Below are 144,179 nucleotides of genomic sequence, written 5' to 3'. Positions count from 1 at the left end.
GCAACATGGCTCAGTGTTTCTGCAAAGGGGTTCCAACAAATTGTTGAGCTCATGCCACACTGGGCAAAAGAAGGTCCGACACAATATTAAGAGATATCCCATGACTTTTGTCACGTCAGCGTATTCAAAGCTACTGTTAAACCACTCTTTAAGAAAAGTGATAAGAGAGACATCAGTAACTACCGACCCATTTCACTGCTAACATCATTCTCCAAAATTTTGAGAAGGTGATGTATTCTAGAATAGTGTCTCACCTTGGCAACAATAATATCCTCAGTAAATCACAGTCTGGGTTTCAGAAGGGTTGCTCTACTGAGAATGCCGTTTACTTGTTCACACCAGATATTACAAGCATTAATTAATCAAACAGCACTGGTAGGTGTTTTCTGTGAGCTACCCAAGGCATTTGACTGTGTGAATCATAGCATACTCCTAGATAAATTGAAGTTTCGTGGGACTGATGGCATAGCCAACTAATCAATAATGTCATATACAGGGTGGCTCACGAAATGTGTTACCAATTGTTTCTTTCACAATTTACGACGCACATTAGATATCCCGCTGGGATCTCTACAGCAGTACCAGCAGAGCTTGGAAAAAAAAATGAGTTACGAAATGACGTGAAATTCACGATACTGCCGCTAGGAGACTAGTAAGCAGCAATGGCTGACAATGGAAGACTGACGACACAGCAACGATCCGCAAATGTGTTACTTTTTCATGAAACGAAAAGCCTTGTTGTGACTCAGGGGGGTTTCGACAAGAGTGTAGCACACGATGGGTCCCTTGCAAGAAGACCATTCACAGGTTGAACGATAAATTTGTACAGGAAGGAACAGTATTGGAAGCGAAGAGACCTCGTCTAAGCCTGTTTGTTCGCCGGAGAATATTGAAGCAGTAAGAGTTGCTGTAGAGAGAAGTCCCGGGAAATCGTGTAGAAAGGCAGCAGTGCAACTTGGAATATCCAGACGCTCCATTCAACGCATTCTTAAAAGTGACCTCCATACATACCCATACAAGATGACCTGTGCACAGAAGCTCACTGAAGAACACAAGCAGCAGAGACTACTGTTTGCTCAGTGGGCGGTGGATAGGGAAGAAACTCTCAACAACGTTTGGTTTTCAGACGAGGCGCATTTTCATTTAGATGATGTGGTTAACAAACAAAATGTACGCTTTTGGGCTACTGAAAACCCACAAGTGCTTCATGAACGACTGCATTACAGCGTGGACAGCAATTTCCAAGCTTATATTCAAAAACAAAATGGTAACACATTTCGTGTACCACCCTGTATAACCAAAAGAATGCAGAAAGTTGTACTTAGTAGTAATTCGACCAACAGAATCCAGAGACATAATTCTGACTGGGGAAAAAATCTCATATGGGGTTCCCCAATGCTTAATCTTAGGTCCACTACTGTTTCTCATATATGTAAGTGATCTACCATCCAATACACAACAAGCAGAATTAGTTATTTTTGCAGACAACACCAGTATTGTAATCACTCCCAGTATACATACAGAAATGGAAGAAATGGTGAACAAAGTTCTCAAAATAATCATTGACTGGTTTTCTGGGAATAGTTTCACCCTGAATTTCACAAAGACACATAACATTCAGTTCTGCACTTGTAGGGGTACTGCACCAGTGTTAAGTGTAACACATGGTCATGTAATAATACATAGGATGGAAACTTCAGAATTCTTACGTGTCCATAGTGATGAGAATTTAAATTGGAAAAAACACATTTTGGAACTCTTAAAACAACTAAGTTCCGTCACATTTGCACTTAGAATCGTAGCAAATTTTAGTGAGAGAGAAATCGGTAAGTTGACATATTTTGCTTATTTTTATTCAGTAATGCCAAATTGAATTATGTTCTGGGGAACTCATCTTTAAGAAAAAAGGTATTCATTGTCTAAAAACGTGTTGTAAGATTAATATGTGGTGCTCACCATCGATCGTCTTGTAGGCATCTGTTTAAGAAGTTGGGCATTCTGTCTACTACAGTATATTTATTCCCTCATGAAGTTTGTTGTAAATAATCCACTACAGTTCAAAGGGAACAATGAGGTACATAATTATAATACTAGAAGAAAAAATTACATTTATTACTCAACATTAAGGTTGTCTGTAGCACAGAAAGGGGTGCACAATGCTGCAACAAAAATTTTTGAGCACTTACCCAGGGATATAAAATGTCTAACAGACAGCAAGATAAAATCCGAAAATAAATTGAAAAATTATCACCTTGACAACTCCTTCTATTCCATAGAAGAATTTCTATGTTTGTAACATGTAAAAGGTGGTGGGTAGGAATTGCTAACTCAATCTGTATATCTTACTTTCATTTCGAGGGAAATAATAATAATAATAATAATAATAATAATAGTAATAATATGGTAGTGTTTAGAGTACAGATTAATTTGCAATATGAATGGAAAACGACTCGTTCCACGTCATGACGATTTATCGTGCAAAATGATCTATGCAACATGAAAGTAACTAACTAACTAACTAAGTACTAGATGTGAACATGAACGTAACTCTAACTCACTTTCACGAATCTTTGTTACTTCCTTGGATCATTTCTCTTACAGTTAGCTGTTAGTTCACAAAACAAGCTGCAAATGTCAGCACTGTGGCGATTTCCTTCCATAAAATTCCATTGAACAAGCTATACTGCTATTGGCTTGTGGCAGAAGTAAAGGTCTGCCATGCTGGAATTACATGATTTCTCCATAATCAATAGTTTTCAGTTTCCTTCACCTTTTTATCGATTTTTGCTGCTTTACAGATGAGTACAATTTAAAAATACTCTCAAAATTACGTGTCCTAAGCCATAATTTGTAGGTGTGGAGTATCAGGGAAGGATAGGCAGCCGGGTGGAACTATTATCGAAATGAAATATGATTCGAAAGCAAAATTATATATGGTATTGAGGTATATCATACTATAGGATGGCTTCTCTGTACCTTCCCCTGTCCACTATACAACATCCCTATAACTGAGTAAAGAAACATTTTATGTTCGTTTACGAATATTGCTCTATCCTTTATGGTATGTCTAAAGTCACATTTCCACTCTCAATGTAATGTTTCCTAAAGGTTCTGTCTTCTGGAACATTACTCTTATTTTCAGTGAATTTAACTGACCACTAGAAATGTACTATTTATGGTTTATGTAAAATGTAACAGCCTAACCTTACTATTAAATAGATTATGCAAAAAGTTAAATTTATATCCATGTAAGGTTAGCATGATTAAAATAACACAATTATTTAATAACACTTCGATTTCTAAAATATAAGTAAAAAACTTAACACGATATATCAGGTCAGGTGAACAGAGCAAACAACACAATCTTTCACGCTAAGTACTGCAATTCTCTTGTTGCTATCAGAGTGACGAAAAGTTTTAAAAATTCCATGTATTATTTTCATCTTTTAAACTTTGAGTAAACATAGAAATTCTCGGCGACTGGTCAGTGACCCCAGGACACACAGCAACCACGTACTGTTATACCACTGAAAACAAGTCGAACTTACGAATTAGATATATTCGTGGGCATTCACAGAAATTTTTTCAGAAGGAGGTGTGGGTGGGCGGTGGGTGAGAGGGCAAGACTTCATATTTCCCGTTTTTTATATGAACAATCTGGACCTTTTCGACACATATCATGTCAGAAGAGCTAAATAGTGCAGGCAGCGCAAAAAACCTATTATATCACAGAGAATTGACGATTATCCACTCAATATATGAATGAAAACTCTGTACCCCAATTCCTGTTGTGTGGGAGGCACTACAAATTTAACGCTGATACGCTTTAAAGACGAAAGCATTAAAAGTGTTCAAGTTTTTAGTAATCATTCTCATGTTTAAACCAGGTTTTTTGTTTCAAGTTTCAGTGATCTCAGACGCCATAGTTCCACTCCACAGATATCGATAGAAGTCGATGTAAGTTGTCTGTACTACACTAAGCTGTGACCTCAGTAGAATCTGAGGTGTAGAGAAACCAGGAAAGAGACCTATGTCGCCACATTGAGAAGGGACGAAGCGTGTGCACAGAATAATGTGGCCGGTAGATGCGCAATCGGCAGGGCATTGGTGGGGAGAGCGGTAGTGGCGTGGGTTCCAGGTGGATCCTATGCCAAGCGCTGGAGTGCAAGTGCCGTTCTAAATTGAAGCCCATGTCTGCTTTGGTTAGTTTCTAAAAGTATTTCACTGAAAATGCAACAAAAGCAGCGATGTATTTTCGCCTCACTTGTTAAACATTTGTAACTTTCAGAGAAACGTCGCTAGTGGCGAATTTTAAGTAAAACCAACAATTCTCTTGTTGCCATGTTAAAATTTGCTTATTTTGTCACAATGCAGCAGAGTTTACACTAAGTCACCTTACTAACATGTTATGCAGATGCAGTTGCGAGGGAATTCTGAAACAGTGGTTTATTAAGTATATTAAGTGAAGAACGAAGGAGTAACGTCAATAGCTTATGAAAAATCACATTCTCGGAACAAAAATGAAGGTGTAGTGTCTTCATTTATGTTGCTACAAAACCCACAGCATTTCTCGTTTCACCAGCTATTGATGACCCTTAAAAATTACAGTCTTTGATCGAAAAAGTCTGTAGTTAGTAGAGTAACACAGAAGACAATGAAATTGTGCATAATAGCCATATGGCAAAATACTCTCCTCTTTGGGTGCTATTATTTGTCAAAATATCATTTCGATATCTCAAACTGGAGGAATGTTGTGGATATTTCATTCTGGCTAAATCGCTGGCGCGCGCGATCGCAGATGAGTGTGCTACATCAGATCACTCTTCTCGAGATTGGTGACAGATGGAGACCTCCACTCAACTCTCTATGTACTATGCACCAAAATGAAAATCATAGCGACCCCTATTTTTCATTGTAAACTTTTTCGAATTTTGCGTGTGTCTTATGTAAGTGCAAATATCACAATAATTATAACCAATAACAAAATTATGGGCACATCATCATGAATCTGACGTATAAAGCTATAAGTAACGCAAAAATGATTTTTTTAATCGAATACTATCTGTAAAATCGTTTGAGAAAGAATGCAAGGCATGTGTCTCGATTTTGTCATCACTATGCGTTGCTGACAGACCAAAAGTTGATAGACAGCGTTAGCTTCCCATTCCAAACAAATAAAGGAATTCGCCCAACGCTTTAAACAAAAATTTGTCACTGCACATCAGTCACCGTATCCTGTGCAGACTCTAAGCTAGAGGATGTTATCTGTCTGCTACGCAATGATGCCACTTTAGGTGTGCATTCACACAGATAATCAGTAGCTGTGGTGTAAGTTACACATGGAAGTAACAGGGTTGTGTGAAATCATATTTTCACGTAGAAGAAGGTGTAATTAGATGAATGATGAACACTAACTTCACTTAACGAAGGTTTATTCAGCACATGCACATACAAGTGCACGGAGCGAACTGTCTCCGGCCAGAACACATACGTTATATATACAACTACAGAACATTCCAGTGCAATGATTCTTGACATTTGTGGATACTTCCAGAATGTACTCAAACCGAATAAAGAAATTAAAATTGTACAGCATTGGGAACTTTTGAACTCACGACCCTTGATGCAACAGTTTAATATCATAACCGCTACACCACGGTGCTAATTGGCTTCTTCTCTAAGATTGCTCCCTCCTTAAGAGAACAGCGTCTCGGTGTTACGTCGTCCTAGTCTGGGAACGCGTCACTGGTCCTGCATACTCCGACTCCCAATGACTGGTTCTCGCCCTGGCGGTGACCTTCTTAGAACTTCTTTTCCCGGTACGCTCACCTTTCGGCTTGTTGCCTGTCTCTGGGGCTTCGAATTTGCCCTGGGTTGCAGGATCCTTATAGGGCTTCATTCGAAGGACGTGGACCGTATCTCTGATCTTTCGTCGTCTTGTGTCGGGATCGAAATCTTCAACTTCACACGCAACATCAGAAAACTGTTTTTCAACCTCATAAGGTCCAAAGTAGCGTCCGCGGAGCTTCTCAGAGAGACCAACCTTTAGAACAGGAGTGAGGAATCAGACGAGGTCGCCAGTCTGGTGGACAACAGGGCGGTGGCTCGAGTCATACCTTCGACGATCGCTTTCTTGAGCCTGCAGCGTGAGGAGTCGAGGTACCTGCCGAGCTTCCTCAGCTCTGGTTAACACCTGGCCGATGTAGTCGTCGTCCACGTCATCAGGATGTAACGGAAGCATAGTGTACATAGTCGTAGTCGCCTCACGCTCATGCACCAGGAAAAATGGCTTCAATCCTGTTTTGTATTGTTTGGCGGTGTTGTAGGCAAACGTCAGGAAAGGTAGCACCTCATCCCAGTTACTCTGCTCAACATTGACTAACATTGATAGCATGTCGGCCAAGGTCTTATTAAGGCGTTCATTATGCCTGTTAGTTTGCAGATGGTAGGCAGTCATCATGTGATGAGTAATGTTGCACCGACGGTTTATCTCTGTCACAAAATTCGATTGAGAAACTTTCCCCCGATCCGTAATTAACGACCTTGGGGCACCTTCTTTTAACACAATGTCTTCCACAATGAATTTGGCTACCTCGGATGCTTCGGCTGTTTTCACGGCTTTTGTAATGGCATAGCGCGTCAGATAATCAGTGCAAACAATAATCCATCTATTGCCACTAGCAGACGTTGGAAATCGTCCGAGGAGGTAAATCTCAACACTCTGGAAAGGCGTTTCGGCTGGTGGGATTGGTATGAGTGGGCCAGGTGCTTTCTGAGGAACTGCCTTTCTCCTCTGGCAATCTCAACGGTGTGACACATAGTGATGGACACTCCGAAATACACCTGGCTAGAAAAATCTCTTGCGAATTCTGTCGTATGTCTTAATAAATCCTAATTGTCCAGCCTCAGGTGTGTCATGGAATTTCTGTAGAACATGTAAGCACATGTGTTTAGGAATCTTTCCAAACAGATCGAAGTTTTTCTTGCAAAGTAAACCATTAACTACCTTGAATTGTCCTTTCACATCCTATGATTGATTTGAGGCAAGCATAATATGAGATATCTTGGCGTCCTGGAGTGCAGCGAGACAGTCATTATCTTCATCAAAGTCTTGATGGTCTTGTACAGGGTTTCTTGAGAGACAGTTGGCATCTTGGTTTTTTCTTCCACTTTTCTACAATATGGTAATGTCATACTCTTGAAGACGTAGTGCCCACCTGGTGTCTGGTCCTGTTGGGGTCTTAAGACCTGTCAACCAACAAAGTGAATGATGGTCTGTAACAACTGTGAATGGCCTTCCATAGAGATACTGTCGAAACCTGCAAATGGCCCATATCACAGCAAGACATTCTCTTTCTGTAGTTAAATACACTCCTGGAAATGGAAAAAAGAACACATTGACACCGGTGTGTCAGACCCACCATACTTGCTCCGGACACTGCGAGAGGGCTGTACAAGCAATGATCACACGCACGGCACAGCGGACACACCAGGAATCGCGGTGTTGGCCGTCGAATGGCGCTAGCTGCGCAGCATTTGTGCACCGCCGCCGTCAGTGTCAGCCAGTTTGCCGTGGCATACGGAGCTCCATCGAAGTCTTTAACACTGGTAGCATGCCGCGACAGCGTGGACGTGAACCGTATGTGCAGTTGACGGACTTTGAGCGAGGGCGTATAGTGGGCATGCGGGAGGCCGGGTGGACGTACCACCGAATTGCTCAACACGTGGGGCGTGAGGTCTCCACAGTACATCGATGTTGTCGCCAGTGGTCGGCGGAAGGTGCACGTGCCCGTCGACCTGGGACCGGACCGCAGCGACGCACGGATGCACGCCAAGACCGTAGGATCCTACGCAGTGCCGTAGGGGACCACACCGCCACTTCCCAGCAAATTAGGGACACTGTTGCTCCTGGGGTATCGGCGAGGACCATTCGCAACCGTCTCCATGAAGCTGGGCTACGGTCCCGCACACCGTTAAGCCGTCTTCCGCTCACGCCCCAACATCGTGCAGCCCGCCTCCAGTGGTGTCGCGACAGGCATGAATGGAGGGACGAATGGAGACGTGTCGTCTTCAGCGATGAGAGTCGCTTCTGCCTTGGTGCCAATGATGGTCGTATGCGTGTTTGGCGCCGTGCAGGTGAGCGCCACAATCAGGACTGCATACGACCGAGGCACACAGGGCCAACACCCGGCATCATGGTGTGGGGAGCGATCTCCTACACTGGCCGTACACCACTGGTGATCGTCGAGGGGACACTGAATAGTGCACGGTACATCCAAACCGTCATCGAACCCATCGTTCTACCATTCCTAGACCGGCAAGGGAATTTGCTGTTCCAACAGGACAATGCACGTCCGCATGTATCCCGTGCCACCCAACGTGCTCTAGAAGGTGTAAGTCAACTACCCTGGCCAGCAAGATCTCCGGATCTGTCCCCCATTGGGCATGTTTGGGACTGGATGAAGCGTCGTCTCACGCGGTCTGCACGTCCAGCACGAACGCTGGTCCAACTGAGGCGCCAGGTGGAAATGGCATGGCAAGCCGTTCCACAGGACTACATCCAGCATCTCTACGATCGTCTCCATGGGAGAATAGCAGCCTGCATTGCTGCGAAAGGTGGATATACACTGTACTAGTGCCGACATTGTGCATGCTCTGTTGCCTGTGTCTATGTGCCTGTGGTTCTGTCAGTGTGATCATGTGATGTATCTGACCCCAGGAATGTGTCAATAAAGTTTCCCCTTCCTGGGACAATGAATTCACGGTGTTCTTATTTCAATTTCCAGGAGTGTAGTTTCTCTCGGCTTTTGTAAGTGTCCTAGAAGCATAGGCTATAACCTTCTCTTTTCCATCCGAAATATGCGCCAGAACAGCACCGATCCCATGCCCGCTGACATCTGTGTGTAGTTCTGTAGGTGCTCTCTCATCATACAGACCAAGTACAGGGTCAGTCGTCAGAGCTTTACGCAGCACATCGAAGGAATCCTATTGAGCACCACCCCAGATACATTCAGCATCAGCTTTTAACAACTCTTGGAGTGGCCTGTCTTTGATACAAAAGTCTTTGATAAAACGATGGTAATAAGAACATGATTCGAGGAACCTTCTGACATCTCTAATACCTTTAGGAATAGGAAATTCCGTTCTAGTTCTCACCTTTTCTGGATCTGGCCGCACACCTTCGTTTGACGTAAGGTGTCCATGTATTTTTATTTCTTTTGCTTCAAAGAGACACTTTCTTGGATTAAGTTTCAGTCCACCTTGTTGGAGACACTTAAGAACGACCCTCAGTCTTTTTATATGTTCATCAAATGTCTCTAAGAACACTATAATGTCATCAAATAACAAAGACACATCGTCCACGTCAGGTGCCTTCGAATATTATCCATCATCCGTTCAAAAGTTGCTGGTGCATTACACAAACCAAACGGCATTACCTTAAACTCATACAGCCCCTCAGAGGTGATGAATGCAGTTTTCTCACGATCAGCCTCATCTACTTCGATTTGCCAGTATCCCGAGTACATGTCGACAGCTGAGAAAAACTTAGCCCCCTTCAGACAATGTAGTGTATCGTCAGTTCGTGGAAGATGGTAAGTTATCTTATTAAGCTTCCTGTAATCAATACAAAAGCGCCAACAGCCATCCTTCTTCCTGACGAGGACCATTGGTGACGACCATGAGCTCTGCGAAGGCTGAATGATGTCATTGTTCATCATTTTCTCTACCACGTCGCGAATTGTTTGACGTTCCGTTACTGACACAGGGTACGCTCTCTGGCTTATTGGTTGATGGTCTCCAGTGCTAATCCGGTGCTTCACCATCGATTTGTCTAATTTGCTCTTCACCTGTGGATTGAAGCATTCAGAGAACTCTTGAAGAATGGCAAGTAGCTAATTATGTTGTTCCTTAGCGAGATCTGGTGATAGTCGAGCTAGAAGATCTCGACTCGTAGTAGTAGCGCTAATTTCGCCCACAGACTCGGCATGGGAGGTTTCTATGACGCTCTGCTGTTCGTCAATTAACGGCTCAGCGTTTTCTACGCACATGCTTCTTGGAAGGATCTGCAGTTCTCGGCGACAGTTCACTATCCACAATTCACCGAATCCGTTCTTAAACGAGACGACAGAGGCTGGGATGACCAAGTTATACTTCAGTGGTATGCTTCTCTTACATTGCACTACAAGATCCATGGAGTGGTGCATGGCATGACACATGACAGTTACCTTTCTAGCGCTGACTGCAGGAATGATCACTTTTTCCAGCACACATGGCCTCCACACACTCGGATGAGTATCTTCCTGCCAACAGTATCTCATCTCGTCTAGTATAATCCTCGCGTGACCACAATCTATAATTGCCTGAGAAGCTTTCAAAAAGTCTCATCCGAGAATGACGTCATGACTACACTCTTGTAAGACGATGAATCCTAAGGGCTGTGTATGGTCACTTATACCCACACGAATGACACATCTTCCTGTAGGTTTTACACATTGCCCATTAGCCACCTTCAGCAGAGATGTTTTGCTGTCGACGAATACTGTTTTCTGCAACTGCCGACGGTACTTCTCCGAAATGACTGAATATGATGCTCCATAGTCCACAAGATCTGGTCGACCATCCATGAGGATATCGACATAGTTTCCTATCATTTTTGTAGTAATCGACGACGGAGGATTTTTCTCTTAGGCCGCCTCACCTCCAAGAAAGGTTGCAGCCTTTAATTTTCCAGGTTGCGGCGGCTAGGTGATCGGCTGGAGCTTCTAAACGGCGATGGAGACCTTGCTCGGTTTGTTGGGGAGCTTCCTCTCCAGCGGCTATGTTCTCGAAAATAGCACATCACATGTCCCAGTCGTCCGCAGTGGAAAGATACTGGTTGGTTATCCTGGATCCTCCAGACGTCAGTCTTCCTTGGTGCCCAAACCGCTTCCTTGTGCGGCATTGTAGGAATGTAATTGTGCTTGCTTCTCGACTTTTTCACCATTTTAAAAGGAAATGAAGGACGAGAGATTGGGTTCAATGTCTGTTCCACGTTCTCCCTTATGAACTCTTGAAGCGTCTCGGTTTTTTGCTCGCCGTGCAATCCAAGTGCCCTCTGAAGTTCCTCTCTCGCTATCTGACGAAGAACACTTGCGAAATCAGTTGCTTCCTCCATCACAGACATCGTTGCGACGTTTGGAAGCCGTTCAAACTTCTTGCGTGTAATTTTTTTGATGCATTGTCTCGATATACTGGTACCATTTTATGAAGTCGTCTGTTGTCGAAACCTCTTTCAGGAGTAGGGCTTGATGCATGTCCTCAGCAACACCCTTCTTGAGAGGTGCAACCTATTCTTCCTCCTTCACTTTAGGATCCACTATTTTACACAAGTCCAAGACGTCTTGAATGTAGGATACTGTAGTTTCTCCTGGACACTGTGCCGTGCACTTTAGATTATCTTCAGCCTTGCAGTTCTGTAGTTGTGTGTCACCGAAATACTTGCGCAGTTCCGCTTGGATTACTTCTCAGGTTGTGAACTTCTCCTTGTTGCTCTCATACCATTGCTTGACAGTGCCCTCCAAGTAGAAAAATGCGTTAGCCAAAAAGACGGTGTCATCCCATTTGTTAAATTTGGCTATACGCTCATATACCTTCAGCCACTTGTTTCGATCATGGCCATCGTCAACAGAGAACCCGGCTCGAACTCGGGTTTCTCGCAACGTAAACGGCGGCTCTGTTGTGGCCTGATGGGAGCCACTGAGTCGTCTATAATGTGCGTTATCACAAGTTCCAATACCCAGCGTCTCCACCAGAATAATGTCACGTAGAAGAAGGTGTAATTAGATGAAAGACGAGTACTAACTTCACTTAATGAAGGTTTATTCAGCACTTGCACATACAAGAGCGGGGAGCGAACTGCCTCCGGCCAGAACACATATAGCGTATATACAGCTACAGAACATTCCAGTACAATGATTCTTGACATTTGTGGATACTTCTAGAATGTACTCAAACCGAATATAGAAATTAAAATTCTACAGTCCAGGTGAATTTTGAACTCACGATTCTTCATTCAACTGTTTAGTATCATAACCACTACAGCACAGTGCTACTTGGCTTCTTCTGCGACAATCTCATAGAGTTGTTCATGTTCAAACACACTCGTTACACTAATTACTTTTGTGTTGACACACACAACATGCATTCACCCTGCTACTATAGTGGTACCACAGTTAGATCACTGGAGTGGGCAGCAGTCGAAATGTAAAGATAGTCAGCACGAAGTGTATTGACAACAAGTAGAGAGCCAAAGCTCAGTTTATCACTGCAATTTACTCTATTGTGCCACTTCTCATGGCTGCCAAACTTTGCCATCTAACACTCATTGCAGTCATTGTAAGGCTTCAATGGGCAAAATTTAATTTAATATTCGTTATAACTAATAACTGCAATATTTCAGTGTGAGCGACTTTAAACACACTTTAAAAAACAGAAAGCAGCTTCATTTTTCGAGAGGGGTTGAAACCTCATCCCACCCACCGTATCCTCTATCTATACCCCTGCTAACAACTATTAAGAACAGTTTTTTTTACACAATCCTGTGCACTAGACCCAGTAATACTGAGGAAATGTTACTTGCATCTTACATCAGTGCTGGAATGAACATTCAAAAAATTATTTGTGTATCAAAGAAGTTATTTAATACACACCACACAGTAATATTAAAATCATATTCCACAGTTCTGGAAACAGCAGCGATATTTAGTAATTTGCAACCAACTGAAATGTGGTTAAGCTAATAATTATTCTGCTACAGGCAATAAATAGCATTTTTTTGGAGATATAGTACATTGTGGAATAGTCTCTGAACAGTGGTGCTACGTTTTGTGGTACATTGGTCAGAAAATTTGCAGCCCATGATGCATAATTTATGGTGAGATGTTGTCATGTATTGGACATATTAAAATACTGTACCATAACTTTACATGCTGAAAACTCCCGGAAATGGTGTTAATCCCCAAGCCAGGGTAATATCAGTGGCCCCCAAAGTTATTATTTTGTTGTTTTGATTAAATTCAGTCGATGTTATTTTTGCAACAGTATCTTAAACTGTCCCCCACCTCAATAACATAAAGCAAAAGAATTCCTACTAAACGATCAGTTTGGCTTCAAACAAAGATACCCAAAGACACTCCAACTGTTGTGGCTTTCAAAAGAAGCCACAGAGATCGTGCTCTACCAGGAACTCCTTGGGATGTTATCCTCTGAACTATACGTTCCTTGTATGAGGATGTGCGTTTTACACCTAAGGAGTCTTCATGTCTGATAAATGGCAAAGACCTATCTCACAACAGACAATCTAATATTAACTTGTTAAACAATTATCTTTTGTGTACCACAAGACTGTGTTGGAACTGATTATTCTCACCCTGCACTCCAACGACCATGTTATCCTGGTGCTTTCCTGTAGTTACTTTCTAGAACATAAACCTCGATATGTGCAAATCTTCTGCACATACATTGATGAGGTGAGCAGAAAATGGTCATCTGACATGAACATGCTAAATGCTGTAGGAAATAATACTCTGCCTACCTCCACCTTAAGTAAACTATATCAGAATAACTGATGAAATTGTAGAAGTCAAGAAAATTCTATAGAGCACAACTGCATATTCCTGCAAGTCAGTTGAAAGCTTCAGCATAATTTGGGGTGGGGGGGGCGGGGGTTTCTCTAACAACATAAAAATTGCAAATTCATCAGTTTTGACAAATGATATGGATATTGACTAGTCAACAAGTAGAGTTTCCATGCCTTCCACATACACTGCTGCACTAACCTGTTCAGCACCTAGAGAATTCGCTGCACCAAAATGAAGAAAATACACTAAACCATCTCATAAGTATAACTAGGTAAAACAACATTTTCCACCTACAACCACAGAATGGCCACAAATGAGTACTGTAAAACACTAATTGATGGTACATTTAGAATATTTTGAACTACTTTTTGACAGAAGAAAAATAGCTAAAAACACTTCATTTTCTCTTCATAGCAATCTCCAATTCTGTTCATCTTCACAGCATATTGATTGGTGTATTTCACCATCATCCTAATTAAACATGATGGTGAAACACACAAACCAATATGCTGTGAAGAGGAACAGACTTGGAGATTGCTCTGTAGAGAAAATGAAGTGTTTTTTAGCGTTTTTCCTTTTTAGTGGTTATGTTGTCTTACAAAGGAAAGACATGTATTGGGAGATATCAATAGATGTACGCAACATTTTTAGCTTCTAATGCAATATCCAAGGGTCGCTTCAAGTTCGTTACATCAAATATTCACGTTTGCAACAACTATTAACTTAATGTTCGCAAGGTTCGCAGGAGAGCTCCTCTAAAGTTTGGAAGGTAGGAGACGAGATACTGGCAGAAGTAAAGCTGTAAGACCGGGCGTGAGTCGTGCTTCGGTAGCTCAGATGGTAGAGCACTTGCCTGCGAAAGGCAAAGGTCCCGAGTTCGAGTCTCGGTCGGGCACACAGTTTTAATCTGCCAGGAAGTCTCATATCAGCGCACACTCCACTGCAGAGTGAAAATCTCATTCTGGAAACATCCCCCAGTCTGTGGCTAAGCCATGTCTCCGCAATATCCTTTCTTTCAGGAGTGCTAGTTCTGCAAGGTTCGCAGGAGAGTTTCTGTAAAGTTTGGAAGGTAGGAGACGAGATACTGGCAGAAGTAAAGCTGTGAGACCGGGCGTGAGTCGTGCTTCGGTAGCTCTGATGGTAGAGCACTTGCCACGAAAGGCAAAGGTCCCGAGTTCGAGTCTCGGTCGGGCACACAGTTTCAATCCGCCAGGAAGTTTCATATCAGCGCACACTCCGCTGCAGAGTGAAAATCTCATTCTGGAATTAATAGAAAACTTAACAGGCTTTACTTTAGGGGTAATGAAAGTAGAGGCGTGCATTCAAATGAAACGGTCGTGAGCCTAATTAGGCATAATAATTTGAAACATTATGTTCAAGGAAATTGAATATGAGTAGCTAAAGTGACTTTCATTTACACTCCCTTTGATTAGTGCACTGGATACACATGACTACAGGGCAAACTAAGTTTTATGTAGCAGTAGTTACCATTTACACAAATCAGTAATCATAGGAAGATAAATGGTACTTCCCTCTTAATAATAATAGTTAGTATTGCAATCATTAATCAACACAGCACTGCGATGTTACTATATGAAACACTGGACTAAAGTTGGGCATGAAAAGAGTTCTGACTTAACTAACATATAAATACCACAAATGAAATTAAATAATACAACATATACTCTTTTTATTCTCTCATTTATGGGAATGCATCGGATTTCTTCAGTAACAACAAATATCCCAATTATCTGTCTAATATGAGAAAAACTGCAATGGGCCCATAAACTGATACTGTTTCTCCAGGAAACTTTGTGATTATTTCAAAACCAAAGTGCAATTCACTATAACTGATTCATAACCTCACTTGGAATAGTTTATATTTTCCTCCTTTAAAGCAAATTACTCAAATAAAAAGCTCAATTGACCTAAGAAAATAGTTCACGCTAACAATCCGTGCTAAATTACGTTTCATATAAGTTCAAGTTATGTGACTTTTTCATCACCTGAGAAGCAGGTATTTTAGATAGAAACATTTAGACCCTTTGGCACTGAACTTTTGGCCATTTAATACGAAACCAAATCACTATTTAGTTAGAAACAGGATGGTCAGTTTCTGCACATTTGGGATGGGATCCTTCATTGGTTCATGATTAGGATAACTTTAAGTTTCAAACACAGGTTTATACCACTTGAATTATTATTGAAAAACCACTCACACAAATATGCTGGTCCATGCTATAATAAATATCTGTGTTACTGAAATTGGCGGAGAAGTGGCGAAATAGTGGTGGCAAGCAACGTGGCAGCTAACTGGTCTCACACTCTTGATGTTGAAGTATCTTTACAATTTCTTCTTGGCGACGGATTTTTCTTGTTTTAGAGCCATTCCATGATACCAAGAGCACCATGCAACAGCTGAAACCACATCCGAGGCAAATTTCCATATAAATCGCTTCCAAATTATTCACTTTGCACACTCGATGTTTATCGTACAATGGCTAGTCACTGACTGCATAGTGTTCTCATCAAGTAGCCACCCAGATCGACCGCCAAAACCACCTTTTACCGTTCGCCAAGCCACTTCCGTTGTGGGGGGGGGGGGGGGGGGCTCCCTACAGCTATTAAACTTTACAAGACAAGTTCAGTAAACATGAATCAGCTTCCAACGTATAAATTTTCCTATGTGAATAGACATATATCATGAAATTTCACCATTTTTAAACATCCTTTACAATTTGAGATACATATATTACAAACTTTAACTTTCCTGTCACAAATCAATGACCTTAAATACTAAAGAACAACCACTTCATAATTACAGATTTAGTTACATAGTATAACCTACTTACAATCGATATTGGTGTTAAAAGTGGTAAGAAATGGTACTTCCCCATTATTGCACTTTTTGTCAAAGTAGCTGAGCACAATGCATGGCAGGCTACAGGGAGGATGCTGATAAATTGGACCACAAGGCATTTCGCCGAAGAACCGTCACTGTAGTTCTGGAATCAAACTGCAGTGCTGGTATGTAAAGAGGAAGGCCATCTAAAATCGCAAAAATGATTCTAAATATGAAAAGGTGGAACATTATGTCACAGATTTGCCTCTAGGTCCCGTTCTGGAAAAAAAGAAACAGTGTCACTGTCTCCAATGTTGAAAAATCTAAACACTGTGCATTAAATGTAGTGTACCACTTCAAGTTTTTTGTCTCATATTGTCCTGTATCAAATAGTCAGACAGCGTTAATCTGATGCTTGAATAGAGACATTGTGTTAAGTGAACGTTAATTCAACTGAAGTTCTTCCAGAAGGATAGGTTATTTTTCAAAGCTATGCAAGCAAAAAGTGAAAAACTATTATATACATTTAACTTTTATTGTAACTGATGAATAAAAGTTTTCGTTAAAACGCAAATAAAAAATAATTCAGCTTTAACTAAGTTGATGTGACCAGTGCCTATGTTCGATGCCAAAATGCAGTAACCACTTACAGACGGCAGTTGGCAGCACTAGCAGTGAAAGATAGAGAAATCATGTCAGTGGGCTGTGGAAAAAATTGGGGTCGTTGTCATAATTTGTAAGCAGAGTGATTTATCTGATGACTAAAAGGGGATGATCGTTGGTATTCAGCCCAAGGGTGGAAGGATTTGTGAAATGGTTGAGTTTATAAACCGTTCATGTGTTGCAGTGGTTGAAGTATACCATTCATGGCAAAATGGTGCTATTCAAAACTGGCGCTGAGGAAACTGTGATGCACATGGGCCATATGGTTGAATGAAGTTTGTGGAGTTGTGTGTGGGCAAATAGAAGTGCAACCATTGAGCAACTGACCACCCAGATGGACCAAGAGGCTACTGGCAGCGTCTCCTCAAAGAGCATTCAGCGAACATCTCTGCATATAGGCCTCCACAGAATATGCCTGATTCATGCACCCATGCTGACTGCTGTTCATTGGCGATGACTGCAACTGTGCATTCACTGGGTGCCGACAGGTGGCCTTTTCTGATGAATCACTTTCTATGATCCATCAGACAGATAGCTGTTGGCTTGTACGGCGTGAAACGTCAGAAAGCAAACACCATGCAACAACTGGTCAGAGGAGGGAGTGTCATGGTCTGGGGAATATTTTTATGGTATTCCTTGAGTGCTCTCGTCATTCTGGAAGACGCAATGGATGAACAGAAGTAGGTATCTATCCTTGGGGACCATATCAACCACCACATGCAGTTTTTTTTCCTCAACACAATGGCATGTACCAGCAGGACACTGCAATGTGTAACACAGATCACAGTGTATGTGTGTAGTTCGAAGAGCATCAGGATGAGTTTACTGTACTCCCCTGGCCACCAAACTCCCTGGATTCAAACTCAATCGAAAAGCTGTGGGACCACCTCAATTGGACTGTTCCCACTATGGTTCCTGATCCAAGAAACCTAGCGCAACTGCCCAGAGCACTGGCGTCAGCATGGATCCACACCCCTGTTGGTACCTTTCAGAACCTCATCGACTCTCTTCCTGCACGTCTCACAGTGGTCTGCACTGCAAAATATGGTTATTCAGGCTTTTGACAGGTGGCCACATTAACATGAGTGGACAGCGTAATATTGCTCCCTAATGGAGGATGTTAATCAAATAAAAAACTTGAGGTTGTATAGTGTGTTTGTATCTATAAAATTAAACTATCCATAAATGGTGATTGGAAACCTTACAAGGTTGGCTAGAAAACATGAATTGGCAAAAGGCTGTGGTTCAGCTATTGAGTAACTATGCTCCACAAAATTTTTTTCGAAACCCCGACTTCCTGGTAGTATTGCTTCATGCTGACTGGTGTTAACAAGTGTAACAAAGTATAGAGTTGTTCCACAGACAGTTTAAAGCTACCATCTGAATCTATGTATTATTGACTGTTGTTTTATCTTTCAATGAATCTCTAATTATACAGTACAAGCTGTGAAATTTATCATTGCAAAATCTGAGTTTACAATTGTATGATATTTGAATCTCTTCCAAAATTTAATTTTATTGCACCTGTTCTCCAGTATATAAATGCTAAACTATAGTAACCTACATTTAGTATTCGTGTATATCACTCTTTCAATGATGTTATAATACATCATAATTGAATTTCCTAAATGAGTCAGTAGTTCATCAGTTTTATTAAACAATTCTCTAATATTTTAATGTAATACATTAATTTAACACTTTCATTATGTATTTAATTATAGTTCCCAACTGCCAAAACCACACCTGGGAATAGCATAAATAAAAATCAAACCTACATATCTTTTTCTCTTATGACACAAAACAGTCCTACCATGTCTGAAATTTAATCCAGATACATGTATTCCATTTGGTAATTAGTTACTCTAGGTCCCTGCATGCACGTCTGCATATTCATCACATCGTATAACACTGTACCATATATATATTTCACAAATAAGTCAGTAGTTCATCAGTTGTATTAAACAGTTCTCTAATATTTTAATGTAATACATTAATTTAACACTTTCATTATGTATTTAATTATAGTTCCCAACTGCCATAACCACACTTGGGAATAGCACCAATAAAAATCAAACCTATATATCTTTTTCTCTCACAACACAAGAGTCTTACCATGTCTGAAATTTAATTCATATACACGTATTCCATTTGGTAATCAGTTACTCTAGGTCCCTGCATACACATCTGCCTCGCCATCAAATTGTATAACACTGTACAAAAAGAAATTCAGCAGCTTTTTGAAAACTATGACTTGTGCAATACCCACAGGCACCAACGCAATGGGGTCAGAGGGGGCCCGAACCCCCTCAAAAATTCGTTTATGTAAGAGAATTATTAGTTATATTATGTTTTGTAAAATCACAAAATTATTTTGGAATTTTTTATTTTCCGTGTTTGACAATAGTTACCTTTTAAAATACTTTCAGTAATGAGTTAAAACAAATAATTATTATGGTAGTAAGCAGGTTAACTGAAAACGAGTGTCATGAATCATGATAGTGTTACAGTGGTGCGAGCACACTTAGAATTTGTCCCAGTTGGCGAACCTTCAGGGGCAGTCGGGCAACGGCATGTCAGTGCTGCTTCTGTGGCGACATCAAAAGGACTGGAACAGAAGCACCTGGAACACACTGCCTCACATTGCCTTGACGCATTGAGACAGTATGATGCCGTGGCTATATAAAGCCCACCCTACTGTCGCAGTTATTCAGTATGGGTAGTTTTGTTCAGTGCATGCTGCAGACATGTTTATTGTTCCAACTTTAGTGTCTAGTGGACTATTTTACATGACTACATTTTATTCGTTTACTTTAGTCTCTTAGTGTATTGTGAATTAAGTTTGCAGTGGATAAATTTGTTACCAAAAAGGCGTGCTTGGTAGTTGATGACACTGCAAGTCAACCTCCAACAATTATTGTGTCATCAATTGCTTCGCCGTCTTCACATGAGAACCATTTAGAGCTGAAACCTGAACAATCTGGTAAGGGAAGATCATTTCAGAAGTTTTGGTTGATCAGATATGCATGGTATAATATGAAGCATCTACCGAAAATGTGCTTTGCAAAACCTGCAAAAAGGCAGATGTTAAAAATCTATTAGAATTTTCTTCAAAAAAAAGAAGATGTATTTACGTCAGTACAGTTTTCTAACTGGAAAAATGCTTTGGAAAATTTCCGTCTTCATGAAAATATATTTATGCATAAAGAAGGTATTCTGAAACTAAATTCAATCAGTAATCTAAGTGTGGCCTCCCAATTGAATGAACAGTTAGATAGTGATATGAAGAAAGACCGTTTAGCTCTTGAGACAATTTTTACTACTGTGTAATTTCTATGCCGACAGGAACTAGCAATTAGAGGACACGGAGATGTAAACTTAATTTTTTTTCAATTGTTGAAACTCCAAAAGAATGATATACCTGATTTCAAAGATTGGTTAGGGCATTCGGGGTATAAGTGAACGTCCCGTGATATTCAAAACGACATCATTGATCTACTAGGAAAGTCTGTGTTGAGAAAGGTATTGGCTTCAATCAAGAAGACAGAATATTTTTCTATTATGGTTTACGAAACAAGTGATTCTTCGATTCACAAACAAATGTCATTTTGTATTCGTACTGTCGATGATTCCTTAATCATCAATGAAGACTTTATTGGCTTATACAAGACCACAAACACTGAATCACAAACTCTGTTTAGGATTTTAAAAGACGTTTTTGCCCGTCTTGATTTGTCAATGGATAATTTAAGTGGCCAGTGCTATGATGGTGCCTCGAATATGAGAGGCAACTTCATAAGGACTAAAAAAGTTAGTTTTGGATATAGAACCAAAAGCACGTTATGTGCACTGCACTGCTGACAGTTTAGACTTGGCAGTTGTAGACAGTCTCCGCACGTCTTATGTCTATGAGGGATATTATGGCTTTAGCCAGGGACTTAATAAACACCGTAAGGGAATCCAACAAAAGGATGGGACTTTTCAGAAGAATACGCTGTGAGAGCAACAACAATCAAGCTGGACAATGAGCCCTTTGCACAACTTGATGGACTATGTGAGCTTCTAATATCTTGAGAATATTGAAAAACTTTGAAGAACTTCTAGAGTTTTTTGAAACATTTTCTCCAGAGGACAAAACAGAGGCATGTTACAAATGTGGAGGCTACCTTGAGTCAATGTTACAATTCAAGACTTATTTCTTTTTATGTCTTTATTGCCATGCAAGTTACAGGCCAATATCCATAGTCCCAGTTTTTTCAAAAGTTCCAGAATGCATAATTTACCAACAATTATCTGTTTACTTTGATAACATAGGATTAATAAATGGATCATAGTATGGCTTTAGGAAAAACCTGTCAACCTTTGATGCCATAGACAATGTTGTTAAATACATCCATCAAGTATTTTAAGATAAATGCTTTGCTCAAGTGACTTTTTGTGACCTAAGCAAAGCCTTTGACTGTGTAGAACATACACTACTACTCGAAAAAATGGACTTTTATGGTGTTATAGGTAAGTGACTTTTTGTGACCTAAGCAAAGCCTTTGACTGTGTAGAACATACACTACTACTCGAAAAAATGGACTTTTATGGTGTTATAGGTAACAGCCTTAAGCTATTAAGATCATATTTACAAAACCGTAAGCAAGCCGTCTGTGTTGGGAAAGAAATGTCCAGTATAGAACAAGTTAAGGTAGGTGTTCCGCAGGGATCCGTGCTGGGCCCTTTCCTTTTCCTAATAATGATAAATGACCTGCCATCATTTATTAAATCCAGAACAGTACTCTATGCTGATGATACAACGTTTCTGAACAGCAGTAATGATCTTAACAGCCTTAAAACATTTGTTACAGAGACAATGGAGCAGGCTTCACTCTGGTTTACAGGAAATGGGTTCTTGCTTAATGAAAGCAAAACCCTGCAGATGGTATTTAGTTTAAAAGACAAGTTTCCGTCAGATGATCCTAGTTGTGTTAAATTTTTGGGGGTATATTTGGATGATAAACTTTCTTGGAATCCACATTTTAAGTATATTAGTGGTAAATTGTCTAGGGTAATCTATTTGTTAAGGCGATTAATGCACTGTGTACCTAAAAATTATGTTAGAGTATCTTACTACTCATTTTTCCAAAGCATCATATCCTATGGCATCATTTTATGGGGAAACTCCACTTGTGTGCATGATATACTATTGCTGCAAAAGAAAGCTATTAGGATAATTACAGGCTCACCATACAAGGCTCATTGTAAACCTTCGTTTACTCAACAAAAAATCACGACAGTAATAAACCTATATATTTATTATGTTTTAATCTACACAAAAAAGAACTTACCTAAAGTAAAACGCAGGGCAAATATACATTGTTACAGCACTAGGACAAATAGCTCTATCTATACGCCCTGCCACAGACTGTCAAAATCAGTTAACAGTTATGAACTTATGGGCCACAAATTATTTAACAAACTTCCACAAGCTATACAAAATTTACCAGAGCAACAATACAAACAAACACTTTATGACTGGTTAGTTGTAAAGCCATTCTACAATATAAAGGATTTCATGACCTGTGATATTAAACTGTAAAGTTCTTAACAATTCTGTTCTTTTATAGCATGTACTGTACTGTATTTTATTATGTGTATGACTTTGTCTATTGCTGTAATGGCTTAAAGACAATAAAATTATTATTATTATTATGCAATGAACCCAGTACAGGATGTCAATGAAAAAATTCAATTTCCTCATGTAAGTGTTGCCGATTTAGAAAAAATATATGAGGGCCTGATTTGTATATTCAATGGAAGGTGGATAGTTTTGAACACTTTTGGGAATTGTGTTTAAAAGAAAGACCTTCACAAGTTGATGATCCTATGCTTCCTCGAAATCAAAGTATACTGAAGAAGTATGAAAACAATGAAGCCAGCTCACCATACTCTTTCAAAATCCCAAAGGAATACTACAAAGCTACTTACATTGAAGTTTGTGAAATGGTGGAATCTTGAATTACTGAGCGGTTTGCTTCAACTGGACTCTTACAGGTCATTGCAGTCGAACAAGCGTGCTCGTTTTTAGTAAACAGGGGTGAAACAATTTTGGAAAAATCAACTGAGTTTTTCAAAATTGATCTAGACATTGAGAGACTGTTCTTACACTTCAATATGTTAGCCGATATCTCTAATGAGAAACAACGGGTCTTAAAAATCATGTGTGATGTAAGAAAGTACATTACACAAGAGCCTGCAATTGGAGAAACGTTATGTGAAGTAGTAAAGTGCACTAAGGTTCTCCAAGTAGCTCCAATCATGAGTCCGCAGCTCATTGTCTCGTGGTCGCTTTCTCACTTCCCGAGCACGGGGCTCCAGGTTCGATTCCCAGCGGAGTCAGGGATTTTCACCTGCCTCGAGATGACTGGGTGTTTGTGTTGTCCACATCATCATTCATTAAAGTGCCGAGATTGGTCTGAGCAATGGTTGGGAATTGGTACGGGCGCTGATAACCGTACAGTTGAGCGCCTCGCAAACCAAACATCATCATCATCCAATCACAACACCAACAGCAGAATGGTCATTGAGCGCTATTAGACATCTGAAGTCATATCTCTGATCAACAATAGGACAGAAGCGATTGCACAATTTGGCTGTTCTTCATGCCCACCGAGATGTTTTGGATGAATTGGATATCAGACCAGTCATCAACTTCTTCATATTCAGTAATCTAGTCAGATGGTCGACATTTGCACCTTTCTAAAGACGCTCTAGCCCTAATAATAGCATTTAGAGCAATATTAAAATAGTTATAAAATATAGAATTAAATACATACATAATGTTAAATTTTCAGTTTCGAAATATTGGTACTAGTTTAGTACTGTATTACTACATTATTATAGTACTGTATTTGTTATTTTCAAAAACTTAAATTTTTTTAGGTTGTAAGATCCAATTAAAACCCGCTATTTACATACTTTTTGACTGAAAGTTTTAGGCATACTGTATTACCTTTATTAACTGTATTAAAGCATTAACTATGAGATATTGTTTTTATTTAATGAACCCCGAGCCTTATTCAAAGTAAGCTTAAATTAGCTCTTTCATTTATTAATCAAAGCGCTATTACTGTGCGACAGAAATATTTTATGTTTTATTCTTTTAATGATAGTTTAGGATTTATTTAAATATAATTTCAGTCTTTACAGAGCTATATATTCACTGCTCTGTAATAGTCCATAAGCATGATTATTACCGTAAGTTAAATTAGCTTCCTACGAAAATACCGTGCGTGTTTATGTTTTGTTTTATTTTCCAAAGCCAAAAAATGTGTCAGGCTTGCCGAGTTTCCCGGAGTGTCGAGTTATCAAGAGTCCAGTTTTCGGGGTTCTAATGTTGATCATGTGAGCCTAAAATGCTTTAAAAAACTTTAAAACTCACTATTTTTCATGTAAAATTTAGAAAACTTTCTGGGGCAGGACCCCCACTATGCCCCTTCACCCCTCCCTCCCCCCCCCCCCCCCCCCCGCCGCCACCAATATTTTTTATAAGTCGGCGCCGCTGATGATACCGTTTCCTTACGTTGTGGCTTCCCTGTGGGGGCGATGTTAGCACATGGCGCACGCATCTAAATTCGTCTCATTTGCAAAATCACTTAATTAGTTTTACTAGGCCTCGGAACAAAAATTTTGATTATGACAGAATGTGGAGGAGGGGGGGTGGTTCGACAAAATGATTCAACTACACACCTATATATTCCCATTTGAGTGGGAAGAAATGGTCGGTAGCACATGGATTAATTTTGTAGTCATCGATGTGCATTTGTTGCCCGTGTGTGAAATTATTGAATACTGAACAAAATTTGGCAAAATTTTCTGTTTCAACTCGTAACAGAAAGTCCGGTTTCATACACGAGGCAAGATATGCAATTGCTAAAATAAATCTGTTCATTTCCGTGTTTCTTGACATGTTGTCGTGAGAGGGCTGCGATTCGGTTTTTAGTTGTCTCTGATCTTACACGCCCCATCGTACTTGTTGCAACCCTGTAGGTTATCGGCGGAGGGTAGACATTGTTGGTAGATTTTGATACCTGTGGCCGTGTTGTGTGAATGTGTGGCTACGCGAACCGCATAAACGAGTGAAAATGTTAGTTCAATACGTGTAGCCACTTATATGTGTTTATATACAATTATGTTGCGAAATCAGAACTGAGGAGGGTGGTAATAATACTTAGTGTATGTTACCAATGTACGATTTAAGCATTTTACGACGACTGATGACAGTGTTATTAAATTATCGGACTTCATTATGCCAGTGTTAATTATGTACTGCTGCAGTTATTGTTGAAATTATAGTGCATCCACGTATAAATACTATTTGTGCCGCGTTCTATCCTACCAATAAAATCTTTTAAGCTGCATGCAGTGTTAAAAGGTGAGTGAAAAAATGTTATTTACATAAGATTAGTATTTTCTATAGGGAGTAGAAGCTAGGTAGAGTGTTTGGTAGTGCTTCTTTTAGTTTTCATTTATACAGTTACTTCGTTCATGTATCCATTGCGGGACATGTTGTTTTAGTTGGGTAATTTTCAGCCCTGTCTCAAAAATAACATATCATCAATAACTTATATAAAAAAAAGGTCGTATGTGTGAAAGTGAGGAAATTCTAACCTCAATGTCGAGTACGTGATTTCTCGTATGTAGTGAATTAAATACAACCAGTGATTGATTTCAGAAGCTAACGTAAATTAGACTTATCTTAGGCGCTAATGCTTTTCAGAGCTTTGCTTGCATGTAGGTTAGAGTACTTCAGAATCCCAGTGTTTTTTTTTTTTTATCTGCCTCGCGTATTGTTAATGGGGCCATTGGATTTATATTTGTTCTGTCAAGTCGCATTTATTGTTAAATATTCTATCCTTAAGGAAGGAATTAGCAGCTCTTGTAAGGACTTTTAGTCACTTTAAATAGTACCAGTTTTTGTTTGCTATGAAAGACGTTATACCTGCCATGTACATGTACAAATACATGACAGATGCCAAACGTAATGCGGTAATTGAAGGCATTGTGGAATTATATTTACTTCAGTGTTTTAGTAATGCATCTAGCTTGTGGAACGTGGATTCTGCGGAAATGGAATATTAGGAACGATCTCATATGTTCAATATATCACGTACATATGTTTGTGAAGTTGAGTTAGTTTTGTTTCAATTACAGATGGATTTGGGAGACTATGGATTGTGCCCAGTCTGCCTTGAGAATGGAGTCACCACTAAATTACTTTTTTTCCATCTGAACTTATCAGAGGCATGCTTAATGTGCCCGGATCCAAAAGTGAGTTATGTCATATATAACTGTTAGTTCCAGTAATGTATATCGATAAACTGTAACTAGTATCTGAAAGATAGCATTCCTTTATAATTATTACTGTCACAGGCTGTGTGTATAGAAATGTCTCTTCTTAACAACAGTGTCAAAGAAAGCATTTGCATCCTGAACTCGAATTCGTTACCTAATTTACTAAACATTTAAGAACTCTGTAAACACTGCTTTAATGCTGTTGCTTTGACAGTGTCTTCTGCACCTTAGCAGCTGTGAAACTCTCTCTCCTGATGAAGAGTAGGTGGCGGAGGGGGGGGGGTGGCAGTGACACATGTATGCCATCTCACTTGAACACCCTCCCCCACCCTTAAACGCCTACTCATTCTAAGTGCGATAGTTCTACAATTGGTAGATGCAGAAGCGCTGTCAAAGTAAGTGTTTCAGTTGTGTGTACCACAAAGTTATTAAGTATTTAGTAATTAATGTAGCAAATTCCAATATAAAGTGTTTGGGGCGTACATAAGTGTGCTTTATTGATTTTAACTTCTTTCAGTTTTAACTGTGTGAAACTAGCCTTTGAATTCGTTTCATAAAATTTATTTCAAACTTACAGAAGCTTTGGTATTGTGTGTCAGTTAATTTTCATCACATTTTTACACCAACAGAAGTTGAAGTTTTGTGGTTTAATATGGTTTTTCTGCTTAGTAATATTTTAGCATGAAGCAGTGTGATATAATATGACTTGAAAGGGATAACATTGGTATAGAAAGGAGTCAGGTACATGGGTGCATATATATTCAACAACTTATCAGATGTGTAAAATCCCATGTAAATAACATGGTGTTCAACTGAATTAATGAGCTTTGTTGGACAACTCTTCCTACCCCATTGAAGAGCATCTTCAGCAAGCTATAAAATTAAGGACTTTGGTTAAATTTTTAAATTTATAACTAGACTTATTTGTTTCCCAGAGACCACTCTTAGTGGGATCTATGGAATATGACTAATGTAATGTATGTAAATTGCAGTTTAATTTCTCCATTCTATTTTAAAATGTGAGTTCTATTATTGACAAGCTGATTTATAAGAAATTTGGTTAAAAATGCATGCTTTTTCGAAAAATGGTTTTAGAAGTGTCCTCCTGTGTGTTTGCTTATTTATTAATTTGCTGAGTGGATGCACTGGGAATGGATACATATTAGCAGCAGTTAATCTTGTGGAGTATAAACTGTACTGCAATGTTATGTTGTTGGGACACCACCCTGAGCAGGTGCTCAGGATGCTTAATATTAAACTTCCAAATATTGTTGCTGGTTAAATGCCCTTTCAAACTGTCAATCACTGATTTGAGTGCAAATTCAAAGCTGAAATAGTTATTTTGCAGATCATAGTGTGTGTACAGCGCCTGCTGTTAGAAAGCATGATAGCCAACGATTATTGTTCCTTCGGGTATCGTGTGAGGTGGCAGTTAATCAAAACAAAGCTCATGGGGTAAATAAATGAGTAAATGGAAGTACTGCCATCAAATTTTGCATAATTATTTTTCTTGGAGTTCATTTGTTATGTTATGCGAATTCTGCGATACTTAATGGTTGGGTCACAAATGAGAATTTTCAATTTTTGCCAAATTTGTTAGAGCTCTGGTTGACTGACTGCTTACGTGAGATTAGGAAAATGACTTATTTCTTAAGATTAAAATAGGGAGTCTGCAAGAAAGTGAGAATTATTGAGAAATTGGAGATGTTAAGACACTTCACATTATATTGTATGTGTGGAAATGAGTTTACTGTGGCCCACACACTGGATTAAAAAGTTGTACAGAAATGCTATTTCTTTGAAGATATTTAAGAACTTGTCATAGCTACTGTAATTTCATTTATAATTAAGAAATCGTGAGTAGTTGTAAATGTTATGAATTTGACATTGCACCAGTGCTGACTTGTTCATTGTATCAAAGTCATGCAGCTGTTTTGAGGTTGGAAAGATGCTAGAATTGATTCTGGTGTGTTTGTGCTTTCCCTAGAAATTAATATTGACAGAGGAAAGTGACACTGATTTCCACTGCAGTTGAAATTACATTTATAGCTTACATAGTGTTTGTGACAATGTGTTATGAGATGATTATTGATAATATTGTAATTTCTGTGAAAGAAAATATAAAAATGTGCTAAAGGCGTATGTTTGAATTGCACCTATGATGCGGTACTTACTTTTAGGAGTGGGATTGAATTTCTCACCTGATCATCCTCCCTTAGATTATTGTGTTTCAAAATCAGTATAAGTAAATTCAACAAGGACATAGTAATTCCCTGGTCTATTCTTATCCAGTTCTGCATGTGCTTAGCTAAAATGCCCTTAATTAAAACTAAGTCACGTGTTCAGGCTGGTGATTCTTCTGGAAAACCTGGAATTCCCAGGGAATTGCATTTCATCTGGAATAATCAGGGAATTTCAGGAATTTAATTTAAACGAGTTTTGTAAATCACAAATTCCAAGATACATAATATTTCAAAGTGCATTAATTATCTGAATACTGTTCCTTATAAATTATTGATGTTTAAAGAATGTGGTTTTACTACTGCTTGTGCGAAAGCTCAGTTGAGAAGAAAGGAAATCCATTATTGTGATATGCCCCCCCCCCCCCTTCTTTCCCCTGCCATCCACTTGCCATTAATTTATCAGTAGCTTCCTAACACCACCTTTCTTCTCACACCTGCTTAGTGTTGGGAACAATTCTGAAATCTTGCATTGCTGTACTAGTGTAGAGACTTGCTATTGCCATTCTCTTAACCGGAAGTGTAAAGTGTATGTCTCTATAGTATATGGATGGTTGTGTGTAGTACGCGGATGGTTGTAATGAGTGCTTGTACTGTGCTTATGCATAACTAATGAGTATGGAATGAAAAGAAAGGAAAGGGCAGTGAAATATGGTACAAGTGTGCACAACTTCTCTATGCAGCTGTTCTGAGATTGGAAAGAGTGCTATAACTGGGTTGTTGACAAGGTTGACACCCTTATCCTGGGGAGTGACTACAAAGTGTGGCATAACCTCATCAGATGAGTTACACATAGACATTTCTTAGTTAACCTGGGATATTAGCAGAAGGTTCTGTGTTCCAGAAGATTATACTATCACTTCTCTTCATGCTACGGCCAAGTACTGCCAATGAAAATATTTTCCATCTGCAGGAGTTGAGCAGGCTAATCATGGATTGAGGGCTTGCTCTGCTATAGAGGCGGCAATAACTGCAATTTTGACAAGATAAGCACCCAGTTTTTGTTTGCAGGTTCCTTTTAACAAAGTTAACATGAATAGCGAAATCCTGTTTTTGCAGCAGGAGTAAGAATTTAATTTGTATCTTTCTTTCATAGGTGGTAGTGATGTATGAGTAAGAAATTGGTTACCATGAGAAAGAAGTTTTACAACCATGTTTTTATAGGTGTTCAGGAAAAGTACCAGGCAAAACTAATAGAATATATCTCCATTCAAACTGATAATGGGCTAGTAATATAACACTGATGAAATTGGATACTCTAAGAATCAGAATTTTCCACAAATTTGGTGGAAGACAGAGTAATGAGGAAACTGCTTGAATGTAGCCTACAGAAATCATAAATTGTAGACAGTGGTGAAGTTAAAAGTATTATGTGATTTGCGAACCTTGCAGGACCAAGAGGTTTATCAGATTAGGTTTTTGACTGGATCCAAAGCTTGATTAATTTGATATCAGTAAATAAAATTTTCAGCATTTATTGGTAACAATAAACCACATGTGATATGATTAACATTACTGTGAGAAATTTTGGAATAATGAAAGTGGTTCAGTACTGAACCTTACTATTCAGTCAGATAAAATTGACAAGTGCAGTTTGGACTTGTAGTAAAAGGGTGGTGCAGTCGGTGATAAAAGTGGCAGCAGAGGTCCACCTCCCCCTTTTTTCCCCCCTGTGTGTTACAAATGTTACATTGGAGAAACTGCTTTCAGTAAACCTATGCACAAATTCAAATTCATCTGATTGTTGCTGTTGTTACATGAGATTAATGTTTGGGGGAATATAAAAGAAAAAGAAACTGGGGTTCAACACATGTTGCATGACTGTTTTTGGAAAGTACAAGGTGTACAACTTTGTTTCCGCAGTTTTTTCTCCAGAATTTGAGGCTTTAATGAAACAAATTGGTTACACATGTATCATTAAAAGTATTTTCCATCCCTGCCCACTACTTTCTCCCATTTTCCAGGCAGTGTACGAATCCCGCGTCAAAAAAAATTGTTCATCTTCTGAAGCAATCCACGAATTGATCCAATTTGTGACGTCTTCATGAGATCGGAAGTGTTGGTCAACCAGGCCATTGATCTAAACAGGTGACAGTCAGAGGGAGCAATGTCTGGAGAATATGGCTGGTGGGGTAGGACTTCCCATTTTAATGTTTCCAAGTATGTTTTGACCTCTTTTGCAATGTGGGGTCAGGCGTTGTGCTGCAAAATCACTTTATCGTGCCTCTTGCTGTATTGCGGCCGTTTCTTTTAATGCTCTCCTCAAATGCATTAATTGCATTCAATGACGAGCACCTGTGATTGTTTCACTTGGTTTTAACATCTCATAGTACATGATGCCGAGCTGGTCCCACCAAATGCAGAGCGTGATCTTGGAGCTGTGAATATTTGATTTGGCCGTTGATGTGGAAGCTTGGTCGGGATATCCCCCTGTTTTTTTGCGTTTAGGGTTATCGTAATGAATCCATTTTTTGTCCCCGGTCACAATGCGATGCAGAAATCCCTTCCATTTTTGCCTCTGAAACAACTGTTCACAAACACACAAATGCAGTTCAACGTCTCTTGGTTTCAGCTCACACGGGACCCAAGTTCGTTCTTTCTGAATCATGCCCATCGCCTTGAGATGTTTTGAAATGGCTTGCTGTGCCACTCCCACTATTTGTGTCAATTCTTCTTGAGTTTGACGTGAGTCTTCACTCAGCAATGTCTCCAATTCTGCATCTTTGAAAATATTCTCTCTTCCACCACTATGCTGGTCTAAGATGTTAAAATCACCGTTCTTGAAGTGTTGAAACCACTCACAACACATTCTTTCATTAATAGCGTCCTTACCGTACGTACTTGAGAGCATTCGATGAGACTCGGCTGCTGTTTTCTTCATATTGAAACAAAACAGTAACACCTCCCACAAGTGATGAGAATTAGGCTTGTAAACTGATGTTTTCAATCAAGAACAACTTTATGATGCAGACACAAATCGACTAATGTTTGAATGAGGTTATGTTGACCGAGGTCCAAGCTGACTGCCTGGCGTCTGCGATCTGTTTCTTTCGACCGCTACTTACCATTGTGGCCACCTATTGTTAAACGGTGGAAACAAACTTGTAGACCTTGTACGTTCTCCGCATTTAAAAATATCCCCATTCATGCATACTGCCTCTCTTCTAACAACTGTCACTGAAGCTGGGTGAGCATCATCATGGTGCTCAAACATTTACTAAATTAAAGGAATGTATGAAAAAACACACAACTGTCCTTCAAATGTTCTGATTTAGATTTTCCATGATTTCCCTAAATCATGGAATAGGCATGGCTGACTTCCTTCCCTGTCCTTGACACAATCTGAGCTTCCCTTCTTCAAATCTGCTATACATGGTGCTCTGAAATTCTCCTTACAAACTTTTAGGACTTGTAGAGGTTACTGAGTAGAAAATATTTTGATTTGGAACCCATGTCTGGAAATGTACAATTTCCATACTACAGCTATTTGAAGACAGTTTGGTAACGCAACCACTTTTAAATTTGCTAGGCATAACTCAGTACATGACTTTTTTCACAATTCCACTCATTAACAACTGAAGAAACAAAAAGGAAACTTAATCAGTTTCCACAAACACTGTTGTTTATAGTAAACATGTTTTGTCCTCTTCAAATGAGGGTAGCATTCTTATCCACTAAAGTAAGGTTCGGTATGGTGACCACCAGGTTCTGTGCACAGATTGTATCAATGAAAGACGATCACACACTATCACACTTGGTGTCTCTGCAACCTGTCCTGTAGTGACCACAATTCATGTCACCACATCTTCTTCTGTCTCTACAGGAATCTCATAAACTAAACTCTTCATTTGACCCCAGAGGAAAAAGTCCAATGGAGTCATATCCGTAGATAGAGGAGGCTGTGTGATTGGATTACCTTGGCCTTTTCGAACATGGGTTCCAATTCAAAATATTGTCTACTCGGTCCCCTCTAAAATTCCTAGAAGCTTGTAAGAGGCAATTTAAAGCACCATGTATGCTCTAATAATCCTCCCTGGTAAGAGCCCCAGACTTACGATTAATACTACAGAACTGATTGAATGACGGTTGTTAATACAGGTTGTTGTTCCACCTTAAATCATGCCAGACTCAGATTCTTAAATATTTTATTGGTTCAGTAATGCAGGTCTTATTGCAACTTCTCTGTGCACTACAATCATATAGCTTTCCTGTAAGCTCATATTTTTTGACTAAGTAACATTGTAGATATTTATTGAATTCTGTCAGGAATTTAAGAAACAAGACTTGGAACTTAGCAGCTGCTGCCTACTGCCTCATGAGTCATGTGGATGGTTGTCTTGAGCTTAATTCATGTGACATCAGCTGTTGAAATCGATGTTGGTTCCTACGTATGAGATTTTCTCCCTCCTGAAAGGTCATTACATCTACATCTACATGGATACTCCGCAAATCACATTTAAGTGCCTGGCAGAGGGTTCATTATATGTGGCTACAAACACTATTCATGGCACTTATGACCTCAGCTGTTTTGTGCTCTAAAGCAACAACATAAGAACAAACACTATTCCAATATGCAACAACAGACTGCAATCAGCGATAGGTGTACTGTTATGTTTGTCTGTCAGAGGATCTTTCATGTAAGTAGGAATGACTTGTGACTTTATCTGTCTCCTCACCTCAGAACTTGCATAGATAATAAGAGATTTGGGTTCCAGTTGTTAAGATTAAGTACATAAGGAGAACATAATAGTATTTTATGCTCACCTTAAACTTGCCTAATGGCTCCATGTTAGTCACACGTACAACCCTAGATTTTTGTATTGAACTTTCTTGCCCATCAGCCGTGTGAGTGTGCTCCAGTGTAGAGAACTTGCATAGCCATGGAATAGAAGCACATGCAAACACCAATAATTGCACATTATGTCATAGGGTACCTATTTGGCTGCTGTTCTCCACAATCTAATAAAGTACTTCTAATGAAGTATTTAAATACACCAAACCTTCCAGTAGCTATAAAACAAGTAACTAAAAGGGAGCTGTTGATACATCCTCCTCCTCCTTTGCCAGTTTTACTAAAAAACAAGAAACAGGTTTTGAGTAGCTTCTGTTTAACCATTCAGATTTTAAGTTATCCATGATTTCCCACCAATCAATAGAGGAAAATGTCAGGACTTTTTTTTAAAAGCACTACAGCCCATTTCCTTTCCTGTCCTTGTCCTATCAGAGCTTTTGATGAACTTACCACTGATGGGTCATTGAACTCCAATATTCTTTCCTTATTTCCTTCCTTTCCATTGCAGAAGTGAAGGTGATTGGAAGAAAAAGCGAAGGAAATAAAAACTATTGGAACACAGGGTCACAAAGCACCTATGAAATTTAGTGGGAGCATTCCTGGCAAGAAAATGCTTTAGAACCAGCAAATGTCGTCTGCTAAGCACACTCCACCCCATTTCACCCTTGCTCACAGCTTTCAGTACATTTGAAAAATTTGGGGAAAGACCTTAGCAATAGATATTCTGCAAGCTCTGTTGAAATGCTGATAGATTTGGGACTCCCTGTGAAATTAGATCTTGTAGTGCTGGTAAGAAACATACTTAAAATGTGATGATATTGAAGTGACTTTTTGTGAATGACACTGTATATCAGTTCATTTTTGTAACAAGATTTGATGGCTGTTATAGAAATCTGGCCCACCTAATATTTGGGCCTTTCATGTGCACTTCGGTAAACTAGTGCACTGTGGCTGTAACTGGCGTACCTTTATCTTCATAGTAAGTTTCAGTGCAATTAATCTCAGGTATTTGCTGGGGCGTTTAGTCAAGTTCCATTAAGAGAGACTTGGCCTTTGTTGCATGGTTATCATTTTCTTCAGTTTATAGATTTTGACTATTCTATGTACTGCTTGGTGGTGTGACGGAATTAATGCTGCCTGGTATGCCAAAATTAGTATGACTGCCTAGATATTAATCAGAATTGCAGTTGATCATAACCAGCATGTTTTTTTACTGTTGATCATTGCAGTCATGTTATGAGATTGAAACGCCACAAGATAAGCGTATATGTCCAGTAACTGCAACTTTGAATAATATTTTTTCAGTACATTATGAGATTAATTGAAGTTGGAAGTTAATTATTTTCTGTCAAGGTAGATGGTGTCATAACCTGCTTTGCAGAGGTGGTGCAAGGACATTTTTCCGCATAAGCAAATTATGACGACCCCCTCCACACATTAAAGTGACAGTTTTTGCTACAAATTGTGACACACACACACACACACACACATACATACACACTCTCTCTCTCTCTCTCTCTCTCTCTCTCTCTATACAAATATTGAACACACTCATCTCAATGCCCCAAGCAGCTGCTACTGTGACATGTCCTGTGTAGAAATCTTAGTTCTGGTGTGTCTAGTGCCCCTCTTAGGTTTGGTACTCCAAGCAACAGCTTGTTACTTGGGCCTTAAATTGGTCCAGTTGCATTGTTAGTGGCTCAAGGCATAGATGGACCACTCATTATTTGCTGTGGCATGTTGGAGTTACTTGGTTGTAGGTATAAAGAGGATCCTCGTGTCCTTTGTATGTTAGTGGTGATGTTTGACAAAGATTTTACGTAAAAGAGAGGTTACTCATTGTTCTGTGCATTTGGGGATGTGTGGTTAACACCCAATTGTCAAATTAATACCCTAACCATCCTCCCTTTCAACTAAATTTTGATGGACTGGAACAGTTGTGATCCACTTTCAGAAATTGTAAAGCATATTTCAAATTGTAATACTGAAACTGTTAACCAGGGTGGTTACTTAGGAAAGACTGAATGTAATTTATATTTCAGGGATTTTATTTTTGTTTGAAATAAGTGATGTTTTAGAATGGATAATCTGTCTCCTGTGAAAGCTTTATTATACAGCTCATCATAGGTCAATTTTTCATGTTATGACAAATGCACCTACTGATTGGATAATTCACTATAGGTGATCCCTGTTCTGTATTAGCTAGCTTGCTTGTGAAATAAAATGTCTCTGACTGATGCTTTGTATCTGTCAGCAAGGCAGACACTTCATCATTGTTTCAACTGGCATTAGTTTCTGCTTTATTACTCAGTGGTAAATATGGTGAACAGATTAAAAGTTTTTCCATGGTTACTCACCTCCATTTCCTGTAGCTAATCAGTTTGGAGAAACAGTGCTAATTTGTCATTTTTGGATGTACTAATTTGGTGGAAAAGATGAATTTTTCAGACCACTCTAATTACTGCAAGGTCACGTATATGTAATTATACTTGGTGGCATCAAGCTGCCCCCTCAAAGAAATAGCGTTCTTACAAGGGAACGGTAAGAACCCGCCCAAAAATTTTTGTATACAGGAAGAATACGTCTAAAGAAACAAAACGTCAAAATTTTATCTAAGACACAGAGTAAGTATTATTAGAAACTGTTGAAAATTGCCAGATTCCTAGTTTGCAAGGCATTTGGAGAAATGTATACCTTTGCTGTTGCTGTAGCAGATAGCACATGCGCAACATGGGAGGCACATATCCTTGACTGATGGCACATCAGTAAACAGATAACATGGCACTATGTGATCATAATTTGTGAAGCAAATTTTGATTTTGGTTGATAGTTTATCTGAATCAGTTTTTCACAGTTACTGTGCGCTCGCATTTGCAATTCATTTCGTATCCATAATAATCAGCAGTTGCCTTTGTGGTATTGCTAAGTGTTAACAATGGAAATAAAACAACTAATTTTCCTCATGATTTCTTTGTTTATGCTTGGTAATAGCATCTATGTTTGTGCAGGTTTCAGAGTTTCTCAGTAATGTGGAATCCAGTTAATGTTTACGACCTAGCAAAGATGAAATATGAAGTACGTGATAAGCAACTGAAATCATCTACGTCTCCAAAAGACCTAGATATGTATTATTTGTTAGTTAGTTTCTTGGGCATTCATTTAAATGATAGCGACATTTTGTTAGACATTGTGGAAACATTAGAACAAACAGGCAATAACTTGACGATTCTGTGAATCGTGGTACAAATGGTGATTGTTGTGCAGATTAAAGTCTAGAACAAAAATAGAGTACCTTTCAAGCCTAAAGAAAACATATACAGTATTAGCTTTGTGTGAGAGAAAAGGCTATAATAGTTTTAGGAAAACAAAGAGAGAGAAAGCGCTTGTACATAAACAGTGTACAAAGCTAGTGTCGTTTTGCAAAATCAGAACATGAGTTTTACAATGGAAGATAGATTTACACAAAGTACGAAATATGTGCCAGAATGAAACTTGCAAAAGCGTAAAAGAAACTATTTGCAAGATTTAAAGCTGCTCATGAAAGTCAGTGCATTGTTACCAAAGAAGATATCAGAGACTGGGTGCCCTTAAGTGCAAGTGAGATGAGCATTACTGATTTCCAGGCTGCTTAGACCTGTTCAGACAGATTCAGGAAATTATATGGAAAAGGAAGTCACAAAATTATGAAGTTTACCTTGAATAAACATATAGAAGAGATGTCATTAATAGGTAATTCTATAGAAAAATTTGTAGCTGATTTGAAGACAGAGCTTCTTGTTATTCACTAAAATGTTGTGTGAAAGCCAGTCAGTCAGGTTTCGTTCAAATCACACTAAGTCATTTAAAGTGAAAAAAAAGGGGGGGGGGAGAGAGAGAGAGAGAGAGAGAGAGAGAGAGAGAGAGAGAGAGAGAGAGAGAGGGGGGGGGGAAGGAAAAGACACACACACACACACACACACACACACACACACACACTTGCGCAGCCAATGAATGCTATGGCACATTCGTATACATCAGTGTTAAGTATCAGTGGATACTTAAGGGATGTAATGATGCATTGGTCTTTAGGATGATGACAAAAAGACTGTTAATGTAATTCGGATTCCAACCAGAAATGAAAGTATGTGTCAGCCCCCTGATAAGAAAAATTTAACAGTCTAAAGCAATTTTCACAAAATTGTTGGGTGATATAGTTTCATTAGTTCTTTGTCATTCCAGGTTTAGCAGTGGAACAATATTGTTAAACTTCTGTCACTACTGCATTGTCCGTTTGTATCACCAATGTTATGAATTTGATGAAGTGTGCTTGGTATGTGCACAATATGCAGAACAATGGCCACAACCATTTCTTCCAGGTAAAATTAGTAATTACTGTGAAGTGCCTGAGTGCATTAATTTTTCTTTTATCAGATGTGGCTGGTATAGGCAAAATGTTTGTTTTCATCATACAATAGACACTGCATTCTCGCGACAACTAGAGAGAATAACAAAGTGTTTCGGAGATACTTCTGGAACTCAAATGCGAATCCCTGGAGGGAAGATGACGTTCTTTTTGAGAAACACTATTGAGAAAATTTAGAGAACTGGCATTTGAAGCTGACTGCTGAATGAGTCTACTGCCACCAACATATATTACACTTAAAGACCACAAGGATAAGATACGAGAAATTAGTGATCACACAGAGGCATGTAGGTAGTCATTTTTCCGTTACTCTCTTTGCGAGTGGAACAGGAAAGGAAATGACTAGTAGTGGTACAGGGTACGCTCCTCCACACACCGTACGGTGGTTTGCAGAGTATCTATGTAGATGTAGAATAAAGAAGGAACTGTTTCATTGTCAGCAAAACGTGCATTATTCAAAAATTATCATAAGAACTGTGCAACAGGAATTGTTATAAAATATTCAATGTCAACAAATTAAAGTCCCCTTTCCTTTCTTTCCTTTGATAGTCTGTTGTGTAACAAATTACAGCTGCAACAGTTTAGCTGTTGATATGAAGTGCAAGTTATTAAAAAATTAATGATTTGATACTGTTTTGTTATGTTTAAGTGCTTAAAATTCATGTGTGTGCACATTGGACTTCACTGCTGTGTCAGCTGATGGACAACATGAGATAGCACTTGGAAGTGCAATGTAGTACACAAAATTTTGTAATTATATGCTAATGGGCAGTTATTTTTATTATTTCTTGTAAATTATGAAACAATCCCACACCTTCCTTATGCCATTCTTTTCGAGCTTACTATCACGGAAAAGTAATGACTTGGACAGATTTTAATTGTGGATAGTGGTGTTTTTGTCTTTTACCTCAGAGAAGTTAACTATCAAGTGGAGCTGACAGTTAGGGCTTCAGATGAATGCACTTTCATGCATGTTTCAGATTACAAAGAGTCTATGCCAACTACACCCTCCCACCCCTACACCATCCCTACCGCCCTCAGGTTCCTCATTGTCTTTCCATCAGTGTATGTGCATATTCTACAGTGGGGTACAGTGAACATTGTCCTATGTAATGGTGTCATTCATAGTAAATATTTTGGTGTAAAAATTCTGTGGTTTCTAAACTGATACATATAGAAGTAATTCACTGAAAAGGTGCACAGTATCTGATTAAAAACTGTGCTCTACATGGGCAACGACAAAGTCCAGAATCTCCCTTTGTTTGACACACATTGATTCCATAATGATAAATGGCACCTGCAGTCTGTAAGTTAATATTTTGGAACTTTTAAAAAATTATGGAGTACATTACTTCATGTTATATCTGTTGGCTTTCAGTGCCCTTATCCACTGGTAGAGAATGGCGTGGAAGTAATTGTTCAAACAGGGAGGGAGAATCCAGCTTCAGGTATGTTGTGTGCAAAATATTATTTCTTCTTGTTTATACCCATCTTCCACAGTTATGGTTTACAATGATGAGGTTAAGAAATTCATTTGCATGCGCACAAATGTTTCAATATTTATGTCAAAGTATTGTGTGTTGTATTCTAAAATTTTGCAGAGGATTATTTCTTAATTTTTATCTTAATAATAAGTACGCTGCCTTTAGTGTAATATGTTAAAATTATTATTATTTGTGTGTGTGTGTGTGTGTGTGTGTGTGTGTGTGTGTGTGTGTGTGTGTGTAGAACATGATTTGGTACAAAAAAGTGAAACTTGTCTCCTGATAAGGAATAATTAGTTACATGCAGACAATTTTCCTAACCTCACATAGATATTAATGTGCCAATTTGCGAGAGACTACCTTCATTCTTTCTGTAACATACGACCAAAGCTTTTCTGTCGCTGTTAAGTTGTTTTGGAGCCACATATGAAGCTCTTATTTCTGACATTAATGTTAGTCCCTTTAATAGGAAAGTGGGCTTTAAAGGCTGTACTTATTGGCTGTCTCTAATCGCATTAACAGTTAGTTGTACTTCTATTGCAAAGAAATGGGTTTTGTAAGGTAAGTTCCTAACTCTTTTAAGACTCATAGCTGTATATTGTCATTTTAAATTTCAATCAAATTCTGCCATAGCATATAATTCCTTTTAGCAGCTAAGGTATCGAAGTCCCTACACGGAGAAAAATTATCTCAAAATTTTACTTTTTTCTTTTGAATTAACATCTTTTATATGAACAGCTGGATAGTATAGGTAGCTGACTTACAGAATAATGGCCTGTGTACTGACAATAGATAACTATGCAAAAATAAAATTTGTCTACATGAACATGGAATATGCCCTGTAATCCAGTGTGACTGGAAGCCAGAACTAGTGATGTTTTCTGCTTGTTTCCAGACTATGTGTTCACTTTATTATATTTTTGTACCAGCTTCTGAATTTATAGATAACATATTCACTTTTATTCCCACACGTAATTTTAGAGTATTAATAGCACAAAATTTGGCAATGTGTATAAGCTGCTCTGGCGGTGTTTCTCAACTTTAGAACTACGCAGGAACCAAATATACAGACTCACTAATACATTACTCAAATGGCAAGATGCAAACTACTCAGATTTAGAAAAACCTTCAAAAGAATAGTGTATGGCTGCAAAACAAGTTGCAGTATTGCTACTGGTGATCCACTTCTAGTGAATACAACTTGTTTTTTACCTCGTCTTAATTCGTTTCATGTACAGTACCTGTTACTGCATTTGTGGTAGAAGGTTTCTGTGGTGCTAATCATGCATTAATTGTAAATAAATGGCCTGTACCCAATGAGGTATCACATGCCTGTACTTCAAATTTCCTTTATCACTCAAAATTTTTATAGTGTGCAACCACATATGTAGTCTGCATGCTGGTCCAGGAATTGCAGCCTTACTCATTTCAGCGTAACAACGAAAGTGGTGGAACTGTTGGGCTCCATTAAGCAGGAATTTTCAAACAGAAGAATATCAGCCTTTTCCTCATTTAAAAATACTTCTAATTCCCTGGGAAAGTGCCAAAAAGTTTTTTGGTTCCACAGTTCACTTGTTTGACGGTGAATTAAATCAGCTTTTCAACAGTAGACTGCATGCCAGTTTTTAAAATTGATCAGTTTTATAGCAAATACAGTGAACCAGTAAGTGGTAAGTGTCTGTGTAAGCAGTTGTTCAGTACGCTTAAAAGTATTAATACCAGTACGCAAGAAATTGGAGACTGCACACCACATTGCCTAATGACAGATACTTGAGAGATGAATACTTTGTCTTAAAAGATGCCACAGATGTGGCCAACTGACTTGGCTTATTTGGCAGGTCACTTATGTATAACCTAAAATGGAAGATTCTAAGATATTTTGCCTTGACACCCCTCTGCTTTTGAGAATAAGACCCCTAAAGTTCATGACATGCAACTGACTCAAAATTGGTGAGCTCAAGAGATAACTGAAAATTGAACGTTGGGGCCAGCAAACATATATTTTCATTGAAATTGAGGAAAGAATCTTTAGGTTACTGCTTATGTAACCGTATGGTAAATGCCATTGAACGAAAGTGCCACTGGTGTAGTGCCCAAGGCACCTGGCGGGGAAGAAGAGAAGCTGTTTTCACTTCCAAATGCATTTTGCAGTTTCTTTTTTTTCTGTTTCAAAATTGGTAGGCATAGGAGATTACTAAGGTTAGTAAATCAATAAGCAATAATAACAAGAAGGAAAATAAATTTCTCAAATAACTTGGTTTAGTAAAAAATTAAAAATTAAATCATGGTTGCTTTATAATGGCTCTTTCACTTACTGTGTTACATGTCCTCAATTTCCTTCAAACAACTAGATGGATGGTGCTTGTGATAGAAACATTCAAAGCAAGTATACTCGCAGCACAAAGAGCATCTAAAGAATGTAATCTTTCTTTAACTACATTTGGCAGAAAACAGACTTGATTAACATTTAAAAAATATTTCTTTCTTGGGAATTAATTGTGGTGTGTATCACATACATGATAACATTGCGTGAAAAACCAGTGCTGAAAGTTGAACACACATTATGCTGTGAATCATTATTATATCTGCGCAGTTCTGCAATTCGTGCTAGTTTCCAGGAGCAGATTGCAATTTTGAGGCCTTGAAATAAAGTTTATGACTTGGCTATAATAGTAAACAACATACGTTTGGCGCACAGGTGTGTGGTTTTGCGGTATCACTTCTATTGTGTAAATCTGTTGACCCTGGCCATTGATAAATGTGCTGTCATACATAACTGTATTAGTTTGTGCATCCCAGGAATCCAATATCGGACAAAGTAATTGGCAACTTATGGTTTTAAAAAGGGGGAGAAGGGTGGGGATGGGGAGGAACTGCAGAAAGCATTTGGGAATAGCACAGAGGTTCTCTGTTCAGCTGCCAGATGCCTTGGTTCTACACCAGTGGCACTGCCTTGGTTGCTACACCAGTGGCACTTTCATTGTACAGGGTTTACCTTGTGATATGCATCAGACCTAAAAGTTACTTCCCTTGATGTCTTTGAAAATGTGTGTTAACGAACCCCATAAATAATGATGAAAAATGGCCACTTTTTGATTATATGTCAATCCCGTCAGTTTTGAGTTGTTTCTGTATCATGAACATTAGGGGTCATTTTCTCAAAAATAGTGGGGTGTTCAGCCAAAATATCTTAGGAGCTTTCATTTTAGGTTTTACTCGAGCGACCTGCCAAATATGAGTTAAATTGGATGGCCACGTCTGATTCCTTCCCCTTGTTAGTGTAAAACAGCTCACAAAATATTATAACATAAACATTTAAATATGCAAGCACAGTTGACATTTTCAACCTCCAGATTAATCAAATATAGAACAGAATTTTCGAACAAGATGTGAATGAAGACAGACAGCATTTATTTTGTTATTACTGTAGTTGTTAGCAATATGAACAATGGTACTGTTTTAATCTTTTCTTCCTTACTCTGTTCCTGAGAGGCAACATCCTACCTTATTAAACCAGCATGTAACATTTTTCAACCAAATTGCATAAAGCAACACTGTCTTTTAGAATGGAAAATAGAAAACTTAAAATTGTGATTGTTCATAGGTTTTGCTTCACTCTTGAAACCACATGCAGTTTGTTCAAATTAAAAAGAATCCTAGGAAATTATTGCTGTGTAAGCATTTTCTGTATATGGTTTGACCTGTTCCTACATATTCTAGTGAACAACTGGAACATCGCCTACCAGTTTTGTTGCAGCTGTTGAGCAGTCGGTATCAAGAAATACTGCAACAACCTTTTGCTGGACAATTTTTCTCAATGAATGTTGTGGGACCAGGGCTTTCAGGAAGTGTCTTAAACACCTACGGGGGCTGAACAAAAATATGAAAACACTGAGAAATGTGTGCTTTAACATAAATGCACATGCTAATCAGCCTGCAGGTTACACTGTTGTTTGATCACGAACAGCACGTGTGCACTATCATCAATATGTTTCAAGTGTCAATTCTGGTCAGTGTAGTTGTCAGATTATTACTTCAGTACATGGGAAAATTATTGGTGTGTGTATATGGTGGGTGCTTCTATAACCAAAGTAGCCGAAGTGTTTGGCATTTCAAGAAGCACCAATTGAATATTTATACTGCATACAGGGAAAGTGGAAAAACATCAGCCACTAAGGCACAACATGGATGAAAGTGTTTGTTGGCTGATTGTGATGGATGTCATCATTGAAGAGGATTGTGACAAAATATGAGGATGGCTGTAAAAGTCACGTAACTAGTGTGTTAAACAGTTGTGAACCATGTCGGTGCGAAAGTGACCTGAAGGGAGCTCTAGAAGCTGGAAATTGCAGGGCAAGCTGGAATTACAAATTTGCACACCAGTGACGCAAATGCTCAAACCTGCACTGCGAAGTAATGGAAACAGTCGTTTCGTTAGACGAGCCTTCTTTCACACATTTCCAACTTGTGACAGAGTTTACATCCCAAGAGTAAAATATGGTGGGGGTTGGATGATGGTATGGGCAGCCATATTGTGATATTTCATGGGCCCCATGGTTATCCTGTGAGGTCACATTACTACCAAGAATTATGTGGCCATTTTGGCTCATTTTCTTGAGGACCATCCTATAGTACAGTGTTTGTTCCCTGGGGTTGCGGTATTAAGTGGCCCATGATATTCTAAAATGTAGGTACACTTCTGACATGACTTACAAGATGCAAAGAACCAACTTTGCTGGTAGCCAGTTCCAGTGTATGATTGCTTTAACATTACTGTGATTTTCTATGAAACTGAACAGCCACCTGTTCAGGTATCAGTACTTAGACCTCCTGTCTGTGCCAAGACACTAATTCGTACCTTCAACTACTTGCTCTCTGAAGAATAATTAAAGTGTCACATTAGTTTGTACACTGTTAACCATTCCATGGTATTCTCATTTAATGGCGTGGGGAAAGGGTGAGTAAAGAAAACCATCTACCACATTTACCTGATTATAAGATTATATAAGATATATTATAAGATTTTTTTTTCCAAATTCATAATTCAAAAAATACGGAATCATCTTATATTTGCAGATTAAACTATTGCTGCTGAGGTCAACATTCTTACATTGTTTCATAGATTAATATAGGGGTCGTCTTACATTTACAGATGAAGCTTTGGCTATTGACGTTTTGTATAAATTTATTTTGAACAATCCCAAGGGGTAGGGCATATCAAACAATACTTACATTCATCGGCCACACTTAGATGATTCACGGTCATCTCCTCTGTCACAAGGACCCAGTGTGCTGTCGTGGTTCCCATTTGATGGTGGTCTACATTTTGCTGGACTGTCCAAACCTAGCTGCCCTACAGCAGACTCTTGATCTTCCTGACCTACCCCTGGTATCAGGAGATGATGCCTCAGCGGCTGACTTAGTTTTAAATTTTATTCATGAAGGGGGCTTTTACCACTCTCTTTAACTTAACCTTATCAGTCCATTGAGGGGTTGGCAGAACACACTGTTGCCTCCTCTGCCCAGACTGGGCTGCAGTTGCCTGAGCTTGGTGGTCCACCCCGGTCCTCACCCATCCTGCTCTTTTACTCTTCCTCCCACCCTCTCATATGGTCTAATCGACTTTTTCATCTTATGTCTATCTGTGGTTCTTTTGCTGTGTCTGTGCTGATAGTCTTTCGTAGGCCATTTATGAGTGGGGCACATCTGGTAAGTGGTAGAAGAGGGGGGGGGGGGAGTATATCCCCTCATTGCATTCTGCTTGTGGGGGCTCTGGCTGCTCGCTAGATAGGGCAGCTTGCGTGCCTTTGTCCCTATATCTCCTTTTTGTTCTTTTTTGTCCCTTACCTGGTCTTCGTTGACCTTTGGTAGACCTTGGGGTATCCTCCCTCTGGGTTATATGCGGTAGACCATCCCCGATACACAGTCATGTAGACCTGTGTGTTCAAGGAAAAGGGACTGATGACATACTAGTTTGGTCCCTTTAATCATCCAACCAACCAGGCAACCAATCAATACTTGTATTCGAATAGGATTGAGATTTCCCGATACACCGAAGTGCTCGGTACAGTATCAATCTTCCAAGAACAATCATGTGACATTTGTCTCGCAGCATTAGTGCGAGGAATACGCGAGAAATAATAAACTAGCAACAACTACTACTTAATGCTCTGCTTAAAAATGGACAGTTTTGTGAAACGTGGAAGGAAGTAACATTAAATTCCGACAACTTACTAACTTTTGTTGTATTTGAACAGGATTCGATAAATGATGTCGTACATGTATTGGTACAGAATACATATGTTTATGTTGCTTTTTAGGTGAAGGTAACTTTCAAAGGTGAAAATCTTGTCCATCAAAAACCATTACTTGATTCTGTCATTTTATTTGGTTATGAGAAATTGATTTACCAAGTGGGTCGCATATGAGAAATTTGGTCAATGTACACGTTAGAATACCACAGAAAATTGTTACCAGCTGTTAATCTACTTTAGAGCAAGATGGTGACATTCAGATGAAATGAGAAGGAAAGTTAATCTAGAAGAAATGGCTAATAAACTAAATAAATCATATTAAACTGACTGTAATTATTGCGAGAATAAATTACAGTGGAAAGACCCGCTATGGAAATGGTATGAACAGATGTCACTACATCGTAGGATGCGCAAAAGATCGATAATTGAACTGAATAGTGATTTCAGTCTTTTATTTATGCATTAGTTGCTGTTTGTACATAAAATTTGCACCATGGAAGATATTGCTATTCATGTTTCCGTGTTTCAGTGTTGCTCAAGCCTAGCACTACAGAAAGTTGGAAGGGGGACAGCAACCTAGCTTGGCTGAGAACTACGAACAGTATGGGTAGAGGAGTGTTGAGCAGGCAGAAATTTCGTTGTGCAGCCAACCATGGGAATGTATACAGCGTACTTTGGCTTTTTATGAACATCTACTGTATTTATAAACTCCAGTTTGCCTGAATCGAACTGACTTCGAAATTGGACAAATACTCAATAATAGCATACATGTCTGCAGGAGACGCTTAAGTCTGCATGGGGTCCAGTGGCATACTTACGTGTTTTGTACAGCAATGTTGTTGTCACTCACCATGAGGTATGAAAGGAATGGTTGGTGGTTTGTGAGCCACTGGTTCTACATGGCCAGTGGGAGAGCAGCAGGCAGACGATATGTTTGGAAGCTAGAGACAGTGTAACATTCTCACGTCAATATAGAGGCGAACTCCGCTATGTGTTCAGGAAGAGAAAAAAAAGCCATTTTCTCGGGTCCCACAGTAACCACAACCTCAGAAATCGCAACATATTTGAAGAAACAGCCAAATATTTGTGACAACAGAAATGTAACTTTCACAGATGTCCTTTTGGGATGACGACATTGATGATTAAAAATAATGACAGGCTAAGTAAATGGAAAAAGGCAGTGAAGCTAGAAATTAACATAAACAATTTTTTTATTTTATTTCTCCTTGTATTAGCATTACACAGACAGTTAATGATGGCGTTAATTTACAAGTAATGTTATCATCCTGGACAGATCCCTTGCATCAGTAAAAAGTTTGTAATTTTGATTAGTTGGATATGTGTAAAAATTGTTCTCAAGGAGACTCTTAAATAAAGAGGTTCGTCTTATATTCAGGGTGGTCTTATACTCATGTAAATATGGTACATGTGGCTGCTGGCACAATAGGAAATTTCTGGATATTGTAAATTTAAGAATGTTGATTCTTCCAAACTCTCAGGATGGATGTCTCATTATTACACATCTGCCATGTCAGCTCACAGCCAAGCAGTGTGAGGTAGTGAGGGAAATTACTGAAGATGTAACTACACTTTAATGAGTGTTTTGCTGTATAGCATATCAGATGTGTGCTGTTGTAACATGCAATTGTATAATGCCCTGGTTTGGTAAACAATGTAACTCTAGTAAATAATAATAAAACACCTGCCATTTCACAACACACTCCAGTACTCTTTCTTTTCATTTTTCTTTTCTGAAAGTGTTAACCAAATCTCTGTAATGGATAACGCTAATGTCTTATTGCTGGCAAATTTTAGACTGGTTACTACTGCAGGGCCACAGCTAACTACTTTCCCATCATTGTCATACTATACCTGCAAGTGTGTAAATGCCTGCATATATGGATTATAGTTTTTGTTCTTAAATACATGCCCAATATCTCTTGTAAAAGTGATCCACAGATGAGTAAAATGTACTTCTACTAGTACATGTTCCCTGTATCTACCACCATGTAAAGTACTATGCAGTGAAATCACACTTGTTACTTACCTTCCTAACTGTTTCTCTTTAGAACATACCTTACACTACCTACACTAGTTGTCGAACTTTAGATGGCTTCTTACTGGAAGGAAGAAGTTTAACATTCTGCAGAGTTTCATAGTCAAATTAGGCTAACCAGATGAGAATTTGAATTCAAATCTTACTGAATTTGGTTTCATTGTCCTAAATACAGAGTAACTTTGCTCAGTATCATTAGAAGCATTGTCTTCTACCAAGATAAGCAAACGCACGCTCTGTCACTGCTGTGTAATCATTTTGTACAATTAATCTTTCATGATTGTCTCCTGTCCCCATAAACACTGCAGGAAGTGGCAATTAATTTTTGAACCATATTGTTTCTGAATCTGCCCCAGTTGAGAGGTGGTTCAGACTCTGAAGAAAGATGAAACAACTCAAGGCACTGCTGAGTGTGTCAAAGTATGCTTGAATCATGTTATCAATATGACTTGCAACACTACTAATGATTCCCTACTGAAATCTGGCTAGCTTCAATGGCAGCCTGTTAGCTACTGCACTTCTATCTCCCATTCACAATGTCATTAGAAGTGGTGCATAAACTCAGATGGTACAATGTCTATTAATAAAAAAGAAAGAACAGTTTCCAAAATTACTTGATGACAGTCCTGGCTGGCAGTGACAGTAATTCCTGCAAAATACTTACAAATTTAACATAATTTCAACAGAGCTTATCTGTAGGCATATTATTCATTGCTACAGCAAGAGGCTGCCTTCTGTTGTTCCCTGGAAGTCTCTTACACAGTCGCTGATTTCAAAGAATAGTTTTTGTTCAAGAACTGTCGTCTTCTTTTTACCATTTTCAATAATTTGACAGCATGAGTACATGCTGCCTAAAATGCTGAGAGATCTTCAGTTGTTTATCTGCCCTTGATCATTCTGCCCCTGTTGTAAGTAATTATAAAATCAAGTTTTCTATATAAACAGCCCCTTTTAAGTGTTTATCTTGATCTGGAGTGAGCCTACTACGCTATTTGGTTGTCAGATAGCTCCATAAAATATATTTCATGGGGCTTGCGCAGTCTGCCTTTTCCCAATATTGTTTTGAGCTCTGATGTCCTCTGCTGCAATAGAGAGCAGTGGTGCCCCTTAAGATAATGCTTTAATTTTGGTTGCCTTCACAATTACATTTAATTTTGTACTGTCCACAAAAGGGAAACAAAATGATTGCTCATAATTCATCACAAATTTTTTCTATATTTGAGTCGTCTTACAGATTTACACACGACATGTCATACAATGCAGAAAGTTATGTAGCTGTAAAACTGGCAAAATACAATAATAATAATAATAATAACAATAACTGTTTGGTAGATGCTTCTCTGCTACAAAGTGAAGAACACAGCTGTGGGCCCAACCAAGAAATGCACCATATGGACTAGCAGCAAAGTACAATAAAAGATTTTAAGTTCTCAACTAAAAAAATTATCTTTTCAACTGTCCATATTGAATTTTTGAATTATTATATTTATACTATTGAATCAAAAGTATCCAGACACCGGTATGTAATGTGCAATTGGCACTAGATGTGATTTGTGTTTAATGTTGTTACCAAGCCTGCTAGGGTATATAAGGAGCATGAAAAGTATCAGATGTTTAGTGATCACTTTGAAGGGCATGCAGATACTTCATACTCTTGTCTCCATTGGGCTAGCTGTTCAAATAGTGCAGTATTCAGCTTTATGGACTTGTCATAAAGGTTCCACTAGACCATGTTGATCGCCGTATAGTGTGTCAAGTTCATCATAACCCAGTCACACATGCACTTGCCATCTGAGAACAAGTAATGGAAACACTTTCAGAGTTTGTGTCATCTTGTACCACTGGTCAGAGACTAACAGTAGCTGGACTAGGGAACGATCACCCTACACATAAGTTATTGCTGACACAACACAAGCAGCTGCGTTTGTAGTGGTACTGTGACCAGAAAGCATGGACTGCTGATGAATGGCGTAGCACTGTGTCCAGTGATGAACTGTAGTACTGCACTATCCTGGATAACTATCATGTGCGAGTATGGTGGAAACTCAGTGAAAGGTCCCATTTTTCTAATCTTTTGGAGAGGCAGTGGTGGTACTCCTGGCATCATGCTGTGTGGAGCCATAGTGTATGACTTCAGATCATATGTGGTAGTAATTGAGGGTACTTTGGCAGCGCAATAGTATGTCATGGACAGCTTGCACCCTTCTGTGTTATCTCTCATGTGATAGGATCGTAGTGCCATTCTTCAACAGGATAACTCTCATCTGTACATGGTGCATATCTCTATGAATTGTCTGCATGGTGTGAAGGTACACCAATGGCCGACAAGGTCCCCACATCTCTCCCCGATAGAACAAATAGGGGTTCATATCCAAACAACTTGGTAGTGGGAGTTGAGAGAGGATACACCTGGGTGTGGACCTTATACAGAATGCCAGGTAAGAGGGAGAGGAGGCTATTTAAACCTAGTGTTAGCTACTAGTCATTCAGTTTGTCGGCACACCCTATGATGGGAATGTCATTGTTTGCCAAAGTATTGTGCCCATTGAGCACTTGTTGTTGTGTTGTTGTGGTCTTCAGTCCTGAGACTGGTTTGATGCAGCTCTCCATTCTACTCTATCCTGTGCAAGCTTTTTCATCTCCCAGCACCTACTGCAACCTAGATCCTTCTGAATCTGCTTAGTGTATTCATCTCTTGGTCTCCCCCTACGATTTTTACCCTCCACGCTGCCCTCCAATACTAAATTGGTGATCCCTTGATGCCTCAGAACATGTCCTACCAACCGATCCCTTCTTCTGGTCAAGTTGTGCGACAAACTTCCCTTCTCCCCAATCCTATTCAATACTTCCTCATTAGTTATGTGATCTACCCATCTAATCTTCAGCATTCTTCTGTAGCACCACATTTCGAAAGCTTCTATTCTCTTCTTGTCCAAACTATTTATCGTCCATGTTTCACTTCCATACATGGCTACACTCCATACGAATACTTTCAGAAATGACTTCCTGACACTTAAATCAATACTGGATGTTAACAAATTTCTCTTCTTCAGAAACGCTTTCCTTGCCATTGCCAGCCTACATTTTATATCCTCTCTACTTCGACCATCATCAGTTATTTTGCTCCCCAAATAGCAAAACTCCTTTACTACTTTAAGTGCCTCATTTCCTAATCTAATTCCCTCAGCATCACCCGACTTAATTCGACTACATTCCATTATCCTTGTTTTGCTTTTGTTGATGTTCATCTTATATCCTCCTTTCAAGACACTGTCCATTCCATTCAACTGCTCTTCCAAGTCCTTTGCTGTCTCTGACAGAATTACAATGTCATCGGCGAACCTCAAAGTTTTTATTTCTTCTCCATGAATTTTAATACCTACTCCGAATTTTTCTTTTGTTTCCTTTACTGCTTGCTCAATATACAGATTGAACAACATCGGGGACAGGCTACAACCCTGTCTTACTCCCTTCCCAACCACTGCTTCCCTTTCATGTCCCTCGACTCTTATAACTGCCATCTGGTTTCTGTACAAATTGTAAATAGCCTTTCGCTCCCTGTATTTTACCCCTGCCACCTGATCTTTTTGAGGAAGTTAATCTAGAAGAAGGGAGCACTTACAGCTTACTATTCGCCCATGAACTATTTTGTCATGAATTCCTCCAGAAGAAACTGAAGAATCACAGTACCACATCTAAAAACAGATGTCCATGTCAGTTGTAGTTGATAATATTTGCAATGCAAATGCTAAGTTTCTTACTTTGTTAGGTGGGTAATCAATGAGTTCCTGCTAGCTAAAATTTGTATCCAAATTTAACTCTAAGAATTTGACCGAGTCAATTTCTTTTATGTGTTGATTCTTGTGAATAATCTAAATCTGCTTACGTTTTGACCAGGGCTGTATTTGGAGGCTGTCAAACTGGATAACTTCCCAGGGTGGCAGGTTTTAAGGGGTTGCAATATTTGTGTAAAATTTTATAAATAGCATGGGCCTCAAACAAGTTACTAAAATTTAAATCTCCTGCTAATGGGGAAAATTAAATGATGCACATTAGCAATGAAGATTAGTTTCCACATCTTGTGCACATTCCTTAAATTTAAATCTCTCACTTGCTGGGGAAGATTAGCTAATGCACATGCACATTGTGTTGTTTATCCTTGTTATTACTAGCAGAGGTAAGAAATAGTTTGGTATAGTGATGTTAATTAGTTTGTTTTTAACTTATGAAAGTGCTTTCATGAACATTTCATTTTCAGCTGATAGAATTGTTACAATGTGGACAAAATGGTGTTGTACATCCACACCAGTATGACATTGTTAACTTTGTGGAGTCCATTGTTATGGATGGGAAAGTTGTAGTACGTTCAAACTAATATAACAAAAGGTATAAATAGAAATTAATGAGATTGATTGATCATATAAATAGTTGTTTTATGTTCTCTTTAAATCAGAGTATAAGAAGTTTACTAAGTGAGCTGTTAATCGTCTTTAAAACATCTGCAACAAGCGTCGCAGAACGTTTCAGGTAAAGTTTTTAGTACATATGAAGTAAATATCCAAATTATCCATTAGTTATAGGTAGAGACTTTAATCTGGCATCCATTGACTGGGAAAATTATGCATTTATCACAGAAGGCAGAAGCAAAGATTCATGAGAAGTTATTCTAGGAGCAATCTCTACATACAACCTTGAGCAATTGGTTAGAAAACCAACTTGAGATGGGAACATATTAGATATCTTGGCGACAAACAGACCTGATCTTTTTGAGGAAGTTAATCTAGAAAAAGGTATTAGCGACCATAATGACGTTGTGGCTTTCATGTCAGTGGAAGTTGCAAAAAAGTCAAAGAAACAGCGTAGAGTTTGGAAAAGCAAATAAGTGTCATTAATGAATATCTTCATAGTCAGCTGCAAGCATTCACCGCGGGACACAAAGATATTGAGCATCTTTGGTCGGAATTTGAAGGTATTGTCCACTAGGTGCTAGAGAAGTATGTGCCTAGCAAAAATATAGGGGAGGGAAAGGATCCACCTTGGTACAACAAACATATTAGGAAGTTGCTGAGAAAGCAGAGAATTTTGCACAGTCGTTTTAAGCATAGGCACTGCCCTGCTGACAAACAGAAATTATGCGAAATAAAAGCAGCTGTCAGAAGGACAATGAGAGATTCTTTTAATGAATTTGAAAGCAATATTTTATATGCAGATACTAAAAAAACACCAAAAATTTTTGGTCATATGTAAAATCTATGAACGCTACAAATACCTTCTCTTGCTGACAGTACGGGTAATGTAACTGATGATGAGAAACAGAAGGCCGAAATTCTAAACCTAGCTTTCAAAAACTCGTTTACGATAGAGGACTGCAGCACTATCGCCCCCCCCCCCCCCCCCCCCCTTCATTTACCGAATAAATGCAAGGATGGCTGACATAGTGTTTAGTGTAACTTGGATTGTAAAACAGTTAAGATCCTTAGACGCCATGAAGGCATCTGGCCGAGATGGTATCCCTATAAGATTATATGTTGACTATGCTATAAATATAGCTCCATTCTTATCCATCATCTATCAGAGATCATTGGAACAGCTGAAAGTTCCACGGGTCTAGGAGGAGGCCCAGGCCATAGCAATCTATAAAAAGGCTAGAAAATCGGATGCACATAATTACTGGCCAATTTCACTGACATCAATTTGTTGTAGAATCATGGAACATATTTTGACCTTTCTAGACTCTGAGATCATCTGCAGAAACCAGCACATTTTTAGGAAACAGCGGTCATGCGAGACACAGCTTGCCCTCTTTGTGCATGATATAAAACAGGCTCCAGATACTGGCTCCCAGGTTGATGCCATATTTCTCGACTTTTGAAATGCATTAGACTCTGTTCTGCACTGTCACTTGCTCCAAAAAGTGTGCGCTTACAGTCTATCAGATGACATATGTGGTTGGATAGAAAGTTTTTTAAAAGGCAGGGGGCAGTATGTTGTCCTGAATGGGGTGACTTCAACAGAAACAAGCATAACTAAAGGTGTGCCCCATGGCAGCGTAATAGGTCCACTGCTTTTTACAATTTACATAAATGATCTGGTTGATGGTAGTGACAGCAGCATTAGACTGTTTGCTGATGATCCTGTAGTGTACAGGAAAGTAGTATCACATGAAAGTTGTGAACAAGTCAATGAGGATTTGCAGAAAATAAATGTGCGGTGTAATGACTGGCAGTTATCTCTCAATATTAGTAAGTGTAACCTACTGTGTATAACAAGGTGAAAATCCCCATTAATGTAAGAGTACAAAATAATTGCCCAGTCTTGGGAAGCGGTAACATCTGTCAAGTATCTGGATATGGCTATTCGAAATGATCTCGAATGGAATTATCAGATTACACAAGTAGCGGGTAAGGCGAACTCTAGATTGCGGTTTATTGGTAGAATCCTGAAGCAATGCAGTCCTTCAACAAAGGAAATAGCTTACAATACGTTAGTTCGACCAGTCTTAGAGTATTGTTCGTCTGTATGGGACCCTTACCAGTTGGGTCTGATTCAAGAGATTGAAAAGGTCCTAAGAAGAGCAGCAAGATTCATGACTGGTACATTTAGCCATTGTGAGAGCGTTACAAAACTCATATAAAGTTTGAAGTGGGACACACTTGCAGATAGACGGAGCGCTAAACGGAAGGGGCTGCTCACTAAATTCCAAAATCCGATCTTCTCCGAGGATGTAGAGCATATATTATTACCATCATCTTTCAAACTGCGCAGTGATCACCATTCAAAGGTAAGGAAAATTAGAGCTCGTACTGAGGCGTTCAGATAGTAGTTTTTCCCTCGCGCGATCCGCGAGTGGAACGGGGGGAATATGACTTCGGCGTGAATTGTGCCCTCCGCCACACACCACTTGGTGGCTAGCGGAGTGTGTATGTAGATATACAAAATCTTGTCACGGGTGGGGCAGTAAATGAACATAGCATTGAATGCCCACCATTTTACAAGAACTCCGTGAATTATGCTATTGTTTTCTTTTGAAAAGATTGAATTCACAGTATGAAAGCAATAATTCTCAATGTGATGAAATTCCATAAAAATTGAAATCAAAGACAGTTATGGATTAGGCAAGGAATTGTCACAGGTGGTCTTATGTGAAGCAGAATCTGTTTTTACTAGTTAAAATTAATTTTATCATATTACAGGGTGTCTACGACCCGGGACAACCGGGAGATCCGGGAAAAACCCGGGAATTTTTTCATTCGGGAGAAAACCAGGAAAAACCCGGGAATCTTTCTAAATTCTGGGAATTTTTCATTGTTTTAGTTTCCAGTTAAATTTTTGTGATTTTGACTGGTAAGAACCAATACTCTGACAAAAAAATTTACTGTATCCCGCTTCTGCAGAGTAATACTGCAGCAACAAAACACGAAAGAGACAAAAGAACGAAAATAAAACTTAAGTCGCAAAGAAAATGTGCCATATACAACAACAAAACACAGTGCTCATACAAGCGTCTGCCAACAGCAAAGTGTGTCAAAGGCTTTAGGTTCAAATGGCTCTGAGCACTATGGGACTTAACATCTGAGGTCATCAGTCCCCTAGAACTTAGACTACTTAAACCTAACTAACCTAAGGACATCACACACATCCATGCCCGAGGCAGGATTCGAACCTGCGACCATAGCGGTCGCGCGGTTCCAGACTGAAGTACCTAGAACCGCTCGGCCACAGCGGCCGGCCAAAGGCTTTAGGAAGACTGCAGTGCTTCTTAAAACAAATTGCCTCCAATGAGCATGACGTGACAGTTTTTTTACATTAGAATCGTTTTAATGCAAGATCTTTTAATGTTTCACGCACACGAACATGCGGGCTTCCTGCTTCATCGTAGCTGCGCAAGTGCAGTGACGCCTGTTATCTGGCACTCTCTGGCAACTGCTGAAATGTACCTTTCTAATAGATCACGGAAAAATATTGCGAATATTGATTTGAAAAGCGTTACTTTCAAAGTAAATTTCCTTTTATGTAAGATAAACTATGTGAGAGAGTGTACGACGAATTTCTTAAATCACAGAGCGTTTGACTCTCATTTAAAAATCAACTCTTTGGGGACGACCACATGAAAAGTTTCGAGCCCAGAAGATCAGACATTTACGTCGTTATTAAAAAATTTTACTGGCACATTTATGTGATGTATGACGCGCAAAAAAGATCAACAATATATGTGGAAGCTTAGCTTCTCTTGCAGCTTATTAATCTTAGAGACCAATATTATATGTGATAGCTTTGCTTTTCTTGTAACAACAATTGTACATTAATTTAAGCTATTAATTTTTCGTATTTGTGTGTTCGCGTTACTTAAGAGTGATCTTGCTATTGGCTGACTACATCACGTGTCACATGCTGTCATCAGCTGGCAAGATCATGCGACATGAGCCGTGACTGGCTTACAAAAGCGCATCGCAATCTCGATTTTAATGCTTCGGAAAGTAACATGTGGTGTTTGGTGGAATTCGAATTTATACCTTCGCAACACGGAAATATGCAATGTATATGTTGCTGCACATCAAGGATCTTTCCAAAACGTGTTTTTTTTCCCCTGAGTTTCATTTTCTAAAGTGCTGGGAAATTTTACGCCGGTGTATAAAACCATAAACCATAAAAGGATTGATAAGTGCCGGGAAAAAGTATACTGCCACTTAACATGGAAAAAGTGCATTTTTACCCAGGAGAAAGTGTATTTTCAACCGGGAAATCCAGGAAAAATTCGGGAATTATTTTTCCTTGTCCATGTAGACACCCTGTATTAATTTATAGATGAATCAGTATTTCACATATTTAGACCTCACTTCCAGTTGAAATAACCATGTAGGAAAATTTTGATACCTATAAATAAGATAAGTTTCAGTACAGTATTACTTTAAAGTCCTGAGTACCTAATTATTTAATTTAAAAAATGCACCACAAAAAAGCTATGCAGATTACTACTCATTCACTATCAAAACTGTCTAAATTTCCTAAAAATTCTTAACATAAGTTGTTTCTGACATGTTCGCTGTCTGGATTTGGGAGAATAGTAAGAAGTTGTTCAAACTGTATGTAGAATACAGCTTCATCATCTTAATAAAGCTTTGCTGTGTCTCGTGCAGATCTCATACGCACAATCTGCATTTAACATTTTTCTTAACAAGCCCTCAGTGCGATTGAAACATACCTGTATTTTGCTGATATCCTTCTTGCAGCTTTAAACTGCAACTGTATAAATGTTCTCGGCATGATCTTTTCAACAGCTGGTTCTGACCCTATAGCTTCTTCAAGATTTGTGTGTCTACAGGTTTTCGAAATATGGCTGTTCATCCTCATCTCAGAATAAGTATATATGAGAGAGTTTACACAATGTGTAAGTAGAAAACTTGATGTCAATATCTGGATATTCTTGCGTTAAAAAAAAAAAGAAAAAGCTTCCTCTACTGTCACATTCATGTAATCTTCCCGCAAGTTAATTTCCCAGTTGCTAGGTCTGCAATAGGTTTTACACCCTTCATAAAAGGTAATAGCCTGCTAATTTTATCACTTGTGAAAAAGTTTTGTATTTTGAGCACATCATCACGTATAAGTGTACAAGGGTAGGTTTTATTATCTTCTAAGAAAATCTATTTGCAACCTTTTTTTGAGGCAGGTTTTCCCATACAAGCATTTTTATGACTGCAGATATTTTTTGAGTGGCTGGCAGGAAACATCATTTTTTATATATATATATATATATAATGGAAGGAAACATTCCACGTGGGAAAAATTATATATAAAAACAAAGATGAGGTGACTTACCGAACAAAAGCGCTGGCAGGTCGATAGACACACAAACAAACACAAACATACACACAAAATTCAAGCTTTCGCAACAAACTGTTGCCTCATCAGGAAAGAGGGAAGGAGAGGGGAAGACGAAAGGAAGTGGGTTTTAAGGGAGAGGGTAAGGAGTCATTCCAATCCCGGGAGCGGAAAGACTTACCTTAGGGGGAAAAAAGGACAGGTATACACTCGCACACACGCACATATCCATCCACACATACAGACACAAGCAGATATATATATATATATATCTGCTTGTGTCTGTATGTGTGGATGGATATGTGCGTGTGTGCGAGTGTATACCTGTCCTTTTTTCCCCCTAAGGTAAGTCTTTCCGCTCCCGGGATTGGAATGACTCCTTACCCTCTCCCTTAAAACCCACTTCCTTTCGTCTTCCCCTCTCCTTCCCTCTTTCCTGATGAGGCAACAGTTTGTTGCGAAAGCTTGAATTTTGTGTGTATGTTTGTGTTTATATATATGGAAGCTTATCTTCAGTCGGTACATATTTTTGTCTAAGCCTGCACTTCCTTTATGTTTTCCAATCTTTTCTAATCTCTTCTTTCTTTTTCTTTACGGGTACTGTATTCACCAGCGTCATTGTGCAACTTTTATCGAAGTTGTCTCTTGTGCTTTGCTGACATTGTTTTTCCCATTTTATAAATAAATAAGAAGTAAACACACACACACTCTCTCTCTCTCTCTCTCTCTCTCTCTCTCTCTCTCTCTCTCTCTCTCTCTCTCTTTTTTCCCATGGGTGGGGCACTAAATGCATAGCTGTTTTGTGAGTTATCTGTATACAGTACTTAAGATATTAACTTTATTTAAAAACTTAAGTTTGTCTGAAAGAAAATGTTCTGCTCTTGAATTTTAATTGAAACAACTGTTACGGCTGCAACATAAATTTTAGTAGTAGTAGAAAGTTCTAATACTTGACGTTTTTATAAAATCACAGAGAATTCAGGTGGAGAAGAAACACTACCCAAGTAAAATTGTAGAATACGGAGAAGAAACTCCCCAAATAAAACCAAAGATGAAGGAAAAACACTTCCACCAAACGAAAGTGAAAATTGGAGGTCCGTCATTGTTGTGGAACGTTTCACACTCAGTGCTGATTCTTTATTGGGAAAAAAACTGATAAACCTGGGACTATATCACAATGAATGGGATGAAAGAAAATAAAGTAATTTTTCAAAATTAAAATATCAGTTTATAAGTGGTGCCACAAGAAGCTGCACTAGTTCTTTTTTCCTCCTCCTTCAGAGAAAGCTGGCAAACAATGAAATTACTGATAGAGAGTATTTAATGTATACAGTTCAAAGCACTGTTATCAGTAGTGAGGAGGAGGAGGAGGAGACGGCGGCTTGCCTCTGATCAGGGTAGATAGAAAGTTGTTCTCACCACTTGAAAATGAAGTGCAATATGGGCATAATGTGTTGGTTATTGCTGATGTGACGAAACTTTCTTTTTGAGGACTGCTTTTCCATAGCGATGAAGTTAATAATGGTAAATTTTTAATGTGCAATGAACTAGTCTCTAAATCTGATCTATTTCTTGTTAGCCACGTCACAGTATAAGGTTTCTGGAAAGGGGAAAACCTTGTACCTGTCTTTTACAGCATATGAGGATGTAATAAAAATCGCGGGGAATAGGGTAGTTGAAATAGTGGCAGAAATTATTGCAGCTAAATATTATTTTGTAATTGTTGACTAAAGTCCTGGTATTGTGTACAATGATCAGTTAAGCTGTGTTACATTAGGTCAGTTTACTACTGGGATTAGCAAAAGAGGGATTTGTTGAATTTATATCCAATCCAAGACCTGATGGTCATGACCCCGCAGATGCAGTCCGCCACTTACTTGAGACACATTGACAGGACATAAGGAACTGTAGAGAACACAGTTACAACAATGCACCAAATATGTCATTTATTTACTCCATCTTGCAAGCTAGGATCAAAGCGCTCTCTCTCTCTCTCTCTCTCTCTCTCTCTCTCTCTCTCTCCCCCTCCCCCCCCCCCCCCCCCCCCTCCTCCCTCCTTATGCTTACTATATTCCTTGTTCAGTGCACACACTGAATTTCCTGGGTTCAAATGCAGCAAAATATTATAACTGTGCAACATCATTTTTTGACATTTTGCAAGGAATTTTAATTTTTTTCAGCAGTTCTAATTAGTGATGGAGTCATTTTAGCACATTTTTCAGTAAAGACAACTTGACTGTTAAATTCCTCTCTACCAACCTCATTGTTTGCTAGAGAAGTAGCTTGCAGAACCTCGAACAAAATGATAAGGCAATCATCAGAGCACTGTTGTCAGTCTCTTCCATGTTACTTCCTGAATTTCACTCAGCTATTGCTCCTGCAACTTAATTTCATGCTGTCTGCCACTTTCCCAATGGATGTGAACCCTTCACCACCTTTGCTTTGTGCATGGGCCCGTGTTCCTCTTGGACTTAATTTGCTTCTTAAGGATGCTACTCCAGCCTTGCTCTATCGCTGCAAGTTTCTCGACCTTCGCATAGGACTTTGTGATGGTACATTTGTGTACATTGATGGCTCTCGGACAGGCCGTGGTTTCAGCTGTGCCATTGTCATTTGCATCAATGATTTTATCAACTTCCAGAAAACTGCTCAGTATTTACAGTGGAGCTCTTTGCCCTGTATCAGACCACACAGTACATCCAGCAACACAGGCTTTTCAATTGTCATCTGCTCTGACTTTCTGTACCCTTCAGAACATCTGTGTGCTGTGCACTATCTATCCCTTAGTGCAGTGGGTTCAGGAAAGCTTCCACTTGATCACTCTTGATGGAGCCACTGCAATGTTAATGAGAGTCCCTGGTCATGATGGTGTGACGGGAAACGAGGCCGCTGCTGCTGCTGCCGCCGCCAAGGCTTCATTCCTTGTACCTCGGCCCACTAGTTCTTCCATTCCCTCCAGTGATCTCTGGGTTGCTGTTTGCCTGCAGGTGGTGTCGCTTTGGCATCACCACTGGTATTCACTTGATGGGAACAAGCTCCAGGGAATCAAACCTCTCCCAGTGACTTGGACAACCTCCTCTTGGCCCTCTTGCTGTGAGGTCATTTTAGCTAGGTTGTGTATTAGCCATCGCCATTTGTTAAGTGGTGATCTCCCACCACTTTGTGCTCATTGCACTCAACCTTCGACAGTTCACCATTTCCTGAAGGAATGCCCTTTTCTCAACCACTTACATTCTCATAAATATTTGCTGTCTATGTTATCAGCCGTTTTAGTGAATGGAGCTTGAGCTGTCGAACGCATTTTACTTTTTATCCATTGTAGCAATATGGCAAAGTACGTCTAATCTTTAGGTCAGGACCTCCATTGTCTTTATGGTGTATTTAATGGACCTTCCTTGAAGTCCCTATTTCTAGCTGTCTTTCCTTCTGTCGATTGGGCTTAGCTTGTAGTTATTTTGCCTTCATGTTCTACGGTTCAGACGTGGGCACTTCTGACCTTAGTTGCTTTTGCGCCCTAAAATAAAACAAAACAAAACCAAACTAAACTGTTTTCAATAATTGGGAATGAGAGTGAAAAGTCTTAGTTGAAATCTGAAGCTACAAGCATAATGAAGAAATTGTGTAGTTTGGAGACATCTTTTATGACTATTATAAGAATGTGTAGTGTATGTTGTTTCGAACAAGTCTGAAAGAACAGGCACCATGCGGAATCCGCAATACTTTCACTCATCACCGCTGATTCCACATATTAAGTCCCGATGCAACTCACATCAGTAGTTCCTTTCCTTTCTCCCCCTCCCCCCCCCCTTTTTCAATCTATGTAATTTTATGCCCATAATTTGGAATTAAATTGTTGAAAGATTCAGTAGTGTAAGTTAACGATCACAAGCAGTAGACATTGTCATAGCCACTGTTCTGAAGTTGTACAGTTCCGAAGGCTGGTTTCTTGGAAGAAATGAAAATAGGATTGAAGTTTTCAAGATGTCAGAAAAAATTTGAATCACTTTGTAATCTTAATAAAATTCAAGTGAAGTTCAGGATAAGAAATGCAACAAAAAAAAAAAAAAAAATATATATATATATATATATATATATATATATATATATATATATATATATATATATATATATATCTTATGTCTCTGATCCCGACATTGAAGAAACAAGTGATCAGGTGAGATACAGATATCCTCCCTTTTGATTCTGGATAAATTGATTGAAGAACTGAATGAATGAGAGTTTCTTCTTATAAGGACTCCTGTGAACTATTTGTTTTTTTGTCAGAGTTTAAGAAGCTAAGTCCACTTGAAATCCAGGCATGAGGAAGTTTACAGTTAAGATCTTTGCACTCAGAATTTGTAGTTGAATGTTTACACTTCAAAAGCTACATCTCTTATGCAAGGAATGAAAACAGTCCTACTCTCTTCTGGAACTCTATAAGATGCTAAAAGGTAGCAACTTAAAGAAGGTTTACCCAAATTTCAACACACAGTATGTGGTCAAAAGTATCCGGATACACTCAAAAAACCTACATTTTTTTTATATCAGGTGCATTGTGCTGCCACCTACTGCCACGTGCTCTATATCAGTGAACTCAGTAGTCATTAGGCATTGTGAGAGAGCAGAATGGGGTGCTCCGCAGAACTCACGGACTTCGAACGTTGTCAGATGATCGGGTGTCACTTGTGTCATATGTCTGTAAGTGAGATTTCCACATTCCTAAACATCCCAGGTCCACTGTTTCCAATGTGTTAGTGAAGTGGAAAAGTGAAGGGACACGTACAGCACAAAAGCATACAGGCCGACCTCGTCTGTTGACTGACAGAGATCGCCGACAGTTGGAGGTTCGTAATGTGTAATAGACAGTTGTAGGGTGTAATAGGCAGACATCTATCCAGACCATCACACAGGAATTCCAAACTGCACCAGGATCCATTGCACGTATTATGACAGTTAGGTGGGAGGTGAGAAAACTTCGATTTCATGGTCGAGCGGCTGCTCATAAGCCACACATCACACAGGTAAATGCCAAATGACGCTTCGCTTGGTGTAAGGAGCGTAAACATTGGACAGTTGAGCAGTGGAAAAACATTGTGTGGAGTGACGAATCACGGTACACAATGTGGTGATTCAGTGGCAGGGTGTGGGTACGGCGAATGCCCGGTGAAAGTCATCTGCCAGTGTGTGTGTGTGTGTGTGTGTGTGTGTGTGTGTAGTGCCAACAGTAAAATTCAGAGGCAGTGGTGTTATGGCATGGTCGTGTTTTTCATGGAGGGGGCTTGCACCCATTGTTGTATTGCGTGACAATATCACAGCACAGGCCTACATTGATGTTTTAAGCACCTTCTTGATCCCCACTGTTGAAGAGCAATTTGGCTTTGGCGATTGCATCTTTCAACATGATTGAGCACCTGTTTATAGTGCACGGCCTGCGGCAGAGTGGTTACACGACAATAACATCCCTGTAATGGACTGGACTGCACAGGGTCCTCACCTGAATCCTATAGAACATCTTTGGCATGTTTTGGAACGCCGACTTCGTGCCAGGCCTAACCGACCAACATAGATACCTCTCCTCAGTGCAGCACTCCATGAAGAATGGACTGCCATTCCCCAAGAAACCTTCCAGCACCTGATTGAACGTATGCCTGCAAGAGTGAAAGCTGTCATCAAGGCTAAGGGTGGACCAACACCATATTGAATTCCAGCATTACTGATGGAAGGCACCACAAACTTGTAAGTCATTTTCAGCTGGTTGTCCGGATACTTTTGATTGCATAGTGTAGCTCTTCAAATATACTTGACTACTCCTGTTTCCAATTGCTCATCAGAAAGGCCATTTTTTACTGTAAAGCAAATAATTATTTAAGCACATCACAAAACAGGATAGTCTTACTTATCTTGTTGTCATTGCTATTGTATCAGACTTGACAATTTTGGTTTTTGACCAAGGGCATCAGGAGTCCTAAATATATGTCTTATTTTGACTGTTTGGTTTTGAATTGCGTCTCTTGCATCTTGATATGTTAAGATACAAGGGTCAATTCATACCAAGTGGTCCAAGAAAAAGACAATTGGTTGTTTGACCATCTCATAAAAAAATTATGTTTGCTGGGTGAAATCCCCAATGTTTAGTAGTCACAAAAATATTTTTTTAAAGAAAATATTGTTTATTATTTTGAAATGGTGGCCATATTTGTTCCAGGCTGCATGCGTTTTTTCCTATTTGCAAGCATCTACATTTTTACAATTATTCAGTAGTGGATTGTCCTAAGCCTTTCAGATAAAATTCATTTAGTTCAACACACTCTGGGCTACCAATTATCATCATTATCACTTAGCTGAATGCATTCTTTAATATATTTGTAATAGTTCAAAGTTATCAGCCACAAACTAAAAAAGCTCAGTTTTTGAACAGTAGTTTTCCAAAGAAAGATTAATTTCTCAGCTTTAATATTTTTTCTGCTATTACAGTGTATAGTATATTACTTTTTATAGAGTATTGATGGTGAGCACCTTACACTTAAAAAATACACTATTTTAAAAAAGTGATTTTTTAAAATTTTTCTATTTTGTGGGCTGCAATATCTTAGTTGGGGGACCAGATAAAAATCTGAAAATTTCACAGTTAATAGACCTTTATGATATCAAACTTCAGTATAAATTTCAACTTTGAGATTCATTTGCAAGTTATGGAAAAAAATTACAAACATGAGTTGAAAATATGTTTAAGATCTGCTATATCTAGGTATATGGAATAAAATATATCAGTTACAGTATATAATTTAATCATATCTATGATTACTTACTTTTTTATTGAAAATAAGCCTACTAATTACATTATATTGTTCTCTTGTTATTTCTTTTTAGTACATCCCTCATTGAACATTTGAGAAATTTGTTCACTCAGTTTGGGTGTTAGATTATAAGTTCGCCCAGTCACAGTTGTAAATTCCGTGGGAGACAGCTTCCTTAGTACATTTTTACGTGGCATCCAACTTCATCCTTCTCAGTTTTTTAAAACGATGTCCTTGGTCCTGGAGGGTGATAAAATACATGATGTACATCTTGGTTTTTACAGTCAATATTATTAACTTCACCAATCCACCACTGTTCGTCGGAAACACAAGCCATTATGTCTTTATTTTGAAGAACCAGTTGTACAAGTTTTCCACTCTGAACGAGTTCACTATCAGCGAAGTTGATGTGATCTTACACTTCAGTAAGTTGTGTGAATTGGGTACAAAACAGTAAAAAGATAGAGTGCCTTTAATATTCTGACAAGTGTTGTACCTTTCCTTCAAGACACTGTCATAGACTTCTTTTATCTTCTCACATTGTACAAAAACATAGGTAATTCCTGCGATACGTTTTTTACACAATTCAAACATTTCTTGAGGTGTAATGATATACGATTGTCATTGGTCCACTGCAGACTTGCTTTTGTGACAGCTCGCTCTGTTGTACCCCCGACACCATCACAAGCATTCTTCCCATGGCATGAAGTGAAAAAGTGCCATTCTACATCAGACTCAAAATCTTCTTTATGAAAGGAGATGTTAATAATTTTTTTGTTTGTTTTTATATTGACTTGCTGCCCCATCCGAAAAGAAAATCAGTTTTTTTTATGGAAGGGTGGTGCTGTTTAATGTAGTTCGTTAATTTTAGTTGAAAAATGTGCACTGCTGTAGTGTTGTGTTCAAGGTAGTCACTTATGACACAAAAGCTGTGTCTCATTAGCTTATCTTCATCTTTATAATAGAATACAAATGGATGAACTATGGCCTGTTTATTTACCCGGTGGTGCCCTTATACTTCATCTCGAACAACAAAGGAATAATTTTCCGAAACGTCAGCAAGAACTAAGCATGCATCAGCTGCCAAGGTTTGCTTTTTGTCTTTCAAAAATTTACTTTGAGCTTTTGCAATAAAATGGTGCATTTTCAGATTTTCAAGGTTATCCACCAACACTTCAGAATACTCTGCTCGTGATTTTATGACTGTCACCATTTCAGTTCTGCCTTGTCACCCATTGTTTGTATTTTATATTGCCAGGCATCAAATCGTCTTCTTCAGGTTCTTCAAACCTGTCAAGTAAGGCTTGTTCGCCTGGACAGTCTTCACATTTTCCCTTGATCGTACAATTGCAGCTGTCAATATTGTATACCATAACTTCCAGAAGGTTTTTATAGCCAACTCTAGGATTGGGCCCATCTATCATCAACTTTACATTCTGATGATACAAACAAACATAAACATTATGGGTGCCAGATGCCCCTGCTACAATACACCATCTTGGTCTCAACTTGCAAAACTTTGATCTTCCAATTTTAATGTCAGGATTTTCTTTTTTAAATTCAGTGAATAGTTCATTTAAATTACACAATCTTAACCTTTTTTGTCTTTGAATCTTAGAACCATTTTCTTTCACAGCAACACAGTATTTTTTGCCAGATATCAAACGGCTGTTACTGTCATCATCATAATACTTAATAACTTTACTGATTGTGTTTTCATCTACCAAATTAGATGCACTTTTCTTTTGTAATGCTGTTAAAATTCCTTGTTCTTTTACTAATTGCCTTGTTAACTTAACAAGACATTCTGACACATTAAATTCATCACTAATTTTTGATCGACTCCAAGAATTAAGGAACAAACTGATAACCTTAACTTTAATTGAACTTTGTTTGAAGTACTGCACTTAGTTTTTAGTTTCTCTATCAAATCATCTGATATTTGGTTGGTGAAGTTTTATAACTTCCATCTGTTTTAGTAAAAATTGTATTTTGAAATGAAACTTCCAAATTCTTTCAGACTGTAGCTGCCACTTTCTCAATTTTTGTATTCAAGGCACATGGTCTTTTATCTTGACTTAGTTTTCTAATTTTACTAGCAGGCAATATACCCAGGATTTTACTAGCTGTATCTACTTTTTTAGTAGTTGCTGATAAGTCACAAAATTATGTATCTGAGGTTTCACTGTCCTTTCTCTTGTGAATTACAAACATCTTAGAATAACATGTTGGACACAATGATTTTCCTGGTATGAGATTGACAAAAAGGATGTTGTTTTTAGAATAATGATCAAATGTTATTTGTTGCAGACCTTTTGTTATAGGTTTCTTATGTTTCTCAAAAGGGTCCATGCAAGACTGACCAAAAAGGTGATGAAATTTTTCTTCTTCACTGTAATCTTCGATTAAAGTAATGTCCTTAGGATATACTCCATACACACTTTTATGATATGCTTCATTAATAATAACACCAACAGAACACCGAGACACCTTTTTTCAACTGCACACTTCAAGAACTTCTAGCTAAAGAAGTGTGAGTAGACAATTGTTGGTGAAAGGGGAAATACAACAATCAGACTTGTCTAGGCTTGCGGATGCAATTGTTAGCCTGCTGAAAAAATTACCACAGCATTGTTTCAACAAATAATCATTAGCTAGTGTAATGTGGTGTGTTATATTAAGCAATTGGTATACTTTATTTGATTAGCCTACCAGATATTGCAGATGTTAAAAAATTTGTTTTTGACTCGTGTTTGTAATCTTTTTCCATAACTTCCAATTGAATCTCAAAGTTGAAATTTATACTGAAGTTTGATATCATAAAGGTCTATTAACTGTGAAATTTTCAGATTTTTATCTGGTCCCCCAACAAAGATATTGCAGCCCACAAAATGAAAAAATTTAAAAAAATCACTTTTTTAAAATAGTGTATTTTTTAAGTGTAAGTTCCTCACCATCAATACTCTATAAAAAGTAACTATACTATACACTGTAATAGCAGAAAAAATATAAAAGCTGAGAAATTAATCTTTCTTTGGAAAACTACTGTTCAAAAACTGAGTTTTTTTAATTTGTGGCTGATAACTTTGAACTGTTGCAAATATATTAAAGAATACATTCAACTAGGTGATAATGATGTTAGTTTGTAGCTCAGAATGTGTTGGACCAAATGCATTTTATCTGAAAGGCTTAGGACAATCCACTATTGAATAATTGTGAAAAAATGTAGATGCTTGCAAATACGAAAAAATGCACGTGGCCTGGAACAAATATGGCCACCATTTCAAAATAATAAACAATAAATGTTTTTAAAAAAATATTTTTGTGACTATTAAATGTTGGGAATTCACCCACCAAATATAAAATTTTTCTGAGATGGTCAGGCAACCAGTGCTGGACCACTTGGTATGGATTGACCCACAACCCTTTTAGTGGGAACCACTTTTAAAGAACTGAGGAGAATGGTCAAAGATTTAGTGTTTTCTGAAGAATGATTTTCAGCTAACACACAACTATCATCTATGAACAGAACTGATGGGTAGCTGATATTTGATGGTAAATGGTTAACATAGGACACAAAAAGGATTGGGTCTAGAATGGAGCCTTGTAGTACACTGAGATATTATTTTCTAGTCAGAATAATAATGTACCCAATTTAAAGTAATGCAAAATCCTTGCATTCTGTTTGATAAGTAGGGTTTAAGCCATGCTATGTCATGGCCCCTAATGCCATTCTTCTCTCAAATACAAAGTTTTTAAATGAGTAAATTGTGGTTTACAGAATTAAAAAGCGTATGTGATGTTTCGGGAGATCCATTCCTCCACTTTATTGCTCTTGTGTAATGATGGGCTTATTTTCTGAACAAAACTGTTTACTGCGTATGGTATTTGTCCTTTGTAGAAAACCATACAGATTGTTTAGCATAATGGAATATTTTGTGATGAAGTTTCATATTTGAGTTTCAGAATCTTTTTCAGATATTTTAGATATGACTTTTAGAATTAAGATAGGATGATAATTTCCCATTATCTCCCATTTGATCCCCTTTTGCAAAGTGGTTTAACTTCTGCATGCTTAAATACTTCTGGTAAGCAGCCCTCTTCAAAATATTAATTACTTGAGATAGTGGATGTGCTTTTATGTTGTGTACTATTTTTATAATGTTAGTGGGTATCCCACACCAACCTGCAGAATTGTTGTTTTTTAATGCTTAGATTACTTTTTCTACATCTTTCACGAAAATTTCTAAAAAGTTTGTAAGGTGTGCAGAGTTTTCGTCAAACAGAGAGAAATTTAGTTTGTTGTGATAAACTGTTACACCGACATCAGATTTTGCTACATTTATAAATACTTTATTAAAGCACTCTGTTGTAACTTGTTTCTTTCTGTTACATTGTATAGTTGTTACACTACTTCTTTCACATTACTGGTTGAAGAGGTTGATAAATACTTGCTGAAATGGGTGAAATCTACTAGGAAATCTTGCTGCATACGCCTTAGAAGAAAGAACTGTATTCTTCCTACCCTCTCCATACACTATGAGCATGCCAATTTTTTCTGCGTTGGTAAATCACATTGTCTACTCACGACCTAGTGCTTAGACTGTAACAGACTGACTAGCAAGTTGCAATGCAGTCAAGGAACACACAAGCATACTGTAAGCAAACAAAACAACACCTTATCCAGCAACTACACTGGTTGAATGGCACAAACAAATGCCGGAGTGGAAACTTTTAAAAATATGATATCTCGTAAACAACTTGCACTAAAATCTTAAGACACATCGCTGACATTCTAATTTACCCTACTTTGTTTGTTAATGTCAGTAGGAATTACTCCATTTAAAAATGTGTATGTTTGCACAAAAATACATGAAATATTATTGTAATCTGTTTATTGGCTAACAGTACAAGCCGCTGACTACCAATCTACTGTGTGAAAACTGCACATCAATAGCACTTTCCATTTCCACAATATTTGCAGTGCAAGTTTTAGGTGATTCACCCTGTATAATTGTATATAGTCTAACACATTCAATTAAATCAGTATTTCTATTACATTTTAGTTCCCTGTGTAGGCGTATTTCCCTTACACTGGAAATTTTTGTGGGCTGGGTTATCCACTTTAATTTGTAGCTTTATTGCTCCAGCTTTTAGGTGGAAATTTTTATTAAAGACATCTAGGAACTATTTAGGAATTTTTCAAAGTTTTTGTTAGTTGAGATACAATGATCAGAAACCATTTTATCTAAATTAACAAGTTTTCTTTAGTGGAAGTTCCTACTCTTATGGGTTTTCACACTTGAAGTGTTTCTGTGTGTAGCAGTTCAGTGAACAATGCACATTGGTCTGAGATACCCAAAATTTACAAACATCTTCATATACATAATTAGTTAAAACATTGTCAGTGCTGGTTGCTGACAGGGCATTTTCTCTGGTAGATTTAAAGAACTTCAGTGCCATTTTACATTCAGGTTCACTGCTGACAATTTTACTAGTATGGACACACATTAAATCAAGAATGAAATCCACATATTGATAATTATTGCTCCTTTGATGTAAAATGTTTCTTCGTCCTCAGCCTGCTGGCCACACACATGTACTCTGGTTATGGGCTCCATAATCCTACATTGACAGAAATGTAGACCTTGGTGGACAACTGACGTATTCATCAGATTCTGTGATCAACCACCACTGTTGCACAGTAGCAGCTGCCGCACTCTTGTTAAACAGTGTTTTCTCAGTGTTGGATATAGAGTATTTAATGTCTACTCACAGAATCAGTTTCAGTGTAAATTATGTGAAAATTTTAAACATTCATGCCCTCTGTAATTTGTTGTAATTTGGTATAATGTCCAGTAAAAAGACTAAAGATAAGATCCATTTTGTTGGCAGCACTGTCTCATTTTGAAAGTGGAAAAGAAAACATTCGCAGACAGTTGCAGTACAGGAAGGTGTGCACTATTTTGCAGATTCAGTTTTCATTATATTTCCAATTCAAATGGAAAAAATGTACGATAAAAATTATATTTTTTTAATATGTTGTACTTTCCTGAGTGCATTATCCTGGTGTTTCTTGTGAGTTGTCATAGGATGGTGCACCGTCTCATTGCATGTCAAACTACATGCCAAACACATAAGGGCTGTGACATGTCACAGCACTCATAATTAGGAGTACAATTAAATTTCAGCCGAGCCATCTGGATTTTATCGTGATTTTCCTTATTATTATTATTATGAAGAGATAACATTCCTTAAACAGGCTCTTGCTGTTTCCTTACCTCTTCCTTCTGTGACTGGACTAGTGCTCTAACAACTTCAGTGTCATTGATGTAAAGCCCTTAAGTATCACAGCCTCCTTCCTTTCTAATAAGAAAATAAGTGTTATTGTTGATCTGAGACATATTATTTTTAAGTCTCAACATACAGTGAGCCTATTAAGTTGGATACTTGGCAGTTTTCTGAATGGACGACTTATTTTCTTATATTTCCAGAAACTTACTGGTGACTCTTTGTGCCTTATTTGCACGACTCACTGCCAATCTCATTCTGGTTCCTCTATTTATTTACTGTTTGAGATTTGTGCAGCTATAGACTAATCTGCTCATTTCAAGCTTTGTTTGGCTAGTTATATTTTAGTTCTTGTATGAGGTTTATTCAAAAATGTGGAAAGTGCAAATAGCGAGATAAAAAATATATGCAGTCGATTTGAAAATGTGATTTTTGTAGATATAAGTATGAGGTTCATTCAAACGAAACCTGGTCAGTGTGTCTACCTTTGCCTTACACGTAAGGTGGCTCCTCGTAACTACAGTTATGGTGATGTCATCTATTGGTAGAGAGACTGACGCGTGCACACCATTTGATGTTGCATAGTGCCAGTGTGGTTTTACGCCGAAGAGAAGGTGGTCACACAAGTTGTTATCCACTACTGAACATACAGGTGAGTGAGCTGAGATACAGGTGAGAAGTGATTCCATTTTTGGCGGCTGAGGGAGTTGGAGGCCGTGAAATGTATCAACGGTTGAAGGCTGTGTACAGTGAGTACAGTCTGAGTCATTCAAGTGTTGTGGAATGGCACAAATGATTCCTTGAGGGGCGCGAGTCACTGGAAGAAGATGCTTGTCCTGGTGTGGGGCGGTGGGTGGAATAATTGTTAATGTTCCTATTTTTTATTTAATGCTGTTGTTTGCCATTCTCAACACTGGCTCTCTAACTACAATATTGGCAACCAGAAAGTGATTATCAAAACGTGAAGCCTGTAGTTAGAATTCCTAGTGCCAACTTCATCTGAGAAATACATTTATAGCTACATCTTTATAGCTCTGAGGAATTAGGAGATTGTCTGGGATTCATAATCAAAAACCATTCTCTCTAAAATGTTCACTATATTCTGAAAGTCACAGACCAAAAAGAATCCACACAATCCAACTACCAGAGCAGTTCAGAGTCTAATGCGCTGATGCAACTATAACTGTTCAAATTAAATGTTTAAGTGAATGCTCGCCATAATTTGATGATAATGTTCATCAAACGCCACGCTAATAATGGTAGAATGTCTGTCCTGCGGTGGCACGTGAAAATACGACATACGCAAACTAAAGATAGATCATTAACATCATCCCAAAATTAACACTTCACTCGAAAACGATTTCATGGTTACGCGTATCCCGAGTAACTTATTACTGCATCTGAGGCTGTTTATATCAACGATACCGACGCGACGCGACTCCTGGCACAGGTGGTGCGCTAATCGGCATCTGGAGAGAACTGGGGCCTTCCTTTTCTCGCGCAGCGTTCTTACATATAAAGCCGCGGTGCGGACGGCTAAGGGAACGCCTGATCAAATCTGCTCTCCTGACTAGCTGCTGGGCTAGTAATGCACCACTTTAAGTTATCGAATAAATCATTGCTTCCTTTGCTGATGTTCGATGAAGCTCTCAATTTAATTGTGCAATCAGCACACAAGTAAGTAATCATAATAAAAGTCTGACGTGGCTAAGTCAAATATTTTGCGCGAGAGAATTAATTTAATTACACTACACGCAGTAGACGAGCTCTGAACTTGCTCTTTGGAGATATGCTATAGCTATAGTTTTATAGTTATTCTGTTGAAACTTCTCACATTTTTATGATTATAGCAGATCTCCCTTCTACCTAAATTTAAGCATCCTAGCTTTATTTATTCGCCTACTTAATCTATCTTGCTTCCTTAATTTCTTTAAGACAAAAACCAGAAAATCATGAAGTTCAACTAAAATTTTAATTTGTGAGATCCAGAATACTGTTTCTACTAAATTATTATGCAAAAGGAATCTAAATATAAATTTTTAAGTTTCTAGTTCTTTTCTGTTGTGCCAATGATTTTTACAGAAAAACGTCCAAATTTCAAAAATGGTTAAAGTTATATTTATGACGTCAGAGCTAGTTACAGCAGACTAGGCTGGCACACAATGGAAAGACTGATATGAATTTTATAAGGCGTGAGTATGCTGCTGCCCTACACTGGGTAGGCTCATTGCATCATCGCACCGGAAATGGTTGCGGAAGTGGATGCTTTAGTCTTGGACAACCGCAGAATCACTGTAGACGAGATCCATCGGTTATATTAGCGTGGACGCTGCTCACACCATAATGCATCAACACTTGAACTTTGGAAAAATATGCACACAGTGGGTTCACCAATTGACCGCCAAACAGTGCAATACTCGAATGGCGCTGTCTTTCAGTCATCTGCAACATTATCATGAGGGGGAATACGGCTTTCTGTCGCATATCGTCACAGGTGACAAAACATGGTGTCACCAATTTGAACTGGAAAGCAAGCATTCGAGCAAGCTGTGTAAATATGTGACTTCACCACATCCAAAGAAAACAAAGATCATGCACACCATTCTAATGATGTCATGATGTCCTTCTTTTTGACCACAAGGGCCCATTGCTTGTCGAGTTCCTGGAACAGGAAACCACTATCAATGCCTAGCATTATCAAGCCACTTTACAGAACCTTACATGAGCCATCAAGTCGAAACGCCGAGGCATGTTGTCCAATGGTGGTATCCTCCTGCATGATAATGCCCTCTGCCCACACACGACCAATGCGGTGAAGACGACATTGCAGCAGTTTCAGTGGGAAATACAACCATATAGTCCCGACCTTTCACCGTGTGACTTTCATGTGTTTGCATCTATAAAACAAGCTGCTTGCCGACATACACTCCTGGAAATGGAAAAAAGAACATTGACACCGGTGTGTCAGACCCACCATACTTGCTCCAGACACTGCGAGAGGGCTGTACAAGCAATGATCAAACGCACGGCACAGCGGACACACCAGGAACCGCGGTGTTGGCCGTCGAATGGCGCTAGCTGCGCAGCATTTGTGCATCGCCGCCGTCAGTGTCAGCCAGTTTGCCGTGGCATACGGAGCTCCATCGCAGTCTTTAACACTGGTAGCATGCCGCGACAGCGTGGACGTGAACTGTATGTGCAGTTGACGGACTTTGAGCGAGGGCGTATAGTGGGCATGCGGGAGGCCGGGTGGACGTACCGGCGAATTGCTCAACACGTGGGGCGTGAGGTCTCCACAGTACATCGATGTTGTCGCCAGTGGTCGGCGGAAGGTGCACGTGCCCGTCGACCTGGGACCGGACCGCAGCGACGCACGGATGCACGCCAAGACCGTAGGATCCTACGCAGTGCCGTAGGGGACCGCACCGCCACTTCCCAGCAAATTAGGGACACTGTTGCTCCTGGGGTATCGGCGAGGACCATTCGCAACCGTCTCCATGAAGCTGGGCTACGGTCCCGCACACCGTTAGGCCGTCTTTCGCTCACGCCCCAACATCGCGCAGCCCGCCTCCAGTGGTGTCGCGACAGGCGTGAATGGAGGGACGAATGGAGACGTGTCGTCTTCAGCGATGAGAGTCCCTTCTGCCTTGGTGCCAATGATGGTCGTATGCGTGTTTGGCGCCGTGCAGGTGAGCGCCACAATCAGGACTGCATACGACCGAGGCACACAGGGCCAACACCCGGCATCATGGTGTGGGGAGCGATCTCCTACACTGGCCGTACACCACTGGTGATCGTTGAGGGGACACTGAATAGTGCACGGTACATCCAAACCGTCATCGAACCCATCGTTCTACCATTCCTAGACCGGCAAGGGAACTTGCTGTTCCAACAGGACAATGCACGTCCGCATGTATCCCGTGCCACCCAATGTGCTCTAGAAGGTGTAAGTCAACTACCCTGGCCAGCAAGATCTCCGGATCTGTCCCCCATTGAGCATGTTTGGGACTGGATGAAGCGTCGTCTCACGTGGTCTGCACGTCCAGCACGAACGCTGGTCCAACTGAGGCGCCAGATGGAAATGGCATGGCAGTCCGTTCCACAGGACTACATCCAGCATCTCTACGATCGTCTCCATGGGAGAATAGCAGCCTGCATTGCTGCGAAAGGTGGATATACACTGTACTAGTGCCGACATTGTGCATGCTCTGTTGCCTGTGTCTATGTGCCTGTGGTTCTGTCAGTGTGATCATGTGATGTATCTGATCCCAGGAATGTGTCAATAAAGTTTCCCCTTCCTGGGACAATGAATTCACGGTGTTCTTATTTCAATTTCCAGGAGTGTAGATTCACAACAGATGACGAAGTGTGTGAATGGGTCTAAGCCTGGATCCGACAGCAGCTTACTAGCTTCATCAAGGATGGAATCGAATGGCTAGTGTCGCAATGGAATCAATGTGCCAGCAGTTTTGGCGACTAATTTGGAGTGTGTGTACTGTATATAACTACATTTTTGAGTTAATGAAATTGTTACTATTACTTTACACTAGTGACAGGGTTTCATTTGATTGCCCCTTATATATCTTGTCCTTTTATCATTTTCTGTTCCTAGACCTACACTGATTCGTGTCTAAATTATGGTTCAGAATTTTTTGTAACTGTTCACTCATTAAATTTCGAGGCAGTAGATTAGTTGGAGGGGGGAGGGGGGAAAGTAGCTGCTATTATGAACTGATATTCTTATGCCATGACATTTCAGTAAGATAGCTCTGCCTGCTACCAACCATTTCTGCTGTGGATGCATTCTTGTTGGTCGTGCTCTTCTGGTGATGATGGTGGTTGTTGTTATAGTTGTTACACCTTAGATAAAGCATAGGAAACACTTTGTGGTGCAGTTATTTTATGTTAAGTGCACTTTAGACACAAAAAATGAGGTCAGCAAGTGAAGAAAAGAAACTTTACTGTTATACACACACACACACACACACACACAGAGATATATATATATATATATATATATATATATATATATATATATATATATATATATATATATATAATGGAAGGAAACATTCCACGTGGGAAAAATTATATATATATATATATATATTGTTTGTGTGTCTATCGACCTGCCAGCGCTTTTGTTCGGTAAGTCACCTCATCTTTGTTTTTATATATATATATATATATATATATATAGAGGGAAACATTCCACGTGGGAAAAATATATCTAAAAACAAAGATGATGTGACTTACCAAACGAAGCGCTGGCAGGTCGATAGACACACAAAATTCAAGCTTTCGCAACAAACTGTTGCCTCATCAGGAAAGAGGGGAAGGAGAGGGAAAGACGAAAGGATGTGGGTTTTAAGGGAGAGGGTAAGGAGTCATTCCAATCCCGGGAGCAGAAAGACTTACCTTAGGGGGAAAAAAGGACAGGTATACACTCGCGCGTGCGCACACACACACACACACACACACACACACACACACACACACACACACACACACATCCATCCATCCATCCATCCACACGTATACAGACACAAGCAGACATATTTAAAGACCAAATGTCTGCTTGTGTCTGTATACGTGTGGATGGATATGTGTGTGTGTGCGAGTGTATAACTGCCCTTTTTTTTCCCCCTACGGCAAGTCTTTCCACTTCCGGGATTGGAATGACTCCTTACCCTCTCCCTTAAAACCCACATCCTTTCGTCTTTCCCTCTCCTTCCCCTCTTTCCTGATGAGGCAACAGTTTGTTGCGAAAGCTTCAATTTTGTGTGTTAGTTTGTGTGTCTTATCGACCTGCCAGCGCTTCGTTTGGTAAGTCACATCATCTTTGTTTTTATATATATATATATATATATATATATATATATATATATATATATATATATGATGGGAGAAACGTGACTGGTGTACAAAGTACACTGTGGGGGGTGCCCCCCCCCCCCCCCCCACACACACACACACGATAAAATGGCTTGATGACTGCAAATGTAGGTATACATATTAAAAACATAAATTCAGTTATGGTAAGTGTAATGTAAAGTGGCAAGTTGCATACTCGCAGAGGGTGGTGATTTTTACTTGAAAAGGACACCCCTTGCTGTGTTTGTTCTGTCTGTAACTGGGAGTTTTTAGACAACATCCATTTCAGAATTTAAAATAAAGCCTTTCTTTGTGTGTTTTTAAAATTTGTATTAATCTGTGACAAAAATTGATTCCCTGCTCATCATGTTAACTGGTCTGGTAGTCACATACATGTACATAAAATGAATAAAGCTTTAAACCAGACGAGATAAGAACCTCCATAATGTGACACTGTACTGTTTAACACCATTAATTACAGTTGGAATTGTCCAATACAGGTAATATTCATGAATATCACGCTGTGCAACTGGCTGAAGGTAGTTACAGGAAAGTAGGTTGACAAATTGGTCACTGCTAACTGTTCCTATTGGTATTGAGATGTAAAGGGGACCCAGGGCAGTGGACAGTGGTTCAGCTATCAAGGGAGTGACACTTAATGACATTAAACAATGAAATCTCCAGGTTGGAATACCAACAATGTAAGGAAAAGGTAGATTGCTACTTACCGTAAAGATGACATGTTATGTTGCAGACAGGCACAATTAAGAGGCACACATTAGCTGTCAGCCACAGCCTTTTTCAGAAAAAGAAAGAGAAGCGCACACCATTCACACACACACGCACACACACGCGCACACACGCGCACACACGCGCACACACGCGCACACACACGCACACACGCGCGCACACACACGCACACACGCGCACACACACACACACACACACACACACACACACACACACACACACACACACACACACACACCTCCGTCATTTGTGGAAGTTCTGGTCTGAACTGCTGGAGATGTCGATCATGGATGCACGAGGTGTGCTTGCTTGTGTGAATGAATGGTGTCTGCTTCTCTTTTCCTGATGAAGGCTTTGACCAAAAGCTAATGGATAAGTCCCTTTTAATTGTGCTTATCTGCAAATTAACATGTCACCTTTATGGTAAGTAGCAATCCATCTTTTCCTTACCTGATAGCATTAGATGTTCCAGAGACTGAAACTGACAAGTTTTTATGAAGATTTGGATGATTGTAGTAGGAAGGGATTTTTGGGAGTGTTACAGTTTCAAGATATTTTTACATGACACTGAATGAGTTGGTTGTACAGATTTTTAGGACAGTCACACTTGCCCTAATTCACAATAGTAGTAGTGATACGGCCACTACATGCATAGGCTGTGGAGACCATTCTTTTTGCCATACGTAACTCTCTTCCATTTTTGGGGGAAGAGTCTCATCTGAAAAGCTACAAATACATACAGCTTCTTTCACCACCAATTACAATCCTAAACACTACATTTACCAAATGTAGCTGAATTTTTCTAGCATTTGATGACAGTGTTCAGCACACAGTTTTTTCAGTCATTAGAAGGTACAGTAAGTGATCACAGCAAATTTTTCAAGCCCCCTGCAGGTCCGGGGATTAGAATAGGCCCGAGGTATTCCTGCCTGTCGTATGAGATGCCTAAAGGGAGTTTCACACGTTTTAGCCTTTATATGTGGTGGTCCCCTGTAGGGTTTGATCTTCATTCTTCAAATTTTCCCGTAGAGCGAGCCAATTGGGGAAGGGCGCTTTACTAGGTGCATCATATCCGTCGTTCATCGAGATCTTTAGCCCACTTTCTCGTCGTCGCATTGCAGTCCTGCCTATTCTCCATCTCTTGGGTGAGGACACCTTCCTGGGTGCATTTTCCACCATGCACTGTGCAGTGTCGATTTCTGCATCAACGATGACCATGGACTTCTTTGCACCTGATATCCAGCACAGTAACCAGTCCATTATGGTGGAGCCCCCTGACCACACAGGGATCGCTCTGCTGATGCCTGCGCCATTAACTCCACACATATGCCAAGAGGTAGATGCCCATCCCCCTGGGGCATCAGGACTCCCGGCAATGGCCATCCTGCCAGGTGGCCTTTGCTGTGGCTGGGTGGCGCCCGTGGGGAGGGCCCCTGGTTGGAGTGGGTGGCATCAGGGTGGATGACACGTGATGAAGTGTAGTCAATCATCTCTTGCTGGTGGTGAAACACCAGCAGTCCCTAAGCATTCACACGCTGAATTCAACACACAGAAGTACGACCCCAAATCGTTCCCCTCCCTGGCCACACCATGGGAGGAACATCAGGCTAAGGATGGCAGCGGATCTTATTTGCCCCAGTACCTTGTATGTTTGAGAGCTGATGGGGGAATCTTTCTTGGCGATGAAGCCTCAGTTTTTTGTTGAGCATTTAAAGGACAAGATTGGGAACGTGGAGGGCCTGTCCAAAATGAGATCTGGGACAGTCTTGATCAAAGCAGTATCCTCTGCCCAGTCACGGGAGTTACTCGCTTTTGACAAGCTGGGGGATGTTTCTGTAACCATCACACCTCATAAGAGCTTAACTATGGTCCAGGGTATCATATTTGACAGAGACCTTCTTTTGCAGTCCGACGATGAGCTGCACGCCAATTTAGAGCGGAGAGGTGTACATTTCGTCCGTTGTGTCCACTAGGGTCCGAGGATAATCAGGTTGCCAACGGTGTCTTCATCTTGGCCTTTGAGGGTGATACATTGCCCGAGAAGGGCAAGATGGTGATCTACCAGTGTGATGTCAAGATTGCGGACACCCATCACATCCCAGTACTCCATGTGCCCCGCCTCCCATCTGTGTCAACTGTGGAGAGCACCATTCGCCTTGCTCACCTGACTGCAGGATTCTCCAGAAAGAAAGGAAAATCATGAAGTACAAGACCCTGGACAGACTGAACTACACTGAGGCTAAGAGAAAATTTCAACGCCTGCATCCTGTGCGTATGACATTGTCTTATGCTGTCGCTACAACAGGTCTGGCCCTATCAGCTCTGGCAACCCAGGTCACTTCTCAGAGCCGCAAGACTACACCTGCCCCCTTGATGGTGGGGGCCATTTCCCTCCCTGTTGCACCTGCACTAACTGCTTTGGGAACAACACCCCTCCAACCATCGGGGACATCCGTCCCCACTTCTAAGCTGGAGAAGCGTAAGTTTTCTTTGGCTTCTCTTGCTAGGAAGGGGTCCCTTGGGTCACTCCCTTCCCAGATTTCTTTTAGTGGGAAAGATGACACCCCCCCCCCTCCCCCCCCCCCCTCCCCCCCCCCCCCCCTGTGGCTGAAGAGCCCAAAAGCAGCTGTTCATAGGGCTTAATGCCCATCCTCAGTCCTGGAGACTGAGCCAGTGAAGTCCTCCCAGCCAGGGAAATTCAAGGAGCAGTGAGAGAAATCCAAAAAGAAAACCCCTAAGACCAAGGAAATTGCAGCGGCACCCACACCACCACTACCTACAAGCTCTGCAGCTGAGGATGAGGTGGAGATTTTCGCGTCTGCTGAGGACCTACATCTCGCGAGACCCTCAGACATAGTGGATATAGACAGCTCAGGCAATAAATCGGTTGCAGCAGGTGACTGAGGCGTAAACTGCCTCACTGAATGTTCCGTGCCTTCCCAGTTTCATGATGTCATCCTCCAGTGGAAATGCGACGGTTTATTCCAGCGCCTGTCTGAGCTACAGCAACTGTTAAGCTTTACACCTGCTATCTGCATTGCACTTTACCTTAATGATGGTCCACTCACTGTAGTGGAGGCATATCTATTCTTAGGACTGGTTTTAGACACTCGATTGACATGGCTCCCTCATCTTCGTCAGCTTAAGCAGAAGTGCTGGCAGCACTTCACTGCCCACCGTTGCCTGAGCACACCAATTGGGGTGCAGATCGCTGCACGCTGCTGCAGCTCAACAGAGCCCTTGTCCAATCCCGAATTGACTATGGGAGTGTGGTTTATGGTTGAGCAGTGCCTCCAGCATTGCATTTACTCGACCCTGTGCACCACTGTGGGGTTCGATTAGCGACAAGCGAGTCTGGTGGTCAGTGTATTGGTGGAGGCTGGTGTCCCTCCACTACAAACCAGACATGTGCATCTGCTTGCCAGTTACACAGCACACATTCATAGTTCCCCTGAGCATCCGAATAACTATCTCCTTTTCCCGCCCATGGCAGTCCATCTCTCGCATTGGCAGTCCTGATAGGGGCTAACGATTGCGGTTCGTGTGCGGTCCCTTCTCTCCGAACTGGAGTCCTTCCCTTTACCACCTATACTTGCGGTCCATTCACGTACACCTCCATGGTGTACGCCTCGACCGCAGCTTCATCTGGACCTTTTGCATGGCCCTAAGGACTCAATTAACCCCGCCACTCTCTGCTGTCGCTTCCTCTCGAATCTTGACGTGTTCAGAGGCTCTGAAGTGGTTTACACCGACAGCTCAATGCCTGATGGTCACGTAGGTTTCGCATATGTTCATGGAGGACATATTGAGCAGCAGTCCTTGACAGTTGGCTGCAGTGTTTTCACTGCAGAGCTGGCGGCCATATCTCGTGCTCTTGAGTACATCTGCTCATGCCCTGACAAGTCATGCACAACAGTTTGATGCCTGATGGTAATGTGGGCTTTGCATTTGTCCACAGAGGCCATATTGAACAGTATTTCTTACCCAATGGCTGTAGTGTGTTCACTGCAGGGCTGGTAGCCATACCTCGAGCAGTTCGGTATATTCGTTGATGCCCCGAGGAATCGTTTCTTCTGTGTACTGACTCATTGAGCAGCCCACAAGCTATCGACCAGTGCTACCCTTGCCACCCTCTGGTACTGTCCATTCAGGAGTTCATCTACGCCTCGGAACAGTCTCGCCGTTCCGTGGTGTTGTGTGGACCCCAGGACACGTCCAAATCCCCAGCAACGAACTTGCCGACAGGTTGTCCAAACAGGCAACACTGAGACGTCGAATGTGTGGAAGGTTTTCATGCACTCCTCTCGCAGGGAATCAGTTGTCCTCTGCCAGCTCCGCATTGGCCATACCTGGCTAATGCGTGGTTACCTACTCCGTCACTGTGCCTCTCAAATGACAAGTCATCCACCCTTTTCCTGGACTGCCCACTTGTAGCCACTCTGCGGCAGACTTTTAACTTTCCCAGCACCCTGCCTTCGGTGCTGGGTGACAGTGCCCCCATAGCAGCTTTAGTTTTATGTTTTATCCTTAAGAGTGGGTTTTATACTCCTATGTAGGTTTTAGCGCATGTCTTTTGTCCCTCCATGTCCTCCCACCATAGTGCTTTTAGGGTGGAGGTTTTAATGTGTTGCAGAGTGGCTGGCTTTCCCTTTTTATTCTCGTGGTTGGCCAGCCACTGTGATCTACCTTCTGTTTCTAGCGTCTCTTGTTTTCTTGTCCTCTTTTGTTCCTTCTAGTATTCGTTGCCTTCCCTTCGTTCTTGTGGATTTTCCTTTCTTTCCGTTTTGTGTTATATGTTTCGTCCGTTTTATTCTCATCCTTGTGGCATTGTTTTATTAGGAACAAGGGACCGATGACCTCATAGTTTGGTCCCTTCTCTCTCTTTAAACCAACCAACCAACCAACCAACACCAGCCGGTAGCAATGTCAAAGCGGGCATCAGGGCAGATGACAGGCGATGAAGCGTAGTCCATCATCTCTTGCTGGTGGTGAAACACCAGCAGTCTCTAAGCATTCGCAAGCTCAATTAAATGCACAGAAGTATGACCCCAAATTGTTCCCCTCCCTGGCCACACCATGTGAGGAACTAAGGCTAAGGATGGCAGTGGATCTTATTTGCCCCAGTACCTTGTATGTTCGAGAGCTGATGGGAATCTTCCAGAAACCTGAGTTTTTTTGTTGAGCATTTAGAGGACAAGTTTGGGGAGGTGGAGGGGTTTTCCAAAATGAGATCTGGGTCAGTCTTTATCAAAACAGCATCCTCTGCCTAGTCATGGATGTTACTCGCTTGTGACAAGCTGGGGGATGTTTCTGTAACAATCATGCACCCCATAAGAGCTTAAATATGGTGCAGGGTATCATATTTCACAGGGACCTTCTTTTGCAATATGACAATGAGTTGTGCGCCAATTTAGAGCGGTGAGGTGTAAATTTCGTCCTGCGTGTCCACTGGGTTCCAAGGAATAATCAGGTTGCCACCAGCGCCTTCATCTATTCCTTCGAGGGTGACACATTGCCCGAGAAGTTCAAGGTGATGGTCTAAAGCTATGATGGAAAGCCCCATATCCCTCCCTGATGCGTCACATGTTGAGATTGCAGACACCCATCACATCCCAATACTCAATGTGCCCTGCCTCCCATCTGTGTCGGCTGTGGAGAGCACCATTTGCCTTGCTCGCCAGCCTGCAGAATTCTCCAGAAAGAAAGGAAAGTCATGGAGTACGAGACCCTGGACCGACTGACCTACACTGAGGCTAAGAGAAAATTTGAATGGCTGCGTCCTGTACGTATGACACTGTCGTACACCGTCGCTACAACAGGTTTGGTACCATCAGCTCTGCCAACCCGTCACCTCTCAGAGCTGGAAGACTACACCTGCCCCCTTGATGGTGGGGGGTGTTTCCCTGTCTGTTGCTCCCGCACCACGTACTTCGGGAGCAACACGCCCCCCCCCCCCCACCACCCCTCCCCCAACCATTGGGGTCGTCTGTCCCCACTTCTAAACCACCGGAGAAGCGTAAGTCTTCTTCAGCTTCTCTCGCTAGGATGGGGTCCTGTGGGTCACTCCCTTCCCCGGTTTCTGCTAGTGGGAAAGATGACACCCATCAGTGGTTGAAGAGCTCAAAAGCAACTGGTTGTAGGGCCTCACACTCATCCTCAGTCCCGGAGACTGAGCTAGTGAACTCCTCCCAGCCAGGGAAACCCAAGGAGCACCGAGGGAAATCCAAAAAGGAGACCCCTAAGACTAAGGAAATTGCGGTGGACCCACACCACCGATACCTACAAGCTCTGCGTCTAAGGATGGGGTGGAGATTCTGGCATCTGCTTAGGACCTAGATCTTGCCAGACCCTCAAACGCGATGGCTATAGACTGCTCAGGCAGTAAGTCGGTGGCAGCAGGTGACTCTGAGGTGTAAACTGCCTCATTCATTGTTCCATGCATTCCCAGTCTCATGATGACATCATCCTCCAGTGGAATTGCGCCACATGGCTGAGCTATGGCAACTGTTCAGCTTTACACGTGCTGTCTGCATCGACCTCCAGAAAACCTGGTTCCCAGCAATGCAGACCCATGCCCTCCACGGCTATAAGGCGTATTACAGGAACCGTAGCGACTATGATCGGGTGTCAGGTGAAGTTTGCGTTAATGTCCTAAACTCAGTCTGTAGTGACACTGTGCCCCGTCAAACCCCTCTTGAAGCTGTGGCTGGCAGAATAAGGACCACATAGGTATAACTGTCTGCAATATATATCTTCCTCCAGATGATGCAGTACCCCCTGAATGTATTAGCTGCACTGATTGACCAATCCCCTAAACCTTTCCTGCTTCTAGGAGATTTTATCACCCATAACCTCTTGTGGGGTGGCACCATGTTTACTGGCCGAGGCAGAGATGTCGAAACTTTACTGTCTTAGTTTGCCCTCTGCCTCTTAAATACTGGGGCCGCCACAAATTTTAGTGTGACCCATGATAGTTACTCGACCATTGATTTATCAATTTGCAGTCCAGGACTTCTCCCATCTATCCATTGGAGAGCACATGACGACCTGTGTGGTAGTGACCACTTCCCCATCTTCCTGTCACTGCCCCGGCATCAGGCCCACGGGCACCTGCCCCGTTGGGCATTAAACGAGGCGGACTGGGAAACTTTCACCTCTGCTGTAACCATTGAATCTCCACAAACGGTAACATCGATGTAATGGTCGAGCAAGTGACTACAACAATTGTTTCTGTGGCAGAAAATGCGATCCCTCGCTCTTTAGGGTTACCCCGGTGTAAGGCAGTCCCTTGGTTGATTGTCAGAAGTCGCTGAAGCTGTTAAGGAGCGTTGGCAAGCTTTACAGCGGCATAAGCGGCACCCTTACCTGGACCACCTCGTAGCCTTTAAATGGTTCTGTGCCTGAATTCGCGAACTTATCAAATGACAGAAGCAGGAGTGTTGGGAGAGATACGTCTTGACCGTTAGGTGCCATACATCACCTTCCCAAGTCTGGGCAAAGATCAAAAATGTTTTCAGGTACCAGACCCCCACAGGTGTTCCCAGTGTTACCATAACTGTAATGTTATCAAGCGACGCAAACATGATTGCCGAGCACTTTGCCGAGCACTTTGCCGAGCACTTTGCCGAGCACTTTGCCGAGCACTTTGCCGAGCACTTTGCCGAGCACTTTGCCGAGCACTTTGCCGAGCACTTTGCCGAGCACTTTGCCGAGCACTTTGCCGAGCACCTGTGTTGGAGAATTACCCCAGCCTTTCGCACTATCAAATGGCGGCTGGAAGGGATAGTCCTCTCATTCACTACATGCCACTGTGAATCCTATAACGCCTCATTTACAGAGTGGGAGCTCCTCGGTGCCCTTGCACATTGCCCCAACACAGCTCCTGGTCCTGATTGGATCCACAGTTAGATGATTAAACATCTCTCATCTGACTACAAGTGACAATATCCTCATCATCCTCAACTGGATCTGGTGCAATGGTGTCTTTCCACCGCAATGGCAGGAGAGCACCATCATTCCGGGCTCAAACCCAGTAAAAACCCGCTTGGTGTGGATAGCTATCGGCCCATCAGCCTCGCCGACGTTCTTTGTAAGCTGTTGGAATGTATGATGTGTCAGCAGTTGGGTTGGGTTCTGGAGTCACATGCCCTACTGGCTCCATGTCATGGTAGCTTTTGCCAGGGTTGCTCTACCACGGATAATCTTGTGTCCCTGGAGTCTGCCATCCAAGCAGTCTTTTCCAGACACCAACACTTGGTTGCCATCTTTTTTGACTTACGTAAAGCATACAACATGACCTGGAGACATCATATCCGTGCCACATTGTGTGAGTGGGGTCTCATGGGCCCGCTCCCGATTCTTATCCAAAACTTCCAGTCGTTCCATAATTTCCGTGTCCAAGCTGGTGACTCACATAGTTCTATTCATATCCAGGAGAATGGAGTCCTGCAGGGCTCTGTATTGAGTGTATCTCTATTTTTAGTTGCCATTAACGGTCTAGCAGCAGCTGTCGGCACCTCCGTCTCACCTTCTCTGTATACAGACGACTTCTGCATTTCATACTGCTGCTATAGTACTAGTGTTGCTGAGCTTCACCTCCAGGGAGCCATCCACAAGGTGCAGTCATGGGCTCTAGCCCGTGGATTACAGTTTTCCGCCATGAAGACGTGTTCGTGCATTTCTGTTGTGTCATACCATTTATCCGGAACCAGCACTTTACCTTAATGACGATCCACTCACTGTAGTGGAGACATATCGATTCTTAGGTCTGGTTTTCGACACTCGTTTGACTTTGCTTTCCTCATCTTCGTCAGCTTAAACCCAAGTGTTGGCAGCACCTCAATGCCCTCCGCTGCCTGAGCAACACCAATTGGGGTGCAGATTGCTCCATGCTGCTGCAGCTCTACGGAGCCCTTGTTGACTCCTGCCTTGACTATGGGAGTGTGATTTATGGTTTGGCAGCGCCCTCAGCATTGTGTTTGTTCGACCCATTGCACCATTGCGGAGTTCGTCTACCGACAGCAGCTTATAGGTTGAGTACGGTGACAAGTGTACTGGTGAAGGTTGCAGTCCCTTTATAGAAGATCAGACGTGCGCAAGTGCTCGACAGTTACATTGCACACATTCGTAGCTCTCCTGAACGTCCTAATTACCATCTTCTTTTCCCAGCCATGGCGATTCACCCCTGCATAGGTGGCCCACGTCAGGGCTAATGATTGCGGTTCACGTGCGATTGCTTCTGTCTGAACGGGAGTCCTTCCCTTCACCACCTCTCCTTGAAGTCCATTCATGTACACCTTTGCAGTGTAGCTGTAGGCCAGAGCTTCACCTGGACCTTTCTGTGGCCCTAAGGACTCCGTTAACCCTGCGACTCTCCGCTGTCACTTCCTCTCGATTGTTGAAGTGTTCTGGGGCTCTGAAGTAGTTTACACCAACAGTTTGATGACTGATGGTAATGTTGGCTTAGCCTTTGTCCACAGAGGCTATATTGAACAGCATTCCTTGCCCAATGGCTGCAATGTATTCACTGCAGGGCTGGTGGCCATATCTCGAGCACTTCAGTATATCCGTTGATGCCCCAAGGAATCTTTTCTTCTGTGGACTGACTCCTTGAGCAGCCTACAAGCTATCGACCAGTGCTACCCTCTCCATCCTTTGGTGGCGTCCATCCAGGAGTCCATCTCTGCCCTGGACTGGTCCCGTAGTTCAGTGGTGTTTGTGTGGATCCCAGGACACATCAGCATCCCAGGCAACAAACTTGCCAACGGGCTGGCGAAACAGGCTACGCGGAAACCGCTTCTGGAGATGGGCATCTCTGAACCTGACCTGCGTTCTGACTTACGGTTTTTTGGCTTTGGGAGACGGTATGGCATAACAGTACGCACAACAAACTGTGTGTCATTAAGGAGACTACGAATGTGTGGAAGTCTTCCATACGGGCCTCTCGCAGGGAATCAGTTGTCCTCTGCTGGCTCAGCATTGGCCTTGCTGGGGCGACCCACAGTTACCTCTTGCGCCGTGAAGACCCGTCTCAGTGTTGGTGTGGTGCCCGGTTGACAGTGGCCCATATTCTGGTGCACTGTCCCGCTTTGACTGCCCAGCGACGAAATCTTGGTTTACCGTACTCATTGCCGCTAATTTTATCTGACAACGCCTCATTGGCTGATTTAGTTTTACGTTTTATTCATGAGGGTGGGTTTTATCATTTGATCTAAGCGTGTCCTTTGTCCCTCTGTGTCCTCCACCCTAGTGCTTTTAGGGTGGAGGTTTTAATGTGTTGCAGAGAGGCTTGTGGTCGGCCAGCCACTGTATTCTGCTTTCTTGTTCTACTCTGATGTTTTCTTGTCCTCTTTTGTTCCTTTTAGTGTTTATTACCTTTCCTTCATTCTTGTGGTTTTTCCTTTCTTTCCATTCTGTGTTATATGTCTCGTCTGTTTTAGTCTTTCACTTGTCGCATTGTTTTATTAGGAACAAGGGACCACTGACCTCGTAGTTTGGTCCCTTCCCCCCTCTTTTAAACCAACCAACCAACCAACTAACCTATAACATGGCTGTCAGATTTGAGCAAAACAAAGTTTTCTGTTCTTGCAAAAGCAGAACAGACCTAATGGACATAGGAATCACCAGTGCCTTCTGTTCTTGTAAGGGTCATACTGTCCTAGACCAGGACTAGTCTCTTTACTAATTTCAGTGTAAGAAAAGAAAATAACAAGCAACATCCATAGAGAACAGCAAGAGTACACAAAGCATTCACTAGTGCTACAGCACCAGTTGTTTGCATTGGTTGACAGTGTTGGTTGTTGTTTTAACATGTGGTATTTCAGGCCTAATGATTAACAGTGTCTTACACAGCCACAGATCGTAACATCCTGCACTTTAAGCTGCCATGATAAAGTTTCTGTATACTATAAGTAAAAGATAGGACTACAGCCTTGTGTGGATTTCATTAAAACATTTCACTTCATTTTATTAATAGTTTGTAATAATCTTGTTTCTGTCAGTTTGAGCGACTGAGTCTTTGGTGTATTTTTGTTTTCAGATGTAGATTTTCTTGCCTCATGTGGCTCTGCCTCAGCCATTACTCCTCGTGGTCCACGATTACTGGAAAATTCAGGTATGAAAACTAATGGAGTACTATGAATGAATGTAATTCATACTCTATTTGTGCTAGAAATGTAACTTACATAACACAGTTATGTATGACAGTTTTAATGGTGTAGTTCATTTTCCAGAAAATGCCTCGAGAGATGGAGCAGCTACAAGGAATGCTGATGTGTTTGACATTGAAGGATTGGATCTTGGCTCTTTAGACTTTGAGGAACAAGAACTTATTAAAATGATACAGTCATTAGAAGTTGCTTGTGCAACTGCAGATGAAGAACTGATGAGCTGCAGGAACGCAGGAAAAACTCAAAGTAATCAGAAAATACAAGTAAATGGATCTTCAGCACCACAATACTTTGAAGCACAATCCTTTGACAAACTTAATACACCAGATCTAGGCTCAGAACAGCCCACCATCAAGGTGGTAGGTAATAACAAATTACCAGAGTGTTCTGGGGAGCAAGACTTGGAGAAAATGAAACAAACTGATATCAGCCCAGAACAGCTGCAGCCATCTGTCAATGCTATGGAAAGTGTTTTACTGCATAACAACGATGTGGAGAACAAAGCAGCACTGCCTTGTGGTGCACAGAGTACTGGAAAATCGAGACAGCCAAATGTTGGAACTGCACAGCATTCTTGTAAATTACCTGAGGAGCCAGTATCAACTAGCTGTCTCACTGAAGCTAAAGATTTGTGTTCTGATCGGATCACATTGGAAGAACTTCTTGGAAATGATTTTGAGAAATTTTTGAATGATTTAAATGTAGGTGATTTTCAAGATGTTATCTCATTTGATCAACAACCAGAGGAGGTCTTGTTGGAATGCTTAGAGATTCGCAAGGGTGATGATTCAGAAGTACAAGATAAAGAAGTGATGGAGAAAGATTTAAGCAGCAGTCTGCATGACCTTGATGCTGTTGAGGATGAATCAGATGTTGCAGACATTGATGACATAATATCAGATAAACTTAATGCAAAATACAAGTGTGATGAAATTAGTCCTGATTTTGATTTAGAACACATGCTGCATTTTAAGTGTGGTAAAAAACAAGAATCCAGTGTTTCAGATTTCCAGGCTGAATCACTGTCTGAACAAAGTATTGAGCAGAAACTTGAGACAGTAAGACGACAAAAAGAACTTTTGTTATCTTCTAAGCCATGGAATAAATGTTTATATGGTGCTCCAGATGCTTGTAAAAATTTGAACTTTGCTACATGTGGCAGTCACAGCATATCACAAAACACTCAGGCTTTGCTTTGTGAAAACAAAAGTCAACATCCAGGGTATACAACTGCTGAATTTAATGGGGCACATGTTTTCAAAAATGCCTCAAGAACAAATGTTTCTAGTGACAGCTTTCTGTCACAGAACCTACAGAGAAGACCCAGTGAGAGAGAACATAAGCTGTCACGTGGTACAGATGTGAAAGACATATTTCGTAACACACTGAATGCTAATTATACAAAAGCAAAGAGAATTCCCATGGCTCGAGCAACAGGAAGTGCAGCTAGTAGAGATAATGGTTCAAATTCGAGCACAAAGGACTCACGAAGCAGTGCTACTCCACGAATGGAGCAGAAAGAAACTTCAGCTGTTGCAAATCTTCTGAATTTGCTTATAAAAACGTCGTGTGCAGATTATAATGGCGATAAAACTGATGAATTGGAAGCTGTAGAAGCTCAGTTACTATCTCATTTTAAAAAGGCTCCTATAACCTATTGCAGACTGAACACCATAAAAGCAGCTTGTAAGCATGCTGCTAGTGTTGCTGCAGAAGGTAAACTAGCATCTAGAACTAATACAGATATATCTGCTGAGAACATTTTACAGCCTTTGCAAAAATCTGAACACAATCAGGCTACCACATCCTCATTTAACAGTGTTAAACCGACCAGAAATGGCAAAACACATGGTAGATCAACTAGAGGGCAGCTGTTCGCACAGACACAGAATCTGTTTAGAGAAATGGATGAAAAAAGAGCATTGAAATCAAAATGTTATACGCAAGGTAACTGCAGCAAAACTCGCAAAGAAAATAAAATATATCCAAATCCATTTTACCAAGAAGGAAGAGAGAACAATTCAGGTAAAGGAAGTAAATGCAGTCAGTGTGGAAAAGCAAAACGCCCACCCGGGGTTCTTCTGAAGAACCATTATCCAGCTCTTAACAGTTACAAATTTTGCTATAGCAGTGCCACAGAAAATGTTACAAACAATGTTCCACTTTCTTCCAAGAAATCTGAATGTGATCAGGCACCTTCTTCACTCACTTTGAAAACTGTTACACCTTCTAGTTCATCGTATAAAGTAGCAAAAGATAAAAGCACTATGACAGAAATGGACGACCAAATTAAAGCTTTTAAGTCAGGTAGCTGCAGCACAAGTAAAAATCAAAAGGAGGGTGAAACGAAATCCCCTGTAAACTTATGTAAAGTTGGAGGAAAGAGTCCTTTAAATGGCAAAGGGGGCAAATGCTGTCAGCCAGGAAAAGTAAAAAGCCCATCTGATGCTTGTTCAGCACATATTAACAAACAAGGTTTTGATCCTAACAACAGTACAGAAAATATCTCTAACAGTGTTTCACAGGCCTCACGGAAGTCAGAAACCAGCCAAGTACCTACTACATGCTCAGTTAAAACTAGTAAAACATTAAGTAAATCCTGCAAAGCCACAAAAGAGAAAAGTACAATGGCTAATGGAAAGAAAGTGCCAAAATCAGATAATAATATCAAAGGTACATCTCATGACAGGTGTGAAGAAACTACTGATAAATTTCATGGAGATGTTAACTCTCTGTGTGCTAGACATGCTGCAGTTTTTGAACTAAACAAAGGTTGCCAACAGGGGAAAATGAAAGGAGCAGTAGTTCTTCAGAAAAATAGTTCTCAAATTGTTGACAATGGAACAAATAAAGGTAGTCCAAAGAAAGGACAGAAAACTGTGGTTAGTCCCAAAGGTGTAAACTTTCACAAAGAAATGAAGGGTGCACCACAGGCAATATCAACTTCAGATGTAGGAATAAGCTCACAAGGAAATGGGAAATGCTTCATTACTGGCACTGAGACTACTGTGGGAAACACAGGTGATAGCAAACAGCGTACTGAAAATGAAGTTCCTTCTGTTTCTTCGCAGGATATGTGCACTGACAGCAATAAAGGAGGAAGTGTGCCAAACAAAAAACTGAATTCAGCAGGTAGTACCAAACGCACAAGCAGGGCTAGAAGAAGAAAGACTAAGGAAGAAAGTAAAGGTCAAGAAGTGACTGCACAGTGAATCTATCTTGGGTACATTTGGTATTCCAAAGTAGCCAAAGATCAATGAAAATTTGACAGACAAGGAAACATAGGACTACATTTGTTCATCGTTGAGTACTAATGAAGAACTAAAAAGGAAAATAAACTGTCTTCTCCTACTTGAAACTTAGTATTTTTGGTGCTACACATTTGGCTGGAGAGTGTTGGAATTGTAGCTGTAGCCATATGCTGTGATTGGAGAGATTGGGTAAGAGTGTGAATGTGAATTTTACAAGTTATGTTAAGTGTAATTTCACAGGCAATAGACCATGGAAACGTGTAGCCACCCAGTTATAAGCTTTTAACTATTCTTTTTGAAAGATGTGTGTGGCTTAAGTATTTGGTAGCACAGAGCATGAAGAGGAAGGCTGATATTCTTAAAAATGAGCAGTGCAGTAGTAGTGTGTGGCACAGTTATGAGTAATGACATTAAGTAAATGAATCTAAAGTGACAAATGTTGACGTCTTTTTGTGGGAAAAAAATTTCTGAACTTGCAAATCTCGTGTAGTGGTTTTGAGTGTCTGGAAAGTGGGCCTATTTTAAGTTCCCACAGGATTAGAAGTGGTGTGTGTGTAAGATATTCTTAAGACTAAAGCATTGGTTAAATATTATTTTAACCAACTATAATTGGGAGACTGCTAATTATTGATAAAACTGATTTGTAGCATATGTTACCCTGAATTGTGACTTCATATTAATAACCCACTGTTCAATATTTTGGAGTCTTCGTTGCTGCTTCTTTATATCTCTGTGCTCTCTCTTCTGTTGTGGAAACAATCTTTCACCATTGTCAGCTGTCACAAAGCATGAAAGAAAATTTACTAACATCAAATCCACAGGGATGCAGATATGTTGGCTAGCACTTATCTTCATGAGGCATAACTCCCAGCACCCTTGTCAGATGAAAATAGTGTTTCTTAGCTGTCACAGCCACAGATTCCTTCTTCAGTGCAGGGAAGAAGAAGTAGTACGAGCTAGAAGAGTGGGTAGGTATAAATAAGAATGAAGGTTGAGAGACAGACCCACCCCCAGAGAAAGGGAGGCAAAGATGAAGAACCATATGTCGGAAAGGGGGACTGTTGGTGTTAACAACAGACATTGTGCCACCTTCAGTTTAGTTATGAGACAAGGGAATGATGGTGCCATAAGTAAAGGTGAATAGAGACGAGAAAAGAAAATCAGCAGGCGAGAGAGAGAGAAAAAAAAAAAGAGTAAAATAGGGCTGGGAAGGAGAGAAATTAGATATATAAATTTTAATAAGCACTAATGGAGGAGGGAGAGGTGGTAGTGTGAGAGAGCGTGTTTCAGAGTAATTTATTATTCCAGACTTCATTTAAATTGGTGTTGAGTGAGGAGATCCAAATGGCCGATGCTGTAAAAGAGCCACTCGGGTATCCTGAGTCGTGTTGTAAAGTACGATTAAAAAACACGAATACACTCAGGCAAACAGTTTGCCTTGGAGGCATTCAGCACTGAATTACTGAGTAAGCAAGATTCTTGTTGACCTATTTCCCCTCTCCCCCCCAACCATGTTCTCTTTTCTGCATTTGAGCAAGGAATACTGTCATCATTAATTTTTGTACCTCTCTTGTAACTGCTTTAGGAGTTGAGCTTCCTAAAGGTAAGTACTGCTTACACCATCTGTCACTTCTGAATGGAATTTTTCTTCTTATACCATTAGGCATTACCCAGAAAATTCAGCCTGTCAACTGTCAACTTTAAAATACAAGTCATTGCTTAATAAGACATGCATTTTTACATCCCTTTGTTTGTAGCACTCTTCACTAACTGTGTTAGCAGCTTTTAATGATTGGAATGGGATCTTATCATTTTTATGGATGAACACATTTTCTTGATTTCTTTACCTAAACGTGTTCACCACGTGTGTGGTGATTGGGGTGAATTTTTATTTTATTTTCTATAATAAAGTTGAAATACGAATAAGAGAGATACAAAGACAAGGCACTACTTATCTTAGGGATGTACAACTCCTATTATTTTCAATTGAAATTTACAAGACTAGATGACAGCACTCCTAGCTTTAGGAAATAATGTTTGTTCTGGCAGGAAAAAGTTATTCATTTGGTGGGAGGTTTGGTATGGGGTGGAGGGGGTGGGTATGTCACTCGCAACATACACTAAGAGGAATGCAGCCTATATAATGACGTTCAAATCCCTGTTCAGCCATCCAGATTTAGTAAAGATTATGGCTGATTTTCTTCTGTAATCTGAGTTTGTGCTGATGATATTGTTGACAGGATGTTCAACACTAATCTTCCTTCCTAGCTTCCATATTTGTGTGATGAAAACTTGAGGAAAAAGGTGGGCAAGTGGCCAAAGATAGTACACTAGTAATTGCTGTTCCAGCTTAAGTTCAGAGACGAGGAAAGTTATGGATAGTGGAAAATTAAGATGGATTAGGAGAGGAAATAATGAGAAGTGAAAAGAGTATTATGATCTAGAATAGGAAGACATGACCACGTAGAAGCTGCAATGTGGCTACATAGTCAGTGACTACTTATTCAGTGATTAGTTCATATCATATGATCTGTTATTACTGAACTGTGCCAGTGGCGGCAGTATGTTTATAAATGCTTGTGATGTTTAAAGATTCATGGCATGTAATGACAAAGGCTCATCCTACAAAGCCAGCATGACTGATTACATTGAACATATGAAGTTCAAGCTATCAAAACAAGTCATTGAATGGATAGTTGTATAGCAGCTTCTTAGCAGCAATGTCCTTTCTTTTTCAAATACTCTGAAGCTGTGGAGCACCACTTACACAAAGTAATGCAAAATATTTTTGGTCATGTCATCAGTTGTCTGAGTGATCTGATGTGGCCTGCCATGACATTGTCGCTGTGCCAGCCTCTTAAACTCAAAGTAGCACGTATACCCAAATTCTTTAATTATTTGTTAATATATTCAAATCACAACCTTCCTCTACAGTTTTTACCCTCTCCAGCTCCCTGTAGTACCATGGAAGTTATCCCCAGGTATCTTAACACATGCCTTATCATGCTTCCTCCTTCTTGTCGGTGTTTTCTGCATGTTCCTATCCTTACATCAGTTCTGTGTGGAACCTCCTGATTTCTTATCAGTCCATCTGATTTTTAGCATCATTCGGTAGCGTATCTCAAACACTCGGATTCTCTTCTTCTCAGCTTCCTTCACAGTCCATGATTAACTTCTGTACAGTGCTGTGTGCCAGACCTAGTCTCAGAAATTTCTCCCTCAAATTAAGATCACTGTTGGATATTAGGAGCCTTCTTTTATCCGGCAGTGCTCTCTTCACCTGTGCTAGTCTGCTTTTATGTCCTGGCTTTGTCCACCGTGGGCAGTTTTGCTGCCAAGGCAGCAAGGTAGCTACATTGGCAACAAAATTCCGCTACTTCCACTACTTTTTAGTCCCAATAGTTGATGTTAATTTGATCACTAATCTGATTTCTGCTATGCTTAACCACTGTAGTTGTTTTTCAGTTTACTCTGTCTGTATTTATACCCTAAGTTTTAATTCCATTCGTAAACACTCCTTTAATTTCCATCAGTGCATTGTCAATGTACAGATTGAACAGCCAGTGGGCGTGGCTGCATCATTGTCTTACACACTTTTTAATCAGAGCACTTCATTATTGGTGTCTCATTCTTAGTGTTCCTTCTTCAGTCTTGTAGATATTGTGTATTATCCATCTTTCCTTATAGCTTACGCCGAATTTTCTGAGAATTTCAAACATCTTACATCACTTCACATTGTTGAACAATTTTTTTTTTGTCAACAAATTCTATGAAGATCGTGCGTCGATAATCGAGCACAATGTCAGAACTGCCTCTCTGGAACATTTACCTTCCCTATAGCCAAACTGTTGGTCATGTAATAGATCCGTAATTTTCTTTATTATTCTTCTATAAATTATTATTGTCACCAGCTTTGATGCATGAGCTGTTAAGCTGATTGTATGATAGTTTTCCCACTTATCTGTCTTTGGTATCTTTGGATTGTGTAGATGATAGTTTTCTTAAGTTTGATGGTATGTGTCCAGTGTCATATTCTTATACACCAACTTGAATAGTCATTTGCTTGCCACTTACCCCAATGATTTCAGAAATTCCGAAGGAATGTTGGCTGTTTCTTCAATCTTATTTGATCACCAGTCTTCTAAAGCTCTGTTAAACTCTGACCGTAATACTTTACCGTCTGTTTCATCCACATTGACTTCCTATTCTTCTTCTATCATGCCGCCACCTCTTAGAAGCTTTCAGTGTATTCTTTCCACTTATTGGCTCTCACTTCTGCTTGTAACAGTAGAATTCTTCTTGCACTCTTAATGCTGACTCCTTTGCTTCTAATTTCACCGAATGACTTTTCTGTGTGCTGAATCTGCCCTGATGACCATTTCTCTTTGTTTATTCACATTTTACATGCAGCCATTTCAGCTTACTTTCCCAGAACCTCTTAAGTATTGCATTTTAAGTGAGAAATATTGCTGTAGTTCTATTTTATCATGGACATTTTTGTACTTCCTTTTTGCATCAATCAATTTAAGTATTCCTCCAGTTAGCCACAGCTCCTTCGTACTCCCCTTCCTTGCACAATAGTTGTCTGTCGAACTTTTGTGATTGCCCTTTGTAGAAATGTCCAATTACAGAACAGTAGATAGATATCAACAAAGAGAAATAAAAGTTATTAGGAGGCAGAGAAAACTGAAGTGGGAGAGTGAAATGAAGGGGGAGAGGAGGAGGAGGAGGAGGAGGAGGAGGAGGAGGAAGAAGAAGAAGAAGAAGAAGAAGAAGACGGTGGTTGAGGATCCAGTGGGTAAAGAAATCATGAATTATTTGTATTTTTGCAAATATAGACAAATTCCTTCCCAATAATTAACTGATGAATTGAAGTTAGATCCAAATACATATTGATTCATTCATTGTATTTAAAAATTTTGGCACTGGTGACAGATTCAAGAAACCAAATTATAGTCTTAATTGCTGTTGATGCCTGTCACATGCCCTATGCGACATTGCCACAGCAGCTGTCCTTTGACCCTAATTTAAACAGCGAGTGAGCTTGCAGCATTTGCAGAATGGATTGTTGTCAGCTGTGGTTGGTGACAGACTGTGGGCAGGCCTCAATAATATACAGCCCATGTACTTTGCACTTTTTGAACATTGCAAGTGATCTGGAGTTTTGTTGTGGCACATAGGCATCAGCAGACAGTTTGCAGGTGGTGGTGAGAGGTCTGACTGGAGGAACTTGGTTTCAAGTCATGAAGTTTTCATCTAAGAAGTAATTTCAATCAGACTATAGCTTGAACAGTTTATGGTAATGTTCGAGTGGTTAAGTGTCAAGTATGTGGCAGAGAGTAGAATGAAAGAAGTCTTATCTTCTTTACTAGAAGTGATAACTGAATTTTTGTATCTGACACCACTGAATTTTGTAAACACATACTAGTTAGCAATTTTAATGTATAATAATTTGAAGTAAATGTGAATGTGTGTGACATAATATACAGCATAAAATCCAGTTGTATTGCTATACTTAATCTAGTGTTAGATAGCTTTCTACCTCTTACTTTCTTCATTCTTTGACAACCACCTTCATCACATGTTCTTTCTTATCTTGTATAAGACATATGCATGTAGAGGTAATGGCATAAAGACTTTTTGTGGGGCATTTTACATGACAGTAAAATGTTTATATAGTAAACCTTACATATTATGTTTCCCATGAGAAGTATTCATAAGCCATAAAGTGTAAATACCTACTGAGAAAGGTTTTAATTGGCATGGGTAACTGTCAGAATATTCAAAATACAAACATTATCTGTCCACACTTACCTAAAGTGTGTTAAAAATAACATTTTTAAATAGAAAATTTTCACTAAATGTAACAACCATTACTCATTGTTTAAATGAACTCCGTGACAGTTTTTCTTCAGTATTCCAAGACTAAGTGTAAAAATTATTACACATTTTTCATTGGTACTAATTTGTGCAGAAAACAGATATAGGATCATTTCAAGCTTGTTACTACAACAAGGTATTGAAAAGATACAGCAAATCGTACCAGCTTAATGAAGGAGTGATGTTGGTATACTAATGGCACTTACTGTGGTTTCAGCTCTCCATTTGTTACACAGTGTAGTAATTGTATAAACCGTGAACAGTTTGGATCCATTATTAACACATACCTGATCTTTTGGAGCCACTGAGATTTTACATTTATAATTTGTGTAGCAGCTGTCTTCTTGTTCAACAGTCTAATCAGAATTTTTATGTTACGTGCATTATTATGTTATGGTGAAATTTTATTTGAAACAGTGCCTGGTGTAACTTTCTTTTGGAAGTAGTAACCAGTTTCGTGTATCTATGTCCACATTAGCAGATTACATTCATGGCTGTTAGTCTCTTCTGTTAACAGATGTAATCTCATGCTGTACTGTGTGAAACATCTTAGTGATTAATGTTACTCTCCATGCTGAAATTAAAGCAAAGAGAATGGTTTATGTGGAAGGTTACTTATTGGCAGGCAAGAAAAGTTGAAGTGGTACACTGACTTCTGATGTGCATACCAGTTTTTGACTATCCCCTTCCCCCTCTCCCCTATGCATGTGAACACTTCATAATTTATAAAAAATTTGAGGCTATGTGCTTTGAAGCAAGCAATGTTGGGCATAGGTGCCCGAAACCTGTTAAGTTTTGAATAACTGAGAAATTTTATACAGTTGGCCTGTTTGTGCTTTACTCCATCGTTATACAGGGTGTTAGGGATTTAGGGATGTACGTACATATGTTTTGATGGTTGGGACCTAAATATTTAGCCACTTCAGTGTGTTAGTTGTTTTTTCTGTGTCTGTTTTCCAACAAACACATTACATAATTTACTACCTTATGTCAACCTGACGTATTCTGCACTAGAGTGCTGCAACGCTCACTGTTTGACCGGTCGCGGCTCGCCTGTTGACGGGGGGACCGAGCCGCTCGGCTCCGGCCCCACACGACTCGGCTCGGTCATGTACTCTCTCCATGTCTGTTGTCCGGATTCCGGACACGCGGATAACCGAGCATGCATGACCGGTCACCACTGACGTCTCACCTCGCCTTGCCCCGGCTCGCTGCACTGTACTGTACAAATCCAACGCCTCTCTCTCTCTCTCTCTCTCTCTCTCTCTCACACACACACACACACACACACACACACACACACACACACAATGTATTTATCTCTCTCTCTCTCTCTCTCTCTCTCTCTCTCTCTCTCTCTCTCTCTTTCTTTTTAATACAAAAGTAATGTTTCCAAGAAGGGGTACGTAACACAGCTAAATTCGTAGAGCACTTTCTTTTATAATATTTACTCCCGTCTTCCTAACGTCCGGCCATCCTGATTTAGGTTTTCCGTGATTTCCTTAAATCGCTCCAGGCAAATGCCGGGATGGTTCCTTTCAAAGGGCACGGCCGACTTCCTTCCCCGTCCGTCCCTAATCCGATGAGACCAATGACTTCGCTGTCTGGTCTCCTTCCCCAAAACAACCAACTAACCTAACGTCCGGGAATTTTGTTGTAAATAAAACATTGATCACAAGAGACCAATCTGTGTTAATGTAATGTGTTGTAAGCGTCATATAGTGCATCTGATTATGCGAATCAGTCCACATATCAACTTTCGCAGCAAATGTTTTATTAATAACTTCCGCCGGCCGGTGTGGCCGAGCTGTTCTAGGCGCTACAGTCTGGAACCGTGCGACCGTTACGGTCGCAGGTTCAAATCCTGCCCCGGGCATGGATGTGTGTGATATCCTTAGGTTGGTTAGGTTTAAGTAGTTCTAAGTTCTAGGGTACTGATGACCCTAGAAGTTAAGTCACATAGAGCTCAGAGCCATTTGAACCATTTAATAACCTCCGCAATAACAGAAGGCATTATGTTGTTTCGTATTGCATCGGCTTGTTCTTTGACATGTCTGCTTATTGTAGAGGGATGTGGCATGACATCTGCCACGTGAACTTCTCCATAATGGGCACCTAGATGTTTTAATTCTTGGCCTAGTTCTCTGAAACCACCAGAAACAGCATTAAAAGGTCTCATATCTTTAGCACACATTGCAACACACTTTGCTATAATACTATTTTTTTATTATTGCCGGTATTCCTGAAGGAGCTGTATCTTTGTGAGGTTTCTTGCAACTGTGTTTCTTTAAATGAGTGGTTCCCGATTGGAAACACAATAATGTGGAGCCGTTTATGCACGATACGTACCCAGTAGACGCACTGTTTTCGTCTACAACCAACAAAAATATGCTCCATACTTGGCTTTTTAGACCTTCCCGTCTCTTCAATGTGTAAACATTGGTTTCAATCTTACGTCTTACTGCACTGGTTTCCTCGCACTGCATGATTACAGAGAGAGAGACACACCACAAATGAGAAGCCCGTACTGGCTGCGGTCTTACACGGATAATGACACGTGTAATGTGTTTGAAGTTACGTGCTACGTATTTGGTCACGGCTTCTATGCTCGGTCACTAGAACTAGTGCGGGCAGCCTATCCAGTTAGGGTGTGCTCGCCCCATCTCGTATTTTGTGCTCGCTTACTCGGTCATGCAGGACTCTATTCTGCACGATAACCACACTGTGAAATGGAGTACACATGTCAGTATAGGCTATCTATTTTGTGTCCACACTTCAGTACCCAACCTGCTACCCAGGGGAAAAGAAACAGTAATGGCTTTCTTGTGCCACAAGTAACTGGAGTAATTGGTGGTGCTAACCAACCTAAAAATGCTCTACTCACAATATATACAATTATTAGTTTGCAAATGAAGTAAATACTGATGTAATGTTCAGTACACTGTCCTCAGTAATTAACAGAAATATCTGTACTTACACCCCTAACACCCTGTATATGGTAGATACCACCACAGAAGTTCAGCACAATTAAAATTACATTGATAATTACTTGCTTCGTGTTTATTCTTAAAACACTTGATTTATTTTATATTGCTATTCCAGTCTTTTTGTTATGCCCATGTTGACTGCATTATAGTGACAGACTGTGTCTGACTAATACTGGGTGCCACTGAAGCTTAATATAACATTTAAACAGATTGTATATTTGCTGCTGCCTGCACAATTGACTGTTTAATGAGTAGTAGTTTCAGTGTGTTTAATTGTTGTCTCCTTGCTCATTTGTTGTGAACATCTGGCAGCTATTTCATCATTAAACATTCCAGTTGCCATTTGCTGTAACGTAATATATCCTGTTTCTCTTGTGAAATAACAGTAGTACCCTCTGGCTTAAGTTGTATTCCTTCTGGTGGTTGTGTGTGTTTTCCCGGGAAAGAGGCTTCTTGAATGCCAGCAGGGCATGTTGCCAGGTAGTTGCAGCAACCCAACTCTCAGTATTTTGGCAGCAGTCCACTGATGTGATGGCACTGGCCTGGGAAAAGCTGAAAGTTTAGATGTGTGTGTCTTATGATCCTCTAGGTTTTTCCTTTTGGTAGAATGTTCTAAGAGATACTGAAGCACAGCTCTTTTCTTAAGATTGTCAATTCATGTAGCTGTTGCCCAGCATTAGTTAAACCCAGTATCCAGTAGATTTGTTAAATTGTAAAACATTTGTTTGTGGATATTTTATGTAATATATTTCTTTGATGCTATTGACTGCTGTATTCTGATACAGTTGCTGTGCCTCAGTGATGTACAAAATTGTATAAGTGGTAACTGTTTGTTTCATAGTAATATTGTGTGTTATATGTTCCTTTAGCATTGTAAAAATCATTTGTTCTTATATGTGAAGAATACTCAGCACCTATGTCTTACAGAAAAGTATTTCATGTAATAAGTTTTAATGCACTGTAATGAAAAATGAAAAAGTATAGATCCCCTCACATTTCTTTGGTAATTAATATTGTAACCGTCTGAGAACCAAAAACTGTTGCTGACAAATTGTGGTGAATATGCTTATACATCTAAATGTGTAAAAATAATAATCATTACTGGAAATAAAGACATATTTCCTCTTACATCTTGACGCTTTTGTCTCTTAGAACTTCCACTTTTGTCTCTTAGAACTTCCACAATTTCTCTACACAAAAAGAAATTATTTGGAGAATGTATACAAGGTTTTGTTAAGTAAGTGACAAAATTGTACTTCATGTGCGACAGAGGCTGTCCAGCTCTTGGCGCTGTTGTGCTCTGTATAAGAAGTGAACAGAACAACATTGAAGGGAGAAGATATGCATAAATTTCTCATGAGTCAGTTTTGAATTCTGTATAAATACTGAAAGGATGTAAGGGTGCTGTCATAAGAGCACACGCACAAGACTAACAGGTGCTTTTGTCTGTGGACACGGCAATTTTATTTTCACTCTTCGATTGTTGATGTTCATTTATGACTCTTTTTAATCTGAAAATTAAAGTAGTTGACAAAACTAAAATCTGTATAATGTACTAACATAGTACCTGAATTTAAAACTGAAAACTCTATGTATGTGTGGAACTTTGCATAACATTTTCTTGCTAACAATTTTAAATTAATGTTGCTGTTAACCACCCACAATTTCAAACTCTATAAAGACATACAGATACATCACTGTCGCATCAGATCATGAAAGGAAGCAATGAACTCTTATGGTATAAATTTTTTTTTTCATTAAATCACCAAAGAAATTCTGTTTTTATCCTCTCCCATTTCATTCGTATGGAAAGAACATTAGTTACCAAGATAAAACTGTTCACGTTGCCAATAATTTTAAAGGTAGCATTATTAGTAACTAGGACTGTCAGTGTGTAGTACTTCAATTGCTGTGGATTTAAATTCTCTGAGGCAAGAAAGTAATACATTTCCATATTCCTAAATTTCTGGTTCAAGGATAGAGATTAGGTTCCCAGATAAGACTTGAAGACTTCTTAAGTAATGAAATCCATTATGTTGTGCTGGATGGCAAGTGTTCGTCAAAGACGAGGGTATAACCAGGAGTGCACCAAGGAAATGTATTAGGACCACTCTTATTGTCTACGTACATAAACGATCTTATGGACAGGATGAGCCACATTCTGTGGCTGTTTGCTGCTGATGCTGTGTTGTACGGTCAGGTAAAGTCGTTGCACAACTAGGAGGATACTAAATGAGTAGGACAAAATTTCAATTTGGCGTGATGAATGGCAGCTTGGTCTAAATGTAGAAAAATGTAAGTTAATGCAGATGAATAACAAAAGCAATAACCGAATATTCAAATACAGCATCAGTAGTGTCCTACTTGACACAGTCATGGCTATTAACTATTTAGGCATAAAATTGCAAAACGATATGAAATGGAATCAGCACATAAGGACAGTAGTAAGAAAAGGGAAAGCCCACTTCTATTTCATGAAAGAATTTAGGAAAATGTAGCTCATCCATAAAGGAGACAGCGTATAGAACATGAGTTTGACCCAGTTTTGAGAACTGCTTTTTGAATTCCCATCAGGTCATATTAAAGGAAGACATTGAAGCATTTCACAAGTGTGCTGCTAGATTTCTTACTCATAGATTCGATCAATACACGAGTATTGCGGATATCCTTTGTGAACTCAAATGGGAATCCGTGGTGGGAAAGACGCACACATTTTAATAATTATGAATGGGTCACTGCTTTGCAGTCTACATGCTTCCAGGAAATGGTATTCGTATAAAGGGAATCTTTGGCAGAATGTAGAATGTTCTAACTACGTAAATGTTATCACACTGATGACGAAGATAATTTTGAAGTATGTTTATAGATACTGGTTTTGTGTGAAGCACATTGTAAAAATTACAGCAAAATGAAATGGGATTACAACTAACATCAGACTTAAAACTTAAATTTATTTCAGTGTTATTATTCATCTTTTAATGTTCAGCTCTTCTTATTGAATGTGCTTGCTGAGAAAAACTGGAGAGAAAATCCACCTTGTGCAAGGCACCGTTTATGGTTTTGTTATTACCCAAGCATGTTTCAGCACTTGCTGTTATCTTCTGTCTTTTGTTTATTTTCCATCTGAAATATTATTTTACATGTAAACCTATTGTCCCCCCCCCCCTCCCCCCTTGCCCTCTCCCGTGAACCATTGACCTTGCCGTTGGTGGGGAGGCTTGCGTGCCTCAGCAATACAGATAGCCGTACCGTAGGAGCAACCACAATGGAGGGGTATTCGTTGAGAGGCCAGACAAACGTGTGGTTCCTGAAGAGGGGCAGCAACCTTTTCAGTAGTTGCAGGGGCAACAGTCTTTATGATTGACTGATCTGCCCTTGTAACATCAATCAAAATGGCCTTGCTGTGCTGGTACCGCAAACGGCTGAAAGCAAGGGGAAACTACAGCCATAATTTTTCGCGAGGGCATGCAGATTTACTGTATGGTTAAATGATGATGGCGTCCTCTTGGGTAAGATATTCTAGAGGTAAAATAGTCCCCCATTTGGATCTCTGGGCAGGGACTACTCGGGAGGACATTGTTATAAGGGAATGCAAGAGGAAGCCGCCTGGTAGAATTTTGCACAGAGCATAACTTAATCTTAGCTAACACTTGGTTTAAGAATCGTGAAAGAAGGTTGTATATGTGGAATAGGCCTGGAGACTCTGGAAGGTTTCAGATTCAACATATAATGGTAAGACAGAGATTCAGGAACCAGATTTTAAATTGTAAGACATTTCCAGTGACAGATGTGGACTCTGACCACAATCTATTGGTTATGAACTGTAGATTAAAACTGAAGAAACTGCAAGTAGGTAGGAATTTAAGATGGGACCTCGATTAACTGAAAGAACAGGGGAAAGAAACATAGTAGCAGAAGAAAGGGTAGTTTTCAGAGATGAAATAGTGAAGGCAGCAGAGGTTCAAGTAGGTAAAAAAGATGACTAGTAGAAATCCTTGGGTAACAGCAGAGATATTAGTTTTAATTGATGAAAGGAGAAAACATAAAAATGCAGTAAAAGAAGCAGGCAAAAAGGAATACAAGCGTATCAAGTGACATAGACAGGAAATGCAAAATGGCTAAGCACAGGGATGGCTAGAGGATAAATGTAAGGATGTAGAAGCATAAACCCCAAGGGTAAGATAGATACTGCCTACAGGAAAATTAAAGAGACCTTTGGAGAGAAGAGAACCACTTGCATGAATATTAAGAGCTCAGATGGAAACCCAGTTCTAAGCAAAGAAGGGAAAGCAGAAAGGTGGAAGGAGTATATAGAGGGCCTATACAAGGGCGATGTACTTGAGGACAATATTATGGAAACGGAAGAGGATGTAGATGAAGATGAAATGGGAGATATGATACTGCGTGAAGAGTTTGACAGAGCACTGAAAAACCAAAGTTGAAACAAGGCCCCGGGAGTAGACATCATTCCATCAGAGCTGCTGATAGCCTTGAGAGAGCCAGCCATGACAAAACTCTACCATCTGGTGAGCAAGATGTATGGGACAGGCTAAATATCCTAAGACTTCAAGAAGAATGTAATAATTCCTATCCCAAAGAAATCAGGTGTCAACAGGTGTGAAAATTACCGAACTATCAGTTTAATAAGTCACGACTGCAAAATATTAACATGAATTCTTTACAGACAAATGGAAAAACTGATAGAAGCCAACCTTGGGGAAGATCAGTTTGGATTTCGTTGAAATGTTGGAACATTTACTGATCCTACGACTTATCTTAGAAGATAAATTAAGGCAAAACTATGTTTCTGGCATCTGTAGACGTAGAGAAAGCTTTTGACAGTGTTGACTGGAATACTCTTTCAAATTCTGAAGATGGCAGGGGTCAAATACAGGGAGTGAAAGGCTGTTTCCAATTTGTGCAGAAACTAGATGGCAGTTATGAGTGGAGGGGCGTGAAAGGGAAGCAGTAGTTGGGAAGGGAGTGAGACAGGGTTGTAACCTATCCCTGATGTTATTAAATCTATATATTGAGCAAGCAGTAAAGAAAATGAAAGAAAAATTCAGAGTAGGAATTAAAATCCATCGTGAGGAAATAAAAACTTTGAGGTTTGCTGATGACATTGTAATTCTGCCAGAGACAGCAAAGGAATTGGAAGAGCAGTTGAACAGAATGAACAGTGTCTTTAAAGGAGGATATAAGATGAGCATCAACAAAAGCAAAATGAGGACAATGGAATGTAGTCGAATTAAATCTTGTGATGCTGCGGGAATTAGATTAGGAAATGAGACGCTTAAAGTTGTAAATGAGTTTTGCTATTTGGGGAGCAAACTAACTGATGATGGTCAAAGTAGAGAGGATATAAAACGTAAACTGGCAATGGCAAGGGAAGCGTTTCTGAAGAAGAGAAGTTTAACATCGAGTATAGATTTGAGTGTCAGGAAGTCTTTTCTGAAAGTATATGTATGAAGTGTAGCCATGTATGGAAGTGAAACATGGAAAATAAATAGTTTAGACAAGAAAAGAATAGAAGCTTTCAAAATGTGGTGCTACAGAAGAATGCTGAAGATTAGGTAGGTAGATCATGTAACTAATGATGAGGTACTGTATTGAATTGGGGAGGAGTTTGTGGCACAACTTGACTAGAAGGGATCGGTTGGTAGAACATGTTCAGAGGCATGAAGGGATCACCAATTTAGTATTGGAGGGCAGTGTGAAGGGTAAAAATCACAGAGGGAGACCAAGAGATGAATACACTAAGCAGATTCAGAAGGATGTAGGTTGCAGTAGGTATTGGGAGAAGCAGCAGCTTGCACAGGATAGAGTGGCATGGAGAGCTGCATCAAACCACAACCACCACCACCTATTGTGTAGGTTATGAATGTTGGTTAAAAGGTATTTCCATTCCTAAAGGAGTTTTAAGTAGGTGTCAAATAATGTAAGTTATTTGACACCTAATTGTCATTCTTAATACGTGTGAATACCATTCACCCAAAATCTATAAAACCTACACAAGAGGTTAAGATGTAAAATAATTTTTCTGAAAGAACATAAACTAATATACCAAGAGTATAGCCCAATAAGCGCTGAAACATCTTTGGATAATAACAAAACTACAAAATGGTGCCTTACATAAGGCAGAATTTTTCTTCAGTTTTTCTGTTGATGTGATATAAATGTAATGTGTACCTTACAGCCCAGAAAAACTACACGCAGGTATGCTTATGTGTATCAGGAAAACTACGTGTTTCAGAATATTGCAGCAAAACTTCAAATCAAGGAGTGTCATGGTGTGGAATTCCTTATTCTATATGCTAATAAAACTTAACTGCTATTACAGGTGCAATACAATGCCATGTATATAAAAAAATTGTTGTTGCTTTTAACTAGAAAGTTTCAATACTCTGCTGGAAAGACCTACTTCACTTTTTCTGTGATAGATGCATAGTTATGAACTACAGATTACAACTGAAGAAACCGCATAAAGATAGGAAGAGCGGTTATAAGATGAGCACTAACAAAAGTAAAACAAGGGTAATGGGATCTAGTCTACTTACATGAGGTGACATCAGGGGATTAGATTAAGGAAATAGATGAAAATGCAGAATTTTGCTATCTGGGCAGGAAAATAAACATGATCATCATAGTAAAGGAGATGTAAAATGCAGGCTGGCAATTATCATCATAGGCATTCGCCTTTTTTCAGATACTTCTTATTTTCGGGCACAATACAAGAAAAGCCAGTGTAGATGAAAAAGTAAAAAAAGTTTAGTTTTCAAACATAGTGATTTCTGTTGGACGTGCCATCCGTGGATGGAGCTACTTTTTCTATGCTGTTTTCACATTCTGTGCATTTAACTGTTTGGGACTGTTCTAGTAGCTTAAGGGAATGGGAAACTGTACAAAGTACCACCAGCAATGCATAGATTTTCTTAACCAGTAAAAAATTTGTGTTACAGTGCAGTCTATTAATATTGCTTTTTCCATTCACTTTATGGCACACTGTTGTGCATAGCATGAAGGAGTGGAAGTCTTTGGCTGTTGTGCTATTTTATCACACTTTGTGTGCATATAGACATTTCCAGTCATTAGGGGGTACTCCTGTATCAGTTACTTGTCGCATTAAATAAGAAACGGTGCTATTATTCATCACGTGATGTCTTTGCTGCCTCTTAGCCTTCACATAAAAGTTAATTGCAATTCTTCTTAAGAAACAACTCCTTAAAAAAATGATAGATTACAGCAGTGCCCAGCCTCAACCCCCATAGTTTCTTGTTGATAATGACAGATTCTTTATGCTTTTCAGTCATTAAGCAGAATGGCCATTTCTTGATGAATTTTGCTTTGGAGGAAAAATGTCTTACTCTTCAGATTTCTTCCTCACCATGAGATGAGATAAACTGTAGTGTGTAATATGCCATATGTAACTGAAGTATAGGGTAAGGCTTGATACGACATGCCTGTGAGTAATACATTTGCAGAAGACAGTGACACTCAGCTAGTTAGTTTCATGACCCAGGAATCATTTGCACAATAAATCACTAAGACGTGGAAAATCGCACTGTGACACAGTATCTGTGTTTATAGCGCACAAGCTCAGAAGCAGTTTGATTTATATCATTATGAACGGTTTCACAAATGACATAAACACACAATGAGACAGATGAACAGAAATTGGCTTTATCCAAAGAAAAAAATTACACTAAAGTTACTGTGAAATTCGATGTTCCCTGGACATCACAAAAGGTGGGACATGATTTTTAATAGTGTGTGTGATCATCATGGATGGCAATGCGTGCTCTCCAGCACACTCCCTTGCTGACCACAAGGTTTGTAAGAAGTTTTTGTGGTAGGCTGTTCTGTACCTCCACCATTGTGACTGACAGCTGCTGGATTGTTGTTAGTCCATGTGAGCATGCTGCAATACATATTCCCAACCCACCCCACATGTGCTGTATGGACGTTGTTGGAGGTGGGTGGGGAAGGGGGGGATGGGTAATCTTGTCCATTCATGGAATATCCTCTTGTTCCAAGGGCAGCTCCACCTGCACATTTTTGATGCAGTCACGCATTGTCATCCACAGAAGTGCAGTCAGGGCTGAATGGACCCCTGAAAAGACAGACATGGAGAAGGAGTACAGTCTCTCAATAATGTTGAGTGGTGAGTGTCCCATGTCGAAAGATTTGGAGGTCAGTACAGCCATGCAACTTTAGCTCCTTACACCATAACACTTAGAGCACCAAAAAGATCTTTGACAGTGTTTTTGGGTGCATTACGTATTCCTACCTCTCACTGTATATGGGTGTGTAATGCACCCAGAAACATTGTTGAACATGATTGCTTTGGTGGTCCAGGTGCTATAATTTGCAGAAGCACAATGTTACGTGGGCCTACTGACCTTCAAATCTTTAATCATGGTACAGAAGTTGGTCAACATTAGTGTGACACTGTACACCTTCCCCACATGCATCTCTTCAGGAATGGATTTGGCATTACTTCAGTTTCATGAATGACAAATGCACAACCATATCAAACGGCGTAGGTGGAGAAGCTCTAGGGATGAGAGGATATTCAGTGAATGGGATGACCTTGTTCCCCCAGCTTAAATCCCATCAAGCATGTGTGGATGCTTTGGGGAAGACATTGCAAATTGTACAAATGCACAAAGTAGCATGAAGCAGTTTTCAACCGTGCTGTTGGAGGAATGGAATGCTCTACCAAATAACTTCATACCAATCCTGTGGCCAGTATTTGGACACATTGCAGAGCATGCATTGCCATTCATGGTGTTCACAAACGCTATTAAGGACCATGTCCCGTATTTTTGTAATATCCAGTGGGTCATCAATTATAGCCATGACTTCAGTGTAATTATTGTCTTTGAATAAAAGTATTATTTCTGTTCATCTCATTATATATTTGTTTAGTTGCCTTCTGTACTACACTGTAGCAGTTCCTCCTATGTATGGTCAAAGTTTTATTGAGGTATGTTTCTTGTCAGTGACACATCATGCGAAAGTGTTCCATTGAAGCAACATAAAGGTGAGGGGGCAGTTTCTCAGCAAGATAAGCTATTTATCCCCCCCATGAACCATGGACCTTGCCGTTGGCGGGGAGGCTTGCGTGCCTCAGCAATACAGATAGCCGTGCTGTAGGTGCAGCCACAATGGAGGGGTATTTGTTGAGAGGGCAGACAAATGTGTGGTTCCTGAAGAGGGGCAGCAGCCATTTCAGTAGTTGCAGGGGCAACAGTCTGGATGATTGATCTGACCCTGTAACACTAACCAAAACGGCCTTGCTGTTGTGGTACTGCAAACAGCTGAAAGCAAGGGGAAACTACAGCCGTAATTTTACCCGAGGGCATGCAGCTTTACTGTATGATTCAATGATGATGGCGTCCTCTTGGGTAAAATATTCCGGAGGTAAAATAGTCCCCCATTCGGATCTCCAGGTGGGGACTACTCAAGAGGACGTCGTTATCAAGAGAAAGAAAACTGGTGTTCTACGGATTGGAGCGTGGAATGTCAGATCCCTTAATCGGGCAGGTAGGTTAGAAAATTTAAAAAGGGAAATGGATACGTTAAAGTTAGATATAGTGGGAATTAGTGAAGTTCGGTGGCAGGAGGAACAAGACTTTTGGTCAGGTGAATACAGGGTTATAAATACAAAATCAAATGGAGGTAATGCAGGAGTAGGTTTAATAATGAATAAAAAAATAGGAGTGTGGGTAAGCTACTACAAACAGCATAGTGAACGCATTATTGTGGCCAAGATACACAAAGCCCACACCTACTACAGTAGTACAAGTTTATATGCCCACTAGCGCTGCAGATGATGATCAAGAAATTGATGAAATGTATGATGAGATAAAAGAAATTATTCAGGTAGTGAAGGGAGACGAAAATTTAATAGTCATGGGTGACTGGAATTCGACAGTAGGAAAAGGAAGAGTAGGAAACGTGGTAGGTGAATATGGATTGGGGCTAAGAAATGAAAGAGGAAGCCGCTTGGTAGAATTTTGCACAGAGCATAACTTAATTATAGCTAACACTTGGTTCAAGAATCATGAAAGAAGGTTGTATACATGGAAGAACGCTGGAGATACTAAAAGGTTTCAGATGGATTATATAATGGTAAGACAGATTTAGGAACCAGATTTTAAATTGTAAGACATTTCCAGGGGCAAATGTGGACTCTGACCACAATCTATTGGTTATGAACTGTAGATTAAAATTGAAGAAACTGTAAAAAGGTCGGAATTTAAGGAGATGGGACCTGGATAAACTGAAAGAACCAGAGGTTGTACAGAGTTTCAGGGAGAGCATAATAGAACAATTGACAGGAATGGGGGAAAGAAATACAGTAGAAGAAGAATGGGTAGCTTTGAGGAATGAAATAGTGAAGGCAGCAGAGGATCAAGTAGTTAAAAAGACTAGGGCTAGTAGAAATCCTTGGGTAACAGAAGAGATACTGAATTTAATTGATGAAAGGAGAAAATACAAAAATGCAGTAAGTGAAGCAGGTAAAAAGGAATACAAACGTCTCAAAAATGAGATCGACAGGAAGTGCAAAATGGCTAAGCAGGGATGGCTAGAGGGCAAATGTAAAGATGTAGAGGCATATATGACTAGGGTAAGATAGATACTGCCTACAGGAAAATTAAAGAGACCTTTGGAGAAAAGAGAACCACTTGGATGAATATCAAGAGCTCAGATGGAAACCCAGTTCTAAGCAAAGAAGGGAAAGCAGATAGGTGGAAGGAGTATATAGAGGGTCTATACAGGGGCGATGTTCTTGAGGACAATATTATGGAAATGTAAGAGGAGGTAGATGAAGATGAAATGGGAGATATGATACTGCGTGAAGAGTTTGACAGAGCACTGAAAGACCTGAGTCAAAACAAGGCCCTGGAGTAGACAACATTCCATCAGAACTACTGACAGCCTTGGGAGAGCCAGGCCTAACAAAACTCTGCCATCTGGCGAGCAAGATGTATGAGACAGGCAAAATTCCCTCAGACTTGAAGAAGAATATAGTAATTCCAATCCCAAAGAAAGCAGGTGTTGACAGATGTGAAAATTACCAGTCGCAGCTGCAAAATACTAATGCGAATTCTTTCCAGACGAATGGAAAAACTGATAGAAGTCGACCTCGGGGAAGATCAGTTTGGATTCCGTAAAAATGTTGGAACATGTGAGGCAATACTGACCCTGTGACTTATCTTAGAAGAAAGATTAAGGAAAGGCAAACCTACGTTTCTAGCATTTGTAGACTTAGAGAAAGCTTTTGACAAAGTTGACTGGAGCACTCTCTTTCAAATTCTGAAGGTGGCAGGGGTAAAATACAGGGAGCGAAAGGCTATTTACAATTTCTACAGAAACCAGATGGCAGTTGTAAGAGTCGAGGGGTATGAAAGGGAAGCAGTGGTTGGGAAGGGAGTGAGACAGGGTTGTAGCCTCTCGCCGATACTATTCAATGTGTATGTTGAGCAAGCAGTAAAGGAAACAAAAGAAAAGTTCGGAGTAGGTATTAAAATCCATGGAGAAGAAATAAAAACTTTGAGGTTTGCCGATGACATTGTAATTCTGCCAGAGACAGCAAAGGACTTGGAAGAGCAGTTGAACGGAATGGACAGTGTCTTGAAAGGAGGGTATAAGATGAACATCAACAAAAGCAAAACAAGGATAATCGAATGTAGTCGAATTAAATCGGGAGATGCTGAGGGAATTAGATTAGGAAATGAGACACTTACCAAAGTAGTAAAGGAGTTTTGCTATTTGGGGAGCAAAGTAACTGATGATGGTCGAAGTAGAGAGTATATAAAATGTAGACTGGCAATGGCAAGGAAAGCGTTTCTGAAGAAGAGAAATTTGTTAACATCGATTATTGATTTAAGTGTCAGGAAGTCGTTTCTGAAAGTACTGGTGATCAAAAAGTCAGTATAAATTTGAAAACTGAATAAATCACGGAATAATTTAGATAGAGAAGTACAAATTGGCACACATGCCTGGAATGACATGGGGTTTTATTAGAACCAAAAAAATACAAATGTTCAAAAAATGTCCGACAGATGGCGCTTCATCTGATCAGAATAGCAGAATAGCAATTATAACATAGTAAGACAAAGCAAAGATGATGTTCTTTACAGGAAATGCTCAATATGACTACCATCATTCCTCAACAGTAGCTGTAGTCGAAGAATAATGTTGTGAACAGCACTGTAAAGCATGTCTGGAGGCATTGGTGTCGGATGTTGTCTTTCAGCATCCCTAGAGATGTCGGTTGATCACGATACACTTGCGACGTCAGGTAACCCCAAAGCCAATAATCGCACGAACTGAGGTCTCGGGACCTGGGAAGCCAAGCATGACGAAAGTGGCGGCTGAGCACACGATCATCACCAAACGACGCGCGCAAGAGATCTTTCACGCGTCTAGCAATATGGGGTGGAGCGCCATCCTGCATAAACATCATACGTTCCAGCAGGTGCTTATCAGCCAGGCTGGGGATGGTGCGATTCTGTAACATATCGGCATACCTCTCACCCATCACAGTAGCAGTTACAAAACCAGAATCACGAATTTCCTCAAAGAAAAAAGGCCCGATAATGGTAGATGTGGTAAATCCAACCCATACTGTGACTTTCTCGTCGTGCAATGGAGTTTCCACGACAGTTGTAAGATTTTTGGTAGCCCAAATTCTGCAGTTGTGGGCGTCGACAGACCCTCGGAGTGTGAAATGAGCTTAGTCGGTCCACAACACGTTCCTCAACCAATCGTCATCTTCCGCCATCTTTTGAAACACCCACAACGCAAATGCCCTCCGCTTCACTAAATCGCCAGGTAACAGTTCATGACGCCGATGGATTTTATACGGATAGCATCGAAGGGTATGCCTCAGTGCCAACCAAATAGTAGTGTATGGAATGCCAGTGCGATGTGCGACTGCATGAACGCTGACTTCCCTGTGCATAGACGAACGCGCTACAGTCTTCATTTCTTCCTAAACTGTCGAAGCAGCATTGCGCATTGTGCTCGGTCGGCCACTACGGGGTCTATCGTCTAAACAACCCTGGCTTCGAACTTCTAAATCATTCTCACCACAGCTGCATTTGTCAACGGACCTTTACCCGTTCAAATCCCCTTTCTATGGCGATAGGATCGTAACGCTGAACTAGCACATTCCCCATTCTGATAATACAGCTTCACTAAAAGCGCCTTTTCAGGTAACATCAACATGCTGTGAGTGCTGGCGCATCTGATTCTCTCTCTCATTACAGCTCCTTTTATACACAATTGTCATGCACAGTCACTGACGTTTTGCTGTCCAGCGCCATCTGTCGGACATTTTGTGAACTTTGTGTTTTTTTTCCTAATAAAACCCCATGTCATTCCAAGCATGTGTGTCAATTTTTACCTCTCTATCTACATTATTCTGTGGTTTATTAAGTTTTCAAATTTATACTGACTTTTTGATCACCCGGTATTTGTATGGAGTGTAGCCATGTATGGAAGTGAAACATGGATGATAAATAGTTTAGACAAGAAGAGAATAGAAGCTTTCGAAATGTGGTGCTACAGAAGAATGTTGAAGATTAGATGGGTAGATCACATAACTAATGAGGAGGTATTAAATAGAATTGGGGAGGAGTTTGTGGCACAACTTGACTAGTAGAATGGATCGGTTGGTAGGACATGTTCTGAGGCGTCAAGGGATCACCAATTTGGTACTGGAGGGCAGCGTGGAGGGTAAAAATCGTAGAGGGAGACAAAGAGATGAATACACTAAGCAGATTCAGAAGGATGTAGGCTGCAGTAGGTACTGGGAGATGAAGAAGCTTGCACAGGATAGAGTAGCATGGAGAGCTGCATCAAACAAGTCTCAGGACTGAAAACAACAACAACAACAACAACAAAAAACTATTTATCAAGGTAGACAAGCCACTACATATTATTTAACAATATCATAAAAGGAAAGATATCTGTACACAATTGAGGTGTAATTTGCCCAGCAAAGGTTCTCAGTTCATAACCTATGGTACAGAAACACAAACATGTTACTTTCGTAGGTGGGAGCCTTTACTAAGATTTACACAAGTTATAAAGTTCAGCATAATCACTGAAAGTTTGTCCCAAGCAGAGGACACCAGAAATGATGAATTAAAGTAAAAGACACACAGTGACTAGGCACTGTTGTGTGTGAAGGAAGATCAGAAACTATGTGAACTGAATGGGACACTCCACGTCGACACTTGGCACTGGTGCAAAGCAGTACAACATAAAGGACATTTACGTGTGTTGCTGCATGTGGAATTAACATCCTCCATAAATCGGGATGCGGTACATGAGCAATAAACTGCTGGTTTGTACTGGTCCTGCTCGGAAAACTGTGGCACTCGCAAGCTGTCTGCCTAAGCAATGCACAGGGCCAACTCTCCTGATTTCTTCTCGAATAGTCATCATGCAGCGACCCTGGGGTCCTCATTGGAAGCCCCAGTCCACAATTAAAGTAGTAGTATTTGTGCAGATGCTGCATTGACTGTTCACTACTAGCACATGCCTGAGAATGCCTGCCTCGCACACAGACAGAAGTGCTGGTAAGTAGATTTTAAAAGTGGGGGAAAGATATTCCTGTCGGTAGGTGTCCACTATTGTGCAGGTGCTTTTGAGAGCATCCAGGTGCAACTGGAAGGGGAGTGTCATCTGCTAGGACAATCTGTAGAACTAGAGAAATTTTGGTATGTGGGAGGTGCCCCATAACAATATGAATTTTGAACAATTGAGCATTTATCGACTTTTGAAGAAATGCCCATCATTTGTTCTTAACCACTTCATTTAACAACAAACATCAATGTTATACTATTGAAATGCTATTTTTAATAATTGTGGCTTTTCCATCCTCTGCAACAACTGTTAGTCTTAGAGAAAAAACGAATAGGTCTTCTTTTTGCTGGAAATTTAATGTAGTTTAATTTAGTACTGGGGAACATTTTTGCCAGAAGCTGCAGTTTTGGAGATGTTAAAGAAAAACATAAAGAAGTGACTTTTAACCCCCTCCTCCCCTCCCCTCCCCTCCCCTCCCCTCCCCTCCCCTCCCCTCCCCTCCCCTCCCCTCCTCTTCTCACGCTCCACTGGTCACAACTCTTTGTGACATACATCCTTACTACTGTAAAATAAAATTGTGACCCCACAAATTTTCTCTCTTCTCTGATGTTTTTTTGCTCTTTGTTTATTGGGCTAGTGAGTTGTGAACAACACAGGGATACAAACAGTTAACAGAAATACTTGCTAAGTGGACATTCCTTCAATGAGTGAGCTTAAGATTTCGGCGTCACTGAGAAAATTGAACATTGTCGCAGAGAAATTTGTGTCCAAGAATGGTGACAGCAGGTAGCTACCAAAGTTTCCAAAAGGTGTACTGTGGTAGAGATGTAAAATACAGACTCCAAAACAGTTGCACCACTGAAACACAATGAAAGGTATGGACAGCATGCAGTAGATGCTGTTCCAGAAATGAGAACCAGCAAACTATTTTATAAATAGTCAATGATTGTAGTATTGGATTAGGAAGAACGTAACCCCACCTCACCAATCCCTTAGCTCTTTGACACTTGCGTGGACCTGACCATCTTCCCGCACAAACTCCTGCACTCGTCCAGCGCCATCCCCCTCCCTCCTCATTGCTGCAAATGGCTCTGTCATCACTACCTACTGTCCACATCTCCCTCGTGTTGATCTCAGCGGTGGTGATGAGTTGCTTTGGCTGATGTCACGCCGCCCCCCCCCCCCCTCGGGGTGCTCCATGACACGGTGCTGTACACTGCAACCACTCTGGGTCCATCGGTTCACTGCCAGGCATGTACTCTTCTGTCAGACAGTTGTAGGTTTGCACAGGCAAAAACAGGGAACCTGCATTGCTGCTGGAATCCTCTGCCCATCCAAAAGCCCCTGGTCTCCGCACTTCATTTAGCACATAAGGACGTGACATGGTGCAGTGATTGTTGGCGGCTCAATGTGAGAACCATTCCCGACCATTATTCTGTCACACTGTTATTTAGCTATAGTGAAGAAATTTCTGGTGCCACTGTGTTTAGTAAGATAGACTGCATGAAAGCTGTCTCTCAGATCCTGGTCAAACCAGAGGACATTGATAAGACAGCAATTATCACATCTTTCGGACTTTTTTGAAAGCCTACGTAACACTACATAAACTTAGCAATGTTTCTTAGGCAATATCCTCGATGGTACACTCGGTTGCCCCCCCCCCCCCCCCCCCCTTTGTATGCTCCTACGACATACCCAAACACCGCGAGCACCTGGACAGAGGAGTGGCCATTCTCAAACTAGAAGAATGGATCACTGTGAAGCCGAAATTGAATTCTTAGGGCGCACCCATCTCCTCTTGTGACACCTACCTGAGAAAGTCCATGCAATCTTTGAATTTCCATGGCCCACAACATATAAGAGAGTCACAGATTGCTGGGCATGCCTAATTTCTTTTGTGGTTTCCTTAAAAATACGTCCTCTTTTCAGGGGCCTCTCACTGCCGTATTGCAAGGCAACTGAACAATGAGTCCCAAATCCATGCAATGGTGGACACCACCTATGATGGCAGTTTCGAGAGCACTAAGTCTGACCTCCCCAATATGGCCCTCCTGTCACACCCAGCAACTCTCCCCCTCTCGCTGTTGCGAGTCAATGTGCGATCAGTGTGGTCCTTCAACAGCACTTTGGGCCCACTGGCACCTGCTGACCTTCTCTTTGGCTAAGCTGTCCGAGCTTTAGCACTGATGGGCCATGTTCAATCTGAAACTGCTTGCTATCTGTGAGGCAATGAAGTACTTCCGCCCTTCTGTTGAGGGATACCTTTTCACTGTCTTTACTGATGATCACCCTCTTATGACAGAGTTTTTTCAGAAAGATGCTTCCCAAAATTTTCCCCAATAGTTCATATACCATGAGTATGTGGTTCAGTTTCCTGCTGGTATATGCCATGTAGTTGGCATTGATAACATCGTTGCTTACTGCCCCAGCCACTCCTGCACCCTCAGCCCTCTGTTAGATTATGAGGCCCTTGCAGAAGCTCAGTACTGACCCCACAGTAGCTCAATTACATCAGAACCGGTATTTCGACCATTTCCTCCAGCACCACCAGGTCCATTGTCCAGACCTACACATTTGGTGTAATATTCTTTCTGACTCTGTGCTCACCGATGGCTCCAAAGACCACGACCGCTCCCTTCCATCTGCAAACCAGCTTTTGACTGCCTGCATGACCTGGGATGCCTCCATATCCATGCATCTGCTGCCCTTGTCCAGGAATGTTTTGTGTGGCCCAGCATCCAATTGGACTGTCACACTTGGGCCTGCACCTGTGTCCTGTGCCAGAGTGCTAAACTGGTTGTTGTGTTTGTGTGCCCGTTGCTCCATTTCCCCCTGTTGAGCACTGATCTGTCCATGTTCACATAGTCGTCGTCTTCGTCCCCGTGCCATCCTGATGTGGCTGCCACTTTTCACAATGATAGACTATTTTTATTTAATTTTACACATCTAGTTCTATAGGACCAAAATGAGGATCAAAACTCCATGGTCATTGAACGTGTCAGTACCTGAAAGTACAACAGAAAAGTAATGATAGATAAAATAAAATGTTTATGAATCCTAAAAAGATGACAAGCTATAAGTTTATTTAAACAAGATCAATGATATAGCATGGGAATCAGCTTAATTTTTTGAGGAACTCCTCAGCAGAATAGGAGTGACCCATGAGGAAACTCTTTAGTTTAGGTTTGAAAGTACATGGATTACTGCTAAGATTTTTGAATTGTTGGGGTAGCTTATTGAAAATGGATGCAGCACAATACTGCATGCCTTTCTGCACAAGAATCAAGGAGCTGCAATCCAAATACAGATTGGATTTCTGCCTAGTATTAACCAAGTGAAAGCTTTAATTCTTGGGAATAAGCTGGTACTATTAAAGATTATATATATTGAGAGGTCAATGTAGAATACACAGACAAATGAACAGGCGTCGACAAAAGGTTCACAAACTTACACCATTTATTGCCTGTATTTCTGAGCCACAAATACATTTTGAGAATGGGAAGAGTTACCCCAAAATATAATGCAATATGCCATAAGTGAATGAAAATAAGCAAAGTAGATTACTATTCATGTTGAGCTATCACTTACTTCCGATACTGTTCTGATAGTAAAAATGACAGCATTAAGTCTTTGAACAAGATCCTGAACATACGCTTTCCACGACAGTTTGCTATCAATCAACACCTACAAACTTGAACTGTTCAGTCTCACTAATCATATGCCTGTTCTGTGTAATTAAAATGTCAGGTTTTGTTGAACTGTGTGGTAGAAACTCTAAAGACTGAGTCTTACTGTGATTTAGTGTTAAGTTATTTTCTACAAATATGGCTAAGTACAGGGATAATGTGTGCAACACAGTACTTAATCATTCTGCTAGGTACTCCATCATATCCATCTAGTATTACAGGTGATTCTAAAATATTTCTGTTCCCTGATGACACTAGCTTGGTAGTAAAAGAGTCCTTCGTTTTCAGTTAAATTATTGGCTCAATCTCCCTCCTTGTCAGTATTGCGGAGGAGTATTTTAAATATCAGTCTTGGAGAGCCATTTTCCAATAGAGTTATATGATTCCCTGTATAAATGCAAGCTTTTATTTAATTCACCATCTATGGTGAGAAAGTGATTTTTAAATACTGTTCATCTATCTGACTTATCAGTGACAGAAACATTTTTACTAAGTACTGGTTTTATATCCTCAACCTTGTGCTGCTGACCTGACACTTTCTTCATGACTCTCCCCGCTACTACCAGTGTCCCAACTTACATCCAGCAGCTTCAGGACTGTATGGCTTAGATACGAGTGACACTTCCAAGGCACGCAATCGAAACTTGCCAGCCCCCATACTGCTTCGATACTCGGATCCTCAACTCGCTTTACAACAAAATGACAAAACTTTAACTGTGTGTCTCCATGGTGTGCACAGTTGTGTCCATTGAAAGGTTAAAGCCAACTTATGTGCTAACCCTCAACGACGCCCGTATGTTGCTGACAGTTGAGGTATCCCTGCCCGCCACTGTTGCCACTGCTGCTGCCCTACCTGTGCTGCCAGTGTTACCACAGTTACAACTCAAGCTTGTTGTCATGTATCATCTGTTGAAACAGTTTTGTCAAAAGCCAGTGTTTAAGTTGTTATTCGGTGTTGAAAACTAAGAATTTTTGCATAGCTTGGTATTTGTACTCGATCAGTTGAAGCAGAAGTGTATATACGTAAACTGTACTTTGCTTCTGAGAGACCTGGAGGGGAAAATAACAATTTAGGGCATCACTGTTGATGGTAATGTGTAAGTGTTTCCTGCAAATAAGAAAGGAAGAAATAACTATATGCAAACACTTGCCGCCAGTATTGATAGAAATAAATTAGTGGTTTACACAACAACGTTAACTCCTGATTATTGCTCGAACTTATTCGGGAGAAGGAACATCAAGAAAGAAACAGTTTTGATAATGTACAGCATAAGAAAAGAAGATGGCCAGGCTGTACCCATATGTGCACCCAACATTTCAAGCAATATCAAATATGTCCAAAGACAAACTTTCAAAATAAATAAGATCTGGAGAGAAAGAATCAATCAATAGCAGACCACGGGTTGGAGAAGCTTCGTGCTAAGATGTTCTACCACTAATGAAAGAGGAAAATCCATGTGCCTATAGTATGTTTTGATATACAACAGAATTAGCCAATAGCAAAGCTCTCCATAGGTGATGTATTCTATTCGAAACAGAATTGCTTTTTATGCTTGGCTAGAAACAGGAGGACCGAAAGGATGCTACCAAGTAGCCTTTGCTCTATTGGATTTTCTCAGAAACCTTGAGGCTTCCCAGCCAGAAAATGGCCCAAATAAAATTGATTTATTTTCTGTCCCCTCTACCAGTTAAAATAGAAATACAGTATGATGTGCACACTAATGACCTTCATGGAAGAAAGCAGACAATTTAGTAAGCTGGTACATTATTTCCCTATTCGTGGTCACAGCTATAATCCTGACAGTGTTTGGTACAGTAGATGGAAAAAAAAAGGAAGATATTCTTTCATTGGCTGAATGCCGTAAAGTGCACGAACAATATGGCACTGTCAAGATACTAAATAAAGATTAGGAAGCAAAGGATCTCAAGTCCAGTGCACTAAAAGCCTTATGATCGAAGTTATCTTCAAAAATAACTGCTCAGTGAGTGATGTCTTATACAAAGTCTAAGAAGAAGGTATTATTGTCTGTTCTGCAAAGCTTGTGATATGTAAATCCAAATCTGCAGCCAGGAAGTGAGGAAAGGAGCCATCTTGGAAAAGAATAATGTGGTCAGTAAGGGAAAGGACAACTTAAATCTTAAAACTTAGAAGACATTTTAACATTCTAGAAGGAGCATAAGGACATTGTTGAAAGTGATCAATAGAGTGTTTGTTTAGTATTGTGTTTCAATAGCATTTGTTGCTATTTTGCACTTCTGCTTATCAAATCTGTATGGAAAGTATAATACTAAAGTCTTATGTTATAGTACATTATTTATTTCTGTACAAAATGAACAATATTGTAGCTTTCTTTGTAGTTAATGTCACAAATAAAAAGGAAATGGGAAAACCAACCTGAATGGGTATGTACAAGATGCCCCAGGTCCCGAACAGGAGTAATTTTTATTATTTAAATTTTACAAAAAGTCCACCTATTCAGCCGATGCAACAACTGATCGGTTCATGCCACAATAGGCCGAATCATTATTAACAAAGTCACCTCGCCAATTAAATCATGTCGCCAGCTCACCTGACTGGTGAGACTAAGGTGTTTCAAAGCTGTGACCAAAAAAATCTCTCTCTTCCGTTCCGAGCCTTTGTCTAGAGTAGATGCTAAATGTCGTAGTTCCTTCACCCCTGAATTTTTCCTTCTTCTTTGAGGTGGGTCTGGGACCACTGAAATTTTCTCACGTTGTCCTTGCAATCCTTGCCATATAATTGCCATGAGCAAATAAACTGATATGGTTTCTTTCTCTAAGCCTGAGTACCATATATTAATTACAAGCCCATGCCACTTTTCAATCCTGACTTCCTCTCCAAAGGGGTGTACACACTGGTGTCAGAAGTGAGTTTTTGGCTTTGAGATGCTGCTTCAAATTAATAAGCCAAGAACGCATGTGTGAAACCATTGTTCGGGTCCATCCGGCTGGAAGGTGTGATGCAATGGACAAGTGCTTAGCACATTCAGTCCATGTTGCCTCTCCCCCTCCAACCAAAGCCACTGTTGCTGCACCTGGGTGAGGCCGACTGACCTCGCACATCGCCTCTGCTGCCTTCACACAGGGCCACATTGTGGGTACAATGACCCAGCTCTGTCACAATGTCGGGCTTCACCATTCTGTTGCTGCCCAATGCTGCTATGTCATTTGTCAGTCAACTGAAACATGAGCTTTGCTTTGAGGGATCCAATGCGGCCTGAAACATCACTGAGAGCTACCACTGAGGACTTCTTGTTTGTTTTAATGTATATGGTTCAAAGCAATGCCCACCACCAGATCCCAGGGACAATTGGAGATGGGTCGTGATGAGAAAGCATGGCCTGAACAACTCCAGGTGGAGAATAAAGATTTGCAAAGGTGTCTTAATGAAGCACTAGTAAATGCAACCCTGCAAAGCAGCACTGTGCCTGCAGTTAGCCTCACTTTCACACACCTAGTTCCATCCTGTCCTGTAATTGATGTTGGAATGATTTCACTGGTTCCCACATTTGCAGATAAACCAGGTGAAAATGTCTACACTTTCATACAAAATATAACACATGTAGGGAAACGGTCCACATGGAGTGACAAAGTGTTGGTAAGAGTTACCAACCTTAACTTGCAAGGAGAGGCACGTACTTATGTAAATTCCATGGAAGAGCTCAGAAATACCAAGGTATTTGATGTCCTTTCAAAAGGGCTAGTGGATAGATATGGGGATAAGCACTGTGTTAGCTATTATAGGGAACAACTTTCCATTACCCCCCCCCCCCCCCCCCCCCCCCGGGCTTCATGGTTCTTTCGTGAGTTCATGCGTGGCACACATGGGGCGCTGAGCTGTTGCTATTGCAGCCAATTCTTCCTTCCCTGGTTGCATTTCCTTTGCCCTCCCTCCCTCCCTCCCTCCCTCCCTCCCTCCCTCCCTCGGTGTTCTCATTTATGTTGACCTGGCTATCCACCTGGTTTCCTGTATTGGTTGCAATTTTGTTCTTTTTGCCTGTTCTTTCATCCTTTTTGGCATTTAGATCCCCATTTGAGGTTTGACCTACACTTCAAAATTTCCTGTTTTTACTGTTAGCCATATGGGGAATAACTCCCTCCCTAGCATCTACAGTGTAGATTCCTGTCTCCCCTTTCCTTCCCCTCTCCCTTCCCCACTGTAGTCCTCTTCTGCTTTGCTAGGTCACCAGCACGTGTAGCCAGCCTGTGTCGTGGGGGTGTTATGTACCCATATGATTGAGCCCTCTGGCAACACAGGGATCACACCACTGGTACCTGAGCTGTTCCCTCCCCATGTATGCTAAGGAGTGGTTGCTTATCTTCTTGGAACATTGGAACTCCTGGCAATGGCCGCTATGCCACACGGCCCTTGCTGTGGCCTGCGTGGTGCCCATGGTGAGAGCCCCTGGTTGGAGTGGGTGGTATCAGGTTGGATGCTTGGTGCATGAAGCATATCAAGCTGCAAAGATCTGGCTGTTCTCAAATGGACATCTCTTTGAATGGTGAAGGATCATTTAATACTGCTTCATATCACGTGGCAACATTCCCTTCCCTGGCTACACCATGGGAGGAGGGCCAGGCTCGCTGTCTTGGGATGAAATCCCTTCCCTGTTACCTCATCTGTACTAGGATGGATGGGGACAAATTCACGGCCACAAAGCCATTGTTTTTCATGGAAAAAAGTTTGGTGAAGAGGAGTCTCTTAGTAAGATGCAATCAGGCTCCCTGTTGATCAAAGCTTCTTCTGCCACCCAATTCGCAGCTCTTCATGCCTGTGATCATCTTGACAATGTCCCAGTGTCTGTCACTCCTCACCAATCTCTGAATATGGTTCAGGGAGTAATTTTTCATAGGTACCTCATCCTGCAAACTGATAAGAAACTCTGGGCTAATCTGGAGCAGCGTGCCATTCATTTTGTTCGACGTGTGCAGAAGGGTCGTGAAGACAACCAAACTGATACTGGTTCCTTCATTCTGGCTTTCAAGGTGGATACCCTCTCAGAGTAGATCAAGATTATGTGCTACAGATGTGAAGTGAAACTGTACGTCCCTCCACCTACGTGGTGCCTTCGGTGCTTGCATTTTGGGCATTTGTCTTCCCGCCGTACGGTGGACCCTTTGTGTGGTGACTGTGGCCACCCACTCCATGAGGGAAGCCTCTGTGTGCCGCCACCTGTGTGTGTCAGTTGTGCTGACCACCACTCCCCTTGCTCGCTGGATTGCCCGGCTTGCAAGAGAGAAAAGAAGATCCAAGAATACAAGTCCCTGGATCACCTGTCTTATGCTGAGGCTCACAAAAGGTATGAGAGACTCCATCCAGTGTTTCTATCTTCAACTTTTGCCTCTGTTACTTCATTTCCTCCTCCTCTCTCATCTTTACCTCAGCCCCCCACCCCCACCCCTCCCCTGCAGTTCCCATGACCTCCCATCAGGGAGCTACTCCCCCTCCCTGGCTGAAGAAGTGCCCCCCTTCTTTGGCACTTGCTGGTGACCAGGCTCCCCCCTGGGACCCCTCCCCCTGACGTCTCTCAGGCCAGAAGACTCTTACCACCATTCGGCCATGAGGCACACCATCTGTACACCCCAAGGTCGCCCACTATCTTTCAATTCCAGATCTTGCAGACACCTATACTCCCCCTGTGCCCTGCTCTACCCTCCTCCACCTCAGAAAAATAAGAAGAAGAAACATAAATCCCAAGACAAGGCACCCCTGGTGCCCCCGAAGGTGCCCTCTGCCCCCTCCCAACCTGAGTCTGACATCTTATTTATGGATGTCACCTTATCCTTTTCACTGATGACTACTGACCGAGTGACCTGACCACCTCCTTGGCTTCTTCATGTCTACCTTGAACTATCGCCACATGATCATCCAGTGGAATTGCAATGGATACAATCGTCACCTACCACAAATGCAACGTCTTGTCTCCTCCTATTCTGTGTTCTATTTTGTTCTTCAAGAAACACATTTCCATGATGACCACTCTCCAACATTTCGTGGTTATCGTGCATTCAGTCAGAACCATGCTGGCCCTGGGGTAGCATCTGGTGGGGTCTGCACTTTGGTTTGCTCCGATGTCATTAGTGACTGGATCCTCCTATGTACCAACTTGGAAGTGATAGTGGTTCGAGTGCAAATGACTCCAGCAATCACCATTTGCAATGTCTTCCTCCCTCCAGGTAGCCCACTTCCTTACGTTGCACTGTCTACCTCAATCCAGCAACTCCCTCCTCCATTTCTCCTCCTTGGAGACTTCATGCCTTTCATCCACTGTGGGGGAGTGTCACTTCAATGGGTAGGGGTATCCTAATTGACCAGCTTTATCATGGACCTTGATTTGTGTCTCCTCAATGATCATTCCCCTACCCATTCAGTGCCAGTCATGGCACCTTCTATACCATCGATCTCACAATCTCCTCCCCTGCTCTCGTGGCTTCCCTACATTGGTCATTCCATGATGACCTTTGTGACAGTGACCACTTTCCAGTGATTCTATTGTTCCCCTGCTGCTGCCAGACAGACAGGCCCCCACGTTGGGCACTCCACAGGGCCAATCGGCCTTTATTTACGTCTGCTGTGAACTTTGACACCTCCCTCTTGAGTTCCATTGATGTAGTCATGCAAGGCATCTCTGCCACTATTCTTCATGCTGCTGGCACTGCTGTCCCGCTATCCACAGATCCCCCTCATCATTGACTGGTACTGTGGTGGACCAAGGATGTTCCAGTTGCTGTCCAGGACTGCCAACGGGCACTGCAGTGATTTAAGCGACACTCTTCACAGACCTACCTCCTCTCTTTTAAGTGTCTCTGTACTAATTCTCGTTACCTTATTAAGCAGAGTAAAAAGGAACACTGGGATAGATATGTTTCCTCCATGGGGACACATGCATGTTCATCGCAGGTTTGGTCCAAGCTCACTAGCCTTCTGGGCGACCAGCGATAGTCAACTCTCAAGGGTCTGAACCTCCAAGGTGCTCTGTGCACTGATCCATTGGTCCTCGCAGAACACCTCGTGACACACTTTGTGATGGCATCGTCATCCTTTCCCTACCCCACTACCTTTCTCCAGCAGAAACACATAGTTGAACAGACCCCTCACTGTTTCATCCCACACCATGTTGAGCCCTATAATGCACCCTTCACTGAATGGGAGTTGGTGCAGGCACTTAGGTCTTCATGAGACATAGCCCCAGGCCCAGATTCCATCCACAACCAGATGATCCAACACTTAGACGGCCTCCAGAGGCAACTGCTCCTCAGGGTCTTCAACCACATTTGGCTCACGGGTGCTTTTCTGTCACAACGACGAGATGGTGTAGTGATCACTGTCCTTAAGCCCAGGAAAAACCCAATGTCTCTAGACAGCAGCCACCCAATTTGCCTGATGAATGTACTTGGTAGATTGCTCAAAAGGATGGTCAGCTTCAGATTATGTTTGGTACTCGAATCTCGGGGCCTCTTGTCCCCATATCATTGTGGCTTCTAGGCAGGGCGAACTCCAACTGACCATTTACTCTGATTGGAATCAGCCATCTGACAGGCTTTTACTCACCGCCGGCACCTGGTCACGGTCTTCTTTGACCTACATAAGGAGTATGACATCGCATGGTGCCATCACATTTTAGTTACTCTCCATGTCTGGGGCTTCCCTAGTCCCCTTTTGATTTTTATCCACAAGTTTTATCTCACTGGCTCTTCTGTGATCGAATTGGCACTTCACTCAGCGACCCTCAGACTCACAAGAATGGTACCCCACAGGGTTCTGTGCTAAGTGTTCCTCATTGTCGTCAATGGGATTGTGACCTCTGTTGGGCCTCTGCTTACCCCGGCATTGTACATTGACGATTTTTGCATCTGATGCAGCTCGCACTCGGTAGCATCTGCTGAGCACCAGCTCCAAGGCACCATACAATGGGCGTCTGAGTGGGCCACTGCCCATGGCTTCCAGTTTTCTCCCATTGTCATTGACCCACAGTACATCCTGATCCAGAATTTTATTTAGGCAACCAGCTCCTTGATGTTGTAGCACAGTCCTGTTTCTTGGGCCTTATTTTTTATAACAAGCTGACATGGATGCCCCACATTTGCCACCTAAAGACTACGTGTATATGGAAGCTTAATGCTCTCCGCATCTTGGGGTGCAGATCGTTCCACTCTTCTCCATCTTTACCATGCTCTGGTCTTGTCCAGACTAGATTACGGTAGTCAGGTTTATGGCTCAGCAGCTCCTTCCACTTTGAAACTCCTTGACCCTGTCCATCATTGTGGGATGCGTCTGGCTACTGGTGCCTTTCACACTGGTTGTGTTGATAGTCTCCTCACAGAAGCAGGGGTTCCCCCTCTAAACATCCGACAGAGCCACTTACTTGTTTCTTATGCAATCGCCGTTTGCCAGTTCCCTGACCATTCTCTGTTCCCTGTGGTCTTCGCCCATGAGGAGTGTCTCCCTCCTAACACCCGCACGTGTGGGATTGTCAGTTGGCATACATCTCTCTTCCCTCTGCTGGGATGTCCATCTCCACTCATTGGACTGCAATAAATGTGAAAGCGCATCCCACCTTCTTGATTATCTTAGAACCATCAGTGTAAAAGATGGTGGCACCCTTGAACTCTGCTCCCATTACCCCACCCCCTTGGATGGTGCCTAGACCTCAGATTAGGACCGACCTATTCCAGGGTCCTAAGGTCTCTGTCGCTCCTATGGTTTACCAGGGTCTTGTATGTGCCATCTTTGCAGAGTTCCAGGGTGCCACCATCTTTTACACTGATGGTTCTAAGACAATCGATGAGGTGGGATACGCTTTCACATTTCCTATTGACTTTGAACACCATATATTGCTGGGATCATGTAGTGTGTTCACAGTAGAGCTTCTAGCCATTCACAGGGCCCCTCTTTTTGTTTCTCCCTCCACAGTATTTTAATTTGTTCAGACTCCACGAGCAGCCTGCAGGCTATCGACCAATGCTACTCTCATCACCCTTTGGTCTCTGCTATCCATGACCTTCTCTCTGCCCTTGAGCATGCCGCTTGTTCAGTTGTCTTCCTCTGGGCCCCAAGTCATGTGGACATCCCAGGGAATGAACTGACTGACCGTGTGGCTAGAGAAGCAGATACTTGCCCCCCCATTTCCTTTCATGCCACGGATATGCGTATCTAAGTCAAATCTCTCTTTGCCCAAAAGTGGAATGCCATCTGGAGCACTACTGCTCATAGTAATAAACTCTGCAAAATCAAGGGGTGTACTGCAGTTTTGCGCTCTTCCTTCCACTCCTCTCAGAAGTAGTCCACTGTTTTATGCCGTTTATGCATTGGTCATACCCGGCTCAGCCATTGTTTCCGCCTATGTAATGACCCACCTCCACTATGTGGTTGTGGAGCCAGACTGACGATATCTCACATATTGGTGGAATGTCCCCTTTTTTTGGCCCTTCGTGGTAAGTATAGTCTTCCCAATTCCTTAAATTTAATATTAGCAGATGATCCATGGATGGTTGAACTGGCCCCCAGTGAAAGTGGTTTTTATTTCCAGGTATAAGGTTCTACTTTAGTCTTGGAGCAGGGACAGGTTGGTTGTGGTTGGGACTTCTTTTACAGTCTTCTCGGTCTGTGTCCCATGATGGCCCCCTTTTTTCCAATTTTTTTTTTTAGATTTGGTCTCATCTTTTATGCCTTTACTGTGTGTTTTTAATTATCGTTAGGACCTTGTCATTTGGCCCCATAACCCATCTCAACCAATCAGTCAACCAACTTTCCACCCAATACCAAAACTCCAGAGAGGATTTAGTCCACTTTGCTGACCAAATATGAGCTGTGTGATGTTATACACATGTACTAGGGGGCAAGTAATAAAAGGAATGATGTACTATTCAGTGAAGCTGAAGGTTGCAGTGTAGATGTACTTATTCGTGGGACTGGCCCACCGATAGGTGCTGAGGTAAAGTGTGCTTTGCAGAGCACACTAAGTAAGGCTGTATGACTTGCACTTTTATGTGAGGAATCATGGCAATTTGTCCAGTCTCTCACCAGGATAAACCTTGCTAAACATGCATTCATAGCCGAAGTGCGCTGCGCTCATTGAAAATGCCCAGGTCACAAGCCTCCTGAGTGTTTGGCACCAGTATGCACCTATTGTAGAAAGACTAGACACATGAGAGCAAACTGTTGATCTTAAAAGCATTGCTCAGCTGATCAGATAGGTTACAGAGATGCACAAAGGAATGTGAATATGGGAAATTCATATGGGAGTGGTTCTGCCACTGCCCCTTGCCTTCTACAAAGAGAATCTAGTAAGAGAGGTAGGACTCATTGAGGTGGCAAATGTACCCTTGCAAGGCAAAATCAATGGTAAACAGTCTACCTTTATTATAGATACAGATGCACATGTAAGTGTTTTGTTTGTCAAATCTACTCATGGTTGAGAATTAAAACTGCCACATTGTGGACCGAGGGGATTGGGAAGAAAGGTTATTTATCCAATATGTTTTCAATATGGGGAAATGGAAATAGGTGGACGGAAGTATCAGTTCATATTTGAAGTGGTTTGGAAGCATGGCCATGAGCTTGATGCTATTTTAGGCAATGATTTCCTGCACCATTTTCAAGGTGTATTAACTTCAGAAAACAAGAAGTCCAAAGTGGGGGAAATGTCCACTATTTTGGCAATGTTCCCACTATAAGAATGTGAGGTAGTCCAGACTGAATGAGCACATTCCAACAACCCCTTGAACCACGTACCACATCACTGAAGTTAAACTGGTAAAACTGTTTGGATAGAAGAGAATGAAAATGTTTTAAGAGGAGATATTTTCTTGATGGGTCCAGTAACAAGAACTGTAGTTTTAGATGATAAATGCATGCATGTGAATTGCAGCTTGTCTCGAATGAATATGGCTGAAGAGAGTACATTTTTGCCAGTGAGCCTAGTTAATTTTGGAAGCAGATGTAAAAAATTCCCCAGGGTACCATACTTGCCTAAGTGCATGAAGTAAATACTGATCAGATAACAGCATATCAAGAAAATAAACAGCCTGAAAGAACAGTTTACGTAAACTCTATGTCAGTTGCATCACCTGTATAAGTGGAAATTGAAAAGGAACTTGAACACTAGGATAAAGAAGATCAGTATGTATTGTACTCCATTCTAGACAAATCTGCAGGTTTGTTTCAACAAAAGAAAGAAATTCTGGCAACCTCCTTAAAATGCCATGAGATTCCTACAGCTGATGCTAGGTCTTATAGCTCAGAACCCTTATCACTTGCATGCAGCCCATAGCAGAGAAAAATATTTCACATTTCCTAGAAGCAGGAGTAATTTAACCTTCTTTCAGCACCTGGTCTTCACCTGTAGTGATTGTACCAAAGAAAACCAGTAATGAAGAAAAGGCCTGTTGCAATTTTGTAGATAAGTGAGTGGTCAACAAGGCCACAAAACTGGACACTTGTCCCTTTCCAAGGACTGATGACACTTTGGATCACCTTGGCAAATGCAAATTCACCAGCACCTTAGACATGCTCTCTGGCTACAATCAAATTCATATATCTCCAAAAGATTGGGGAAAGACAGTTTTGGGTGCTCTTCGGGTATCGTGAGAACCTAAGGATGGCCTTTGGCCTCCAAAATGCTCCTGCTCTATTTCAGCATTTTGCTGATTTACTTTTATGAAGTTTAAAACTGATCGTGTGTCTAATATACAGTACTTGGCTGACATATCTGTCTTTTCAAGTGTGATAGAACATGCAGAACGACTGAAAAACTTGCTAACTTGTGTCAATGAAGCTAATCTAAATTTTAAATTATGAAAGTGCTGTTTCGTATAGTAACAAGTGTGTTGTTTAGGTAACATAATGGCACTAGATGGTGTATGACCAGATCCGCCGTTAATAAATGCAGTGAACAATTTTCCAGTGCCAAGGAATGTTAAAGAAATGCAACCATTTCTCAGATTGACAAATTACTATTGTTGTTTTGTGGAAAACAGTGCAGTCACCACAAAACCACTCACAAATTACTAAAGAAGGGAACCTCTTCTGTTTGGCCAGCCGATCGTGAGGATGCCATTTTTAAACGTAAAGAAGCTCTTACAAGTTCACCTATCTTGGCTTATCTGGATTTTGCACTACCTTTCATTTTGTCGTGTGATGCTAGCAATGTAGCTGTTGGCAGCATTTTGTGCCAAATACAAGATGGTAAAGAAAAACTGATTGGTTGCACATCACATCAGCTGAATCAAGCTGAACAAAATTACTGCACTACTGAAAAAGAAGTTCTGTAACTTGTCTTTGGCACTCATTACTTTTGATGTTAAAGGATCCCAGCAGCAGACTTGTTACATGGGCCTTAAAATTAGTGAATATGCCTACATAGTCAAACGCAAGCCTGGCAAGTTAAATCAGATTGCAGATTCCTTGAGTAGGAAAATTAAGATCCTGCAAGTGGATGAGGTGCTTGTTGAGGAATTAAAAAGGTCACAAAAGTCTGATGCTGAGTGTAAGAAATGGGCTACCTCACCAGATTTTTTTTTTTTTTACAAGAGATTACATTTTATATAAGAAAACACCTCTTGAAGAGTGGATAGATGTGCCAAAGGCTATTTGTAAACACATACTGCAACAGTGTCTTGATAACATAGGGCAGGCATGCAAAATGGGAAAAGCGCTATGTAAGTGCACATCAAAAGTCATTATTGGTGGCCAGAGTGAAATAAAGATGTTGAAGAATGCATTCAAAATTGTCTCTGTGCTAAGAGAGTGCAAGCATCAAGACCAAAAATAGCTCTTCTAACTTTGCCTGAGGTTGTAGGGCCTTTCGAGATCCTATCACTCAGTTTAATCAGACTATTTCCCATCACACCCAAAAATAGCAGATATGTTTTATCTGTCACAGAGAATTACTCTTGATATTTTATTGATAACTATTGAAGAAATTACTGCTGAGACAGTTGCTGAAAGCGTTTTGTTAGTCATTTAGTTCCACCATTTGGAAGTACAGAGGGTTCTATAACAGACTAAGGAGCAAATTTTATGTCCAATGTTATGGTGCAGGTGTGTCAACTACTTACAGTAAAGAAGTGTGAAACTACACAATTTGACCCTGAGAGTAATGCCAGGATTTAATGCAATCACCAAACAGATGTAAAAATATTGTCTTATCACATGAATTGCCCACCCACATATTCGGTTAGGCTATTGGCATATGTAATTTCATTGCACAACATCATGATATGCAAAGCAACAGGGATGAGTCCCTTTGAGATTGTTTATCACTGCAAAATGTGCTCCCCAGTGGAGATAGAGAAGTTGCTGTCTACAATAAATTCCAGCAAAGTGAAGCACCTGGCTAAAAGATTAAAGTTTATTTGGAAGAGAGTTTAGCAGAACAGTGCAACCATGATACAGAGGCAACAAGCTCTGTTGTCAAAAGAATGCTAGTATGCTGCTATACCATATAGGAGATCATATAATGTTATGACAAACTGTTGTGAAACCTGGCAGATCAAAGAAATTTATGTGCCTCTGAAATGGACCATTTCAGCTAATGCGTTTCATGTCATTTGTCAATGCCAAGTTACAGCTCCCAGATCAAAAGATTGTGGTTTATTTTGATTGCTTACCCAAATATAAAGATAGCAATATATCATCTCTTGTTATGGACCCATCAAAGCTCAGAAAGAACTGTTCAGCACAAAAGTCAATGGACAATAAAACTGTTACACAGCAACCAATGAGTTCATATCGCTATTATTTACGTTTTACCTCTCCATACAACTTATGGTCTAGGGACTGAGAATAAATTTTATTGTATGTCTTAGGTGGGAGTAGAGTTAGTATTTTCTATGTCAGTCTATTGTTTATCCGTGTTGATGATGACTGGTTTTTCACCTCAGTCAGTCCCTGGTAGCTTGAATATTTTGCTTAAGTGTTGCATTTGTGCTGTTCTTGTAAAGTTGCATCTGTGCCTTATAATTTTTTAAACTTGTTAGTTTAACATTACTACTGTCTATACAACACTTCTTTCCCACTGGACTGTTGTTATGGACAACAGACTGTCCATTATGGACATCTGGATTTCATCAAACAATGCCAGCTACACAGCTTTTGTCTGCTGTGTGTCACCATGTGTTCTAATGTAGTTGTACTTCAGTTCCACATGACTTGCAAGCCCTGTGCAACTAATGTGTCACTACTTTTACATTTGTATGTTACACGCTCTCTGTTATCCCAAAATTAACTGGTATCCCCTTTCCAGCCTCATTTCACTCTTTTACGTATTCCTCTATATTTTAGTATCTGCCTCTACTATTGAATGATTTTGTCATATGTCTACATTATTTTACTATGCTGAGACATTGCCACCACATAGTTTTTGCCATTGTACCATATAGTATGGTATGTGCGGTTGGATATGGGTGTGTGTGCGAGTGTATACCTGTCCTTTTTTCCCCCTAAGGTAAGTCTTTCCGCTCCCGGGATTGGAATGACTCCTCACCCTCTCCCTTAAAACCCACATCCTTTCATCTTTCCCTCTCCTTCCCTCTTTCCTGATGAAGCAACCGTGGGTTGCGAAAGCTTGAATTTTGTGTGTTTGTTTGTGTTTGTTTGTGTGTCTATCGACCTGCCAGCGCTTTTGTTTGGTAAGTCACATCATCTTTGTTTTTAGGTATATTTTTCCCACGTGGAATGTTTCCCTCTATTGAATATATTTTTAGTTTGTTTACTGGCTCAATTAGATAGTTACAATGTTACTTAGATGACATAATCAGTGGTGGTACCAAACTTAAAATAAATTTGACTTAAAATCATGTGGCTATTATTCTATTACAAACTATGATGGGTGTGTTACCTTCTCTAATAATGCTAGAAATCAATCATTCACTTCCTTCATTAATAAATAAAAGCAAAAAAAAAAAAATTTAAAAACTCAACCTGTAAAAATGTATTGATTATTTTTACATTGTATCCTAAACGTTGTAGGGTTCACCCAAGGTTGACGCTTTCAGGGAGAGGGGAGGAGATGTACAAGGTGCCCCATGCCTGAACATGAGTAATTTCTATGATTTAAATTTTACAAAGTGTCTGCCTGTTTCATCCATGACCTTACAGCTGACGCGACAACAATTGAATGTTTCATGCTGATATAGGTTGAATCATCATCAGCAAAGCAACCTTGCCAATAAAATTATGTTGCCATATCACCTGAATGGTGAGGCTGAGAGCTCTTGGAGCTGCAACCAAAAAAATCTCTCTTTTCTGTTCCAAGCTACTGCTTAAAGTAGATGCTAAACGGTTTAGTTCCTTCATCTTTGAATTTTCCCTTCTCCTTCGAGAGGGGTGTGGGGCTATAGGCGTTATCTTCTGTCATCCTCCTGGCAATCGTCACCATGGTATCCCCATGAGCATATAAACCGATATGGTTTCTTTTTCTAAACCTGAGCACCATGTATTAATTACAAGCCCACACCGGTTTCCAATCCTGACTACACATCTGAGGGGGTGTACATGTATATTAACAAAACATTTAACTTCCATCTGTGCATTTATCGACTTTTGAAAAAGCTTGGAAACTTTGTCCCTCTATTATGAAATAAATAACAAAAATTTTAGAAATGTCAAACACACAGTCAGAATTGTGCCTACAAAAGGTGTGTACATTTGAAATTATCTTGTTTATGAAATTCATATTTCACTATGATATGCACTTCCCTCTTTTGTAGATCTGTGAACTGAAGAGTGAGCAGGTAAGTTCAAATGATTCAAATGGCTCTGAGCACTATGGGACATAACATCTGAGGTCATCAGACCCCTAGAACGTAGAACTAATTAAACCTAACTAACCTAAGGACATGACACACATCCATGCCCGAGGCAGGATTTGAACCTGCAATCGTAGCAATCGCGCGGTTCTGGACCGAAGCGCCTAGAACTGCTCGGCCACAACGGCTGGCGAGCAGGTAAGTCCCCACTCTCTCTCTACCCCATTACGTCACAAAAAGCCACTGCAGGGTATTTCACAAAGTTATTTTGACCCTTCCACAGCTGAATGTAATCCCAAGTGGGGGGGGGGGGGGGGTTGTTAATTTCCACACACCTGAGTTTCTAATAATACGGACACAAGAAAAACATAAGGACACATTTTATGTAAATCTATGAGCACTACTAGAGGGGAAATTGATTCTTAGTTATCATGTACAGCTGTTGTAGTGTTCCTCCAGGAAAGATGATAAGTGTTCATGGAAAAGGGATTGTATTGGTAAATATGGTGACTGACTGCTTTCTGTCAGTGGCCTATTGTAAAATCATGTAAACATATTTTAGTCACTTGGTGGTGAGTTAATGAATGATGAGAAAGTCACTGCACTTCTGTCACTATTACTTGTGTTAAAGATAGACTGCATAAATTTCTTCCATTAAGGAATTGCTGGCCCTTGTAGAGTGAGCTGCTCTGAGTGGAGCCACTTACCACACATCCACAGTATATCTTGCAAGGTGGGTGTGTCAATATCTCTGATGGAATGTGACTAATTGTGTTCAAATTGAGATCAGTAATCTGCTGTAATGATTTTCTTGACTTATGTTGGTATATCCGAAGTTCCATAACACCTAGATAACCTACTTCTAGTGCAGAGACAGCAAATTTGAGCCTTTGAACACCTTCAGATGTTGAGAGAGCCTAGGCGAGGTGATGCATTCAGTACTACTCATCCTGTGAAAAGTATTCCAGCTGCTGATAGTGGACACAGTGAAATCAACATTACTGAAAACATATTGCCAGCATGTTACACTTAGGATGAATTCTTCAATGCGATAGTTGACAGCTCCAGCTGTGGAGTGTTTTTACAGAGCAGCTAATTAGCTGTACTAGAGGTATTATATGGCTCTTAGTAGCTAATTAACAGCTGCAAATAAATACTCACTTAGTAAACTGAAAATAACTCCACTATATAAACACAAGCTCAGGGAAGTTCTTTTGTTTACTTACATGAGAGAAGTGAACAGGAAATGCTGGGGAGGTATGGTTTGTCTGTAAGCTGATAAGTGAGCAGTGCTCATGGTGAGGAATGTTACCTTTCCTGGAAGATGTCACAGCTGCCATAAAAGATGACTAAGAATCAATTTCCCTCTAACAGTGCAGAACAGCGTGCAGAGATTTACTTAGATTGTGCCCATATGTGTTTCTTGTGTGAGTATTGTTAGTAATTCATATGTGTATTCCATGTAATGTTAATGCACTTAGTGCAAAATAAACACTCCCATCATGTCTGCACACTGCATTGCCAATGATTCATGAGGCAAGCTGTGGAAGGGTCGGTATAGCTTTGTGGAATATCCTCAGTTACTTTTTGTGGCATGATCCAGTAGAGAGAAAGGCAAATAACCTACTCGCTCTTCAGTTTCCAGACCTGTGACACAAGGAAGTGCATGACCACAATCCAGTGTCCAGCCTTCCCTTATGTTTCTAACCTCCATCTTACCCACCCCTTACCACCCTGATACACCCCCAGAACACAATTTATTCATTAAAGCCATTAATACAGCTGTACTGTTTTTAGCTGTGGTACACACATTTAATATTTGTTCTTAAACCATTTCATTTAATAAATACATGTTATTTTTGTACCACAAAAACACTATTTTCAATAACCTGCATTTTTTATGTCCCTTGCAGCATGGAGACTGTTATTCCCAAAGAAAAAGGATAGAACTTTTTTTGTAAAAAAATTTAATGTAGTTTAATTTTGTATAGAAAAATTTTTGACTAGAAGCAACTGTTGTCAAGATATTCAAGAATAACAGAAAGAGGTGAACTTTAAACACCTCTCTACCCCCACACTGAGACCCCACCAGTTAGCTTTTTTAGTATGTTGTTTTTGACACCCCCCCCCCCCCCCCCCCCCTCCTCCTCCCGCTGTACGCTGTACAAAAATTTGTGACTACATGAATTTTTTCCCTTTTATTTTTTTTGTTGACTGGACTACAATGGCAGAACTTTACAATGATGATGTTTTTCTTGTTTCCCTACCACATTTACCACTAAATGCTTCAGTGTACTTCACACCAGAAGGTGGAAGGTGATGTTTGCAGGAACTTCTGTGACAAAGAAATTACTTCTTGTTGGTGATAATGAAGCTCATTCGTGTCCTTAATCCCCACCATCATGTTCCGAATGTAAGTGTTACTTCGGATAGAGTAACCCTTTTTGGAAGAAGCGAAGTAATCAGTTGGCCTAAGTGAGAGGGATTCTTGATCTGACTATGTTGTTAAAATTCCCTTATTACAGTAGGTAAGGTTTCAGGGTTACAAGTTCTGACTTTATTCAGAAAAGAGTTTCACCTTACAATAAACTTGCTCTAAAGGAACTGTACCCATGAAAAGACCAAGTCTTTACACAGAGATGGTGACCTACAAGTGCTGTTCCATCTGCTTTAAATGAAACCATCACTGCTAAATGAACATGCACCCATGACATGAGATCTCATGACATGACAATCAGAAGTCCCTAACTTAATGACTAGGATACCATCATCTGTGTTGCAACTACTGCAGATAACTCTCTCAACCTGCCCTAGCTGATACTGCCTTCAACTTCCTACTCTGATTGCAACAGACCTCTCAAAGTGTCCTGCTTCCGAGTTTTATTCAGACCCCCCCCCTTCCCCCCCCCCCTCCCCCCTCCCACCACCACCACCACCATGGCATGATTTCAAAGGGCCCTCACCATCTCATTGCTTCTAATTGTGCACTATGCTTCAGAGACTGAGTGGGAGGAGTGAGGCATCTGTCATTAAATCATGTCTTAGTCCTGCTGTAGGCTCTTCACGAAATGTATGTGCCCCTTCCAAAGACACTCTTCCTTTATCCCTTTCTTACCCTTTCTGCTTGTCTGCAGTTATATCACTCTTGTTTTTACAGCTTATAGTGTTATCACTATACTTGACCATCACCACCCTGGTGCCTCTGGTCTGTGTTCCCTGATGTGTTTAGGAGCCTCTGCCATTTTATGTAACCTACTTCCAAAATCCAGGTGACCAATATCTCTTGTCTCATAACTTTTGCTTTGTTATGTCACATGACTTGGCAATTTTCTGTGGGTACTACACTACTACCTAATACTGTTTGTGATTTTCCCCACAATTATACTTGAAAATCTTACCATCTAAAACATTTTCAAATTTAGAATCCATATCAGCATCCACATTTATCACTTAATCATGGTACAGTCTGAGAGGGACAGCAATTGCAGAATAATTGGTCTGTGGAGTTATCTCATTTGGTCTCTAAGTAATACATCAGAAATCAGAGCTAGTACTTTTATCTGTTGCTAGGTCTCAGCAGCTGCTGGACTTTCAGAATACCTTAATTTTATCTCAACAGAGAACCATCAATTCCATTCAGTGTTTCACTCAGTTCCTTACACTCAAAACTGCACTTGCATTCATTTGGCTCTAGGCACCTTAAATCTTACTGAGTAATTCCTGTATACTTCAGTGACTGCATTCTGAATGTTTGGTTGGCGGATTTCAAAATAAACTTTTGATTTTTTGAAAGTATACTAGGCATTTATTTCAGTCATTTTCTTCCAGTGCTGACCTTTTTTTTTTTATTTCAGTGCTCTTTGATCAGTAATATTTGGTTACTTTTGAATAATCAAAAGACATAAGTCAAAAGTTATTGTTTACATAGGAATGAACCTTATTGTTTTATGCTCGTTATATTTCTATTCTCTTTTGTTCTTTTAACATAATAACATTCAAAGCAAAGCAAAAATTATTGTGTTGTGGAAAATATTTTGTTCCACTGGCTGACTTTACTTGCACAAAGTAATAGAAAGAGTTGAAAAATATGTACTTGGAGTGTACTGTCACTTTATTGAAAACCTTTGAATCTTAACGTCATCTAGTGTGTCATTACTGGAAAATATTTTTAGAATGGTTTATGTAAAATGGTTTTCTTTTTCTTTTTTTCACAGTGAAGTAATTGGTGTTAACCCCAGTAGTGTTAATGCATATGCCTGCTCATGATAGTACACACACCATAAGTCACATTATTCATAAAACTATTGGCACTTTGGTGTTACATGTGACAGACTGTGTTGAAGATGTGGTTTTCAGCAGCACTTGTGAAATTCACATACAGCAACCTTTAATGTTTACCTAGATCATTAGTAATACACCAATAGTGCAAGTGCACTGAACACCAACATAATTTAAGAATCTGGAACTGAAGGATACTTAATCACAAAATTTGCACTTTTTACAACAAATTCTTTAGATTTGAAATTTTTGTGCTATGGTGTATTATTGTTGTTCATAATCTGAATGTAATCAACAAAAACTCTGCTCATACTTCATTAAGTATACAATATGAATATTCCACAGTTAAAGGAGACCACTATCTGATAAGAAGAAGTGTTGAATTGTCAATAGGCCCACACTAAAGAAAGGCAAACTTAGTAGCTTTTGGACTTAACCTTTGACATGCTACACACACACACACACACACACACACACACACACACACACACACACACAAAACCCCCTTACGTGGTGCCAGCTAGACTAGCAGTGCCAATGCTATTGCAGCAAGACTGGTTGTGTGTGTGTGTGTGTGTGTGTGTGTGTGTGTGTGTGTGTGTGTGTGTGTGTGTGTGTGTGTGTGCGTGTGCGTGTGCGTGTTTTTTACTGTAGCTGCCTTCTTGTTCTTGACAACAGTTTGGCAGTGGCCATTTATCCTGGTGTACAAATGGTTGGTAGTCATACCAATATAAAAGGCTGTGCACTGTTTACAGCAGAGTTGGTATATGACATGGGTACTTTGACAGATGGCGTTCCCTCTGATAGAGTAGAATAAGCCTGTGACAGGACTGGAGTAGGAGGTGCTGGGTGGGTGGATTGGGCATGTCTTGCATCTTGGTCTGCCACAAGGATATGAACCTTGTGGCAAGAGGTGGGAGTGGGAGTGGCATAGAGATGACTGAGATGTTTTGTAGACTGGGTGGGCTCAAAACACCACTTTAGGAGGGGTGGGAAAGATCTGGGGTACGATGATAGACAATCAAATCCCTGGAAAAGGATATAGATCTGTTGTTCCAATCCCGGCTGATATTGGGTGACAAGGTGGGCGTTCTTTTGGGTTGTTGGAGAATTGTCAGTGTGTGAGGATATGACATGGGAAATTTGTTTGTGGACTAGGTTTGGGGGGTATTGTCTGTCTGCAAAGGCCTTTGTGAGGCCTTCAGCATACTGAGCAAGGCAGTTCTTGTCACTGCAGATAAGTCATTCGTGGGTGGCTAGGCTGTATGGAAAGGATTTTTTTGGTGTGGATGGGATAGCAGCTATCAAAATGCAGGTACTGTTGGTGGTTAGTAGGTTTAATGTGGACAGAGGTGTGGATTAAGCTGTCAGGGAGGAGGAGGTCAACATGCAGAAAAGTTGGGTAGGGGAGGTCCAGGTGAAATGGATGTGAGAAGGGGTGCCGAGGTTTTGGAGGAATGTGGATAGGATATCTTGGCTCTGAGTCCAGATCATGAATGTATCATCAGTGGACCTGAACCAGGCTAGGGGTCGGGAGTTTTGGGAGGCTAGGAAGGTTTCCTCTAAATGGCTGATTTTAGGTTGGCATAGGAGGGTGCCATGTGGGTGCTCATGACTATGCCACAGATTTGTTTGTAAGCCTTGCTGTTAAAGGAAAAGCAGTTACGGGTCAGCATATTATTGGTAAGGTGTACAAGAAGTGAAGTGGTGGGTTTGGAGTCTGAAGGGTGTTGGGAGAGGTAGTGTTCACTATTGGAAAGGCCTTAAGTATGAGGGATATTATTGTATAGGGAGGTGGCATCAACAGTGATGAGTAGGGATCCAGGAAGTAAAGGCTTAGGGATGGTCACAAGTCTGTGAAGGAAGTGGTTAGTATCTTTGATGAGGGAGGCTAGGTTTTGGACAATTCATTGGAGATGCTGGTCAACAAGAGCAGAAATTCTTGCAATGGTACAGTGGGGCGCGTTGGGTTTGTTGGGTTGTGGATTTTGGGGAGCATGTAGAAGGTGGATGTATGCAGTGTTGTTAGGCTGAAGAGGAAGATGGACTCAGGTGACAGGTTCTGAGAAAGGCATATGGATTCAGTAGGGACCAGAGTTGATATTGGGCTTTGAGGATAGGATCACTCTGACAGAGCTTGTAGGTGGAGCAGTCAGACAGTTGGCAGAGACTTTACATCAAGTAGTCACTGTGACTCATCAAAACAGTGATGTTTGAACCTTTGTCAGCAGGGAGAACAATTAGGTCTGGATCTATTTTCAAATTGTGAGTGGCTATCCTTTCTTCTACTGTGATTTAGTGTTCTTAGGAAGGGACCTGGGGAAGAATGATGAGGTCAAGTTGCAGGTAAAGAATTCCTGGAAGCTCACCCGTTTCCTGCATTATTTCCCATTTCCTAACATGATCCCTACCCCAATGGACCCTTTGTTTATCTTTCATCATCAGTTTGGAAAAATATCCCTTTCCCTTGCTAAAACACAGTGTCACATCCTGTTCCTTAAACGCTGTCTGACAAATGGAATCCCCCACCTCTCCAACAGCCTAACCATAAAAATTCTCTTCTCTGGTCCCCACCCCTCTTTCACAATGACCTTCAGCTTTTCAGATTCTTCCAGTCCCTATGCCTCTTGAACGTGGTAGTGCAAGAACACCTCTCCATGGCACAGACACCCCAGAACCACCTCAATTCCCTCCACAAGCTACTTTTACTGTGCAGTTCTCATTACAGCATTACACTTCTGCAGAGGAAAATACAGCCATACACAATATGAAAACAGATCCAGACCTAATCATTCTCCATGCAGACAAAACCTCCACCACTATTGTGATGAGTTGCAGTGACTATTTGATGGAAGGCCTCCACCAACAGTATGACTACTCCAGCTGCAGGGTCTGCCAGAGTGATCCCATCCCTAAGTCCAACATTTCCTAAAATCCATAGGCCCTGCCCAGAACTTCTCACCTTAGTCCATCTTCCCTCTCACCCCAACAACACGCCACACACCCACCTTCTACATGCTCCCCAAAATCCACAAACCCAACAATCCCAGATGCCCCATTGTAGCTGGCTATTGTGCTCCCACCGCAAGATTCTCACTGTTGTTGACCAACACCTCCAACCAAGTGCCCAAAACCTAGTCTCCCACATCAAAGATAATAACCACTTCCTTCACAGACCTTCCATCACCCCCAAGCATTTACCTCCTGGAGCCCTACTCATCACTGCTGATGCCATCTCCCTATACACTAATATCCCTCATGTCCATGACCTTGCTGCGAGTGAACACTACCTCTCCCAACACCCATCAGATTCCAAACCCACCACTTCATTCCTAATACACCTTACCAACAATATGCTGACCGACAACTACTTTTCCTTTGAAGGGAAGGTTTACAAACCAATCTGTGCCATATCCATGGGCACTCATATGGCACCCTCCCATGCCAACTTAGTCCAAAAGTACCTGCATTTTGATAGCTGCTACCCTTTCCACACAAAAAAATCCCTCCCATACATCCCACTCACCCATGGACAATGTACCTGTAGTGACAGGAAGTCCCTTTCCCAGTATGACTTCAAAACCTGGCAGTACCCATCAAATGTAGTTCGCAAACAGATTTCCCATCTCATATCCTCACACATAGCCAGTCCTCCCGTCATCCCCAAAAATCAGCTACAGAGGGGTGCCCCCCCCCCCCCCTCCTCCCCATCACCCAATATCACCCTCAACTGGAATATCAGAACCATATCCTTTGGCAGGGATTTGATTATCTCTCATCCTGCTCTGAAGTGAGGGGCATCCTACCAAAGATTCTACCCGCCCCTCCTAACGTGGTGTTCTGTCACCCACCCAACCTCTACAACATCCTAGTCCATCCCTATGCTACTACCTCACCCAACCCCTTGCCACAGGATCATATACCAAGGTGCAAGACCTGCCCAATCCGCCCACCCAGCACCTCCTATTCCAGTCCTGTCACAGGTTTATCCTACTCCATCTGAGGCTGGGCTACCTGTGAAAGCACCAGGGTCACATACCAACTCTGCAGCAAACAGTGCACACTCTTTTATATTGGTATGACTACCAACCAGCTGTACACCAGGACGAATGGCCACCGCCAAACTGCAGTCGAGAATGAATTTTACCAACCTGTGGCACAACAGGCAACTGAGTACAACATGATCAACTTTAATGGCTGCTTTACAACCTGGGCAGTCTGGATCCTTCCAGCCACCACCAGCTTCTCTGAACTACACAGAAAGGAGATAGTCTTACAACACATTCTCCACTCCTGTAATTGTTCTGCCCTGGATCTCAAGTAACCCACTGTCCCTGCACCCTCCACCCATCAGTTACCCCTTCCTCTCTCCTGTTGCCTCCTCCCAATTCATGTCCTCACCTCATCTTCAGGATTTACTGCTTCCCGCTGGCCACTAAAATTGTCAACCCATACATCTACCATCCGTCCCTCCTTCATTCCTATCTAGCAAACCAGACGCCTCCCTCCGAGCCACTAACCACCCATCCCCAGTCCCTCTTCCTGGCTCCTGCTTCCTTCTTACTCTACCTACCCCACCTGACACCACCCCAACTAAAATCAATCCACCTGCTGCAAAACAGCATTAGTACTGTTAGTTAAGCTGGCACCATGTAGTGGCATAGGTGTGTGTATGCATGTGTGTGTCTTTGTGTAGCCTACTCTTACTCATCAAAGGAAAAGTCCAAAAGCTAGCAAGTTTGCTTTGTTTGTGTCTATCGAGAATGATTCTGCTTTTTGGTGAGTGATCTCCTTTAATCCCAAAGTACTTACATTCTACTTGAACTTTCCTACAACATTTATAACTGTACTAGCTATACAGTATGCCACTTTATATAATCCATTTTATGATCTTGCAGAATATTTCAGTTGAGAATTGTCCTATTTTTTCTAACATTACAAAATCTTGATGCATGCAGTTCACTTGATTACAAAAGTAGCCCAGGATAACACGTTTACTACAACAAATGTGGACAGAAGGTAAGAAAATGTTTCTTAAAATATGTGGGGCATATTTGAAAAGTAGGAACATTTGCTAATATTTAAATGTTTGTTGTTCATAACAAAGTTACATAAATGTAGCCCCATTTTGTTGTTTGTGAAAGTGCACAAGTCATTGCTTTGGTCCAGTAGTTTTTGAGTTCATGAAGATAACCAACAGCTGCTCCAAACGTCGTTGCACCTGCCAGTTGCAAAGTGCATGCCTTAATTTGATTTTTATGTGCCAAGGGACCTACAGCTCCTCACATTCACCATGAGTTCTGACTTTGAATGGACCTACAGTAATGGGTGAAGGAAA

The 144,179-nt window shown here is 40.7% G+C and overlaps 1 protein-coding gene across 1 annotated transcript; it reads left to right on the top strand.

Annotated features, from left to right (window-relative positions):
* The first annotated feature begins 25,094 nt into the window (after positions 1–25,094).
* Positions 25,095–92,669, top strand: LOC124721676. The gene is made up of 5 exons (XM_047246749.1): positions 25,095–25,540; positions 26,320–26,436; positions 39,273–39,342; positions 88,258–88,332; positions 88,451–92,669. The coding sequence occupies exons 2-5, from the start codon at positions 26,320–26,322 to the stop codon at positions 91,597–91,599; spliced, it is 3,411 nt and encodes a 1,136-aa protein (XP_047102705.1). The 5' UTR covers positions 25,095–25,540; the 3' UTR covers positions 91,600–92,669.
* Positions 92,670–144,179: the final 51,510 nt, after the last annotated feature.

Source organism: Schistocerca piceifrons, chromosome X (genome assembly GCF_021461385.2).
Source record: "Schistocerca piceifrons isolate TAMUIC-IGC-003096 chromosome X, iqSchPice1.1, whole genome shotgun sequence".
Classification (NCBI taxonomy): domain Eukaryota; kingdom Metazoa; phylum Arthropoda; class Insecta; order Orthoptera; family Acrididae; genus Schistocerca; species Schistocerca piceifrons.
The sequence above is the reverse complement of the archived record's forward strand: the minus strand, read 5'-3'. Positions and strand labels throughout refer to the sequence as shown.

What these genes read in the sequence shown, in the direction of transcription:
- LOC124721676 (XM_047246749.1), top strand. Translation starts at nt 26,320, where the DNA reads ATGGATTTGGGAGACTATGGATTGTGCCCAGTCTGCCTTGAGAATGGA. An exon ending in TAATGTGCCCGGATCCAAAA is followed by an intron (nt 26,437 to 39,272) that starts GTGAGTTATGTC and finishes GTTGGCTTTCAG; the next exon opens with TGCCCTTATCCACTGGTAGA. An exon ending in GAGGGAGAATCCAGCTTCAG is followed by an intron (nt 39,343 to 88,257) that starts GTATGTTGTGTG and finishes TTTTGTTTTCAG; the next exon opens with ATGTAGATTTTCTTGCCTCA.